The 144,179-nt window shown below is 43.0% G+C and overlaps 1 protein-coding gene across 1 annotated transcript; it reads left to right on the top strand.

Moving 5' to 3' along the window:
* The first annotated feature begins 56,449 nt into the window (after positions 1-56,449).
* Positions 56,450-130,501, top strand: gria3b (glutamate receptor, ionotropic, AMPA 3b). The gene is made up of 16 exons (XM_079268820.1): positions 56,450-56,533; positions 56,996-57,154; positions 77,742-77,981; positions 94,559-94,746; positions 104,880-104,933; positions 105,738-105,899; positions 106,720-106,887; positions 107,270-107,374; positions 109,361-109,465; positions 111,277-111,483; positions 113,590-113,963; positions 114,223-114,421; positions 121,960-122,207; positions 122,981-123,095; positions 127,444-127,691; positions 129,211-130,501. Exons 1-15 carry the CDS (start codon positions 56,452-56,454, stop codon positions 127,687-127,689), a joined length of 2,652 nt encoding a protein of 883 aa, XP_079124946.1. The 5' UTR covers positions 56,450-56,451; the 3' UTR covers positions 127,690-127,691; positions 129,211-130,501.
* Positions 130,502-144,179: the final 13,678 nt, after the last annotated feature.

The raw sequence follows: 144,179 nt of genomic DNA, 5'->3' as shown, positions 1-144,179 counted from the left end.
AGGAAAAACACACACAAAATGTGTGGCACACAGAATATCAGAGCCGCTTTACGTTTCCGCACACCTTTAAAAATAAACGAACACCAAACCCGTCCAGGTCTGCGGAGCACGTGTGTGCATATTAACGTATTCGAGGCTCATCATGAGATCATTACAACGTGCTGGAAAGGCTGCATGGGCAACATGACTAAAGAAATATTGGTACAATGTTCCCACAGAGACCTGCTTTTGTCTTCTTTAGGGGCTACAGGGGATTTTTAGGGGGGAATAGCAGGTCAACACTATGCCACATAGAAGTGGTGTACATCAACTGAAAACTGGGAACCTGAAGATTAATTGGAGATGCTGCTCAGCAGTGAGTGTCAACCATTTGTGACACAGATTTGGTGCTAAATTTATTAATAATTTACCACTCGAGAAGTGATAAAAAACATTATAAAATCCATCCAAAATACCAAATTGAGGAACACCATCAGAAAAAAAACCCATGCTGTGATTTCGTGTCTAAAACTTTTGATATTTGGAGATTTCATTCGATTGGATGGACAGCCATAGATCCTCTGAATGCCCTCAGTCTCTAATCAAGTTTCAAAAAATGGTCTCACGATGCAAAATGGGTACTAAGGGGAATAATATCACCACACATTAATTAAATTGGGCTCATTGGATTCACAAGAGTCTCAGCTTTCTAGTCTTACCCAATTTATTTTCCAAGACAGTTTAGGGACCCCAGTATGCAGATATAATCAAATACACCGTTTTAGAATAGGTGGAAATAACATTTATGCTGCCTTCAAAAAACTGCATGGTTTTTGCCCTAAATGTCATGGGATTAGAATAGTTGGTATGTCTGAAAGCGGACGACTTATGGGTCCCCATAGAACCCATTTTTATTCACATAACTTGAAGTGAAAGGTCAATTGACCCCAACGAAAATCACCGAGCCGGCTCCAACTTTGGAGCATTATTCAGCCCACTTCCTGACAAGTTAGCATGGCATTGTTGGAGCCGATGGACTCATTAGGTTGTCTAGTTGTTGATGCCAGTATCTTCAGTCTAGCTTCAATACTGAGCCAACTACAGCCTCTTTCAAACAGTAATGTCGGCCCTCAGAGAATATAATATATTTAATGGTGTTAAAACCCATCATTTAAGAGCCAAACAAAAGATAGCAGCGATTGGCTACTTTCTCTCATCTGAATTCAGAGTTGATGCCAGCTGGTCACCATGCAAACATTTATTTTTAAGACTTGGAAACATTTGCATGCTCATCCCCATTACAATATCAATTTTCCATGCACTGTTCATGACAGCAAACTTGCATGTGCAGCACTTTTGGATATTTACTGTTCTGGGCTACCGAATCTCATCAAGTTTTCAAATTAAGTCAAGTCCCATGTAAATCAAGTGCTCATATTTGTTAAACTCTGACAAGTCTCAGGTATCCAGAGGTCTGCATAATATCGTATGTAGACGTAAGACAAAGGAAACGACAGTAGAATAGAATAATATAAATGTACTTTATTCATCCCCAAGGGGAAATTTGTCTGTGGTGATTAGATGAAGTGACTAAAAGATAGACTGGTTAAATGATTGCAGGTTTCTACTCATGCTCTGGTTGTAGCTGTCTGTGGAGCTTATGCAGGGATGTCTTACCATCGTAGACCTGCACGTCTTGAATTATCATGGTAATAAAGCAATTCAAATGTAAAATAGTGGAATTCAATCATAGATGTGTGAGGCAATATATACTGCAATGTCAGAAGTAATGTGTCTAGATAAAGCATGTGACATTCCTCAGGTCACAAGTCAAAATCAGACTCACTCCCCCCCGGCTCCCCCACCCTCCCCCCACTTCTAATTCTAGTAATGTGTTGAAACATAGTGAATTGATGGGGATCTTCAAGCCAAGGGGCTCCAATTGTGCCCAACGATTATTCTTCTTTACTCCTGGTCAATATGTAGTTAATCCAGCATGAAATTATATTTTGTTCAAGACGAAAAAAAGAGAGCGCTTGTCATCACTTTGGAATGTTTGTGCCATCAAAATGTAAGGCTTTATAGATAAATGCTTGCTTGCAGCAGCGTTGGGTTTACTTTATTTCATAGCTGTCACAAGGCATTATGCACCCTTCTATCACCAATGCAGATATGTACAAGCTAACGGATCAACACTATCTATGATTTGGGCCGCTACACCATCCAAAACTCCCATTTATTTAACTGATTGACTCAAAGCAACTTGGCTGCATCTTTTGGAAACTGTATAATCATTATTAGTGTAATTGGTTCAAGTAGGAGTAGTTCAAGCACCATGTATCGTTTAGTTTTATGTTGCAATTAATGCCATAGTATAATGTTGCGTAACTGTACCCATCAAAATATTACAGAAATAACTCAAATCACGAGGTTATGTTATTGTTTTATTCTACTGAAAACTAGAAGCTGAAAACATAATCCACTGAGTGTTTCTCTGTATCCACGCTCATACGAACCCATGCAGTCAACACACTCCAGGTAATTACATTGGCCATTATGCATTCTACCCAGTACGTTACGCAACACTGGTAATGTTATAACTCATAAACTCTGCAAGAACATCTTTTATTTGTATTCAAGAATATCTGACATCAGTTGAAGAAATCAATGGAGCTAAGTCATTCTTTTCTGGGACTCTGTTTGTTTTCAACATTTCTGCAGTGTGTACAAGTCATCTGATGAGCTTGAGCAAACAGCCTACAGAAGCATCGTGTTGTCCTGTATCATCCGTCTGTCCACCACCACAAACACACGAAACAAACTGGCCAGAGACCGGAGAACAACCCTCTAACCCCTTGCCTTTTAATAAGTAACAACCAAACTCCATCCAGTCTTCTAGCAATCTAGCTGGTGACACGGCACAATAGTGAGGTGGCAAGTGATAAATGGCTGGACTTTGCAGAACCCTATGTTCTTGTCATCTAGCCAGCACATCACGTGAAGCTTGTACCAGGAGTGCTGGAGTATTTTTTGGTATTTTTCAGGGTTGAAATGGATGTTAATAAACAGCCTCACCTGAGCTCAATCCTGTTTAACATTGTAGTGATTAGGCATGCTTAGCTGGTTAAGCCTAATCCTCGGCGGTGTAATCCTTACTGTATTTCAACATATCAAACATTTTCATTTTCCGCACAGTGGAAGGTGTTTTGTTGAAGCAACTGGATGTGCACCGGAAATTCCATTTGCCGGTGTTGGCACATTAGTCAGTCGATTTTTGTCCTCTTTACAATGAATAGCAGCAAGAGTTACGAAGCCTGGAAGCTGAAATGATTCAATAAAATCTCATGTATGGACTGAAGTCACATTACTTTTTCAGTGTTCCTTCCATTATGGTAAAGGAACAATGTAAAAACAATGGTAGCCACATCAATAAGTAATTACATTGAATCTTCGCCTACACTACAGGTCCCGAAAGAACAATCAACAAGATGAAACATTTCAGTAAATGGCTGTGAACGATATCTTATTAAGAGGTTGAGCAATACACTTAGAATGTGCTGGAACTTGTCCCTTTAATCAAGTGTAAGAAACCTGCACGAACTGTTGGCTCTCTTGAGAGAAACAAGGATGTGAGTCAGGAGGCTCAAACCCGTAGCTTCTCTGCTTCTGACACTGATCAAACCACTACTTAGTAAACCACAATAACTCAGCTGTAGAGTTGTAGTCAGTCCACACAATGTCAGTCTCACCCCCAAACAGCCAATACAAATGGCTGGTCCGGCTGCTTTTCAACTTTCCATACAGCAGTTGTGAAACGCCATTGTGGCGAACCAGCAATCACAGTTTAATGGGTCGGCCTACCCTCCTGGCTTCAACTCAGAACTTCAGAAAACGGCGTTTGTTTTACTGCCAATCACACATTAATGGAACAGATGGCTCGCTCTGAAATAAATCAGCCATTCAATAGTTCAGAAACGGAATTAACTGAAGCTGGGGGAATATATATATATATGAAGTCAACATGCAGAACAAAGTAGAAAACTATTGTCCAGTATTTCATGAGACTGTGCTGCTTTGAGACAAACGTGCATGTATTGGTAGGTTAAGCAAGTGCAAATAACATCTGGGGATTTTAGCATCATTTATTGTTTTGCAATACAAAAGAATTTAATCCTGCATTTTTCCCAAAATCACATCTACTTTCATCTGAACATCTTTGTCTCTCCTCCTTCCCACTTCAACCATTTTCGCCGCTTAGCTTAGGAAGCTGTTTTGGCAGAACTTACCGTTTCCTTCACTGTATTAAAATCACTGCCAATTCAGATTTTTTTTTTGTGTGTGGATGCTTCTTTGTTCCATTCTGGTTTACTTATGCCAAGACCAAGACCCACATGACATTGCAGCACTTGCCCTTTGATATGCCGTGTCTCTGTGCCAATTGTGCTAGCTTCTTACGGCTTCATTTCCTAATCTGTTCAGAGAATAGCTGCTATTTTTAGTGGCCCTATATGCAGTGCAAGCAATGCAGAGAAGATCTTTCTCTGCAGCTGCACATCTGTTTATAAAAGCTACGTGGTTGTCCCTTCATGTAGAAACTGAAAGTCAATCCAATAAATCAAATGGCAGTGAACGAGTCTTGGGAATGTAGTTAAAAAGCGCGTGCCAACATACATGTCAGAAAATATTACCAATCTTTTTTGTCAATGCAGATTAGTTCTAGTCACGTCCCGCGCTATCTCGGGAGGCCATCTTTCATTGTCTTTGATTCCGCAATCTGAGCTTTGAAGATAGACATCAGTACCAGACCAACAGGCAAGGATTTTACACCACGTTCTTGAACTCCTATCAGAGGAACAGTGTGTCATAATAAATCTGAAATTCATTTAAAATAAATGACATCCCTCAGTAGTACCTGAAATTAAGTCATGCTAAGTGAGGGTGGATATTCACACAGTGGAGCCAACCTTGGTTTAAATTTATCCTGGATTTATAGGGATGATTATTCAGTCAGAACTGACTTTTGTGTCCAGAGACCATGGGGCTGCTTTAGAGTAAGGGGAAGTAAAGTAGCTTACAGAGACACAGTGATAGATCTGAGAGCAATGAGGTAAACTCTGAGGGACTGTGATACTCAGTTAATGTTAAAAGGGGGGGGGGGGGCTGAAACGTTGTTACCATGGGCAACTACAGCACATAGAGAGACAGCAGCTCTCCACTGAAAGGGCCAAAGCAATATAGGGCATCTCCAACATCTGAACCCAAGGCCATCAGCACACATACCAACATGAAGCGTTTACTGCAACAGGGTCTGCATACAACAGATTAGCCATAGCACCAAGCATCTGCATATTGTTCACTGGAAAGTAAACCATGTATCGTCTGTTTGGTGTGTTAATGTCTGATCATACTTTTTCATGAATATCTGAAAAATGACTGGGGAAATCCTTTGAATACAACCTCCCAGTGGTAGCAGTTCAATTTATTATGCTAACGCTGGCATGCTAAAATGCCAAATGTTACACATCAGCTGTTAACATTCATGTAAATTTGAGATGATGACAATGGAAGGTATTAAAAATCCAAGCTATCAAACATATTCACACTAATATAAAACATGACTGGTGATTTTCATTGGGGGTGTTGCGATGAATGAATGAAGTTGAAAAAATCATTCTTCTTTGATGTGAGCATGGCAGAAAGCAGGCAATCAAAGTCGACAATGAAGTGGATGTGCAACACTTAAACCATTATAACTTAAAATTTTCAATCACAGCTATTCAGAGCTGTGGAACTCCAAAGTGACCGTTTCAATTTGTTCAAAAAACATGCTTTAATTACGTCACGGGCCAGTGTTTTAGGATTGACTCAGACGATGCAATTCAGAAGACACCTGGTAGTGATGGCCAGAGATGCTCACAAGTCACTCTTTAGCAAATCAGAGTCAAGTCTCAAGTCTGTGATGATGGTGTTCCAACATCGGCTCTGCTAAGCTAGATCTAAGGAATTCAAAGCATGTACTGTATCATCATCATCATCATCATCACTCCTTTATCTATTAGCATACAGTATTTAGTGTTGGCATGACATAGCAACATTAACGGCATAACATCTTCGATTTTCATTAAAAGATAACTATTACAAGGCCAAGTTAAATGCATCAATCTGGTGCACTTTGCGAGCAAAATGATGAAGAGGGTGAAGACACAGCCAACGGTCCCAACCACAAAGCATGGTGAATGAGACGGGGTGCTGTAAAGCCCTCAGCCGCGAGCCACTTTCACTCCAGGCCTTTCCAAGCTGACCTCAAGCTTATATTTGTTTCTTACCAAAATGTAAGGTATACCCTAACCCACAATTGTGCAGTTTCATTAAACATTACACAGCTACAGATACAAACCTATTGTGTCCATTACGCAGCCACGTTAGCTTTGGGCCAATACAAAGAGATTGTGACGCATCACCTCAATCTGTCATAAATCAGTCACCTCACTCAGGACACAACGAACCCTCCCTGCTGCTGCTCAGCTTGGCTTATCAGCCGTCTAGCTAGCTGGTAAGCATGGAGAAATATTTGGGTCAGTCACCATCGGCAAGCGAGCCAAAGCTCCCAAACTTAGCTAAATTGAGAAAATAGTTCAGATTTTGTTCTATTAAGAAGAGTGACAGGAGACCCAAAATGTGTCATGGGTCTTCAGGTGTTAGCGAACGAAGCCATGAAGTCAGCCAAGCGACACCGAAGGCTGCCCGGCTCCTCCGGTCCACGTCGAGGTGTCCTTGTGCAAGACCCTTAAGCAAGCTGTTTCTACTGGGATGAACTGGGAACAAGAGAGCAGTTCAGAACCAGTCCACCAGATCGGGACATTGTAACCCTTCAGAGGACCCGAGTGCCGAGGCAGCTGTTGATGATACACAACTGCTCAGCAACTGGGCCACCCAAAATCTGTGTCACGGATTTATAATGAAATCCTGGGTTGAGGAAGTGGCCGTTGTGATGAAGAAGCCAAGTCTTTCAAGTAGAACCCTTCATTCACCAAATTTAAATAAACCCGTTGTCAAAAGAGAAACTTTCATCGGCAGTCTTCATGTTTTTAATTATCATATTGCAACTCTTTCACCACCTACCCATTTCCAGTCACGCACGCACACACACACACACACACACACACACACACACACACACACACACAATTCCCCCCCCCCCCCTTCCACACTCTCAGAAGAGGCAAACTGTGGTATAAATAATTTCGAATATGTACGACAGGGGCCTGTTTTCAATTTTGATTCAATCTGATTTCTAAGCCTGATCTGATTCAAAATCGGGAATTAGGAAAAGGTGCTGATGAATATATTTCACTGATAAATATATTGTACTTTTATGCCTGCAATTCCCTAAATTTATATAACTGACCACTTTTGCTTGGTTTATTTTTGCAAAAGGAGCCTGATACCACTGGGCGGCACACAAGGGCTTGCAGCTGAACATCCCCCCCCCCCCCACACACACACACACACACACACCGCCAGTCCTCCACCCCGCTATGGCTTAATACTCATTCTCACAGGAACACTGCGGCTCTTAGTGCCCAACCAGCCAGGCCAGAGGGGGGAGGGGGGAGGGGGAGGGGGGGGGGGGGGGGTGCACTGCAGCACAGAAGGCTCACTTCGACAATAGCGACTCAGATTTCCGCCTATTATCTTTGAGGAAGGACGACACATTTGGTTCAGGCTTTTTCTTTGCCATTGGATAGTGTATGAAACTATGTGGCATTGAACGTATTCAATACGACTTTGACAGCTGAATGAAGTCACAATATACATTGTCTGCTTGTCCATTTGTGCACATCAATGCTCATATCTGGATTTAAGCATGTCTCTCTCTCTCTCTCTCTCTCTATCAAAACAACGTCATATTGGCTCTCCTTGGAGAGATAAAGTTGCCGATGCAGTTTTGCTGCTGAAAGAGGTCTTCCAGCCTGGAGGTCAATCTGGGATTGTCGCGGCTGTATGAATCACCATTAAGCCCCTGACATTGACATAATAGTGAGGTTGCATTCTCGGACACAGTTCAACAGAGTAATGGAGATCTCATTGCTGATGTCTGCGAAGCCAGTCTGGAGGAGGCCAGATTGCTGCGGCGCTCCGTCTGCTGTCCTCATCAGTCCTGCTATCAGGCGGGGCTGCCGGAGCTGACCCCCATCCGATATCACCCAGACCCACATCTCTGTACCGCTGACCCTTTACCATCACCTCAATAATGGGGAGAGGAGAGGAGCTTACCTCTCCTTAGAAGTGAAAACAGAAAAATATACATGATATATTTTTAGTTTTCGACACAAATGACATATTATTTCCTGAAGGACAGAATTACGAACAGTGCAGATAAAAGTGGTCAATTCCAGCAAATAAATTGCAAAGTCATTTTCCTTTTTATTTACCATCACCACTACTCCTATGGTAAGACTTAGCAGCAAGAGAAATGTGAGTTTGATCACACCATGACACCCCACTTGAAACGATCACTGGAAATGTCTTTCCAGGCGGTAGAGCTCAAACTCAGAATTAACTGAGGTGGTTCAGTGGGGTAATGCTGTGGGAGGTGCAGCGGTTTTCATTTCCAGAATCAATTCAGTGAGCACTGTGGAGAGATCATGAACTCGTGGACAATTATCCCGCTGATGACAAGAAGAGTCCAACCATGGCTTGGTAATGATTCTCTGTGAGAAGCCTTACAATTAAAGCTATAGTCACTCTCACGCAATTGCAGCCCGGCACCTCGTTTTACTGCCATTTACCGTGGAGGTTAAACTGGACATCCAGCCTCTTGTTATTGTTTTTGCATCATGTCTGTGAATGGAACGTGGATAATTTCTTAATGGGGCAATCAAACGCATTAACGGGCTTGAATCAAACTCCAGAAACACAACTCACCGTGCGACACATAAACATCCTCTCCTAAAAACAACTGAAGTGCAACGACAGAAAAAACATGCTCATGTGATCAATGTCACCGCCATGACAACAAAATACAATCATATTTGTTTCTAATTAGGTAGAAAGTGGCTGTGTTTCCATTCACATATTTTAAGGCACATTTGTCAGTGCAAATGTGCCTTAAAATAGGAAGGATTAGAAAAGCTGTTTGGGAATGGAGAAATTTGAAAAAAAAACTTTTCTAGCAAAAAGTTTTAAAAAGGTTTTTAAGCGTCTGAGGTGTTTTTTTGCCGCCATCCAAAAATAGTTCAAACAATGACACAATGTAATTAAAAGAACACCCACCATTGACAATAAAATATTGCTTAAAACTGACAATAAAACTACATTTTTCAATTCCCATTTGTCGCAATTGCCAAAACCTCTTGACCAAGAGTTAAATCCTAAAGACACCGTCAATAAGAATGAATCATAAACAAAAGAGTCACTTCAGACCATTTCGTAGAACAGTGGACATCTGCTATGAAGTTTGTGGGATCTGATAACCAATGCCCCCAGCTTTAATTAGCTCACAACACTGGGCATGAACAATACACCAATTATCTTTCTTCAGCCATCCACAGGGAGGAAACGCTACCCGCTGAAGGTTCTCTATAGGGGCTGCTTGGGCAGCTGCACATCTAATTACACCTATGGGGAGAATCTCTTGGATAGCAGAACGGTCCAATTTATGCTCATCGAGGGCAATTAACAGCCCCTGTATGCCAATGGCAATGACTAATTATTTAGTGTCATTAAAAATATACAGTGTACATATGTCCTGCTTAGAAATGTACTCTGTGGTGAGTGACTGATGCATACGAGGCTTAACCTCCTCTCCACCCTGTACCCGGTGTGTAGTGTTTAATTGCATGAATATTTCAACAGTTACTGCAAGTCCTTTCACATGTTGTATCTGGAAGATCGCAAGTTTTCAAGATGCCCACTTGAATTACTCATTTTAACACACAATGTTGTGCATCCTCTGTTTTCCTGCAGAGTTTTGATGTTAGAAAGCACATGAGAGGAATCAATGGGCTTTTTCCCTGAATGAATATCTCATGTGATCCAAATGATATCAATGAAGTTGATCTTTGTTCTTTATTTCTCTTTGTAAAATATCAAACGGATCCCACACAAAGACACGCACTCAGGCATATGCTTGAATGAGTGGGCTGCACATACTCCCTCTCAAAAGGTCAGCAAAAGATCCGTCTATCGGACTTGTTTTCAAATTGCCCATTTGGCCAAAACAACAACATGGAAAATAAAAAACGCGGTATTTCACATTTCCATGCGTCACACGCAAAGTTGAGAGTTGAAATGTGAGCTGCAGATTAGCCTATTCACGTATTCAAACATCTTTCCATTCAAAGTAACCAGAGATTACATTTTCAAAAGGTCAGTTGGAATAACACAGCCCACGGCAAACTTGAGGCACACCGTTTCAGGAGGGTCCGTGTTCAATAATGTATGAATGCATGCTGTTTCATTAGAATCCATCCCAACACAGCCATGTCTTTGATTAATATCCCATTACTGAGGTAACCCTTTTATGCAAATAAAATGTCAGTGTATTGACCGTTTTCTGGCCAGAATTCAAAATGAAATGATTTAGAGACCTTTTTTTTTTTGTCCAGCTTTGAGACCGACTGCAGTCAGCCTGCTCTTCGTAAAGCGGGATGGCACTCCGGAGCTGTTTCAGCATTACTGATGATTATTCTGTGCTTTCTCGTGCACTCGCACTCAAGATTGGGACAGTCTACTAATTCATGATAAAGCTCATACATAGTATATGTCTGCTTTTCTTTGATATAATATGACAGTGAGTGCAAATCAGCGAGTGATAATCTTAGTGGATTTTTTTATGCTGGGTTATTAAATTATCACTTTTCTGATATTGAATTTCTTACTTGAGTGTTGCTATGTGATATGCCCCCTTTGCCATCTCTTGAGGAATGTTTTTTTTTCTCAGATGGATGAGGCAAATTAAAATTTTTGCCTTTCAGCTGCCATGCATGGGTGAATTGGAAGAAAAGCCTTTGGGAACTCAGAATATAAATGAGAATGCGTCGACACATGGCGAGTCAGAAATAATACATTTTGGGGTTTCCCAGTAGCATAGTCCCCACTGCAGCGGCCAGGGTTCATATTTGACCCATGGCCCTTTGGTGCATGTCATCCCCTCTCTCTTTCATCCCCCTTTCCTGACGATCATCATCAAATAATGTGAAAAGTAAAAAAAGAAACATCAGCTAAAAATAAATAAAGATACGTTTTAATATTTTTCCCATCTAAATTCCTGGTGCCCTCCTAAATGTTAGATCACTGACAGGCCACTTCATATTTCCAGATTTTAAGCAAATGCAGGTTTAAAGGCCTCACCTAGCAGCCGTTCAAAGGTCCTCCCTTTTGATGGAGAGGGTCATGATCTCTCCTGCTTCGCTCTGCCACTTGCCAGCGAGCCTCTTTCAGGAGCATACTGTGGCCTGTTGTTTTTTTACACCCCCGTCTTAAACGCATGGCAGCTGACACTGAAGCCACTGGCCTTACTTGTTTGTTTTGAAAGCAGTTGCCAGAGTTAAGTGAACTCGAACCACTGAATAAACAGAAGTAGATGCAGATGCTGTAATTATTAGAGGCAAGTATAAACATAAAGCATACAGTTGTCACTATAAACTCTTTTTTTTGTTATAAAATAACGCGTCTGCGATAGAATAGTATTGCAGGTTTAACACTGAGCCATATGTGAATCAACCTCAAGTTCACCCAAGTAACTTTCTCGATTGGGTCAACAAGCACGTGAAAATGCAAGCAATACAATACACCTGATTGCTCCATGGTCAATTAAGGCTTAGGGGGAAAGCAGATGAAAATCAATGATGTTCTTCCGGAGGATTTAATGGAGAATTAGGACATGATAGGAAATGTCCAACATCTCCCACCATTAAAAACTTGAAGGCTCATGCAGGACTCTGTGTGTAAATAAAAGAGGGCAATAATAAGCTCCCCAGTGCTGATAATTGCAGTCAATTTAGCTATGAGTAGATGTGAGAGTGAATGGAGCCGGCGTTATCTACACGGGGCCAGCCTGTGATAGCAACGCAGAGTCCCAGGGTCCTGGGAGACTAATAACACAGTAGGATTACTGAGCGCTCACTCTGCTTGCACCAAGGACATTTGCCAATAACAACTTTATCTGCCTCCTCCATGCGCCTTGGGTTCTGGCATTTGTAACTGCTGGAAATTAAGAATCGCTTTGTTTCATCTCCAAGCTGGGGATTGTTGACTGTGGCTGTAATCAAGACAAATATATATATATATATCTATAAATATATATATTCTTTCAAAAAACCTTTTTGATAAAACCTTGAGCAATTTCCTCATGTCACTGTCATTTTGCCATGTCCTTATCAGTTGAGTAATCAGGGAGAGTTGTCTGCTAAAGACAGCCAATTGAGGTTTGGAAGTATTTTGTGTGTGTTGTCGCGGCGGTCCTCATCCTTCACAGGGATGTCATTATTACACAACCTGCTAACCTATTAATGCGGGCTGACAAAGGCCGACAAATTCTGATTTGCATAGATTTGGCAATTTAACCGCCATCATTTTATGCTTGTGTCTGTCTCGTTACCATCTTCAAAATCTCTCATTATAATCTGTTGTATGTGGTTATGATGTGATGTAAATACTTTTTACTGCAGCAATAATCAACAGAGCATCCAATTTGAGCTTGAACAATGAGTTGATTTAGTTGTTTACTGATAAGTTGAAATAACAGAACATCGTTCAGCTACTATTGAGAATTGTTCAATCGTCAATTTCGAAACATAAATCACAAATATGTTGTACTTCTAGCTGCATGACAGTAAATCTTTCATACGCATAACATGTACTTTGGGGTTTCGGTTATTGGAATTTGTTGCGGTTTCTTTATAGACAATACAATGAATTAATTGCCTACGGTAATTATTTAAGAAAATAAACAGCAGGCAAATCAATAATAAAATAAACCGTTAGTTGCAGCCCTGGCATCCATGAAATTTAGCACACTGAAGATATATTCCATCCTGTTGTCTCAACCTCCCAAATCATGGATGTAGAAATGCAGTCTACTCGAATAGCTATACATGTCAGCGCACAGAGAACAATGGCAATAACACGATCACATTTCCTGTGAAATGCATCAACAATTCTCTGCTCTCGTTGCAAAGTGTGTCTTCGTTCCACTTCCTGCTTGTTGCATACCGGTGCCAAATAACTCGTGCTATCCTCGCTACCTCTCATACCTGAGGTTAAAATGCAGATGTTCCCCCTTTAATTTGTGCCATTGTGTCGCACTGCTTGCGAAGAAAAATGTTGGCCCTCTTCCCTGAAATGAGCCAGATGCTCCTGACTTTGATGCACCGTCGGGAACACCGATGCATTAACACGGTGTTCTTCAGGGCTGTGTTTAATATGTAGAGGAGCCCGTTTCTCTCTGAGCAGACACACTTGGTCTTTGGTGTGTCTCACTCTCTCACCAGCTTGAAGAGATTAATTCAAACACTGACCCCCATCCAGTAGCTAGCATGCACACACGCCTGTGGTGATCAAGTGACGCACGGACAAAGGTGTTTGGAAATGCTGTCAGTTGGGTTTAAAACTTGTGTTGAACATACTCATCTCTCACATGTCAATTGTTGGTATAGAGTTCAAACGGTGTACTCAGCTTAGCTCCTCTCAGGCTTTACAATTTAAGTGCTGCCTACGGCTTATCCTCTCGAGCCGAAAGCTATCAAAAGGGATCACAGTCTTAGATATCCATCATTTTGCAAGCAGATGAGATCGCACTTCAATATTTCCAAAAGAATCTCTCTTGCACACGTATTGCTATTGTACCACCATTTGTTCGTGTGCCTCAGGTTGTCTCCCCCTCATCTGATCTGGAGTTTAACTTGTCAAACATGTATCAGAGAATACATGATTTAATTAGACTACATCCATTACAGTTTTCCCAAAAGACAATTTGCTCAAAAAAAAAAGAAAGAAAAGTCACACCTGCCATAAATGATAGTATACGGCTACACTAGATGTGAGCTTAGTGTGTGTGGTTAGGCGTCCTTGTCCGGCTGAATAAGTTCCTTTCAATTATAGTGACATAAACTGTCTAAAATGATAAGAACCTGAGCATAGGCCACTGAATACAGTGCTGGAGGTTCACACTGAGCCATGCTGTGCCTCACACTGAACAGGCACGGCAGCGAAAACTGGAGCTTTTTTTGTCACGCTTGATACGAAACTGGCGGGCACACATTTCATCGTAAGGGCATTTATTACACGGCAGACCACTTCCAGCACTAAATAAATAGCAGTGCATCAAAGGGCAGAATGTAACAATTGAGAGTGGGCATTGTTATGCCATGTATAATATGAACGTTTGTACCTGATTCAAACAAAACCTGCCACCTCACGACATGTCTGGTCTACTTAACAGCCCAGAAGCCATTACTCACTGCAACCTCCTCACCTGTTCGAACACGAGCAATTAAAAACAGAAAGCATGTGGGTTCAAAGTGGCAGAAGAAACGTCGTCAGCGATGGAAAACGGCGGCTGAATGTTTGACAGAGAGGAGCTGCATTGTACAGATGTGTTACATAACAAACATAAAAGAGACGTTGCATGATGGCATGAGATGAAGAAACGCGGAGATTTCAGTCGCGACTGGTTTGCCCGGTCTTAGAGTTGACGGGGGCCGGAGTGCTGCGGCTCGGTGGCTATTTCAGTGCTTGTTCGCATCGGGGATGGGTCTTAGCAACATGGGCATTATTTCATGCATCACTGAGCTGCCTTGAAACTAATGCAGCCAGTCCTTGATATTTTTGAGCTTCCGCAAAGCCGATTTTTAGATACTTTGTCGTTCAATCCGTGTAACCTCGATGTACCTTATCCATGCAAATGAAAAGAAGTTTACAAACTTACAATGGAGATTCTTGCTGTTCATTTAGGATCAATATGCGGTACGTGGTAAAAGCACAGCACTGAAGACTGAATTCTCCACTTGCTGCACAATGTGGAAACAAAGACAATGTGAATAAGCATTTCGCAAGTCTTTAAACTGAATGCCATTACAACTCTGTAAAACAATGGACCTCTAGGAACAATGGCTTCGGCACAGTACACATAGAACTATGTGGAGACCTGTAATTTGTGCTTGTAATTGTATGCTGTCTTGTCCGGTCCCCATAACTCAACAGGAGCCGAACTAAAACGTGATGCTGATCTTGTGCTTTGCCAAAAACACTTGGATGTTTTTATAGCACAGACTAATTACAAGTTTTGCAATTTGTACAGTTATTTGTTCTGTGAACTGTGGTCATTGCGGAATTGTTGCAATGTTCTTTATCTTGACAATACTTATTAGCTCCATTCTGATCAGTGTGTTCTGCTTGTGTGCGCCCATCATTGCAACCTTTTGATATGGGGGGAAGAAAATACACTCGGAAACCCAGTGTGAGATCACAAAACAATTACATTGTGAGGGTTTAATAGCTCCAGTTTCCAATACCTATGAGCAGCCATAGGGTGGACCATGGTACAGACCCAAACCAAGTGGTTCTCAACCAACCAGTGACCAATTTCGGATGAATTATTGAGAACAAATAACAACCTGACCCTGCTACTTCCTGGCTTCAGACTGTGTCTGACACAGTTCTCTCTGGTCTAACCAAAGTCGCATGACACACCTCGACCATCTCTAGATCAGCTTACAGCTGTGGGTCAGCTTTCTCCGCTGTGAACATTATTAATACCAAGAACGGTTCCAGGCTCTTGTTGCTACATTTTTCAAGATTACATTTGACACTTCACGATAACTACACGGCCTGGGGACCTTGCTTGTCATACCCTCTCCCCTTTCTCATTTCTACACTGTCCTCTGTCAAACAAAGCGCAAAATGCAAAGAAATAAATAATAATAAGTGAACAATTAGTCCATCCTTTCCTGATAAACCTCTCCACCTTTGCAGCATGGAATAGCCTTTCTTTAGAAGGCCCTTAGTAACATGGCTGCTCTGTGAGAAAATATACATCACTCGTGTTTTCAAGAGCTAAAACTGTAAGAAATAAAAATGCTCAGGCTGTAAAGATGAGCCTTTTTTAGATGAAGTATACATGTCGAGCCGTGTTCTTGGAGCTGGACCAAGGCTAGCTTTGCTCCAGGTAATCATTGCTTGCATGTAAGTGGGTTACAAAACAGACATAAACACACACAAACATGCATTCAAACAAACAGTTATTCGCCACAAAGAGAAGGAAACCCAGGCAGCCCCTTGTGCTCTGTTGTGATGCAACTATTGCCCTGACTGTGGAAGATAGTGTTTCCTTTAAATGTTAATCACTGGGCCAACACAATTAGCCGCTGGTTCAGAGTAACACCCCGTGTCAAATGTAGTGCCGGACTTTCCAGCGGAGAGTGATTGCACTTGAAAGTCTGGAAGATTACCACACATAAGCATAGCCTTATGTCCCGGTTGGCAAATTTGATATTTGCTATGCAATTGCCTTGAAGGTTTCGATGATTTAGCAGAGAAAGTTGTGATTGTTGGACTGAACATCTACAGAGGGGTTTGTGTGAAACTCCCCTCACATACTGTAGGCTTATTTGAATTCATCGTGGCCGCTCACAGCCACGCTGTATGCCTTACCAATGCTCAGGGAAAGAGAGGCTTGGTGAAGTTTTAAATCTTGATGTCCGTATACTTGTTTTGTCATTTAGTGGAGCGGAGACATCACCAGATAATGACATTAAAATAAAATAAGGCCGTCCCAATGCATGTCCTCGTCACTTTCTTCGCCGCAGACATTTGTTCAGACCCTTGAGCTTTCAAATCTCTCGAGGCCTCGTACGTTAGATTGATTGTTGAGACTCAGGCCTGCTCTTTTTCATGATAAAGGGAATTAGACTGTCAAACGGCAACATCCATTTGCAGCATGTCCCTGTATTGATTTTTTGGGAATTTTGTTCTGAGACACTGCGACATACTGTGCCTCTGACTGAGTAAACACAACTGTCGGAGTCCTCTGGGGTACATTTACCAACTTCAGACATGGTTATCGCTGCACAATACTAACATTTCTGTCAAGGGAAATCAAGGAGAGAAAGAAACACATGATTAATTGAAATTATTCAATCATTTCATTTTGGTCGAGCACAAAAAAAAAGGACGTTAAACTAATGGAGGATTGAGGCATGCAACCGTGATGTGGGCCATGAGTTGCATTCACAGTCAGTTGACTGTAAGTAATGCAGAACCTCGTGACCTGGGTCCAAATAGCTGTCTGGCATAAATATTGATAAAAGAGGCGCTTCCTCAGGCTGACAGAGTTAAAAGGCAGGACAGGCCAGACAAAGAGAAGTGGACAGCTATGTGGATGAATATACAAGTGCCTCACCAACACACACACACACACAAACACACACACACACACACACACAAACACACACACACACACACACACACACACACACAAACACACACACACACACACACACACACACACACACACACACACACACACACACAACACTATACCGTGAGTCCAACAAGATAAAAAGCACTTCAATTAGTGCGGGAAATATTGATTGCTATGCTTTTCTTGGTGTGCTCATTGAAAAACAGGACACGCAGAGCACCAAGTAAATATAGTGTGGGGGAAGATGGGTTGCGGTGTCTCGTATGTTATCCAAATATCTTCATAACAATTTGTCATTGACACACAGCATGCCCCTTGTTGGTTTTCACCAGAGTCTTTATGCAATTCAAACAGTGGCGGCTGGTGGAAAATGTTCTCAGTAGGGCCATCCTACCAATTTCAGCAAACATCCCAGTATGATTTAATGCAAAAAAATGTAAGTATCAAACACTCATTATTACTTGGCAGTTAAATATTTAACATGTATTCCAACACGAAAACAATCAGTAAATAACACTTATATAATATAATATAACATGTTTATTTATTGAGATGCCCCTATGGACCTTGTTATAGGAGGTAAAGATCAGGAGAAGTAAACATGAAGTGTAATTATGAATACTTAAATTAAGCTATGATGAGTTTTCACTGTTAATTTAACATCTCTATTACATGTTGATGCCTCCATGACCAAGTTAAGCAGATGAGACTGAGGACAGCTATGTAGAAGAAAAGATGTTCACTTTGTCTAATATGTAGCTTGACAGAGTTCTCATGTGTGTCCTGGTGTTCTCATGTTTCCTTACCTCCTCATCCCTCACTCCCTACCCTGGTGTTCTCATGTTTCCTTACCTCCTCATCCCTCACTCCCGTAACTGTCCGTGCTGGATCCGTCCCCGTTGTTTTAAAAAGCTAAATAAATGATTAGCATGACGTCATCCAGCTAGCCAAACCTGTCTGGTGTTCAGCTAGTACAGAAGCTTCGCATGTACTGCTTCCCTTTCCCGCGAGTCTGCTGTCTGATTGTGAGGTCAGGCTGATCTGATATCAGCTCTTTGGCTGCAGAATCTCCGCCAAAGTTCTCCTCTCAAACGGGTCTTGGAGGAGTAGTGCTCTCGCTGGCGCGGGCACCTGTAGAGACTTCTCCTGACGAGAACGCGCAGCGAGGGGGGCCTGATCGTTCTGGCCCCAAGCTGAATCTATTTGAGGGCGCTGATTGGCTAAATTGTATGTCACTCATTTATATCTTGAATCAGTAATTGGCTAAACTGCTTCATAGACTCGTCTCTTTTGTGCCAAAACGATCAGGCCCCCCAAGCTGCGCGTTCTCAGAGTGTCGTGCACACAGACAGAGAGCACGAGCAGAGAGCACACAGGCGGAGAGCACGAGCAGGAAAGGCATATATTTTGTGCAGATATCATACTTTACACACATTACTGGGTACATTCCATAGTTCAAAAACACAAATATTGACAATTTGTATAATTTATGATTATTATAAATTTTTTTCTTTTTTGTTTTTCTTTTTTTGTGTGGCTCATGGTGGGGCCATGCCCCATGGCCCTCTATTGACCAGCCGCCACTGAATTCAAATAATTCACCAGTTAGTGCTTATTAATGGGAAACTGTTTGATCTTTTCATGTCGATCTTCCGTCGATCGTCACAAGACACTTGTGAAAAAAAGCATTCCGTGACGACATTTTGCGCTGTATGCTTCTTTCCGGGACTATTTTAGCAACACAATTATTCATGAGACAGCAGCGTTTACATGTGTCAGCATAAATGATTGACATTTATACGCGCCGAGCCATAAATATTGTTGCCAGAGAGGGTCTGTGCCTTTATCCTCTGACAGCCTTTCCATCGCTGTCACCGGCCACTCTTGAGTTTTCACAGTACAGTCGTAAATGGGTACGGGGACGAGGAAGTGCTTCTCTCTCCCTATTCATCTGTGAGGCAGGTCGATCAGTGTTCTGTGTGTGTGACTCACGTTTATTACCAGATTACTGTGCCTCCCACAAGTGTCTTGAACTTCTCTTGTAAATACTTCAAATATATATAAAGGCATTTTGCTTAACCAATATATAAGCCATATTTTAGGCCATCATAGATAGATCACATCATCATATGATGGGCGATAAGTAAAACAACATTGCATTGCACAGGACAGAAGAGGTCTCCTGCTTCACTAACAACTCTGTGTGCACTGCATACTTCAACTTTCCACATCACACTCATGTGAGTAAGCTTTCCTTCTTGAACACACTGGCCTCCACAACTGGTATGACGCCACAAAGCGCGAACACACACGTCGTAAACACTTTCCTCCATCAGAGGATGCATTTTAAAACATCCTTCTACCGTCAAACTCTGCACATGCATCACTCTGCAGCGTGAAGGTCAAGCATCCAAGCCAAGCAGCAATATGCAAAACACATTTCGGAGTGACGGGAGACTTGAGAACTGTCAGGGACAAAGTGATGAGACGGGCGAAAAACTTTTAGAAAAGTTTCAAGAACATCTTCGACGTATCTTTGGGATGTCAATTATGAAATTTGACTTTGCTCTTCACTTTTGATTGCAGACAAGCGAAGGGATTCTAATAAATACAGTTGCATCGAAAGAAGAAAAAAGAAATCGCTGCTGCTTTCTTTCCTTATCTTTTCTTGTTCCCTCTAACCCTTTCTTCCTTACTCTAATCATGATAAAAATAATTTACTAGTCTCCTCCTTTCGTGTTCACTCTGTACTTTCGCTTCCTTCTCCCTTCTGCAGCCTTGTTGAGTCAAGTCAAAGCCTGGGGATCTCAGGAAATCCAAACAGATCACAGAGTAAGAAGGACCTCAGAGAACCCAACTTTATATCCTCTCCAAGGTGATAAATGTCAGCCTTGGTTTTAGCCGGGACAATGATGTACATTACAAAGGGGCATTCCATCAGACATATTCATCCACCCAGATTCATTTGCAATGGGGGGGGGATCACACTGGAGATATTTATCACAACCCCTACTGTTACTGCAGAATACACCTGACACGATGCCTACCTCCAAAAAAGATGTTAACAATCTCTGTCATTTTCCCTCGACTGCAATTACGGGCTCTACTGGTGAGGATGGATGCCGGATCAGTGGCTGCAGTGACAGGCTATGCTGAGGAGCTGCATGTTGTAATAGTTCACCATTGCTCAGTGTCCGTATGAATGAGAGAACATGCCATCAGCACCACAGGCTGCTCCGTGTTGGTGTCTTCAATAATGGGCCAATCAATGGCGGCACAGGACTCAGGACTCGAGCACAAAAACAAGGAACTGTAAGCATTAATGATGTGTTGGGCTGTATGTTTTTTGCCATCTCACGGACCCTTGAGTACAGAGAATAGTGCACACAAGTGTGACGTTCTTGAAGACGCATATCTGCACCCGGCAACAAGAACAGCTTCTTCTTGTGGTATTACTCTGAGAAATTCTGCATTGCAGCATTAATATTTTTGAACAACAGCACCGGCTTCTATTGAGAGTCCCAGACAGAAGCAGGAATCTGAAAAGATGTGTCCATGTCTGCTCCTTTCCCATTAGGAAGAGAAATAGTTTTTTTGGAGGATAGGCATTTAAAAACTCTCCACATCCAAGAACAGATTCCAATTATAGATCAGGGCTGTGCCCGTCTCAGTCTTCTTTCCTTCAGATCATACTCTGGAGTGCATGCATTTTCTCCCTCAGCAAAACAAACACAAAACGCATTCACATTCTGAACTGCTGGCGGTGAGGACAGCAGCAGCCAGAGAGAGGGACTATTTGAAACCATGTCAGAATGTTCTAGTTGGAAGAGAGTTTTACCCAGAGCACCCCGGCATCGGAGGGAGAGGCCCCACTGCAAAGATGCGGCTTCAAAGTGAATAACTGTGTGAAACTACCATCTGTTTGCTCCGACGAATGAGTTCGGCGCTTTCAAAAAAATAAATAAAAGGCTTATTTTAAGAGCAGGAAGTTGTAGGCTTTGATGTCGATAACATGCTTATAATGCTTTAACAGAAAATGCAGGGTAACACACTTTGTTATCATTATTGTTATTGTCTGGCTTATTGCTGGACCTATATATTTCCAGTACAAAATCCACAGGCCACCTTTGTTACACAGCATTGCTATTTCATTTGAAATATAGTGTATGCTGTCGAGATCTCTCTGGTGCAATGAACACATTGGTTTCGTTCTCACTGGAACATCCCTGTCTTCTTCTTCTTCTTTTTAATTGAACAATTAGTTTGTAAACATAGCAGCGCTGTGTCACCTCCCGCTGGTCGGACTGGACACCAAATATCATATCACAGGACTTTCACCCATAAGACAAGAACACCGACTCTAAATTCATCCATGTGTGAAGTAGAGCTGCAACCAACGATTATGTCCGATACAGATTCATTTAATTCACTGATTAATGTAACAAAAGTGTGAGAGAATAGTTACAGATAACCATCACAAAGTCCCAAATCTTGAGGGGACATGTTGATTTTACTTGATTTATTTTTCTGAGAAAAGAACTACAAATTCGACAATGCACGAATCAGAGAAAGGCAGGAAATCCTCACATTGAATAGGCAGGAAAAACAAGGCAGCTTTGCGAATTAAATGACTGACAGAGTATCACATTTGTCATACTAAGGGGGACAGAACGCACGTGTGTGCACTTTACTACATGATTGACAGAACAACACACAGCCATTTGCAGCCTGTAAAGACGAACTCACCATTAAAATAAGAGGAATGGTAGCGAGTGTCCATGTTGAACCGTTTCAGGATATAGTCTCCATCTGCTTGTTTCTCTCAAAGGTCAGCTGCTCTTGCTGGGCCTTATCCTTTGAGAGGTATGGCATCAGAATGTCCTGATGTCCACCCATTAATATGCAGCGTCGTCCTCGACGATATAAAGGTTATTCCAGCCAGTCTTAATCCCAATGTCATGCCCTCACAAACACGTGGCTTTTACCTTCAAGTAAACGGGACAGTTGTCAATAAGCCGGGTTCGGTGTCTGTCTCTCTGCGCTGAACTTCTTCACTTGTTGCACTCGCCTCGCCAACTGACACATGTTTGTTCAGGAGCTGCAGCATATCAACTCCCCTCTTTTGTAGATTTACGGGCACGAGAACAACATTTACTTTTTTTTTTACATTAGCTAGCATAGTCATTATAGGCGCGTGGTGAATCCACTTCCTGGTATTAATTAACACCTGAGAGAACAAAACCCCCCACAGTCTGAGGTTCCACTTTAGCGCCCCCATTCTGCAATATTTTAGCTTTTTTTTTAAATATTTTTTGTTTTATCTGTTATGTTTCTGAAATGTTTCTTTATGAATTCACATGTTTTAATTTATATGTTCCCTTTCTTTTGTAGGCTTTGAGTGCAGAAATGTGATTCGAGCACACAAAGAAAAAAACATTCAATGGGTGCAACAAAATCCAGCGCTGTGCACTGTTAAACAGCTAAATATTGCCTAAGATGTTTGAAAAGTCTTTCATTGGATTACAAATCAGACAATTCCTTTGAGGGAAAAGCAACAAGGATACCTAAGTAAAGCTGCATTCATTTAAGACTTCAGCTTTTTTTTTCAAGAAGTGTCAGACAAACAACATTACTAAATACAGCACTTTATTTCATGGTAAGAGAAGCTGATGTGAATGAAGTGCACAGCTTGTCTCTCTGAATAAATAGGCATTCAATTGTGGATCTCCTCAGTGATGCCAGCAGCTCATTACTGCAACACCTTGGCTATGACTAATCATTCCTTTCTAGTGGCAACAGCCTAAAGGCTTCAAGCATGCATTGGCAATTCATAATAATAATAATAAATAATAAGAACAATATATTTAATTTGTATAGCGCTTTAAAGGGTACTCAAAGGCACTTTACATGGTAACAACATAAACAATAAAAGCAATAACAATATAAACAAGGAAGAGTGATGACATTATAACAGTTAAAAAAACGAAAACATGCAAAACGAGCAGTACAGGTTAAAAGCTGATTTAAATAGGTGCGTTTTAAGTGCAGTTTCGAAAGTGGCGGAGAATGTCTGATGTGCTGGGGGAGAGAGTTGCAGAGGGAGGGGGCGGCATAGAAGGCCCTGTCCACCCAGGTCCTGTGCTTGAACAGAGTAGGGGGGGTAAGGAGGTTGGCGTCGGTGGATCTGAGGTGGCGGGTGGGAGTGTGAAGGTATGAAGGATCTTGGTTATGAAGGGCTTTGTGGAGGGCTTTGTGGAGGAGAACTGGATACTGGGGTGATTTGATTTCTGGTGCCAGAGTGAGAGCAGACGGGCAGCTGAGTTTTGGATGTATTGTAGTTTGTTGAAGATTTAGCTGGATGTGCCGTCCAGGATGCTGTTGCAGTAGTCCAGTAAAGAGGTGATGAAGGCGTGGATGAGTGTTTCAGCGGCTGAGGAGAGGGAGGGGCGGAGACGGGCGATGTTCATGGCAACAGTATGGACAATGGCAAGATAAGACCACATGGTAACAAATATGTTTGTCTGTATCTGGCAAAGCATGAACAAACCAAGCTTTCTGCAAAATCATACAAATAAAGTGTCTCACTTTACTTTTGTTCTTGAATTGCAGAGTGTTTCAACCTCTTTACACTGTGAAGGGAAAACAATCACATCTTCATTATTTCACAGAGGCAGCACCATGCTGTGTGGTGCACAAACAACCTCAAATGTGCTGTGAAGTGCTCATAACTGCTAAATGTATAAATGTATAAATAGTGCAGAAATAGGCCCCAGCAGGGGGTGACTTGCAATAACTGTGGCCACCTTGGAAAGCTAAATAAGTGTCAGTCAGCCAGTAGAGGAGGAGCGCGAAGAGGTTGAAGTTATTTGAAAGCCAATGTTTGATAAAAAAATAATAATACAGATAACAAAACGAATAGATGGCGCGTAAAAATATTTAGATGATACTATAGAGCCTATTTAGTTAAGGGCTCTACATTGCATTATTTTACTCTGGCGGCCACGTGGAGGCGCTGTTGCACATTCTCGTGCGGTAAGCAGAGTTCCTGATGGCGGGCTAATCAAAGTGCATATATGTATGAACTCTCAGTGGTGGAAACAGGCCATGGAATCAACATTTTACCCAAAGAAGCAAACAAAGTACCAGGCAACTGAACTTACAACGATAATGATGAAGAGGAAGGTGAAAGGACACTCGGGCTAGCCTTGGAAACAGCTACTGGCAGGAGCCCAACCCGGGATGTATCAAAAAGAGATGAGCCAAGTCTGAATGGCGCCATGTATGGTGTTGAATGCTTCTGCACAGGAAGGCAAAGAACAAGCACCCAGTTTAAGGTAAGACATTCCACTCTGTTATCGTGTGCGCTAATGTTTACTGTTGGTTAAATGAGGAGTGCAACGGTGCCTGGCATTAATGATTTGTAAGCAGTTGGCAGCAGTCTGTGTATTGGCCAAAGTGTGACTTAAAGGTGTCAGTTATTAATCCAGCATTTCACTGATTAAATCCGTGTCTAATGCACACCGGTGCTTTTTAGAGATGAAGCTTTGCCGACAAACAATGCAGCCATTCTCTCTTATGTAGAGCTGTGTGTGAAAGACGACATTTTTACTTCGCTGCAATATTGAATAATTCCTATTTGTTGCTATATTGCGGTTGGATGTAGTGTTTGAAGTGCATGCTAGGTATCTTAGGTGTGTGGGCAGACATCACCACATACCTGCATTGATGAGCAGAGCCGTATATACTGAAGTGGTATTTGACTGTGCTCAGTGCGCCCATGATCTTTTCAGATCTCACTAATTTGGCCTCGGGGCAAATTATGTGTAAGTCAGACCTTTTCCAGCTTTTTGTATTTCTGGCATAACAGTCTTTTCGGCATCAATTATACCTTTATTAAAAGCACCTTAAAGGTCAAGGCTGACAACTATTGGAATAACACGGTGTTTAGAACTTGTCTGTCTGTGACTAAATGACTCGCACCGTATACAGATGGAGGAGCAGAGCCTATAGAAAGCCAACAAGACGTCATCAGTAGAGACATGGTGCGTCTTTCAGTTAAGTCTCGCGTACTGAAAGCAGTGAAATTGATCGTATAATAAAATGAACAATCGCGTGCTTTGGAGGAGTTGTGCTGTTATTGTTTGAGGCAGGCGTCTCATGCTACATCTCACTCCTGCTATTGTACTTACCGTAGAAGACATTGACGTGCGCCAGTTGAAATACATTGTTTGCTGCTCCAGCCCCTCATCTCTAATTATAAAATGCCAAACTTCATTCTGTCTGGTTCTCTTATAGGTTTGACAGCTAGTCTGTTCATGCTTCATAGCGCTGCCCCCCACCTCTCTCTCTCTCGAGCTATTTCCCCCCTTAGCCTAACCTAATATTGACTGGAATAGGAAATTCAAAGCTGCTATAAACATTCAAATCTCTGTCAAGCCTACTTCCAATTTCACACATACAGGCCTGGGAGTTATTATGGGAAAAACAAACCGCAATCTTGCTGTGCATTAAAGAGAAAAAGACAATACTGTTTGGCTTTCTGTGCAAGGTCTTCCAATCTTGCACACCAAAGAGGCAATATTTTACGGGGCGAGCTAAATCAAAAGAATCTCGTTGATTTGTGTTTTTTCTCAAAAGCTCACCATTTTACGGGTTAATACACATGCCTCTGCAGGGAGTTTGTTGAAAATGATGGTAATAATTGGCATTTAGGCAGCCAATGTTTACCTCTAAGGCTTATCTCAGCTGGGGTCAACACTTCACTACAACTTGAGTGATTTTGTACGAGCAGGCCTTGGAAGGGTCACAAAACCATGTCAACGTGTCTCTCAGTTTAATTCTATGAAGCAATGGTTCAAGCTCCAAATTAAAATGCAAATTACTTCCGTAATAAAAAGCGAGCGAGAGCACAGGCAGAGATAAGGTACATCCTTTCCTTTTATTGCCTGCGCTTATGAGGTACAAACCTCTCTTTAATGTAAAACTTAATTTAATTCTGAAGAACAAAGTGTCTCGAAACACATTGTCTCACAACAGTTTCTGTCCAGCTTTTGTCATGTTTGAAACAAAAAAGGAGTGATGGCTTCAAAGCGTGTTTTGTGTCTTCTCTCATTTTTTTTCCTCTGGAGATATAGTTTTTTAACTACTTGGACAGTTTCTATGCAATTGTTTTGTTAGAATTAGGTTCAACTGCATCTTTAATTCAGATGACAATCATGCATGATGCATTTTGTCATTTAGATTTATGTTAAAAATACAGAACTAAATCCGTCTCATTCAAGGTTTTTGAACAGCACATGGTTGCGCAATGAAATGCAGTCTGTATTCCCATTTGTAACATAAGAAAAACACAAAAAAGGCAAAACTATATTGTACGTGGAGGGTGGAGGATGAATTTAGTAGACTCTTGGCCTGAGGAAACATACTTCTCTGTTGGTATGGCAGCTGATACTTATGTATCACTTACCAGACGACAGCAGGGTGAACAGGAAGTGGCTTGAGTGGTTATCTAAATATGTAATGTGACCTTAAACAGCCCAGAGTGACCTGATTATCCTGAGTTCAGGCAACTCTCTTCTAAATAACGACAATACAACTGCTTCCTAGTGCAGACGCAATGGTGCTAATGTGAAAATGGATTCGTCAAACCCTTACATCTGCGGCTCAGTAATGTAGGCTGTCTATTTGGTGACATGTCTTGTTTAGTTGTCATATTGTGAGCAGTCTTCCGTCACCGCGTTCCGCCTCCTCGGTTCCCCTGCAGCGCTCTCTCAGTGAGAGCACTGAGCCTTCTGGACACATGTTACCAAGTATACGAGGTGAATGTCAGCATCAAGGAGATAACAGCTTGACGTTATCGCCGAGCGGCGCTCCAGAGCAGCACAGCTGCAGGAGCAGAAGTCTTATCAGTCGCAGAGTCGAGGTGAGAGAGAGCAGCAGAAGGATGAGGCTTGAAAAACCTATGAGCCCTTCAAGGCCCACCTCCCCCCCCCCCCCCCCCCCCCAGCGACACCCTTTGACTCCCCCACGCGCAGATAGTATGACTAATATTCTGCAGGCGACACCTTTGCATTGCTATAAGGAAAAAACAGTGTCATAAGCTGAGCTCTTTAGTCAGCCAAGGACGATTAGCACGGTGCCCTACGACACAGAAGGTGACGCGGACACTTTTGGAGACAGCGAGATCCTTCTTGTGGCACTGCCACCTCTGTGTCACTCAGCGTCAGTCTGTGGCACTCAGCGTCACTCTGTGGCACTCAGCGTCCCACAGCGGCAGTCTGTGGCACTTCAGCGGAAAGAGTCAGCTGTGGCAGGCGAGCATAGTTCTTATCATATAGCCCTTATCTAAAAACTCCTCACAAAACATCTGATATAATCACTCTGATATTGGAATGCAAAGACAAAGACACTTCGTGGTGAGTCTTTGTCTTCTTCTTCATCCATGTTTTCATTTTGAGGGTCGTCTAGCGCTTTGAGCTGGTTTTCTTTGTCCATATTTGTCACTTCTGGCAAAGTGACTGTTCCCTTGAAAACCTTGGTCTGGCACCACTTGGCTGCCAACAGTATATCTCCTCATCTTGGCCTTTTAACTTCTTCTGTTTCAACAGTCAATTCAGGAATTAAGTGTGACAATTAAATCAATAAAGTAGGTAAATTAGGCTTAGTATTTGAAAAGAATGAACCAAATGTCTCTCTATATTTCTCTGCATTAAATACATTCGTATCTGGCACCCTGCGTCACTCTGTGTCACTCTGCATCACCCTGCGTCACTCTGCGGCACTCTCTGGCACTCTCTGGCAGCTTGTGGCACCTACTGACATACATATACATATAAGCAGAGGACGAGTGAAGATATTTTCAAACATGTATTTTTGGATTGGACATTTTATGGGTTTTAATTTTAATTTTTTATATATATATACTTTTAAATGATAATAAAACGGATGATTTATTTTCATTATTTTAGCCGATTGTTGTAAATGACTATAAAAGTAATAATTTGTAAAGAGTGTATTATGTTCCATTTTGTTGCAAAACCAGCAAAATCATACTAAAATAAAATGAATGACAAACAAAAAAGTACAACGTACTTACTCTAAGGATGCATACAGAGAACAGGGGGCTCCGGTGACTCAACTAAAATCATAAAACTGATTTATGGAAGCTGATCTGTTGTAACAACAACAGGTGTTCTCAGGAAATGTCTCAGGAAATGTGGCTCCGCCCCCTCAGCTCCGCAGCTTCTTGACGGGTGCCGAACTATGCTCGCCTGCCACAGCTGAATCTTTCCGCTGAAGTGCCACAGACTGCCGCTGAGTGACGCTGAGTGCCACAGACTGACGCTGAGTGACACAGAGGTGCCAGTGCCACAAGAAGGATCTCGGCCCTGCACTACTTTTGACGGCTCAGCGCATACAAATCAGGGCTTTTACTGTACTTAGGTAGACGAACTGTGAGCCGCAAATTATCACCTCAGATCTGTGAGCGTAAAATAATTAAAGTCAATTAAAACAGAAGAAAACATGCCGCGCATAAAGAGAGAAGAGCCCCATGTGAGATGCAGAGAAGAGATTTACGGACTGTGTCGGTGGCTTTGATAGCATCGCCCGGTTATCTTACAGACACAAGACAGCATTGCATATTATTCACAGTCGCAGTTAAGTTGTTAAAGAAAACAATCCAGTATAGGTGCGCTGATACGAGCGGTGCATTTACAATGAATATATTTAGTTTTATGAATGAACATGTGGTAAATGCCCACAGGCTATTCTGCATCTTTCTAATGGATACATTACTTTAGCTGAGCGCTAAACAATGCATAATACATGGGTAACTCTTGTACTTTGAAGTGTTCCGGCCTATATCGAGGCAACATGCACTTGCAGCTGTTGCGCGTCATGAGCTATGTGAAATGACACGGAATTGTTTCTGCATTGCTTGGTGCTGCATTGCCTCGCTCCTTCCCAGCTACTGCTATGTGTACTCGGCACCAGTGTATCAGACAAAGGCATTTTCTGGGAGGCAAAGATGCAAAGATGTAAAGGCCACACTTTTAGTGTGATGAGAATTTGTCTTCCATCGGGTATTTCGGCTCAAGCTGAGACGAGGTGCGGGCGACAGACGTCTAGTGACCTCACCTCTTTCTGACTCCACACCCCCAGGTTTTTGTCTTCATTTTCAAACTCAACGATGCTGACTCACGAGACATCACTAAATGTAATTTAGCAGATTTGACGCAGCTTCTTCTGTTGCTGCAAAAAGGCGTTGCGCAACTTTTTTCAAATGCAGTTGTATTCTATCTGTAAGCTGGATATCTGTAAACATGCTTTGATGTGTAACATTGATGCCTTTAGTGGCCTTACAATAATATTGCCCAAATTGGCCAGATGCCACACAAATATACGTACTGTAATATATTCAAATATTTTGTCCTTTTAGCTTCATTAAAATAAGTGACTTATAATCATAAACTTAGTTTTCTTCTCACATTAAAGAATAATAGAATTCTTTAAAATCTGGATTTGGGAGGGAAGTGATTTCTATTAATTTCTCATAAATTCTAAGTCTTTCCATTCAGTTGATGTTATGAATTACGACGTATGAAACGATTAGATTGATCCAAATAACCTCAGGGTTTTTTTTCTGAATGAGATCAAGCTCTCTGCTGCGGCGTTAGCTTCACCACCACACAGCCCTCCTGTTCATTCTCCAGCATTCATTATGAAAGGCTCGGGGAAGTGCTCGCTCATGGGGTTTCTGGTGTTACATAAGTGACTGTGCAGACATTGAGGGCGAGCCAAAAATTAATCGGCACAATTAATTACAAGAGCCATATGGTCAGCAGTGTCTCAGTGCCATTTCCAGTTAGGCTGCTTGGGAGGTGCTAAGAGGCCTGCTGACATTTGCACAAAGTCCCTAAATCCAGCAGGATCTCTCTCTCTCTCTCTCACACACACACACACACACACACACACACACCCAAATAGTGTTGTACAGATCAGGATAGATCAGATATACTGTATCTTCCAACTGCAGTGTTACTATATTCCATTGTTTCTCATTTTCAGCAAATGCCCTCCAACACTCATTCACCATTCAGACTTAAATGTCCATGATGTGGAATTGAGGATTTAAAACCGTGCCGAGCACCCAGAAAGAGACGAGTCATCAGGGACCAGACTTCAAAAGAGGATACATGATTGTTCCTCTCCTCCATCTAGCCACAGCGTTTGAGTACATATGGGGAAAAAAAAGGAAATTTAAGTCAATAACACCAAGATTCAAGAGCTTCCATGATTTAAAATGACAGGTTATAATGCTGTTATGAATGACAAAGCAGAGGATGGCACCAACACACTCCTCAGAAATGAGATGGATATTGTCCCACCTGCCAAGGGCTGTGTGAGTCACGGCAGACACTGGTTACAGTGTACTTCAGGCACACACAGGCTGTATTAATCATGCATACATTGCCGTGGGGGGGGGGGGGGGGGGGGGGGGGAGTGTATGGAGTTTTAAGCTGAACTCGGTATCTTCCCGCTGATAAACACTTTGCTTGGCCAGAGGTGCAACATGTAGGAAATTCAGAATAAACATAAGTTGTTCAAGTATCAAGCACGCATTTGCAAATGCTCACCGAATGTGCTGTAGTGTTGCATGATGGATAATCAGTAAGGGTATTATGTCCGCAATGATGCTTCTCCAGAATTACACACATTTACACATTACACTATGGACTTTTTTTTTTTAGTTAAATGTGATATTGATGTTGTAGATTCTACGATCTAAGCCATTTTATGGCTGAAATCCACAATGCTAATTCTAATAAACAGAGGTGCTATCGTTGTTTTCATTGCCGCGGCTGCTATTGTCTTTTCTATTTACCGTAACTTCTCCGGGTCAATGAGTGATGAGATCCTCGTGTTCAGCGTTGACAGTGTTGGCTCTCATTTATCAGTTAGTCAGCGTGGAGCACTCAACGTTGAAATGAATCAGGCCTGTGGGGTCTGCTGACGTGAACTTTACATTCTCACTGCTCAAATAGTTTTAGTATTCGTGCCCATACTCCGTTGACTGTCGTTACCTCAGGATGGATGTTTCCCATTGTTTACAGTGACAGAGGCAGAGAGAATGCGCCGGGGGAATTTGAATCACTGTGATATGAAATATGAAATGTAGCAACAAGTTCTGACACACTGTCTTTTCTGTGATTATGCATTGCCATTGTGTCTTTTACGGTAAGCATGTTTTCATGAACTGTAACACTGTAGCTTTAAGAAAATGATTCATTCAGGTGCTTTGTTAAGGCACACAATACGTGTGTGTGTGTGTGTATGTGTGCAAAAGATGAGTGAACGCTAGGCTCCTGTTTAATTTACCGATTGTAGATTTTAGACTGACATGTTAGACCGCATTCCCATAAACAATTGACAGAATAACTGTGAAGAAAACAGCGTTTAATTGCTCCAGTGGAGCTCCAGAAACTTGGAGAATCTATGACAAGGAGTGCTGAAGACACTTTATGTGCTTATTATAGGAACAGTTGCTGAGATCAAATGCTCGAGGGAAGTTTCGCTGTTTTTTCCTGATGTTTTTTATACACCTAACCCCTTGGTAGACGATCGAGGGAGGTCATCACGCTGTGGGCGCACTGGGCGGCTTCCAGGTGTGAGTGCCGAGTAACTGCTGCTGAGTGCGCTGGAAACCCCCCCCCCCCCCCCCCCGATCTCCATCCAGCATGTTTTACATGATGCCGCATTATGTTCAGTGAGCAGCCAGTGCCAACATTTGCACTGATGGCTATAACATCAAGACAGCGTGTACAAACTCAGGTAGTGTGGGATGCCTCGTCTCTGATTTTCCGAAGAAAACAAGTATTTAGATAAGTTGTTTGTTGGTAGTCGTGCTGCCTGCGTTGAACAAGAATTGAATGGTTTGACCATCTGTGTCGTCTCTAGCCTGATGCCATTAGTAAGAAAGAGGAGTATGAGGTTAAGTCATAATCTGTGTTTTCATATTCAAAATCAATTCCTTGGAAATTCATCAGTATCTGTTTTATTCACACTAGGCTTTTCTGAATAGTGTGTTGCTTTTGTTCAGGACATTATTGCACACACACACATGCATGTTTATCTACAGTGCGGTCAAATAAACCTCCAGCGATGCTAAATGTACCTGTGATCATTTTCAGCAAACAGCAATGCAATCCTCGCACCACAGCTCACGAGGTAAATTAGAAACTGAACCCATGTTCGAACCAGATCACTTCTCCCTTGAACTAGTGGCTGATTATCAAATCAATTCATTAAATTAAGTTTATCCATCGTCAAAGATGAAATAAAAGAAGGAATGTGTTCACTCTGATTGCAGCACTGGTGTGCTGATCTGTAGTAACTACCGCCCCTCGTGTCTTCCTCTAGCTTGCTGTGGAAATCGTGCAACCAGATGAGGACTTGTCAGACCAGATCCAAATGTGCTTGAATTTCCGTGCAGTGATTGACAACAGCTCCTAATGCCCCCGGGATACTCTGTCTCCCCACCGTTCCAGAGAGATAGGATTGAATGACGGCTTTTCTCCCTCTTCAACAGCATTTTACTTATTAATCACATTGAGAGTATGAACCGTGAAATGAAAGCCATCCCGCTAAACTACTCCGGCCTTGACTAAATAAATGGTCCTCCAAGGGAAATAACTTTTCACGGGATTGGTTTGGTGGCAATATTCCGAGACCATGCAAAATACCCCAAATATGCTGTAAATCAAACGCTGACATAAACCTCGAAGAGAATCAAACAAGCGGCTTCTTTTGCACTGACAAACTTTAGATTACTGGAGATATTAATAAGTAACCACAAATAATCGAAATAAGCTTTGACTATCAGTCACGCTGAGGACATTAAAAACGAATACTTTTTTAAAACTTGTTTGAAACATATATTAAATAAATACATTTACTGGTGGTAACCTAAAGGTGGAAGGTTACAGACTGTGGTTGTGGGCATCTTCTAGGTGCGAATGTGATCAGGGCGTTCCTGAAATAGAACAGGCTACCTCTCAGTGAAACTTCACTGACGCACTAAACAAAGGTAACAGTGTATGCACAAAGTGGAATTTATATAATGATGTGTGGGTTTCAAAGCAGCTCGCCCAACTCTCTCTGAAAACCACATTTACGACAACATGAATGCGGTAAGGCCGAATACTGAGCAGTGTTTGGCATCAGCGTCGCCATACTGTGTGAAAATGAAGTCAGTTGCATCTTTTGATTCATTTAAATGAGCTCAATGAACTGTGAAAAAATGTTAATTCTCTTCACGGGCGCCTTTTGTGTTCCACATCCCTAAGGAGATGGCAGGAATACATTGCAGAAGTTGGACCAACTCGGAACTCGGTTCAAATTCGAAAGTGATGTCACTCTCCGGGCGCGGTGAAGACTTCCCTGATTCTAGGTGAGCTTCACTGGTCTGACATGGCTCCCTGGGTCCAACATAAAGGTAGACGCTGTCCGTTGAGCACTTTGTGAGTTTTGGACACCAACAACAACATAGAAATACATGCTCTATGCATTTAACAAAGACCGCACTTGTGTCAACTATTTACTGCCTGATTGAGTGTTGCTCCTTCATTTATTTGTCGCCTGTCTCAATCGCCAGGTGATGTGGTGGTTCACGTTTACACTGTGATCTGTAGGCTTTAGCTTCTATCTTTATCTTTTCAACCTGCTTTCTCTGCTGAATCAGATTGACATCCTGAATATAAACTTCAGGGGGGGGGGGCTTAGCAAAGGATCAATTGGGGTGCTATTTCTGAAGCTAAGAAAAGCCTTGGCCATCACAATATGTTGTGCAAGCAAGTTTATCTCACTGTACGTTAAACTTCATAATCACTGCTAGTTTCATGTTATTCACGTCTAACAAAGTAATGTTATCGACCCATAGTAAAGGGCTTTATTCACGCTGTCCTCCCACTCCATACTTGTATGCAACATGGCACATCGTTTTTAACAGAAGATCAAAGACTCATTCCCTAACACGAGATACAAAGTGCCATATTCGCCCCCTGGTATCCGTGGACATTGTTATGCGCAAATTCTTTAAGCTGTGATTGTAAACTATGCAAGTTCATGATGAACTCTGACATCTATAATTATCATTATAGAATCCATCAAATAAAACGTGACTCTTGTAGGACCTTTCATCATTTAGTTCAAGGAAAGCATGTCAGCCATACTTGATATGTCTTCCACTTTATCTGATGGCTCCGTTTGTAAGAGGCTTTAAAGCTATGTAAAACTCACTTGAGTGATAATGACACTGCTTCTCACTCACGGGTCTTTTCTCATCACAGTCTTCTGTTGAAACTGTTGTTTTAAAACAGATAAATCAAGAATATCAAGGTCTGTAACCTACAAAGATTCTTTTTTTTACAAAGACAGTGAAGTCGTTAAAGCTGCGAGGAATCAACATAAAAGCTTGAGGGTGAATCCAAGCATTTGTTTTTCCGATAAATATGGGTAGAGCATCTTGTTAGTTACCGTGATTGATGATCATCATTTTCAGTTCATATAAAAGGCCATCATGAATATGAAAATGAGTTTGATTACAGTTACCAGGTACACCTGAGACGGTTATGCTGCTATGTGCTTTGGTCACTTGAAAAACCCTTTAAGAGTCTCGCTAATCATTCATCAGACAAAAAGAAGGGATACTCAGAAAAAGGGAGCTATTTGGTGTTATGAAGCATTTTTCTATTGCCCCACCATCAGGTGACTGGATTAATATGACCAGTGCTCTTCTCCTACTCGGCATTGCGCGTCACACTTGCACTTTCAGTACCCAAGCTGGAGCCCTGTGCAACAGCATCCCCCACACCAGATCCCAAACCTGAGAGTGGGTCAGGATACGTTCGGGCTGGGAACCAAAACTCTCGTTGTGACAATCGAACAAAAGGTCAGGAAGTTTGCCAATTTATGTGAAAGGCCACAGACAGTTTTCAAGTATGGTTATATGCTGTGCTCTCAAAGCGTACAAGAGTAGATCAACAGACGAAGGGATCAACATTGAGCTTCTTTCAGTCTAAATTTGAATACGTTTTAGAGGCATGTTTGACATGCTCTCACAGACTACTGTAGACTTTCAAGTTCATAACTGAATAGACACTCTGCGTCCCATCTCCATGGTGCAACATATTAAACTCTCATTTACTGACAAAAGACATTCAGCCATGCTGTTAGTCACACTCCTGCTACAACAAGTAGTGGCACAATGAGAGATGGCCTCTCTCTGTCTTAATCACCGTTCAGCATATCGACTCTCTACTTTAAGCAGTGGCGGCTGGTCAATAGAGGGCCATGGGGCATGGCCCCACCATGAGCCACACAAAAAAAAAAAAAAAAAAAAATTATAATAATTATAAATTATACAAATTGTCAACATTTGTGTTTTTGAACTATGGAATGTACCCAGTAATGTGTGTAAAGTATGATATCTGCACAAAATATATGCTTTTCCTGCTCGTCCTCTCAGCCTGTGTGCTCGTCTGCTCGTGCTCTCTGTCTGTGTGCACGACACTCTGAGAACGCGCAGCTTGGGGGGCCTGATCGTTTTGGCCCAAAAGAGGCGGGTCTATGAAGCAGTTTAGCCAATTGCTGATTCAAGATATAAATGAGTGACATACAATTTAGCCAATCAGCGTCCTCAAATAGATTCAGCTGTGGGCCAGAACGATCAGGCCCCCCTCGCTGCGAGTTCTCGTCAGGAGAAATCTCTACAGGCGCCCGCGCCAGCGCGAGCACTACTCCTCCACCCCCCGTTTGAGAGGAGAACTTTGGCGGAGATTCTGCAGCCAAAGAGCTGATATCAGATCAGCCTGACCTCACAATCAGACAGCAGACTCGCGGGAAAGGGAAGCAGTACATGCGGAGCTTCTGTACTAGCTGTACACCAGACAGGTTTGGCTAGCTGGATGACATCATGCTAATCATTTATTTAGCTTTTTAAAACAACGGGGACGGATCCAGCACGGACAGTTACGGGAGTGAGGGATGAGGAGGTAAGGAAACATGAGAACATCAGGGTAGGGAGTGAGGGATGAGGAGGTAAGGAAACATGAGAACACCAGGACACACATGAGAACTCTGTCAAGCTACATATTATGCAAAGTGAACATCTTTTCTTCTACATAGCTGTCCTCAGTCTCATCTGCTTAACTTGGTCATGGAGGCATCAACATGTAATAGAGATGTTAAATTAACAGTGAAAACTCATCATAGCTTAATTTAACATCAGTATTCATAATTACACTTCATGTTTACTTCTCCTGATCTTTACCTCCTATAACAAGGTCCATAGGGGCATCTCAATAAATAAACATGTTATATTATATTATATAAGTGTTATTTACTGATTGTTTTCGTGTTGGAATACATGTTTAATATTTAACTGCCAAGTAATAATGCGTGTTTAATACTTTTTACATTTTTTTTGCATCACTCACTACCCGATCTGTATGCTCGAACGCTACTGCACATGTGCGAACTAGTACTACCCACATGGTTAAACAATAGTCTGCAGCTCTACTCAGTAAAAATGAGTCTTGGGAGAAGGTAAGTTATGGTGATGTGTTCAATGCTATATTGTAAAATGTAGTTTTTTTTCGCAAGAAACTTTTAAAAATATATACTGGAGAGGGAATTAAAACCTATTTAACTTCTTAACACTGTCTCTAAGCAGCTTATAAAACATAATTAAAACTACTAATGCAGACTTTTTTTAATCAAAGTAAATATTTCGGTAAAAATACAATCATGTGTTTCCTAAACATTTTAATTCTGTGTTTTGTGCAAATAACCATTATAGAGGTCAATAACAAAGTAAAAGGTTTAAACTACAATAACCAGCAGGAAGGTGCAGTTATGATGCTGAGCTCTGCAATTTTTTTATTTTTTTATTTTGCACATTTCACATCCAGGAAATGTAAATGTGCTCCACACATTTTGGTTCCTATGTTGATCGAGTTTCTATTTTCCATATCAAACAGGAATTAGGAGAGAATCCTTTTAACAGAGCAGTCTGAATTCCTACAGTACGGTAAGTGGTTTAAAAGCTGTGGACAGGGATAAAAAAGTGAGTGGCTGCTTAATGGCTGGATTTTGACACAGAAACACACTAATCTGCTGTTACTTCTGCTGTAAACACAAGTGTTCAAGACAGCTTTGTCAAAGGAAGCACCAACATTTTTATAGTGCCGCTTCCATCACTGACAAATAAAATGCCTTCTGGTATTATCCATTTTTTCCGTGTTTAAATATTTCAATGGTGAGAGGTTGATTGTATATTCTAGCAGATTCAAAGCTCCATTAGGTTGCTAACTCTGAAAGGGCCGTGCCTTATTCTCAAAAACACATATGCCACAAACCTTTTTACCAGATGCCAGACACGTACTGTGGATGGCGTGCCTGTCAAAAAGCTCTGCTTACAGAGGCGAGCTCCTGCTGTATTGTTCCATATGCAAACACAGAGTGAATGTGCAATGTAAGAACAAGAAGACAAAAAACACGATGTAGAGGAGGTCTGATTCTTAAATCTTTAGAAATACATGCGCCATTATTATACAATGAATCGATTTTTCACAAGATCATACGAATGCGGGTTTCTGGTTTGTGCTATGTGTATAGTTCTCTGTTTATTGATTTAGCCGTACAATTACTTAAGCATAATGAATGCTATAAATCATACTGTGCTTTTCCCAGCTGTTTTTCCAACCGGAGTTTCACTCGCTCAAGGGGACATCGTTTTGATATGCATTCATGTGGTGGAGAAGGTCCTCATTATTTCAGCAGAGTGGACTCCGTGGATTATTATTACCCACGCATTAATGTGTGAGCAGCATTTACATCACACTGGCTTAAGGTACAGCTCCTTTTAATCACTTACACTGACACAAGAAGGGCCTTAGAAACATAACTCAACCCAGCTGTGGATCTCAAATTATGTTTAATAAAATGCTTCAAGAGTTTTATTGAGAAAAAAAGAGGTCATTGTCGAGAAACAAGAATACCTAGTGGCACATGTCACAACTACTACGTCTCCCAGGAAAAGTCTTGTAAAAAGGAAATTGGTTTCATTATTAATTATCGATGTCCCTATTGTTCAGTAATTGCTGAAGTAGTAACCCCTAATAGCTGTCGCCACACTACAAACAGGTGTAGCTTAGCAAATCAAATCTTAACTGAAAACATCGCCTATAGTAAAAACCCATCACCATCTAGGCATATAGGCCGAATGCGACATCCGTTGAATCAGCGAATATAATACAATATTCACAACACACCCATAAGCTCCCATATGTCCAGCTTGTAAGCAGCATGTGCTGAGCTGTGGGAAGACTAACTGTCTCTCTACTTTAATCAAGACTGCTGCTGCAGTGTTACTATTCTCCCGAGGTCCATAAACCCCCGGAAACTTTTCGCTCCCCATCTTTAAGTCTGCTATGTATACAAATGCTGAGGGGCGTTTTTAACACAGACGAGCAGCATGCAAATATATTATAGAGAAATAGTTTGGTTGTATGGACTCTGAGATAACAATTGCAGCATAAATGTGCACATTTTAAAAGGAGAAAAACTAAATGAAACAAACAAAAAAATAAAAAATTGCCACAAAATGCTGCTTCTTCTGTTGTTTGCTTGGCCCACTCATATACACCACAGAGGAGACTCTGATCGTTCAATCTTATCTCTCCACATGCAGGCTCAAGGCGGCAAGGTCTCTAATTCTGCAGAATAGCGCAACAGCGGTATTTTAAGACCGCCTCGATTCAACTGGGTGAAATGGTTTCTTTACGACAACACCAGCAACTTTGAAAGAAACCTTTGCGAGAAACATTTGTTTCAGCAAGATAAACAGACACAATAGTCAAGTTCAACAATAACCGGCACCGTTTCCTCCCTGTGCCAAATCACTACTGCTGCCTAATCAGGATGGAAGAAAAAAAAAATCTGTATGAATGAGAAATAAAATCCAGACATAGAAGGACAAAGCTGCCAGAAAGCGAAGACAATTTTGAGACACATTTCCCAGCTAATGATAATGTAAAAGTTAACCCTCGGTCCTTCAAACATCACAAATCATTGAGAAAGCAAAAGCTCTGCTGTTCACAAACTGCCCCGTTCCTCCCTAAGCCACATTATGTTTATGCAACACAGCATGTTACAATAGGAGAGTAACAGGAATAGTGATGAGGCTGTCTTTATTGCAAACATGTTAAATGTGATTTTAACAATTCCTTGACTCAAAGCCCAGTGTGATCTGCATGCTTGGAATGGCTCCCTGCTATTGCCTTGTCTTTACTCATTCACCTTGTTCACAGCAGCTTTGGGTGACAAACCCAAACAGAGCACAGCACACTGAGGAGTGTTACGGGAAGAGGGTTCTGTGCCCAGGGAATGAATGCTGTCTCGCTCGTGTCGATGAACTGTGAATATAAACCGTCCTTCCTCCCTACGTGCTTCAGCCTTCCATTCATCCAGAGGAAGTACTCTTCAATCGCCCCAAGTTCTCCCACACAACTTGCCTTCTCCGTCCTCTACACTGTAAGAGCCCGCATCCAGTGTAAGACTCTGGTGCAAGCCTACAGGGCAGTGAAAGGAACAGCTCCTTCCTATCTCCAGGCCACGGTCAAGCCCGACACCCCCGCCCGACCTCTTTGCTCTGCTACCTCGGGGCGACTGGTTGCCCCGTCGCTCAGAGGTCCCTACGGCCGATGGACCCGGTCGCGGCTGTTTTCTGTCGTGGCCCCTCAGCGGTGGAATGAACTCCCCACTGACGTCAGGACGGCATCTTTTATCAGGCTGTCATCTTTGTCATTTGAAAAGCTACCCAATAACAGACTACAAATAAAGCTTATTTATATTGCACTGAAATGAAGATAAATTAACTCATTTGCAACAAAAACAAAAATATAAAGTGGCAATAATCCTGCATATTGCACAATGGAGCAAGTTATTATCACCGCAGGAGAGATTTCTTCACTACTACCACCACCAGTATTTATTTTAACACAAACTATGATCAACGGTCCCTAAATCTAACAAGACCTTAACCTTATGTTTATTTGTCATTGGCAAAATTACATGTTTTGATATTTGACTTGGAGGAACTCCTTTACCCAAGTTTTCACCATGTTGCATATTAATATTGTATTAATCAACACTTTTAGCCCTGCATGCTTCTTCTGTACTTCATTATCCTTGTTGTAATGAGACAAATTGCCGTATATCATTTTTTGAGAAGTCATGCTAATAATGTGACACTTTTTCCTGCCATGCAAAAACAATCTTATTTAATCGTATTAATCGTATTTTAAATTTTTGGGATCCAACTTTGTGCATTTTATATCGTATTTAGATTGGATTCCATTTATTTCTTAGCTTTGGGCGATAACATTTGTCTCTTTTTAAATAAGCACAGAGCTCCATAGTGGTTATTTAAAACATGACTCAGGAATTCATTAAAAAAAGACTCCAATTTGTCTTTTTCCTCTCTCAATCAGAAAATAACTTTGCACCTCTAATGATCTAAACTTCTAAAGGCCTTACATTTGGTCATTTAGAATCACATACCATTTCAGTGCACAGCTTTGGGTGGCTTGTATCATGCAGTTTGTGTTCAGTTAATTCTTTGGAATAACAAAGGTGTTGCACTGGGGGCCCGTGTAGAAATAAATCATTTAATAGTACACCGGTGTTTTGACTCCACCTTGAGAGCTCAGTGAAAATCCCATTGCCAATTATTGTAGCTGCCTGACAGGTCACCACATGAGAGTAAAGCTTTTATTATAATGCAGGTTCATTTTTTGGACTCTGCAGCAACAACTAGAGGCAGAGGCGACTATTTATACAAATTACACTACGTATTATCTTTGAGGAAGCAGGAACCTCGTAAACGACAGCAACGTTTCAGCAACAAATAGAAAGGTATTTGTGAAACTGTGTTGGTTGGATTTGTTGCTGGAGAGCTGATGCAGCCTCTCAACCACTGATGGCTCTGAAGTAGCCTTTTGTTCAAAGGGGCAAATAAAACACACAGTACTGTCCACCAAGTACATGTTTGAGGTACTTCACTTGACTATTTCTACTTTCTGTACTTTAAACTTCTCATATTTTACCTTTGAGATGAAAACCTCGTACTTTTTTACTTCTCTACATTTATAGCTTGGAACATACGATCAGCTTACAGATTGTTTATTCTATAAAACATTAGAAAACAGTAAAAAAAAATGATAACCATCACAATACCGTAGAGCTCAAGTTGACTTCATCAAATGTCTTGACCAACGATGCAAAACTAAAAAACATTCAATTCAATATAGAGAAAATGCCTACACATCAAATAAGGCAAAACGGTGACACAGTTTATTATGATTTTAATCATACAGTAATACAAAGGCCTCACTATGATGTCGGCCTTTATGCCTCTCAGACTTGTCTTTGCCAAGTTTCATATCGTTCCGTACTGTAAATACTGTTCACGTGTTGTGGTTCATCTTTAGACAGTCTGTGACTGACAGGCCCTGTACAGCTACTCTGCTCCACCTGTTTCAGATTTAATCGAGGTGGACAGATGTTCCATAAAAAAACTGTATTTATAGCAAAGAGAAAAATAAAACGCTTAGTCAGGACAGAAATATCTACATATTTACCAGTCCTTGCCCACAAAGAGGGTTCACAGACTTTTTATATATGTGTATGGCCTTGATTGACAGTGACAGTGTTTCATTTCTGCCCTGACAGGTATAGGACAACCCAGTGATTCAGATATCCCCCAAATTACATCTGTGAAATAAATACTTAACAAATCAAAATTCTTCATGCATTTAAATTCGTCACATCCTCAATTTTCCATATTACTGCACACTTTTTCCATCAAGGAATACATGCAGTCAAATTAATCTGAACTTTGTTGAAGAAAATCATCATATAACCGATTGAACACATTTGGTTTCACAAAAACATTCCTAGAAAGTGATAAAGGCGTGCCAGACAAGTTGTAATATATCACTCCAATTTGATTCCAAACATTTCCCGTACATGAATTGTGTGTTCTGCCAAAAAGTTACCTTGACCCAGACGGCGACATGAGAGCGTGACATCATGAGGAGACCAGGTGTGCTTTGTTTGCGGTCCAACCGACCGGTTTGATTGGTGGAAAGTGACATAAAGGGGATGAAGTTAGACTATAAGAGGGAGAACGAAACAACTAATACTTTGGATTTTGTTGAATGTTGCCTTGTGCTCATTGAAACACTTCCCGCTGGGTTGCAACTCCAATTCGACGTCTCTTCTCGTCGTTTTGCCACAAGAGACTTCCTTTTTTATTTCGAAAGTACTTTCAAAAATCAGACTTCAACATTCTAATATAAAGCCTGCATCTCTTCAATACCAGTATCTGTGTGAGACGCCTCATTCATAAACAGACAGGGCACTTCCTGAATGCCTATGTCATTGTACGCTGTATAAATTAGCCTGGCGGCTAGTGGACGTTACTTACTTAGTTACTTTTACTTACTTATAGCTCTTACTCTTACTTGGTTTAAGTCACTGAATGTCCCGGCAGAACAACACCACAGCTGATATTCGGCCTGCATGCACATTTAAACACAACGAGAGAAACAACCGCGACAGGAAATGACAGCAAAAAGCAACAAAGACTTCCACAGAGCTGAAATATATACTCCTGTGGATGATCGCGATACATCTTAGAAACTAAAGATCTTTTGGTTACTGGCTCATTTATGAATGAAAGACCTCACAGAATAATCAACATGAGTTCTTGTGGAAGTGTGTGACCCAGTTATTACCTCAATAACCTTCATATGATATATGATTATTACATTATGACATTGCTGTCACCTGTGTTTTGCTGTGTCGTGATTTATCAAAGTGCATCGATGCAGATTTGACCCTTCCTACGGCGGACGTTTTGGCTTGTCATAGAAGCACAGGTGTTACTAATAACTTTAACGATGGCTCTGTTCCATTCAAGTGTCCCAGTAAGCCAGTGAGACATCATGCGCAACACACAAGACCCTGGAACGGAAGCAGCTGAAATGAATTCAGCCATTGTTCCTTTTATGATTTCCACTTCTCCTCCTGTGACATGCCAAGTGTCTTCCATAAAAAGGATCTATGTTAGGATGCAGGGCAGTCATTAGTGTTGTGTTTTGTTGCTTTGTAACTTTAGAAGTCGAGGTAAAAAAAATGACAGATCAAGTGTAGCTTTACTTTGAAATTTGCCATGCCATCACAATGCATGTTACATCCCAGGTAGCCAGCGGACTCGGCCGTATTGCGGCTGAGTGTCGGCTGACTTGGCTGTGTTCCGGCTCGATGCGGCCAAATGTGAGCCAGCTTTGGCCCATTTCATTTTTGCCAAATCTGGGCCCAATCTGGCATTATAGACGCGGGCCTATTCTGGCTGAGACATGGCAGCCGGGTTAATCAGGATCAGAATCAGAATCAGCTTCATTGGCCATGTGTGCTTATGCATACATGGAATTTGTCTCCGGTTTCCACTCCGCTCTCAATGTACAAACACAATGTACAAACACAAATTTACAATAAACAAGAAAAATATATGTATAAAGAATCAAAAAGGGCAGCGAAAAAAGTAGAACGGATGTAGGTATAAACATTTAGCTATAATACAAGTATAAATATATATCCTAGAGAAAAAAGTGTGTATATATATATAGCTCGTATGGCCGATCCAAACACACAGCTGAAGTCCACGAACAGAACCCTTGCATATGTCCCTGGGGAGTCGAGGTGTTGCAGCATGTAATGCAGTCCCATGTTGACTGCATCATCCACCGACCTGTTTGCACGGTGGGCAAACTGCAGGGGGTCCAGCAGGGGTCCTGTGATGTTCTTCAGATGGGTCAACACCAGTCTTTCAAAGGATTTCATGACCACAGACGTCAGGGCGACGGGCCTGTAGTCATTTAATCCTGTGATGGAGGATTTCTTGGGGACCGGGATGATCGTGGAGCGTTTGAAGCAGGAGGGGACTTCACACAGCTCCAGTGATCGGTTGAAGATCTTTGTGAAGATGGGGGCCAGCTGGTCAGCACAGACTTTCAGGCAGGAGGGTGACACACCGTCTGGGCCTGGTGCCTTCCTGATCTTCTGTCTGTGAAAGAGCTGACTCACATCCACTTCGCAGATCCTCAGTGCCGGTGGGGGCACGGTTGGGAGAGATGAGGAGGCAGGGGGTGTAGATGGTTGTTTGATGGGGCAGGTGGGGGGGGGGGGGGGGGTAGGCTTATCGAACCTGCAGGAGAAGGCATTCAGGTCGTCAGCCAGTTGGTGGTTGGCCTCAGTGGGGGGGGGGGGATGGTCTCCTGTAGTTGGTGAGTACTTCCAGGCCTCTCCAAACTGATGAGGGGTCGTTGGCCGAAAACCTGTTCTTCAGCTTTTCAGTGTCGCTCCTCTTAGGGTACAAAAGGATCTGGACCATGTTCCCGCAATTTCTCTTTTTTCCTCCACCGACATCCGCATTTGTGGTAAGTGCAAGCATTATCAAATTGTTCTAATATGGTGGGAGATATTTAACACATTTAGATTTCAAATACTCGTTTTTGAAAGAAGCTCAATTCGTCCACCTGCCCCGTGTATATTCAACAGGGAACGTTAACCGCGCTTGTAGCAAACTATCTAACCGTGTCATGAGAATACTATGCATAGTATTCAATGAATGCTTGTTTTAATTACACTAAGGTTATGTCATTTCGAGTTGAAACCAGCTAGTACAGTGATTTCCACATAAACTACAGGGTTAACTTTTTATTTAGCGGCTCGATTCATCCGGGGATCGGCAACGTGGCTCTGCAGCCCCTCTGTTGCGGCTCTCGAGTCGACATCCAAACGAATACGTTATTGTTTTAAACGTTTTCTAAATAAGTGGTCCCCAACCGGGCCGCGGACCGCTACCGGGCTGTGGATCATTTGGTACCGGGCCGCACAGAAAGAATAAATATTATATTATTTCTGTTTTATTGATTATCAGAGTCTGAAAGAAGTTTTATTTTGAAAATTGACCGGATTCTCTCGCAATTTCATCCGCCCGACACATGCCTCGCTCACGTGATAGGTTACCTCTTCCAAGAAAAAGAAAGCCTAATTTAACAGACAATATCACGATATTTGATGCATAAGGAGTGAGAACGATTTGCAATATTATTGATAGATTTACCATTTGTGTTTTGTAAGTTGTGAGATCTCACAACTCTCTTTCTTGTCTCTGTTTCTACCAGGCTGCAACCTCCGGGTTTGAAGATTGGCATTTGAAGCCAATGCCGGAGTGACAACTTCTCTACCACGGTGTGGTGTTGTTTGGCAGTTGTTTGTGTTTTCATTGTAATTAAATGTTACCCTTTTAATACTGTATATGTTATAAATGCTTAAAACAGTGTGAACAAAAAAGTAAATAAACGGATTTGAATTTCATCAAGTTTCTCTTTGTAAATTGTACATGAACATGACTTTTGAGATTTACATCTTCTCAAACTGTTTTGTTTGCCGAGAGCTTTCAGTGTCCATGCTACAGGCTGTTATATTGTCCATGTCGAGGCGTTTTTTAGCTCCAGGGTAGTCCCTGAAGCAGTTCCTTTCCAGCTGAAGACAGAGCCCAACCTTGCACTCCTCACACATCCAGTCATTCGGTCTCCTCCTGTCCATCTACGACGATTCTGGGGCGTCATTCATGCCGAGTCTCAGACGAGTCGGCAACCGGACGCGTTTCTTCCGGCTGGATCTGGGCCAGGTCATTTTGGCTACCTGGGATATGTCTGTCTGAAAGGCACCATTTTAAAAAGAGAGGCGCTGTCACATCTCAGTAGAGTCCGTATTCCTTTATGACAGCAGTGATCTGCCGGAGTGCTTCACAGCAGAGTGGGAATACACAGAAAGCCCATCACCTGATGAGGCGGAAAACGTATTGTGTTAAGGAAGATAAATGTTAAAACGCTGAGGAGGAAAAACTACACACTTGGAGAAAAATCCTCGTTTATTTCTCCAGAAAAAGTCCCTGACACACGTCAACAGGAATGTCTTCACTGAGCCCGCCGGCTTCCCGCTGTCACTCGACCACATGGGAGGACTGAGCTGAGCGAGGATTGTCTGCTTTCAGTTTCGATATGTTTTCCACAGGCAGGTGCCTGCGGCTCTGAAGTGGCAACAGCAGCCTCGATGGAGTTCGGGGCCACCGGATGGGCCGATTACATAACATCTTAACACTGTACAGTGAGGCAGATGAAGTCTCTCAGCGACGGTGTCTGTTTACCCCTCGACGCAGAGACAGCGCGATGACTAAACAAGCCAGACAAACAAAAACAACAAGAAAAGTTCAAAAGAAGGAGAACGCCTGCAGTACACACGGTAGAATGATGGTAAACACGTGTGGTTCTTGTCAGTTAGACAGACGACAGACCATCTCATATTTACTATAGATAGCTGCAGGTCGGGGCCACCGCTAAAAGCATCCGAGTCTTTATTTCCATTCCCTGAGTGCTCCGGCAGAATAGTGTTCTTTTGTTCGTAGCATCGCGTCCACCAGCACTTTCCCCTGGAAACACACACAAAACACACACAAGCAGCCACACACAACCTCTACTCCGAAAAGTCAACCACCAGCAGTCTACAAGGTGACAAATGAACACTGTCACTCGGTTAAACACCAACTTGCACTTTTATTACAGGTATGTACCGTTTGTCACTGTTTGGGGTTTGTGTGTGTGTGTGTGTGTGTGTGTGTGTGTGTGTGGTCTGTGTGCGTGTGTGAAATGTTCAAAATATCACCCTGAGCTTTTTTATTTCCTAACCCTTCCTCCAAAGTCTCACACACACCAGACAAGCGAGATAGAAATACAAACTTTGCCTCTAGCTCCATGAGGAATGGGTTTATTTTTGAACGACAGAAGGAACTTGTATCACTGGTATCTAAATGTGAACGCCACAATAATAGAGCACATTTGGCTAGATAGAGAAGTGGTTGAATAAACCTGTAACCCTGTGTGTCCTTCACACCGCCCTGGTTTCGCCGGTCTATCTAAGGGCCATTAGGGGAGTCGCTGAGAGAGCGAGTGTCACTCTGCATTAGTCCACCGGTCTCGTCCGTCTATTCCATTCCGTCCGATAGGACACAGTCTTATATCACACCCACGCTGTGTCAAATCTGAAATCGCACAGGCCGCGCCGAGCGTTACCGCCGCCGCACTGATCCTAATCACGCTAATGCATCCCTTTATGCAAAGGCGAAGGACGTAACGCCTCGGTGAAAACATCAACATGATGTCTGTACGTGAGGATCCTGGTGAATCGCTGAATCTGCAGCTGGTCAGTGTTGCTCGTGTCCAGACGGCAACATGAGCCCGAGCTGGACACGGGCAGCGGTTGCACGGGCACAAGAGGTTATGGCTCTCCTCCTGATTGACCAAGAGAGAATACAACGTGAGAATATTTGCTGTAATAATTCTGCACGCGTGTCAGTTGGAGCGGGGAATTCACGAGCAGTAAGAGGTTGTTTGTGTCTGTGTCGAGGACACAAAGGGCACATTGTTACATTTTCATTTTTGTCAAGAACCAATGTCTAATATGAGAGCAATCAGCTGAACACACCTCTTGTCACTTCACTGCATTGTGGGGGCGTTTTTTCAGTGATGTAATTATTATGTAAGATCCTACCGCTGCGATTAGATCCTCTGGAGCTGGAGGAGTGATGTGCAGTATCCTGAAGCCGGGGCGGGGACTTTGTGCTGCTGGTGTTTACGAAGACTATCCGGGTATCTGCATTCGGAGTTCGAGAATCTTATCTTCCAGGATTCTGAATTGATTCACAACTCCCAAAAAATATATATATTTTTGCAAAAGAACAGATGTTGCATTCGAATATGGAAATAAATATTCTGTTGTTAAAAAAAAACGCAATAGTGTGGCTGTGTGCCTCGTGCGCATTGGATGCACCACAAGAGCGTGTTTAATGACAAGAGACAAAGAGGAGAATCCATCATCCAAACCTTTTACTTTTACTACCACATGCACACCACTTCATGTGTTGAAATGTAAGCTGAACTGGCCTGCTTTGCCCACTTACGGTTATTACGTTATAAATGCACACTTGGTTTTTTCGGCGAGGGCTTCAGTAAGTTTGAGAGCCTAAACTTAAGTCCTTGTCAATTCTTGAGTTGTATAAAATCCAGTTGCATCGAATTGGATTTCATGTGGCTCATACAACGGTACAATACAATACTCCCTCTACTACTGTACCTCCAACGTGACGTGCTGCCTCTGATTCCTCTGAAGAGCTTCTAAACAATGATCTAATATTTGTGTCTCCACAGTATTTCAGCTGAGATGTTGTTTTTTTTTATTTGAGAAGAAATGATTTGATTAGCTTGACCTTTTCAGGGAGCTTAACCTTTTTAAAATGTCAGGTGAGAAGGTTTTAAAATAAGTGTGCCAAATTCCTAGTTCACGATGACCTATAGCAAAGCGGCAAAAAAAGAAGGTCTGACAATGATGAATCTTACAGCTCAAAGCAATTTGTTACAGTTCAGATATGTTTCTGGGAAACTCCCTTACAAAGCAGAACTCCCACTGAGTTGGACCGAGCTCTGTGTGGGCACTTGTGCAGACGTCTTAAGAACGTAGGGAATGTATCATATTAGTTTTAGGTGTTTTATTTCCACATAACATTAAACGAAAATGTGGGTTTACTGGATGGGCAACAGAGGATGAAGTATAACTATTCCCCTCTGTGACAGGGCCATTTGTCGCCCGTGAGGCCGATCAATCCAACTCCATCTTCTCTGCGTTTCCTCTGCCTTTGTTGTCACCGCTCTAGCTGTCCTTAGTAATAATCAGCTTTCATGTCAGACAAATGAGCTGCTTTATTGCCAGGGTCCCCACAGCTCCGCCGCTGGTCAAAATGAACGGAGAGGAATTAGGGTTATTTCACAAGGACCTGCGGAATAAACGCGGATGAGCAATAAAGTCTTCTGTCAGAGTGGGTTGGATCACACGGATGACACATTTGGTGCACTTTACCTCTGGAAGAAAAAGAGGAAATATGTAAAAAATGAATGATTCTAAGAGGAATGTGGTGTTCAGGAGTGACGTGGAAAATGTGATAAACTTCAGCATGTCAAAGAAATGTCCCACACACACAGGATTTTAAATATAGAACTGAAAAAAACCCACTTGTTTCAGCACAAGCATGCATCGCAGTAGACCATTACAGCTCTGTGGTGATCGGCTGAAGTGCACGCAGCATCCTTAATCTTTATAATAAACACTAGAAGTGACACAAGTGCTGATAGAATAACCCCCCAGCTGTCAGGTGTGTACTGTCTGTTGTAGACATACAGTAGAGTAGAGCATCTGCGTCTCCTCTGCTGGCATCAGTAAATAATGCACTCCTGTGCATCTGCAGCACGGACTCAATATATAATTCACACAACGTAGGCAGTGAGGCAGCCCTCATGTCATTCACACTGCACTGCCTAAACCCGCCGCAATATGTTGCTTCTGACTTTTATTTGCTCCTTAAAACGCTTTGTGGCCAGATTGTTTTTTTGTTTCGTCAATAGGACCGTTATCATCAGCTCTACCATGGCTGATCTATCGTGACATAAAATATTAATGCAAAGAATACTGTAAAACGTTGATACAGAGACTATTGCACAATGTGGATGTTTTATGGCTGTCTGCTGTTTTGATTGTCACTGTCTATTTTATTTTATATCTCCTACTCACTGCTGATGGGGCACCTTTGCTACAATATTTGTCTGCAGGTGTTTTTGTAGGCAGACGGGGGCCTTGCAGATGTCCTTATATAATTATAGCAGTAGTTGTCTCCAATGCCACCCGCTGCTGCCGCTGACAGCATGAGAATATGCAAATGTAGGTTGAAAAAGGGGAGAAAATTTCCATTCAGCTTCGTATTCCAAGGTGATGTTTCCAGGGTGATTTGTATTTGAAAAATGCTTCATTCTCATTCACGTGCAGACAAGCCGCCTGGTCTTGACCTTATCGAGCACTCGTCGCTATCATACATGAGGAATATGCTGCAGTGGAGACTTGTTGGGTTCTGCTCAGCGGCTTCATTTCAACTTCCCCTGCTAATCTGTTGTGGTGAGAGCATTGCATTAGCTAGATTACAGTTTTATCTGTCAAATGAATGTGCAGAAATAGCTGACATAACATTCTGTTGCAAATCCAATTTCGTATTGATTGACAGCGCGAGATTCACCAAAGCCCACGTTATGGCTTCCTGCACTATTAGAGCGTATTTGCTGTGTTATTTTGCATCGGAAAGAGGGCCCATTTGCTCGGAGTAATTAGTTAAGCTCTTCTGACTTTGGAAATTTAATTGCAGGTACGGTAGAAAACCGGCTAACAATGGGATAACTGAAGCATTACGGTCTGTGAGGGACGAACAAACAGCTCCTCCCTCCTGACAAACGGCACTGGAACACACATCAAGACAAACACACACAAAACGCACACCAGCACTGGCACAGATACCCTTAAAAAACAAAAAGGAGAAGCATACATCGTCTCCTGTCCTCTCGATTCTGTGATCCATTAATAAAATGCAATATTCGTACTCCCAGCTGCATGTTTCATTATAACTGCAGCGATGCGGAGTGCATTATTAAGAAGTATGGCACAGACGACAGAATGTTTATCATTTATCATCTGCTGTTGGCTTCGTGTGTCGCTCCGCTGAAATGCTTGACCTTGAATGCTGCTTTCATGCATCCCTGTATGTTTGAAATCAAAGCATAAGGGACTATCATTAGGCTCATATCACACACTGAATGCCTGAAACCTCTATGTCTGCTGTATGAAGATAAATATTTCCTTTGCCTTTTTCTAATATGCTTATGGTTATCCTAATTTGAGGCTCTTTATGAACATCTAGTGCTGCTCGTCATGTTTGCTGTTCGGCAGCCTACACAAACACCTTATGTAAGAGTGTTGTTAAATCACCTTAAACTGCATTGTTTACTCACAGAGAATATCTATCATTCATTATTTTATGTAAGAATGATTTATTAGCCGGTTTCTCTTCACACCCATATTAGCTGGAACATCAATCACGGGACCAGTGCTGTTAACGTTGCACAGTGGACACTGTTAATTATTTAAAAGGTTTACTGGCTAATGGTATTTTTCCTCACCTTTCCCATTATCAGTAGCAACCAGTTTGTTTTCTTCTCAATTAGGCACGCTGGCAGTGAGCAACACCCATCTCCTGTTACTGGGATATGGCAACAGGGGACATGGGGGAAGGGAAAATAGCAGGCTGCTGTTGTTGTTATCACTGCTGCTGCTGCTGAGGGATTGTTTTCAGCATTTTCTTGGCTGCATTTCATTTCTTTCTTCTTGCCTCTATAGCTTGCCTCCGCTATTAAACCTCTGGCACTCCCTTTTGGAGGTTGAGCCAGTGGGCAGGTGGGATTTGACATATGCGGTTCAGTTTCTATCCCGTTAGCTTTTAGCTATATATATTTATAGAAGCTAAAACTAGCATTTTTAGAATCACTAGCATTTTAGAAGCCACCACAAGTTACAGTAGTTTTAGCATCAAACTGCTAGCTTTAGCTGAAACTAGCATTTTTATAAAGCTAAAACTAGCATTTTTTTCTTTTGCATTTTTACAACTGAAAATATTTTTACAACTATTTTTTCTTTTTCTTTTGCATTGTGCTTCTTACATGACTTCAGTGTCTAATCAACTATCCCATTTTGGTCTAAATGTGTTCTCTAAACGGCGGCAACTTTTTCAAAATTTTCCATTGCCATTTTAAAACTTTCTTGTGAAAGGTGCTACATGCAAAACTGGGAGCATCTTTATTGTCTCCACACGGCTCTCAACATGCCGTCTAATAGTGTTTACCTGAGAGGGGAAACTGGAGGGTGGGCGCTATCAGCTGTAAGTGGCGTGCGAGGCGGCCGTGAGCTAGCCAGTGGGGCACACGAGGCCGGCCCGGCTACCTCAACAAAGAACAGAAAAGCTTGGATAACAGCTCACACAATTTGGCCTGCGGACGAGAGGGCACTTCAACATCTCTAAAAAAAACTCTCTTGCTAGGTTTTGGGTGATTGGTTAAGCCGCCGCTTGCCAATGGTTGCTCACCCCTGCACTGCCAAACTCAAAGTCACTGATGGCATGAATAACCTAACATGCATATTTCGTGTAGTTCGAACCTCATTGCGGTGAAGATGTGTGCCTGCCACGCCGCGCTCACCACTGCATGGATCAGCAATGCCAGAGGCGGAGAGTGAAATGTGTCAGCCTGTGCAGCTGATAACGCCGCCTCTGTCACACTCGGGCCGAAGAGTGTTTGCTGGGGAGCCAAAGCGCGTGTTGTGTTTGTGTTTGTGACTTTCAAAAAGTGAAACTGGTGCTTCTTCCTCATCCCTTGAACTATGCACGTCATTCATCGTGTGCCACATGAAGCGTTTTCATTTTCCTTCCATTTTTCCTTACGGGGAGCTCGCAGCGATTCCTCCCAGACGTCTTTCCCATCACAGTGCTCTGCCACTTGACATACTCCGAGTTGTATCCGCTTTACTCCGAGATTTTATTTCATTTTTTTCACTATTGTTACCCAAATGTGATTTCCACACTACAATGTTTTATTCCGCTCGATTTGTTGTTTCTTTACATCTGTGTGACACTCTGTGCACCACAATGGCAAGTGCTTCATGTGTCCTTAGGCCACTGCTTTGACGGAGTCTCTTTCATGGGAAGAGGCACTGACAGAATAAAGAAGAGCTCCTTGAGAGCAGAGTCTCTTATCAGCCTCCAACATCTGGCCAAGACTGATAGGCTCTTGGAATAGCTCTCCAAATATCATTGAGTTTGAGCTGCATAATGCTTGTTTAACTGCATCCTTCCCACAATAATTCAGCCCCTCTCAATATGTGTCTTTCACCAGAGGAACCCATTTCTATGATTCCTGAATTTATTTTCTCAGCGGGGTAGGAACAATGTGAGACGGTGAGACGGTGCACTAAATGGTAGGTAAAAGAACATTCGAAACTTGAGTCAAATCGTATCTGTGAAACGTAACGTGACGAGTCCTGATCATACAGAAAAATATTGAAATTTCCAAGGTGTTAATGGTTTAAATGTTTAACATGAAAAGCAATTCCCTTTGCCCACTTTTATTTGCAGAAAAATGAGCCTTGTTAAATCCAAGTCGTCACTCTAGATTTCAAACGTGCTGCAACACATTAGGTGAAAGCTCTGAGGTAATCTGCAGCTGATTTGAGAATGTATCCCGACACCTGGTTCTGTTCCTGAGCCTCTGAGCAGATGTGTGATACTGAGACAGTTTGGTTCTTGTCTCACAACATGGACCGATCAACTATGCTCATTTTTTTTTTCTCTTGGTGAAAGATGTTCTTATCTCTGCACAACACGTTATGTTTTCTTGTGATCATAAAATAATATTTTTTTGTATTACAAGGTTTTCTTTTTGGCATTTTTCCCCACTTGTAAAGGCCAAATCCCCACGCAGCGCAGAACCTGCTGTGGTGACTAGCACCCACTTCTCTCCTAGGGAGGGCGCAGACAGCCATGTGCTTCCTCCGATACGTATTGGACCCACTCTGTGTTTCTTTTTCACCTTACAGCGCGGAGCTCCACCAGGGGGGCGCAGCACACGCAGAGGTTCAAAGAAGCTCCCGCCGATCTTAATCCAGCTGCACACAGCCGTCCCGACCAACCAGTAGGAGTCACCAACGGGGCTGCGAGGAACGCTGCCAGTTGGGTTTTATGGAGCTGGAAAGACTGGAGCCGCGGATTAAAGCTGAATGCAGTAGTGGTGGACGAGCTCCATGGTTGCCCACCAATGTTGCATTTAGGCAATAACAGGCTTGTTGGTTCCCTTGGACTCACAACACGGTGTTGTTTAATTGATACTTGAGTACAGAAATGTACTCAAAATCTGGATACTTTGACGTCCTTAGGCCACGAAGGATTCTTATTTGTCATTTATTTACCTTTATATCTTTTCATCTATCTTTCACTCTTTCTCACTTTGCCCGTGAGAGTAACACTCCTGTGTGAGTTTTCAAATCCAGAAAGAGCGTATCATCAAATTATTTGTTTTCATATCGATCATATCTGGGAATTTCTACACAAAATTTAATTCCTGCAGAGGTTGAGCTTCGAGGATAACGCAGCATGGCCCAAAATGTCCTAATTGCAAATACGGCAGCACGATCATCACCATTTCATTTAAATTATATCGGGGCCTTATCTCCAATGCTCGGACTCCCCTTGTAGCGAATGTTTTTAGTCTTTACGGGTTTTGTTTGAAATGCTGCATGATTAACTCGATTCACACTGAGCACCAGCATGCACTGTAAATTACCAATTAAATGGCTCCTTTGGTCTGCTGTAAATTAATTGTCGACAACGTTTTAGCAAACCAACATCACAGGTGGCCTCTTAATATTTCAACTGAAACAACCTGCAGCGTTGCAGACCCATGGTGACAGTCACAGTTTGTCATTGGTCATTATGACTTCAGTCATAAGGTCAGGCGGCCGGCGTCCGACCACTCTGACACGGAGGCTGCGGAGACCAGAGAATCAAGGGGATGTCACCACCCCACCACCACCACCAAGATCATACCATTACTTGATTGCCATGAATGATTAACACCGCATTCAAACACATGATGCCAGTTAAACTTGTGCTAATCATATATAAATGGGAAAAAAAATGATCCAACTCATCATCTCTCAGATCTTAAACACCAAGTCTGTTCCATTAACCACAACACACGTGGATATTCCTCCCTGTGTCTGTCACTGACGCCTGATCAGCTGCAACGTTGTGGCAGAGCCCTCACCACCGGCTATCCTGTCTTTCATTTCTCCTTGGGTTGAGCTCACTGTACACATATTTAGAAAAAGTTTTTGACACGGTCTGTCATATGTTAAAGGGCAACTCAGTGCACTGCAGTATCAATAGCTAAAGCCTGAGCCATTTTCCAATGCAATTAAAAACTCCATTTTCAAAGCGCTTTGCCGAGGGTGATGAATGGCCCGGTAATCCCTTAATTGTTCCCTCTTGGGCAGAATCGCGGGAATGATCGATGTTTCATTGGAGACGGGTTAAAACTAGAGGTAAATAAAATCAGACTGAGAGATATCGCTCTGTTTGTTGTGGTCAAACCTCCACAGAAGGCTAAACGTGTTTCCGGTGAGGAAAAAGAGAAGAAGAAGCGAAATACAGTGAGCCAGAATGTTTTCAGGACCACAGACAGTTCTGTTGGCTCCGTGTCCTCCACATCCATTCCAGCCTCACGTGCGTGTCTGCGCGTGTTTGTGATGAACTTTTCCTCTTCTCGTCGTTTATTGCTTTGCCCCTTTCTGACGTTAAAATAGCATTTAAGGGGGAAAAGGCGCGACATGGACACAAGGTGTCTCTCTGTGGGGGAAATAACCGCGGCTCTCTCCCTCCTCGCGCCTCTGGAGATCCGCAGCAGCTGCACGCGCGGCTCATTCGGGATCACCGTCCACCTGAGATCGCAGCGTTGCCATTGATTCCACCAGCAGAAGGCTAATATTGACAAGTGCTGCGCTTATTCCAAAACCGTCGTAAACTGGCGGGCTGAAGCTTTTTTTATATTTTTTATTTAACGGCAGATCAACTTTGACCAACATTGGCCCGCCGCGACGGGTCCAATCGGAGTTCAGATCACCCCCCCCCCCCCCTACACCAGCACACCCCTCCCCTCTCTCTCGCCCCCCCCCCTCTCTCTATCGTTCTCTCTCCCTCTCTTAGTTGCAAAAAAAAAATGCTCTGCAGCTGGGCTGCACCTCAATGAACCTAATTGGTGCACTGTGAGCGACCAACATCTTTCCACTGGATTTCCATCGCGCCCGGCTCCCATCCAGAACATATGAATTTGCTCAGACAGACCCTTTTGAGGAGTTGAACAGATCGGTTCGGTGAAAAAAAAATGGCACAACGAGTGGTTTTGTTGTTGCTACTGTGGTTCTCTGACAGATCGTGTGCAGGATTTCCCAATCAGATAAACATCGGTAAGTGTCTTTTGTGCGTTTAAATGAAAAGACTGCAGACTGTGGGGTTTTGTGTGGACAAATGTTGCAGTTTGATTCCGGAGAGACGTGCACGGAGCGCGGAGCTCTGCGCAATGATAGAGACTAACTTGATTTCACGTATGCTGCGATGTTAAAACCGCTGATTCTGTAAAACTACAGATGAAAGCCTCCCGTAGTGTTGTCTGTGTCATTGTAATCGTTGGCTGAAAGATAAAATGATATTAAGGAGGAGGAAGACGGGATTTGAAGAGTTGCAGACAGGCGCACTGGTCAAAAAAAAAGAAAATGCACGATATATAGTTATTCTTTCTAATACCAGTCAGCCTCCTTCTCCGTTGCAGTGGGACGGATGGAGTTATTCGCTGAATTAAATGAGGTGTAACACTGACACGAGTCTTAAAAAGATGCCATTGTGTGATCTTGTTTCCATCTCTTTTTAAGGGGGACTGTTCATGCGGTCCACGGTGCAGGAGCACAGCGCGTTCAGGTTCGCTGTCCAACTCTACAACACCAACCAAAACACCACGGAGAAGCCGTTCCACCTCAACTACAATGTGGACAACCTCGAGTCGTCCAACAGCTTTGCAGTCACCCATGCGTGTAAGTGTGTGCTTCTATTTCCGTCATGTCCAGCCCCCCCCCCCCCCCCCCCCCCCACACACACACACACACTTATGTCCACAGCAGAGCGAGCAGAATCATTTATGTCGAACTCATCCATATGGAGCTTATAGAGGCATCTCAATCCAGGGGAGGCAGTTCAGTTCGCCTCACTTCACTCTCTCAAATAACGTCCCAGTGGGAATTTACAAATACAGATTTGTCTGATGGACACAGTCTTCTTCATAGTCACAAAATGCAGACATCCTTTTTTCTTTTTAGAAATGTATATTTACTTTTACACAACATTTTACGGACAGAATGTGGTTGGGAACCACGTTCACAGCGTTTGTGGCTGTCTGGAGTTGTACAGAGCTGATATATTACAAACACATGAATTCCACATTGTAAAATAAGTTCCTTCGGCATATAGACATGCCGGCCTTGAGAATGCAGCCGATTACACAACACCCGTGTCAAGGACTCAGCGCTGGAGGAGGTCTCATGTGTTATGGAGCAAAGTTGGATGTTTATTTTATAACTGTTTTATAAGTATCCTTATTTTTCATCACATAAGTGATCCACTATTCCAAAGGAAAGGATTTAAACTGGTAAAGTATCCATTATATATGACACATGATTCCCCCCCCCCCCCCCATCTCCATGGGTGCTATGTGCTTATGGTCCAGCCCATGATGCAACTGTGCAGTGGCGGATTCCAACAAATCACCTCTTTTTTTTCCCCCCAACACCCCCATTGGCTTTCAGTTTCTTGAAATCGTCAGCAACAAATTGGACATGAAGGGGAATAGATAGAGAATGCCATTTAGTGATGTCATTTCAAATGACGGGTTCGGTTTGGCCGAATGGCCGACTCTGAAGACACGCGGCTCTGTCTAAACTCTGTGTGGCACAGTCATAATGGCCCCTCTGACTTCCCCCTGTGTTACAGAGCATCTCCCCCAGCATTGCAGAGTCAGCTCATTAGCACCCAGTCCTCATAGCACCTCACCGTGCTGTCATTGGGTGAAAGGGGGGGGGGGGGGGGAAATCCAGAGCTCCCCAACCAATGCCAGCAAATGAGTTGGGCTCAGACCTGCAGAGGAGGCGGGTCTGAGCAGCGAGGGAGATAAAGCAGAGCGTCATATCACAGGCAGCAGAGCTGCAAGGGCCCTAACGAAGGCACCCATAAGAAACAATAAGCAAATGAGAGTGAATAAATAATAGATTGTGCCGTGCAATTTCATGCATGTTGAAGAGGAAGGGAAGCATAGTAGGAAAAGGGTTGATATCAGAATCTAATTGAAGTCCGGGGCAGACAGAGCTTTAGTGAGAGGAAGGGGCTCCTGTGGGAGCCGTGGCCCCGTTTCTTGTTTCTCGCTGCCACGTCTTAGCGGCTCCATCAAGAGCTCCGTCTCAGGACTGCCTTGAACTTCCGATGCGAGATAACTGTGAGCTTTTGATGGCGCAAAGTAACCAATGCTGAAAGGAAATGTAGCGCTTACTGTTGCAAAAATAGAAGAGCGATTGTCAAATGTCATCGTCATATTTGGTGAGAGCATCGTCTTTGCTTTGATGTGCATATAAATAATCTGCGCTGCTTGAAATTTCTCAGTTTTGAATCTTCAGTCTGCTGCATTGTACAAGAAGACAATTTATTGTTAACAAACGAAAAGCCCTCTACTTATTGTAATTGCAAAGTCATCAACAAACTCGAGCAAAGGCAGCTCTTAAAACAGTCTGATGTACGGGTTTCTTTCACATCTGATTTGTGTAATGTTTGATCAGAGACTTTTTTTTCAAGGTAGTGCCCTGAGACTCTTGTCATGCTGAGCGCTCAAACCGCAGACAGCTCCTGCTGAGCTCACAACAGTCCATAAGCACCTCAGATTGTCTCCACCGATGTAGTGAACAAAATAGAGATGACAGTTATTAGATATCACTTATCTGCTGATCTTCCAGGTCTTTCGAGGCTCCGCCTCTGGCGAGTTCTGTATTTTACATTTGTCAGCGCTGTTGTTTGTTCTGCAAGCTGTCACAATTGTTTAGTGGACATTAAAATGTCCTTTGTCATCAATAGCCCCCTGTGGTTGACTCAGAACTTTGTCAGCAGGAGCACACGTCTATTTTATGATCGTGCAATCTGAACTAAGCTCTATTTTTTTATTTTCTTTTATGACAAAAATGGCATTTATGGAGGTTCGGGGAATAAATCAATTTCGAGGCGAGCTTCATCGCTTTGATCAATGTGAGTTGTGGCTGCCTCGGGCCTTGCGGAGTGGTTGAAATGACAGCTTTTGTTTGGTCTTGTCCGGACTCCCCTCCTCCTCCTAGGTGTGATGAAGGCACAGCCTCGCGTCAGAACCGCTTCTTTCAAGTCAGTTTTAAAAACCTTATGCCATTAATTGAATTCGTGGCCGGCAGCAAAACAATGTGTGGCTTCAGTAATCCTTAAGGCTCAGCTTTGTACCGCAGAGGCTTGGTGTGTGTGTGCTTTCGGTGGCAACGCTATGTTGTTGCTTTGAAGTGACATCAGAAATTGTGAAATGTGTAATTACTAGCACCGGGTCCATAATAGCTACGGAAACTAGGAGTCAGGTACGCTCACCGAGAAGCCGGAGTTCAAAGCAAAGGCTACCGGTTTAAAGAAAGCAGAGTCGACAGCATTACGGTAATGTTCCTGATGGTCACGGCTAGCCAACTTAATGACACCGCCATCCTTTTCCCTCCTGTTTACCCTTCTTCTTCTTCTTCCCTTTACCTGAGGCGAAGAAAACATCAAGCCCCCCCCTCCCTCCCTCCGCCTCTCCTCTTATTCGTTGGATTATTCCCCTTGATTCCTGTAAAAGGCAAATTTTGCAATGCTTGGCTTTTGAATCTCATCTCCCCATTCCTCATTCCTCATTCTGTCATTAAGCTAATGGTCTGTGTCCCTTCTGCCAGCCTTTTTACATGTGCCTACCCCTCTTCTATCCAATCCTCCAGGTCCTTAAGTCCTGGCAGTAGCAGATGCTTCTTTGGCAGCACAGTTCAGCCACCGTCTCCCACCGCTTTCAGCTACTGTCGGCGAGACCGCTTTGCTCAGAGAGTGTGGAGGAAATAAGATGAAACAAGAGTCACTGTGATTTGCGTTTCGTAATTTCTTCAGGCGAGAGAGAGGAGGGACAAGAGAGAGAGAGAGAGGAGAGTGACTGTGAGGTGTGATTCATCTTATTGTAATTAGAGACAAGGTGCAGTTAAAGGAATGGTATTACATTTTAGGAGATGGGCATATTCGCTTCCTTACCAAGAGGTAGACTTCGGAGATTGATACCACTCTCATGTCTGCATGGTAAATATGAAGCTGGAGCCAGCCTCCTGTTAGCCTAGCTTAGCACAAAGGCTGGGAACAGGGAGAAGCAGCTCGCCTGGTCGCTAGAAAGGTGACAGAATCTGCCAGCACAGCCACGGCTCACTGATTAACATGTTAGATCTCATTGCTTACATCCATACAAAAGCCACAAGTCTTTTTAAAGACACCGTTCTACAAGTGGTACAACTTATTTCTTAGCTGCCAGGCAACCAGTTGGGACACCAGGAAGTTACTGGTCCCAGTCAAGAAATAGTCCGGTGCATAACCCCAGTAAAGCAGCAAATTGTTGTTTTTTGGATTAAATGAACAAAGTACATCATGTTAATTCATGACCTTTAGAGGTGCTGGTAGGTGTATTAGAGCCAGGCCAGCCCCTGTTTCCAGTCTTTATGCTAATCCAGGCTAACCTGCTGCTGGCTGTAGCTTCATATTTACCGTACAGTCAATAGAGAGATGTCTCAATCTTCTCTTCTGTCTCTTGGCAGGAACGCTGCGTGTTTTTGCCCAAAATGTCAAACTATTCCTTATACACGGCTTCAAGTTAATAGCAGTGGACTTACGGACTTATCGTTGGGAGACGTTCATGCTGCCTTAAGCAGTGTGCAGAAAAATGAATTATCGCACATAATGTGTGAGCCTCTCATTCTAAGCGGATGTTTAATTCCACGGGATGCAGGACGATCGATGGTGATAATCTGTGAGCAATATCAGGACAGTATCAGGATCAGAAAGTGTGTGGAGCCCGTTAGATTTCATTTCAATTGAATAAGGGTTATCATCAACTCACAGCAGTGCACAAGCCTATTTTAGTTGTTTTTGTCTAGACACAACTCATTCTTAGAAGCATCTTTTCTCACTGACCTTCACGCCTACCCGGAGAGTGCTAGCTCCGCACATGTGGGCCAGAAACACCAACGCTCGCTTTACACCGGCGGCCCCGCGCTACGACTGAGCACATGTGGCAAATGGCATATGTTGCGAAGCACAAACGAAAGGGCCCTTTACCAAATCTTCGCGTGGATCGTTCTGCGTGTATCTTTTGGGTGCAGTTGTCGGTGGTGGTGTCGGTGGTGGCGTGTGCAAATGGATGGCAAACAAAGCGACAGGCAGGCATATTTTTGCAGCGCACGGCCTGACAGATGCAGGCCATAGTCGACAGAAGCTCCTGAGGTGATTGTAGTAGCGCTACACTTCTTGTCCTTGCAGGCTATAACTCAGCTTGAAAGGTGTGACCGGGGAAACATGGCAGGAGGAGCTGGGTAAGAGTTGGTGAAACGCAGTAGTGGGAGGATAGACACGAAGACCGCAGTAAGAGAAAGCAAGAAGCATTTGAATAAAGGAGGTTTTAGATGTTGCTTTTATAGAGAGTATGTGTGTGCACAAGCGTATGACTGTGTGTCTGTGTGTGTGTGTGTGTGTGTGTGTGTGTGTGTGTGTGTGTGTGTGTGTGTGTGTGTGTGTGTGAGCAAGAGAGAGAGAGTTGTCCGGGCTATGGGGGTTGTGCTGGGACACGCCATCACAGTCCAGCTGTGTTGGAGGCACAGATGGAGGTCTGTTTATGGACGTACAGGCGTGTGTGCATATGCATGTGTGTGTGTGTGTGTGCACATATGCACAGAGCCACGCACACAGACACTGTAGGCGGATGCAGTCACACATGCGTGGACAGACACATAGCTGTCTCCCTCTTCACATTTCTTACTGAGTAAATTTCCCTGTTTCGTACTGAAGCTCCCTTGACACACTCCATCATTCATCCACAGTAAAGGTCATAGTAAAGAATATTGCCGGCTCACCCCCCGCGTCTCTCTTTTTTTTTTTAGGAGATACCGTTTTTGAAAGGCTAGGATTTGTGTGAAATGCGAAGAGTAGACGAGCATATTTGATAAGCACCATGACTGTGCAAAAGCCTCTGAGAGAAACACGTGGTGTAATGCAATGGTGCGATCCGTAGGCCAGCAGGCCAGGCGGTCTCCGAGGGAGCGGCATCCGGGGCCCTCGGTCAGATGATGGCACAGTAACGGCCCCGGATGAGGTTACGTGCTCTGGGAACAGCAGTGCCTCTGAGAGGGGAGCGGGACGTCAGCGGAAGGGGGTGACTGACACTGTGGCTCCGATTTTAAAGAAAAAGAAAAGAAAAAAGGATGAGGCAGAGAGGGGGTGGAGTTTCTGTCAGATGCAGTCACGTTATCATCTGACTCAAGCTTAAAAATGTCTGGCAGAGTTATTATCATTATTATCATTCTTTTTTTTAGGAACATTACGACCAAATATTTAAAATTGAATTTTTCTTGTGCTACAGTAATTGCTTCTGCATTCTGCAGTCTTGCTGAAATTTAGCACTGATGAAATACCAATAACTTATCCTACATGTTCTTCAGGTCTTGCTGGCGTAACTACAAACACTGGCACTGTGTGTGGTGGTCATATGAGGTTAAAGCTTCTTTTCTTTTTTTCATACAGCAAACACATAAAAGGCTGGAAGAACTCAAAAGGCCAAACCTCCGAAAATGGAACATTATTTTGACCTAATTTTCTGGCCATGAGCTGCCCTCCTCTGTATTTTTATTTATTTATTCATTCTAAAGTCAGGCACACAGCTGAAGCCGTAATGAGATTCAGACTAGAAAACGTAGAACACACTCCAAGGCAGATTCAACACAATGATTTTTTCATCAGAATATCAAAAAGATCCTCTTAAACCCAACCTGAGGAGAAGTGTTGCTGTCGGAGTGCTATTTGTCTTGGAATCAATGACGCTGGCAGATGTTGTTTGATAAAACAACAGCTTTCCTCCCTCGCTGCTGTGGTGGCTTCAAATCTCCATATATCTTTAACAAACACTGGGCTACAGCAGCTATGGAATGTAAAAAGGAATCAGGTGGAGGGACAGACTTTCTGAGTTTGGAAGATGAGTAAATCACATCACAGATTACAGTTATCGGTCGTTTGAGTTCCGGGTGGATGTTGGGTTCTTTTGGATATCTTATGGTTTTCTTCTATCTATCTGCTTACTTCCCGAAGGCAAATGTGATATATTGCGAGCGAGAAGAGGAATTAAGGTGAAATGATTATGAATGGACTGTCATGGCACCCTAAAAAACATCTTAACCCTGCAGCATGCGGTTATTTCAAACAAGCAGCCAACATCGAATTTCCGTTCATGCTGCTGTATTCACATGGTAACTGATGTGTTTGACATATAATACATGAACACTACAGTAATTCTGGGACCGCCAGAAATGCTTTACATGTTTCAGGGATGTTACGTGATTACTCGTAAAGCTTTAACACTTCATTAAATAGATTTGCTTGACAATAACGTTTCCAGAACTACAGGCAAGGCAAGTTTATTTCAACATTTCAACAACAAGGTAATTCAAAGTGCTTCACATGAAACCATGAAAAGCATCAAAACATAAGGCAAAAGAAAAGGAGATTTAAAAACAATTAAGAACATTCATTGCATTAAAACATTAAAAAAACAGTGTAAGTAATAAAATAAAATAAATTGAATGTGGTCCAATTAAAGGCAGCAGCAAACAGAAAAACGATAAAACCAATTGCCACATCTGAGCAATAACCACCTGAATGTTACCCAACCAAGAATGTATGAGAATAATAATGTGTGCACCACTGACCCATGTGTGAGCTTTCAGGCAGACCCACGAAGGCGTTGACTGCAGACACGATGCAACATGACAGCCCATCTTTGCTCTGCACATCTGTTCACCGCTGTTCAGATGATAGGGTGGTTTTCGGAACTATAAGTCAACAATGACGGGCCAAGTCTGTGTTCCCTTATTGAAGATGCTATCAGCGCTGCGTCGTGATGAACAGGAGGAGCTGGCTGACCGTACGAGAAGCAAACGATAAACAGGCCACCAGGGACCGCACACGGTCCTAGTGGTGCGTTAGACACATTCGCTGCTCTGCTCCGTGTGAGGGGGGAGAATAAAAAACCGTTTACCAGAAGAAGGAAAAAACCTGCACATGTGGTGCATTTTACGGACAGGGGGGCGGGGGGGGGGGGGGGCAAGCTGCCATTGTGAACTATTCATCTCAGGTGCATCAGGGATATGTCTGCCAGCAGCTCAGTTCCATGTGATGGCTGCTTTCCATTTTTGTTTTCTCAATGAGCAAAAACCTCTCAAGGAGAGTGGAGCGCGTCGTTTGTGGCAGAGATCATTTTTTTTATTTGGAAATGTCATTTTACCTTATGGGCCAGTTGTGAACAGGCAGGGATGGAGGAAAGAAGATGAAAAGGAAACTCCTGTAAAGATCTCTGACATTGCAGTCAGCATTTCTTTGACTTTTACACCCCCTCCCCCTCCCTCTGTCTTTCTCATCTCTATATCCCTCCTTTTTCTATGTCTTTAATCTCTCCCACAAAGCCCATTACAGCGATGTTCCCGCAGCCATTGCAGTCACACTCAGCTAGCTATTGGCCATTCACCAGACTCGCCTACAATATTCGTAATCACTGAATCAGTAATCCCCTACTTGAGCCGGAATAGCGCATCCGCATCGCGCCTCATCGGAAGTTGCTGCATTGGCCAGGCTTCACTGGGTCCAAAAGAAACTCTGAAGTTCGTGTTCAATCGGAGATGCTGACTGCATTGTTCTATCCAAGGTCAGACAGCTGATGACGGAAAATACTTTTGAGCCTTTTTATTATTTCGGAGGAGCTCAGAGAAAAGCATTAATTGGCACCTATGTGCTGTCTAATCTTGTCGGCCCACTCGGACGGCGTTATCAACTGTTTATTGTTCGGTTCCCATCTCTGTGTGTGTGTGTGTGTGTGTGTGTGTGCGTGTGCGAGTGTGTATGGCATAGGATGATTTTGCTCTAAAGACGGTCAAAAAAAAAAGTCAGGACATCGGGTTGGTGTTGTGATGAATACCAAACATCAACAGGGAGTGTCACGATGTACTCGCCCAACGAGTAAATATTGGATCACAGTGCGACGGGGCTTCCAGCTCCCAGCTCTCCGTCTGCCGACTGAGCAGACCGATCCGCACGTTTCTGGCCCGTTTCGAAAGAGCCAGTCGCTAGCAGAGCCCTGCCAGAGCTGCATGTCTGTGCAGAAACAAGGGCTTCCATCATAACTGATTGCTTGTGACAGTTCACAGTCGCCGGGCCACTGGAGCATCATAACCTTGTGAGGCTTGTGTACGGGCACTCTAGCGTACAAGCTGAAGGAGAGGAGGAAGAAAAAGGAAGATATTAGCATAGTCCTCGCAGTGGTCCAGAGATGCAAATAAGGCATAATGCAGACCAACACATCTGGAAACAAGGCAAGGGGGGGGGGGGTTGTAGACAATTACTAAGACTGTGATTGCAGTCGCAGATTGAAGAGCTCAGCAATGTCAGAGCAGGATCTGTTGATGTGTTGGAATGAACTGCGGATGACACCGAGGCAGAAATGTCTCCTGGCGGGCCCGAGGAGCGAACCCAAGCCACTCAAATGATTTGATCTGTGTTGTCACCGTAACAAGCGCCAATGCATTTCTGATTGCTCGCTGATTCACATCGAGCGCACAAGTTTAATCGAATCTGCATGAATGCCGTAAAGAGTAGAATGACAGTCAAACCGGCCGCGAGGAACAGGCGTGGAATTATTCGGTTGTCGTCGGGTACGAAGCTCCGAGGTGCTTTGACTCATCCGCCTGCTCGGCCATCAAGGAGGCGGAAGCCGTTTGCTTTTTCACCAACTTAGATCAACAAGACTTTTTAGTAGGTGTGTGCGAGAAAACGGTTTGATTGTGACGCAGCGGGGTTGTCTTTACTTTACACGCGTCGTACGGCGGGTCCTTCTGTCTTCAGTGCTCACTATCCCCATGAGTGAGAATTAAGTGAACATGATGTGCTCGCTCGACCGTGACCCTCCTCTGTTTCCCCCTCCAATGGTTAATTCGGAGAGTGCTGTTGTGTGGCTCTTGCCATTTCACACATGGATACATAAAACCTGTGGGCGGTTGCTCCTAGGCCACTGCCCGTGTTTGCGTGTCCATGCATGACCGTGTGATGAAATATTGAAGTGTTCCATCATTGACCATTGGGTAGCCGTCGGCGTGATTCCTGTCCCTGAATTTTATTTTTCCTCCCATCTTTATCTCCGTGGCGTGGATTTATGTTCCCCTGGCGTGGCGTGCTGATCAGGAAAGGCACAAAAAAAAAACCATCTGGACCCATGACAGAGCTAATCCATCGCAGCTGCAGAATGAAAAGGCCGTTTGGAGTGAATCCATTCCAAAGGGCCTCAATGGAAAGCTTCTCTCAGATGCCGGTGCCCTTTGCAGCCCTGACAGTGCTAGAATATGATGAAAAGGGACTTGGGAGAGTTCACTGGCTTAGCTATGTTTACAAGAGGAGGGAATGGTGGAGGAGAGAGAGCGAGAGAGCCACAGTGCTGGAGATGGAGAGATGAAGTGACCAACCACTGTGTTTGTGTATGCCCGTGTGTGATGTAAAGTGGATTGTAAGAAAAACACAGCACAGCACGTCTCTCCCTCCTCTCTCCGACTACCTGCCTTCTATAGTCTGGGATTTTAACTACGCATCTGTAGATGAGCTGCACACATTCAACAGCAGACAGAAGTCTGTGAAGTGGACAGTGGCCGGAAGCAAGATGTCCACTTTAAAATGAACTCACTAGAAAGGAGCGTACAATATGTGTGAAATAGCACCTTGCTCTGTCTGGGCAGCTAGATTGAATAACATACCTTTCATAAGTATGCCAAGGGCACTGGGAAGGCTCGTCTATTTTTTTTGCAATGTTTTTTCCCCCTCGCACATTGTAGTGCTGCTGCTGCTGCTTTACCAAGTCCCATCCCTGAGCTGTAAGGGGATAGACTTTAGGCCTTTTATGCATAAAGAAGCTTAAGTTTGGAAATTGCTCTCAAGTGGCCAAAGTTTGTGAAACGTCAGTGAACATTTCACCCCCAATTTCAGGGGTTTGTCTCCGAGTTAAGCTTTTTAGCCCTCGGACCTAGCCCTAGGACCCTAGGACCTAGGTGTAATGAAGAGGAGTTTCCTATTGCAGAAGTGTGTAGCAGCCATGTTATGGGATTGGCACAAGATGCAGGTTTAATTAAAAGAATAAAATGTGTATAACACCATCTTTAAGTGTCAGTGAACCCTCTCACTTTCCACCAGAGGTATCGAGCCTCCTCCTGCCTCCACCCAAATAAGATGGACATGAATAGGATGTTCTGAATAACCCAGAAAACATGCTCTTAGTCAATTTATTACAACTTTAGTTTTGGACTTCTCCCTTTTGTTTTTTTCCTCCAAAATAAGTTGTAGCTACTCCTGCAAAGCCATCGGCTTGTTTACAACTCTATGATCGTCTGACACAAAAGCAGCCATAACCCATTGAACCAAAGGCCCAGAGCTGCGAAAAAATAAAAGCTGAGTTGTGATAACCCATGGTTTCCTCTTAAATATTTTTATAGGGACTATTTCTTTGGCTGTTTCACTGAAGACAGTTTAACCTGTGGATTCTCCTGTGTGATCAACACATTGTAAATATAATTTTAGTGCGACCGTTAAATGAAAAATAATGTTTTTTATGGCAACTTTATCGCTCGAGCTTCGAAGTTAATTTACTTTGAAGCATTTTGGTTTTGATCAGCCTGCTACGCAGAACCCGTCCATTTCAGTGTGTCTTCATCATGCTGCCATGAGACTGATACCGTTAAACCTGAGACTTGTTCTAACTCTAACACATATCATACGAGACATCACACAGGCACCGAGTTGGACTGTGTTTTTTCTTATTGGAGTTAGTGCCTAGCACATATCCAGACAATGAAAGGTCCACGGAGAATCCATCTTTTCATCTAATATGAGAAAACGTCTCGCTCTCCTCTCTCTCTCCAAGCGACGATATGAAATGCCTCTAAATCCCCTCGCTGAGAATCTTTATTGGTTTTGTGGGAAAATTTGCTTTAGAAAAGTAAGGCGAGTGAGGCATATTCAAGGGTGATCCGGGCACATATATATGATTGCAGCTCGCTCACTGTCATCCCGCCCTGTTTTTACATCTCACGCTCTTTCTCCCCACCACCACCGCCAGCATTATCATTCAGGGACGAAGCGTCATCACAGCAAGGGCACTAAGGGTGCTGGACTCTACGTACTTAACAACACCTGGATTGAGGCTGAGAAGGAGAGGGAATTCTTGAAGTGTCGTCTTCAAGGTTAAACAACCGGTCCCCGTGTCCCGTCCTCGTTGACTTATTCTGATATTCTCCACAGAAAAAGACAAAGTTGGTAGAGACTGATCCGGGAGAGGTAATAATCAAGCTTCACAATGCAAAAGGCCTCCGTGACTCGGCTCGGTTTGTTTCATCGACATCGGATATGAAATGTGACATGTAATTTGATTAGCGACAACTGGTTTACATGCGCTGGAAGTGGAGCTCCTGAGAGTGGCAGATTGTCATCCTCTCTTGGTGGCCCTGTGCAGCACACACTTTGGCCTTGCATGTGCACATCAGCTATACGCGGGGAAACACGGATCAGAAGTCCCCCTAAAAGACTGAAACAACCAGTCGGGAAGCATTACGCTCACTCAGATCGCACCCGAACCGGAATATAGACATTCCAAGACTCCTCGTCTTGCAGATTAGGAAAAGAGAGAATGACAAACAGAAACTAGTTTGGCAAGCAAGACTGCAGAACAGATAGAATTGATGTAGGGCAGGAGAAACAATCCGGCGCTTTGACAGTGACGGGAAAATATATGCGCCTGCCAGACGTCCACGAAGTTTACTCTTGTTTTTTTGTTTTGTTTTACTTTCTCAATCATCCAAAATACGGAGCCAGAGAGGGTTTCAGCTGCCAGTTATTTCTCCTGATGTGTACAATTGGATTCAAAACAAGTCAGTCAGGTCTATACCTGAAATATATCTCCACACATCTTCAGCCAGGCGAGCCGAGCTCCGCCGTAGTCGAGTCCAATCAGTCAGGGGCGTCGTCTTAAACTATCCCTTTGATCTCTTTGATATGGCTGAGTGTCCTCCGTGTGTCCTCTTTTCTTGCAGGCATCTGTCACGGAGTCCTAAAAGTGAACTGTTTCCTGTGATTCAGCAGAGCTAATCTCCCCCTGTTTGTTGTGAAGACAGAGCCCCTGACCACTTCTGACGGCAACAGTTCGAATGTTTGCCGTGTCGGTTCCGGCACGTTGAACCCTTCCTCTAACTAGACTCGCTCCTGGCACAGAGATGCTGATTAGACACGTCGGCACGCCTTCGGCGGTGCAATCCACACCCCTCTGCGGTCCCCGTGTTCATCCTCGCTTTCATGCTCCATCCTCTTCCCTTCCTTGCCCTCCATATTCATCTGCGAAGAAGAGTGCGCTTTAGGCCCGCAGTGCTGATCGGGAGGATTAATGATGTGTGAGGGACTTTGTCACCAGCTTTCTTGGAAATCCAATTACAGAATATCATAAGCCTTCCATGTTTCATACTCTGCTGAATCCTCCTTAAAAAAAAATGCACACAGGCACACTCAAAGGGTCAGTGTTCAGCAGCGGTGTGCTGCGGTGACAGCTTCCTGAAGGTGAGAGGAGTGATCATCTTGGAAAGGATAAGACAAGTCCTCTAGCGCGCCTCTCGCCTCTGCATTGCAGCAAATGGTGGACTGCAAGAGCCTGTCGGAGAAGGGCTTGTTATGTGTTCAACGAGATGGGCCGGGGAATGCCAGAGAACGGCTCTGGAGGTGAAGCGAGGGCCGAGGGTTTAGGTCTAGGTTTAGGCAAAGTGAGATTTCTGCATGTACGTGGAGTCTCACCCAACTGAGTTTGAACATATTGAACATTTGATATGCATTGAAGGGGAGCTATGCGGCGGCATGTGTGGTCTGTTTGACCCGCAGAGTGCTCTCAGCGCCGCGCGTTGCTCTGTGGTCAAACAAAAGCAGGAGGGTCAGACCTTGAAGGTGAAAATATCTGTCAGAACGAGTTGAGAGTCATCGACTCCCTTGAGGATTGCTCAGCAGCCACTTTCAAAAGTACAGGACTACATCATCAAGATGGCAGGTGGGGGAGGAGAAGGGGCTGCTGGTCGTAGGGCTGGAGAGGAAAAACATGAGAGGGAAGAGAAAAAGCTGATGAACTCCAGTGATGGAGAAGTGCATGCTTGTAGGCCACACCTGAGTGACTCCGGATCACTTTCTCTTCTCCAGTCGAACCTTCAAAGTGTCGCGTATTATTATTATTTATACAGAATGTAATAAAAATACTTTCTATAAGGCTCATGTCTGTGATGCACTCTAAACATCCGTGAAATGCGTTAAAATCTGCTCATAGCACTGTATAATTATAGTTGCATATGCTCATAAATAACCGTAATGCTTTATAACAAAAATCACAACACATGATGAAGCATTTTATCATGGCTTATGAGGACAATACTTGAGTGCTGGTCACTCACTGACATTTTTTTGTTGTTGCAAGGATCATAGTGTATTACGATTCCCACACTTGAAATACATAATAATGATTTTACAACACATTACATTACTGTTATAATTTTAAATGAAATATTCTAGTATTAAAGTGTTGAAGATAATAGTACATATCTCTGTCAATCCTTCGTTTTAAGGAGTCATTTCTCGACAGTCTTTCACCTGCAATAGAGTCCTGGTTGGATTTATGAGTATTTCTAAATATTTTTAGAAAACTATGTTTTATTGGTATATTGTGTCATTTAAAAAGCAGCCAATTCAAGTTTGCATCAGTAATCCTCCCTCGGCTTACTTTGGAAAAGATTTGACGGACAGAGTCATATAACACATAATTCATATCTCAGTCTTTCTTGCTCACAGAGCAGACGTTCGCTCACATCTCATCAGGACTGACTGGGGTTGCATATGAGCCTTCCAGGTGCAGCATGGGATACTTTTCCCCCCTATGGATGCCTTTTAGGCCCAATTCGTGAAGCTTCAAAGAGAATGTGAGAATTTTACGCTTTCACACAGATTTCCATAATGTCCTTCTCAGTTGGATTCACCACTCTGCAACGAGCTCAGAGAGGATAAAAAAAAAAGGAAATTTTAATTTTATACTTTCATACAATTTCCATTAATTCCCTCTCACAGGATATTCGACTAGGTACCTAGTAACCATACAGCTCTGTGAACATTCTTTTCTTTTGGAATATACTGTGATCAGTTTCACACAAACCAAAGTAAATACTCTAACTTGAGTTCAATTAAAACCAATCACCGTGCTAATAAATGCTTAACTCATGCGGACTTCCACTTGTTTTGACATTAAAACATTTCCATATATCTTTTTGAAAGAATAAACTTGTTATTTCTCACGTTGCATGCGGATCAAAATCGTAACCGTGAGAAAGAAACTTGACAAAAATCTCTCACATACGATTGCCGTGTTGGAATAAGTTCTTCTTATGTTTCTTCGAATAGTTGCCCTGCTCTCCAGTGGAGAAACACAACATTTATATGTTCCTGTTTGTGTCGAGTCTGCCAGCATTACAGGCAGCCCCCTCTTTCGTAGGGACACACTAATTCGAGCCATTAAAGTTACTGGCCAGTAACCCTTTTTTGTGACTTTTACTAATGTATCTAGCAGAGAAGGCATTGCCACACTGCAGTTGTATGCCTACACCAGATAGATACAATAAAACGTACACATCCATTCTCTGTTGGTAAATCTATGCATGCTCTGTTCCAGCTTTACACGACCACAGCATAATATATTCATGTATGGGTTTATTCAGTTACAAAATGTAAAGATTAATATAATAGAGCTGGACAATATGAGAGGGGGACAATTGACTGCAGGAGTAAAGGAAGCTAGAAAGCTGTCTTTAGTATGTGGAGATGCTTCTCTCTTCGTGGGTGAGCTCCCCGACAGTTAGTGCTATGACACAGCTGTTACAGTAATACAGGGCCCTCCGTGGCTTAGTGGAAGCTGAAGGTGAAGAAGAAGTTGACCATGAACTGCATCTTCCATTTACGTTTAAGTCCAGCTGGGGACCTTTGTAGCTCTCTCCCTTACTTCCTGGCATACTACCACGATCTGATTCAGGCTTGAAATGCTCCAAAAATGATATATTGATGGGAATACTTTCAAATATCAATATAATGTATCAAAATATGACAAATTTAGGCAAAAAATCACCTACGAAATTGTCAAATAGGAGTATTACAATGAACTCTGTTGCACTGTTCTGCATCACATCTAAAAATCATGTCATACTGCACGTGCATTGTGTAATGATTGTGTAATGAATGGAAACAGATTGTTTTTGTTTAACAATAACATGATTCCAACATCGATTAACGATAATATCTCAATAAACAGTGGCCCTGCACTAATGTCAGCCACTGGATACATTTACTGTTCGTAGTAAAAGTGCGCTTGTGTTCGCTCTCTTTCCACAATGTGTGAGTTGCTGTCATTCAGCCCAGTAGATTTAAAGAGGATGTTGATGGAGCAGGACTAGTAATAGCTTCCTTTTAACGTCTCACGGCAACATTGCAGTTGAGTCCCTCTCGAATCTAGGTCTGCCATTTGAGTTAACAGTTTGAAGCACTTCACATCTCTATATGAGAAGAGCTGATGCAATCCCCCAGCGCACTTATGAGCTATCTCCCAGTGACAGCATCCCGTCTTCAGAGCAAGACAGGCTGGTCCTGATGTAGGCTGGGGATGCTGGGAAAGGGGCGGAGGGGGGGAGGGGGGAGGAAGCGAGTGAAGTTACGAGGACCAGGAGGAGAAGGAGGCCGAGACTCGGGGAAAATGGAGGACACGTGGCTGAGAGGACAAACAACGGAGCCAGAAAGAGAATGCGGGTTTTTGCAGAAAAGGACGAGGCAAACAGCTAAACAGACACAATCATCGTTGGCATTTACTGTTCCCAGCCCCCCCTTCCCAAGGCTGTGCAAAGCATGGGCCGCGAAAAAGCATTCCAAATACTTTGAGTGAAAATGTTTTTTCTTTTTTCTTTTTTTTAATATGAATTAGCTCAGCATGCCTGCAGGACACCACATATCCCTCTGAACTAGCATTCCAGGCCAGCCATCTCGAGCGATGCTTCAGAAATGTAACATCCCCGTAGCACTGCCGAGTGTCCTGATTATAGAAGGGAATGAGGGCGGCACACTGTGTGTGTTTGACCAGTGAACTGGAGATGGGCTGCATGGCCCCCTGAAGGAGGAAGGAGGAAGGAGGAGGAGGAGGCACGGTTAGCTGCAGAGGAAGAAAAAAAAAGAGAGAACGGAAAATGAGTCGGAGAAGGAAAAGGAGAAGGAGCAGATGAGAGGGAATTTTCCTTGTGTTGTTTACCACTCAGTCCCCGAGCAAGCTCCTCTAATGGCTCAGTGTAGATGCACATGGTTGTCTGAGGACTTGTGAGTAAATTAGCATTATTGAAATTCAAGGTGACACTCGCAGAATCGTCGAATTACATTAACTGATGTGTTATTTGGTCTGAGTTGGAGACCGGTCCGGTCGTCTTATTTCCACCTACAGGACATTTATTTCACTCTAATTAAATTACTGAGAGAGATGAGGACGATGCATTCCTCCACAGCAGCTCTCTCTCTCTCTGCTGGCTGTACTGTGCAATTTTATTTTTGTCTTCTTTCTTTTTTTTCAACCCAAGTCCATCACCAATCTCTGCTCCGCTGGTGGAGCGGGACGGTATTATGTGGGAAACAATGTGAGAGGGGAAAGAGAGAGGCACTCGGGTGGAGAAAGATACTGCCACGCTTGAAGAGGATGTGTGCTTTGGGGGATGACCAGATGGCTGAGGCAAAAGGAGAGGTCAAATAGAGAGACAGTGAGGCGTTGAAGGAAGAGGGGGGATCAGTACTGCATGGAGACATCTCTGAGTGTAGGATTACATACATATACAGCTCTTTCCATACAGTCTGTGGAATCTTTCTAAAAACAAGTTGAAGTTCCGAGTTTGGCTCTTAAGAATTGCAAATAATAGGGAGCTCAATATGCAAAGGTTTAGAAAGATGCAACCAGTCCTTTGTGTTAAAACTATGTGCATTTTTGTTTTTGTTTTCTAGAACTTATTCAGCTGGAATCTTGGTGCAATACGCTCCCTTTCACTGCAAAGAAACGTTAAATTCCTCTCGGTCAATATGTTCCTACTGATTGCCTTTTTCCCCCTCTTTCTATTTCCTATAAACTTCCCAGTGTATGTAGTCTGCTCATTTGTTCCGCTCTCTTGTTATTCACCCTTGACTGAAAGAGTTTACTAAAATTTAAAAGAGTGAGAAATATACATGCGCCACAAATTAACGAGGTAGCAAATTGGACCGGCTTGTTACATAAAAGTAGACCAATTAGAAAGTTACAATGTGATGCAGAAGTATGTGATTTAAAAGACGGAGTCGCAAAAAAATAAATAAACGCGAGCGCATTCCTCACTAGGTGATCCCGGCTGTTGGTGATAAGAGCCAACACACCTTTTGTTTTTCTCCACCAGCACCGAGTGAAACAGGCAAATTGTTTTCCACTGTTTTCCCTCAGCAGTTTGTGAAAGTGATGGTCGTAAAAACGCGATGGTCATTTCTACTGATGTGGGGAGACATTTGCTGAATCAATCACGATGGACAGCGCTGCTTGTTCCACCTGAAGGTTTCTGGAGCTCAGATTTACTATCACCTGCATGCTACAGTATATAAACGCCTTTCCGCGGCAACCCCGCAAAAGGGTGCAGCATCGAGACACTTGACGTCTAACGGGGGCAAGAGGGAGGTTGCGGGGACGTATCTTACCGAAGCTCGGGCTCTCAGCTCTCAGCTCAACCTAATAAGCAGAGGACAGCTGAGCAGAAAGAAAGAGGCTGCCAGATCTAGTCCCCTAGGATAGGTTCTGTGTCAGAACTGGCCCAAATTAAGAGGGAGTGCAGAGAAAAATGGGCCTGAACGAGCACTGCAGCTCCTACAGCCTCCCATTCAGTGCGGGAGATTGCACCACTCACCCTGCAGCACTTGCCCACAATACCGCTGTCCATCTGTTGATTCACTTATCAAGAAGCAGTGTTGTGTGTGTGTGTGTGTGTGTGTGTATGTCTGCATCCTGGCGTGCGTGTGGGCATGCTTGTGTGAGTGTGTATGTGTGTGTGTGTGTGTGTTGCCGAGAATGGTTGCTTATACCTTGGGAGAGGTGTCTGTACCAGGACAGATATGGAGGGAATAGAATTAAAAAGGATGAGGCAAATCCCACCAGTGACTAGATGTCTCGTTCTCACAGCAATTGTGCTTAAGAGCCGTATACATGAGCACCGCCATGTTGTCCTCTTGAGTGCCTGAAAGGTTCGCACATACTGTCGCACTGTTAGACAAAAAAAAAGAGCAGTTATTGTGTGCGTACATGTATGGTTTCAATCTCGCCCAACGTGTCCAGTTCAGCATCATGGATAACCTTGATGAGTGCTGAAACTCGTCATTTAGAGCCGTGTTTAAACAAGAGCCTGTAAGCTATGTCTAAAGCATCGCATCCTGTAACAATTGAACGAATACCCGTCAGCCAATCGGAAACAAATATTCAGCAATTGAATAAGGTAATGCCTGCCTTCCCTCCTGTCATCCAACCGTGGTGCTGGAATATTCAAAGTGTTTACGGATGTTAACAATGCCTGATTAGCCAGTGGGAGCACTTCAATCAGAATAAGTGAGCAGCCATTCATGATAGGGTGGGAAAGCGGTTTTTTTTTTTGCCTCTCAATAAATGTCATCAGACGCACACAATAAAAGAAAGATGGAGAGAAAAAACATTGTTGTATTGCTGAGATGTTCATTCCCTGAAGTGGGTGTTATAGATTTGTTCAAGTGAAAACAATCAAATGATGGTGCAACTGTTTATTTTCTTCTTCCTTTGGTCGCCTCAGAAACTCATTTTCACTGAACAGTCTCTCGGTTGTTGACAGGGTGTGTGTTTTTTTCTTTCTCTTCAAAAGTGTGTGTGTGTGGGGGGGGGGGAGCGGTCAATCTTGTCTTAAAATGTGATCCCTATTTGTTTACCCCGTAACTATGCAAAGCTACCGCTCAGGTGTGTGTAGCTGTTAGTGACATCGCGGCAAGTGGAGCTGCATTCGCTTTGCACTCGAGGCAGAAAGAGCTGTCTTTTGCAGCTCCTTTCGTAGGAGGCAACAGAAGCGGTGACGGGCAGCTCGCAGCTGCTGCTTAGAATGCTGCAGTGAGTCGTTCGACGGGGAGCTTCTGGTGGGAGCTGGAGACCTTCCGGTGAACGCCGTGACTTTTTTTCCTGTCCATTGGCTGCCGCTTTGCCACCAAAACAAACACGCACACACTGTACCGCTTGCATTTTACAGCTGCGGGATGTTTGCTGACATCCTGTCACTATATGCGGTCCTCTATTACCAGATCTGCTCACCTTGTGATGCAATGCATGCTGTCTCTTTGTGCAATGTGTATAAACGTGCATTTCTCAGATTCAGATGGGTTATCCGTATGCAGATGATGACCGTGAATACCAGGTGTAAATAGGATTTTATATTGTGATCACTGGGGTTGGGTTCCATTTAGAGCTGCAACGTCATTATTGATGACTCCAATGATTATTTTCTCAATTTAACAGGCACTCCAGTTGTTTGGTAATAATACAAAGTCATACAAAATGGTCAAAGCAGCAGAGGCAGATAGATCCTGACTAATTTACTCAAACTCTGGATCCTACATTTCCCATAATTCAACTCGTGTCTTTCATTAGACCCTGGCAAATACCCACATCTTTCAAACTCCTCACCCCCAAATTGGAACACAGGATTCCTGTTATAGTTGTGTGGTGTGTCCATAGTCTATAACCAAGCCCAGATAACCCTGATGTCATCATTCAGGTTATTTTACAGGCTGAGTAGTCGACCATTCATTTCAATCAGGAACTCTCTCATCAAAGAGTAATAGAAGATCAATTAGTGAGAAAATGAATTGGCAACTATTTATTTTTTACCACCTTGGGCTGTATAATTAAAACGGCCATACTGTTGTTATGATAGACAGAATCTGTATTATTATTCATATTTTTACAGGACTTTGTCAAATGTCTTTGGGGGGGTCGTTTAGAGTGGCATATACCCTTAATTGGTTATTAGTGGTGGGTCAAACAACCCAATTGATCTGTTACTGCCTGAGGTGATGAGGCACACGTTTGTGAATGTGCATATTCTGCCGAATGGCGTCCTAATACTTGTGTCCTCTTGTCCTCCTCTGGCCCCGCAGTCTGCTCCCAGTTCTCCCGCGGCGTGTACGCCATCTTCGGATTCTACGACAAGAAGTCCATGAACACCTTGACGTCGTTCTGCGGCGCCCTGCACACCTCCTTTGTCACGCCCAGCTACCCCACCGACAACGAGGTGCAGTTTGTCATCCAGATGCGCCCCGCCCTCCGCGGTGCCGTCCTCAGCCTGCTCTCGCACTACAAGTGGGAGAAGTTCGTCTACCTCTACGACACCGACCGGGGTAAGTGACACACATGGGCCCTGAAGCCAGGACTTCCAGCTTGAATTACAGTGTGGAACCACAGGAAATGTGGCAGGAGCTCAGAATAGCAGCTGCACTCCGGGGTTAGCGGAGGATAGATTTCCCCTGTAATAATTCATGAACGCCCTGTAAATGCTTGAACTGTGAACACTGCACTATTTTATACAGTAGTTTGGTTTTATGCTAATGTTAAATATACTGCATCCGCTAGCAGCTCTTAATAACAGCTCTGTAATAACACATTCCACTTTAAGTAATGACGCATTTTAAGAGCTATAACCTTTGGATTGGGATTTTTTGGGAGGTTTCCTTTCAGCAGTTGGCTGGTTGGTGTCAGTTAATCTCCTGGTTAATCATGTTGTTGGTATTGGCTTGTGTTTCATCTGAAATGAGGTATGTCAGCTGCTGCTAAAGTGTTTTCTACAGAAAGCAAAGTCGCTGGCTGCCTGTGGGTGCCGCTTATTGTGTTGCGTCAATGAGGGTTTTTTTCTGCAGTTCCCAGATTGCATTGCCTCGTTGACAATAGACACTGGTTTAATGCGGCGGCATGTCGCGTGTCTGACAACCTGTAAACACGAGTGTTCATTTCTGGGTGTTCTAATGTCGAACAGGAAAATGAGCTCATTATCTCTCAATAGAATAATGATCCCCTCCTCCGACAGAAACTTCAGTTTGCTCAAGCAGCACCTGGGCGGGAGGGATGGATATATAGTTAGGATTTGACAGACGAAGCTAAAACATGTCTTCCTCTCTGCGAGGGTGCCGAAAAAGGGTGGCTGCGTATTCCTCCTGCAGTGCACCTAGCAGTTGGGATGCCCGTGTTCATTTGCTCATTACAGAAAGGTCCAGCTATGCTCCGAGCTATCTGCTCTCTCTGTGGTTCGCCTCTCGCCCCCTCCTCTCTGTGTCTTTGCTTTGAGGCAGAATATGAAGTGTGCTTTAGCGGACACAGTCTTTGGGTCTCCGGGCCTGCAGGGTCCTGAGCTGAGGGCCTTAATCCTCCGCACAGCCTGCAGATAATATCTGGTTAATTAGGGTCACTCTGACTAGACCACTCATTGTATCTTTCCCTGCGGATGCTAGCAACCCACACGTCCTTCAGCGCAGCCAATGCTGCCCATCCCTCTGATACCCATCCCTCTGCTGCCCATCCCTCTGCTTCTCCTCTTCTATCTGGCAAGTGAGACCGTCTGGGGCAGAGTTGGATACATAGCGGAGGTGGGGAAAACAGAAGTGGTGTTAGACAGAGAAAGAGCGATGACAAACAGCTGTGTACTTTGAAGAGAAAATAGAAGGACAGAGGACAAAGGAGGCAGGGAAAGTGAGAAGGAAGAGGAAACAAAACACCGATACAATCCAGCAATTTAGCCAACAGCAGGCGCGTGTGATTTACAGGCTGTTACCTGTGTACAGACCATTCCCTGCGTACTGTACGTACCCGTGCTGAGGCCCATGCCAACCTACCTCCTCGCTGCCAGTGGTGTAAGACGATCCCTTATTAGTAGGAGGACATCGGCCCCAGGAGGGGATTAAAGTCGTTTATTGATGCACTCCATCCAGCACTTTGGGGGGCTTTGACACTTGGCTCATCAAGCAGACAGATGTGTCAGGGAGCCTCTACCTTCGCTTATCAGGTAGTGCAGCTCCCCAGGCAATATGGACACTGACTGCTGGCTGAACCAGGAGGAGTGACAAGGGAAGACAGTCTTCAAGGGTGTGTGTTTTTTGACCCCTCTGGCTCTGAGGCAAAAGTAAAATTGTCAGACAACGACTTTCGTCTTTATCGTTTTCTGGATTATTTAAGTTGTTTATTCATTTTGATGGTTCCCAACCTTTTTTTTTGTCTGACAAGTACCCCTTCATTGACCACATCCATCATGTTCCAAAGTATTGTCTATTAAAGCATGTGTTAGGTAACACCACAAAATAGTGAATGTGGTTTGAACCATTTATCCATCACCTTTAGCCAATTATTTCAGCTATTTATCCATTACTTAAAGCTCATCATTTCAACTGTTTATCGATTACTTTTATTTACTACTTTCAGTTATTTATCAATTACTTTTAGGCTAACTGTTTCAAATAGTTATCCATTACTTTTAACCAATATTTTCAACCTGTTATTGATTACTTTTAACGAACAACATCAACTGCTAATAAGTTCAATTTGACAAGTCATTTCAACTGTTCATCCATTACTTTGAGCGAACTATGTTGATGCTTGCTAGCTACACGTAATTACTGACTCTTGTTGGTTGGTGCAGTTAGCTAACAGCTGGTAGGTGTTTATTGTGACAACAATTTTTTATTTAAATCACCATCAAAATAATTCACAATTCTTTTTGGATTTTTGTTTCCCTCAAAACAATAACATGAATGTGTATTTTTGATCAACTCGTAATTTCTTTTGTTTCTAAAAGTAGATGAGCTACTCCACAATCGTTCCACGCACCCTCTTACAGCTACAGAGGTATACCCTGGGGTACAAGTACCTGGTTGGGTGTCACTGATTACGCTCTCGGTAATGCTGCTTTGGGTTACTAAATTGGGAGTTAATGAAAGGTCATTGTCTTGCTTTCCATTGTGTTATTGCGTTGTCTGAAAAAGAGGCCCGACATGTTGACAAACGCCACTTAGTGAACTCTGACCTTAAACGTGCCCTAAATAATCTTTACACAAGTACATAAAAAGCAAAGGCATGTCACAATACGACCTCATACGCTGCTGGTTCTGACAGATTTCTAATTGTGCTGGAAGTAAACTCTGCTCATGTTGTGCCACACAAAGTAACTGTTGCGATGTACGAAGTATTATTATCTTGAGTGCTTTTTTGTCTTTTTAATTTGTGTCTGATTAAACCATTGATCATCCATAATAGTGGAAGCAACTTTTCAATTATTCTCCAAACTCTGCTATTCAGGAGACAAAGCGCAGCGCATTCACTAGCTGAGTTCCACCAAGAGACTTCAGAGAGACCAACAGAAAAGATTAATTACAGCCACACTATTCATTTGGCTCTTATATTGGGGCTGGCAAAAAATGCTTTTAGTCCTTAGTGTAGTGCTTTCAGTCAGAGAGGGGTGGTCCATATGCTTCAGGCTCAGATGTATTGGAGGGAAATGAAGGTAAATTTGTACCCTAAATGCTATTAGGAGACAGCTGCATGAAAGCAGATGTTATGATGAAGGAACTGCACTGGAAGCAAATGGAGCTTCCGCAGGCACTGATATTAATGATTGGCTCCTCTTTTATAGGCTGTAATCTATTGACAGGGAACTGTGTGTGTGTGTGTTTTAACACACTTATGGGTAGACAGAGATGAAAGGTCCAAACAGATATTACCGCTGGTTCTTCTGAATCACTCTCAAACATCACATGTGACTCACCGGGAAAGAACTGACAGTCCCCGCAGCGCTCCTTCAACCGAATACTGTGTTTCCCCCCAATTCTTCGTTCTCCAAGAGTGAATATTGCTTATTCTGCCCTTCCAGCTTTCATCAGCAGACACATTTCCCCTTAAAAATCCCGAGCTGTATAGGGTGAAGGTAGATGGACCTTGCCCTTTCTGTTCTGCCGGTCAGGTATGGCCAGATAATTGCCAGGTCTGTGCAGCAGAGACAGATGATTACATGCTTTATTGTCTCTCCCAGGCACAATCAACCCTGATTCAGCAATCTCACCTCTACTTGATTTATGAGTCACTCTCTCTCTCTCTCTCTCTCTCTCTCTTTGTCGCTCTACGCAGTGTCTTTATATGCTTTTAGCTTTCTCTTATTTCCCTTCTTCTTGAGAGTCTTGTGAGAGTCGCCTAGCTGTGACTGTGAAAGTACAAGAGTCAAGGCCTGTCCTTTCTTAAGTGCTGCAAAGTGGTGAAGAAAAGACAAATTGTGAACCAAACCACAAGTGCACAGTGTAAAGTCCAAAATGACAAAAGTGGCAGATTTAGCACCCGACATTCATCCTCATTTTTTAAAAACGGTTCGGACAAAGGTAGACAAAAGTGAGCTTCTCAATTCTACCCGTCGTTCGTACAACTGTCTCTGACACGTTTAACGTTCGCCTCACAAGTTGGTTGAAATGGCGTGTCCAGCTGGCAGCCTTATTCTTCAAGCCGACTTGTTTTTTAATGAGAATCCTGTTAGCTACATGCATGATATTGGGCTTGAAGACTGAGGCTATCGTTAAAATGTCCCAGTGTGAAGCTAGTTAGTAGCAAAAGTATAGGATAGGCTAAACCGGGGTAAGACATCCCTCAAGGTAAGAAGCCAAAGCGTGTCAATGGAAGCTGACTGCCGACCCTGAGTCCAACTGTCGCTAGAGGGGTACCAAGAGCATCATAGTTTGAAGCATAGGACCACTGACCATCTGCCATATTTGACGATATGGGAGCGAGAACGTGTTGTCCATGACTTACTGGTTGGCTCTTTTGGTTTGGGAAAGGCTATCAAAGGACACCACCATCTTAACACTTTAAATGTGTATTAAATGAGTAGTGTTCTAATTGTAAAGCTTGACAAGCCCACTGTGCCTAGTCACAGTCGCTAAGCAATGATTGGACCACCACTGCATGGGGGAGGGGTTAAGAAGAAAAGGGTCAATTGTATGCCTGTCCTTCCCTCATGGCTGCTGTTTCATTCTGCTTCATCAGTGTCCATGTCGCTCCCCGTGCCTCTCTGTGTTCTTTTTTGTTTGTCAGTCTTGAGAAAATCCTGTTCACCTTGAACTGAGCAGCTAGACAAAGAAATCAAATAAAACAATGCGAATGAAGATGCAAGTATGACTGATGGAGTCCTCTGACGGTGGGAAAGCACTTATATTTCCCATTGACATTTAGTGAATATTAATCTGCAGTGGTATTTTGTGGTAAGACCTGGGGCTGCCACCTCTTTATATCCACGATGATGTTGTGAGACATATCTCACAATATCCATCGCCACACCGAGGCGCTGATGACATGTGAATAACAATGGCGGGCCTCATGTCGCCGCTTTCCATCAGTCCCTCCGCAATCGACATTCTGAATGCGATATAGTTAGGAGGAAAGCGATCCAACACGTATCCGCTGCACTCAAAGCACAGGGCTATTTACTTTTGTCATTTAACTGCTGACAGTTGAAATAGCTTCCGATGCCATAGCCTCATTATAGCACCAGGAAGTCAAATGTTCTTTGAACAAACACCTGCCAGGTGGAAGCTTTATTCCAGCATTCAGTCCAAAATATCTGCAGGGCACTTCTTTCATTCACTCTGTCAATATTCCCAATGACCCCCAACTGTTGAGGAGTCAATTCAGCAAACGCATCTGGAACAATAAGGCGCATGAACAGTATTGATAATGAGAGGTTGCTGCAGTATTTGTAACCAAAAAAGGGAGCAGCGTATTATAAAACATGCAAATATGTGCAAATTCTGACCTATTCTATATGGTCTCCAAAGTGTGTGCAGGCATTTAATACAGTATTTACCCGAGTCACATTTATTGTTAAAGGTCTTAAAAATGTCAATATTGAATTAAAATGTTGCTTCTTATAGCAAAGCACCAGCAAGCCCTGACAGTGCAGGAAGAAGTTGAACTGCACCAAATCTGTCCTCAAGAGAAATATCGTCACTTAAAAAAGAAAGAAGAGTTTTAACCTAAACCTAAATCAAACAAGCCAATTTGGGTTTCTTCCCCCACATTTTAAATAGATGTGCACGTTGTTGTTGAAAGCACCCGAGAGTCCATTTTATTTATTGTTTCGGTTGATTTCTTTTTTTTAAACTTTTTTTCACAATCCAATTCCAATGTCTTAAAATTCTTAAATAATGTAACTAATTGTTTTTTGAAAGGGTGTACTTGCATTATTATGCTTTTCATATTATCATATCAGTGGGATGAAATGGCATTACAATTACAATACATATACATAATACAGAGTATCGTTTATCGCAATTATTTCTGGGACAATATGTTGTCCAACAAAACTGAAAAAAAGGTTACATAGCAAATTATAGGCAGGCAGGCAGATTTCCTGTCACACCTCAACCTTTTACACTGAATGGCTTTTGTTTTTTCCCTTAAATTATCAAGTGACGATACATTTCTTAGAGGTGACTCATTTGTAATAATTTACAGTTCGCAATATCAAAGAAAAAGCCACTCAGTGACTGTAAAATAAAAAAAGGATCATTTTTAAGCCCGGTTCTGTATTGAGGGTCAGAAAGACTTCGACTCTCTCAGCATGTGACAAAAGTGACTGAGTAGAATCAGTGTGACGCTGCCAGCCGACATGCACACACTGCTTGTGTGATGTGGCTTGTGTATAGCATTCAGCTCAATACAGACCATCTTCAATTTTTCTTCTTATTCATCAGGCGTTAGAAATAACACATCTTGATATTCAGTCTTTCGTTTTCATTTCATGACTATTTGAAGGGCCAAATTGTCCTCCTTACCGTGTAATTCCCATTCCAATCTATTGGTTAAACCCTGTTGATACCGGGCCCGATGAAATGCATCTTGTCTCCAGACAGAGTTGTAATTTCCATGCTAAATAGCAGTAGAGTTTAATAAATCAGAATTAAGAAAGATGTGGATCGTGGACTGTTGGTGTAAATTTCCTAAATTATATGGAAAGTGGATGAGAATTCTGAACATGTGATTGCATCTGTAATGGCTGCTAATGTCAGTGGATGGGTGATTAATATTACATGATTATTTGCAAACATGCTGAAAGGCCAAATAAATCAGATGAATGATATTCTAGTTGCATCAATCAGGACCACTTGGCAATGAATGGGACCCCTCGTAACTCACCGCAGACCCTGTTGATCAGCTGTTGAACAGGCAGACATGAGAACTCCAGCCTGGCACAATTGGCAGAGTGATGCGCCAACAGGGCCAAGAGGCTTGTTGATGGGAGGCTTGGATGACCGCACAGAGTTAGCCTCATTTCTTCTAGTTCCTGCCAAGCTACTGTAGATAGAAAGATAGGACAGATATGAGGGGGCGGGGGGGGGGGGCAATCAGGCAAATACAACCAAAGCAAACCTTGCTCCCTATTATTCTGCAATCCCTCTAATTGGCTATCCAGAGACAGTTGCCTTTGTTCCCTAAAATAGTCAAATAATGAATGTCTCCCGCTGCTCTCCTGGATGCCTTTCATGGCAAACCAAATCAAGTCTGTCCTTTAATTTGACTGTAGTCGTTTGGCATTGCTCGTTGTAAACAACATAACAAATCAAACAATGCGCTACACTACCGAAAAGGAATGTCCAAACTCCAGTGATTAAACACTGGAGTGTTCCTTTTCTTTTACATAACCAGCTAAGAAGATGCGGTGACTTATTTTCATGTGCAGTGTCATTAGTTTGCGAAGCAAATGTTGTTTTTCTCTATGTGACTGCAAACCATCTTTTCCTTTACATTTGTTATACAAGTCATTTTCCTGCCACTCTGACACATTTCACACAAATAATGTCGAGTCGAGTGCGATGTTGTCACCCACAATTGTTGATTATAGCCTCTGCTCGCAATGTGAGATATTAAGTGTGAATGCACAGCTCCCTACTGCAACCACGTCTCTATCGTAGACCACAGCTTGTTTCCTCGGCTCTGTGGTCTCATCACAGCTGTAATGGCGCATCAGCTGCACCCAGCTGAGACTTTACGCACACACAATATGCCTCTTGTGCTTTAGTGGCCCTCTCCTTCACGCCGGCTTCATAACAGCTAAATTATGCATGCATCGGGAGAATAAATCAGCTTGGACATGCTGACAAGAAAGGGCACATCAGAGAAGCCGTATAATGCACAGGAAGAAATAATATTAAAGAAACATGGACGAAGCGATGCATCACTGACATTTATTTGCTCTTGTTTTATTTTTGCACGCACAAACAGGTATCACTGTCAAAGTGACATCCGAATATACAGATAGTCCGACCTGCAGTGGCAACCTCTGTAATTCAGTAACCCCTTGAAAAACCTGCAAGTCAAAAGAAGAGATTGGAGAGCCGTGGCCTGTCACTACGCACACAATGCACCTCTGCGGTCTCTGTGTCCCTTTTTAACTGAACCTGGAATAAAGCCATTTTACCACCTACCCACTGCTAGCTTCAGCAGCCATGAAATTACTGCTCGGAGCTTCTTTTTTTCATTACAACAAAAGGGTCCTGGCCGTTGCTTCATGCTGCCACAGTAGAGGTTGATTTCTTTGATGTTACGCTATCTTACAGGGCCAATTTGTTTGTAGAAACGACAAATATAATCTCTATATATATTCTCAAGTGTAAACACAAGAGTAAAATAGTGTGTGGACTCTTTTCATTAAAAGTAAGTCTCTTTTCTTTTTGTCATTTGTCCTTCATTTTCAGCTGATCAGCCACAGCTGAAGGCATTGATCAAATGCTGCACCAAACGCTGCACACACACATACTATGTGTGTGTTGGCGCACATGCTCATCAGTGTTTATGTGCTGACACGTCTCAGTACGCCTTGTGAGTGAGAGAGAGAGAGAGAGAGAGAGAGAGAGAGAGCGAGAGAGAGCAGGGAACAAAGACGGGGGGAGATGGAGAAGCTCCGTGGGTGGATTTTCGCTCTCTTCCCTCCTACATGTATGCACTTCTAAAGACACAGACATCCTGCTGCTTCCGTTTGATTTGACATGTGCTGTCTTTTTGATTAGGACAACACTTGGCAGTGAAACGGTTTATGGTTGTAGGCCTGTACTGTAAACAACACATCAAAGCCTTGGCTGCACACTTTTGGGGCCACTTTGGCATTCGCGTCACGGCGATTGTAACGTTTCCGCCGTGGAGGCAAAGCCTCCTTCTCCCGCAGGCGGAGAGAAATGGAGGAGCTCATACTGTAGCGCTGGCTATAATGTTCCTCTCCTCCACTAAATTACATGAGTTGAATGGACCTGTTTTTTGCGTCTTCCTCTTTTAATTGTCGGTAGTTAAACACTTTCCTCAAAGGCACCTCAATTACCACGTCTTTACAGCTGCTCCGAGATTCTCATCTCGGTCTTCATCAAGCGTCGGACGTTGATTGCCTGTTTGTTGCTTCTGTATATCATTTGCTGGACAAGTCAAAAGCACTGGTCATATAATCCCAGCAAACCACAGCCTATTTTATTTAAGTTTTGGGCCTTTGCCAGATGACTAATGAGAGGAAACATGAAGCCGTCTTCCTCTCCCAGCCTAAGATTTTGATCTCCACTGTGCAAACACTGGAGGGATGCTCAGAGCCCAGAGGCAAACACTCACCAGGCCCTAAATACTGTAAGTATTTATTTTGGCTCCCTCAAAAGACAATAGAGAGGAAGCAGCTGTGGGAATATTTATAAATTAGAACGTACGTAGCGACGTAGTTAATGAAGAGTGAGAGTTTGACAGCTGAAGAATTTTAGGTAGACATTTCTAGCGAACGAAGCTGGCAACTGTTATTTTATGACCTATACCTAGTTGTCATGTTCCAAGTTCCAAGACCACTGAGTTTGCATGGCTCAGTACCACTACTTAAATCATATACTAGGGCTGTGTATTGGCAAGAATATGGCAATATGATACCTATCATGATACAGGGGTTACGATTCAATATATTGCAAAAGAACACACCACCAAATGCATCAAATCTGACTCGAAAAAGTTGACCTTTTTTATGCAATCAGAACATCTGCATTTTCATTCATCACAGTGCCTGTAACATTCATCGTCATAACATTACTTTTGTGCACTCTGGGCCACACGTTTTTGCATGTAAAGTATTATTTAAAAATCGATACAGGATCATAAAACACAATATTGCGATACTCAAGTCTGTCGATATTTGTGCGATATTGTTTGTACTTGAATTGATGAATTGACCCTTTACAGATATATTTTATACAGCAACATGCGGCAGCAGGTAAATTGCTGCGGTGTCTGTAAAGTTCACTCTCCCCCTTTCTCTGCAGGTGTCCAGTCCTGAACTCGGTATCAAGCCAAACCCCGCTATTATGAGCCAAAGCCATTATCTTTGTGGTTTCAATTCAGTTGTTTCTGATGCCCTCTGAGACCCTGGACAATGGTCAGCAGGCCGTTTCGCCCAGCCACAGACCCTCATTTACCAGCAGATTGGCAAGTTAGAGGGGGGAGCAGCCACATTTACTCTTGGCTAAACAACCACCGCCTCTTTTTCATGTGTGAGCTTTAGACTTTGATCCTTCAGAAATGAGTTCAGGTTTTGGGGGGTTTTTGCACTCTATGCTGTCAGCGGGTAGAGTCAGCTGCTTGTGGTTCCCCCTTTTTCATGTAGTGTAGTTCAGGGGTTCTTAACCTTTTTGACCTCGGGGCCCAACTGTTCAAGTACAAAGTGTCCCGGGGCCCACTCTGACTATATGCATCAAAAGTGTCAGACAACCTGTAGGTCATACAGAAACAGAGCAGTGGGCCTTTGGAGTCAGTAAAAATTTAAGATTTTTGTCCGCATAAAATAAAAAAGTATGTTTCAGTATAAATAACTGCCGGTGGCTGTATCTGTACAGGTAAAGGACAGTATAGGGCTGTAACTACACTATCAGTGAACAACTGCCTCAAATTTGAAGAAGATTGGACAAAGTATGACCATTCTACAGAGTTTCTTCATGAAGAGATCCAGGCGGAGCTCTAAAAGGACATTTGGAGACCCAAATGGACACATGGTAACCACATGATATTCTGACACACTAAAGGTGTTTCTCCCTTTATATTTTGAGATTATATTATTTTACTTTTATTATAAGCCTTTGCAAATTGCAAAAACTATGTATATATGGTGGAAGACATGGTGTGTGAGTAGCGGACTTGCTGTGCTTAATGGCTGAGACCGAGCGCACGAACGAGAATGAGAATAGCTCAGTTACGCAAACGTTGGTTGACGGCTTATGGAAGAGTAGGATAAGGTTTGTACTATAAGTACTAGCGTTTTCTGAAGGCACTAGCTCCATGGTAACATCCGCTAGCACGTTGTCGGGTCTGTAATGTGTCTTTTTCCGTCGAAATGCTGCAAGATACGACTTGCAGCGGTTATGGCGACTTTGGACAGTGTGTGTGTGGGCTCCTTTTGTGGAGAAACCATAAGAAATGAAAGAAAATCGATGATTTCTTTGCAAGGATGAGGATTTTGGGCATGCTGGGATACCAAACACGGACATGTTTTGTGACGTATTTGCGCAAACAAGCCGTAGGAACGGAAGGGGAGGGGATCGAGGATGCCGGTGTTGAACAGGCAAAACCCTTGTTAAATAAATGAGATGATAGAATGTGATGATCACAAAGACATTTATTATCATGTGTATGTAAACCTGCATACACAACAAGAAGCCCAACAGACTTTCCCACGAGCGTTGGATGTTTCGTCGCTTGGTGTCGCTTTAGTTTTGAAGGCTTCAGTGCTTCGTTTGATAGCATTAGCTCACATTCCACACACTGAGCCCTCGGCTCTGCCTCGTTGCCTCCGTTCACAAAGCCGTACTTAAGAAAGTCAGGGTTGTACTTGCGCACACATTTAGACTTTTGGGGGGTATGGCACCACTGTCGTCTTCATTTTTTCTTTTTAATAACTTATCCATAACTTTCGCTACAGGCTAGCGGCTAGCTGAGTGTCTTCTTCTGCTTATTGCAGCTTGTTAAACAACTGACTGACGCATTACCGCCACCAGGTGGTGGGAAGCTGTATTGTAACTGAGCGTCTCATGGATAACAGTAATATCTCTGGTGTCTTCAATTGATAACCTATGCGGTCCCGTGGCCCTCGCGGCCCACAGGTGCAAAACTGAAAGTTTTTCGCGGCCCTCTAGGTGGCGCTCGCGGCCCAATCATGGGCCGCGGCCCAATGGTTAAGAATCACTGGTGTAGTTGATGGCGACTTATTTACTTCCATTTTTATAATTCGATTAGATTAGTAGATACGATTTTTGATGGATGTGGATTAGTGTAATACCATCGATGACAAAGTGCGATGATGCAGCGTCATGTAAGCAAGTGGTGTAGTTGTGGCTCGGAAGCTGACAGCCAGTTGTGGCTAATGCCGAGCTAGATGCTCAGAGGACTTTGCAATATGGTTTCTCTGATATGCCTCGTTAGCCTGGATCAGCTGTGAGATATGAGAGGGGGTGTGAGTGTGAGAGAGCGAGAGCAAGAGCGAGATGGAGGCCTATGACACTCTGCACCGTACCCTAATGAGAGGCAGGGAACCAAAGGAGCTGGGCAATGAGATTAGATGTAACTCAATTCAATTACCGCTGAGCCGCCACGGGTGACGCTTCAGAACTCATCCTGTTAAGATCCGGTTCACAGACGAAGAAGCGGACTGCAGCTCTCACTTAGCTGCTGCATGCTACACTGCCACAACATCTCATTGGCAACAGCTCTGATTTATAAGCACACGGAGCGTCGTTAGGCTCTGTCAGGATTTGCGAGCAGACGCTGCAATGTTCCGATATAGATTTAAGGGGAAATGCTGAAATAATTGAGTTTTCACTCATCGCAGCCGTTCATACACTGCTCCACCAACTACAGAGTTGTTTCAGGTGTGTATTTGAGATTAAAGAGAAACTTAATACCCTGTTCAAGCTTGATTAAAAAAAAATGACCCAGACAAACACCCAACACAGTAGCATACTCCTACCATGCGTAGGCATGACCTGCCCAACTCTGCCTCTGATTAACCTTGATTCTTACTCCAACCCTAATCAATGTCAATCCTCATATGACAACGAAAGCAACGAAGGCAACGAGTACTAGCCAATCAGGGGCAGAGTACGGCGGGTCATTTTATCGCCATAGCAGTGTTTGTAATTTTGCCACCCCCACTGCCTTGTCGTTATGGTTAACCATAGGTCACGAGGCTCCAAAGGAGACAGAAACACACATACACGTTACACTCATAGTCTGTACGTATGTTAGTATGAAAGAAACTCTCAATGTATCCAAATGACCTCTGTGCTCGTCCGCCTACAGTACATGCATCCCCAGCATATTCCAGCCTTTTTCTTTTTCGGTGCCGCTCTTCTGTCTGGCAGACTCAAGTCACACTTGTACAGAAAAAGAAACCCCACAGCAGGCTGGAGGGTAGCGGAGGCGCTGGGTCTACGGCTCCTCTGCCTCACTCCTTGCCGGTAGGAGTCTATTTCACCGGTAAGAGTGCAGGCAGGAGCTCTGGGAACTAGCTAGCTAACTAGCCAGCCTTCAGCATGAAAGCATGGTGGAATTAGCAAGGTAGCTAGCTAGCTCACTAGCTAAATGAGTAAAATGCAACAACTTAATAGTTCAGCCTCGCACTCTTGTCACAGCGCAGGAAAGCATAAATACATTTGTTCAGAGTGTTTTATGCAAATGAACACACACACATACAGTAAAACATAAATATAATGTCCCGTGTATCTTAAGCTTACACACCAAATATGCACATTGTATTCTGCTACACTGTTTCTATGTTTCTATGTTTACAGTACATACTGGCATCAGCGAGCATTACACCATGTTTATATTCTCCCTGTCTCAATGGCATGATTATCCCTGAGGAGCATGATCAGCAGAAAGTGCTGCACGCAGCTGCGACATCTGTACATCGCGGATTTATGGCCAGTGATAAGGAAATCTTCTTGTTGTCTTCCATAATTTATGTAGTTGACTGTTTTATATTTTTGGACGAAACACAGCTGTGGGGCTCCTGAAGGAAAAGAGGTGAAAAGGATTCATGGCTTTTCTTCATGTTAGAAATAAATATAATGAGCAAAAGCATTTATGAGGGGTCTCCGATGCTGTAGGATGAATGGTGATGATGCATCCATTGATTAGCTGAAGCTGGAATGGACTCTGGCCGACAAAGGTGACTGGCAGTTGTACATTTATGCAGACCTGATTTATTTTTTTACTTGTTGGTGGAGATGAAAAATGAGCTGTCAGTCTCGTTGCTGCTGTCACATTAAGTTGCACTCAAAGGATTTTGTTCAAATTCGATGTTGAAGTCTAAACCACGAAACGTAAACTTTTCTGCTGACTGTCGAGCAAAAGTAATCCATTTCTGGACAGACTATTTACCACTACCAGATTCCATCTCTTAATTTCCATACAAATGTAAAACTAGGCAGGCATGGAATCTTCTGTGAATGTTAAATGAATCCAATTGTTTCAACACAGTTCAGGGTTTGCTGGAGGCAGGAGAAGATGAGCTCCGCACAAATCAGTAATTTCAAAATAAAAGTCCTCTGTGATTGTAATCTGATTGACAGGACACTGTTTCCGTCTTGCACATACGAGTTAGCAGAATTCATGTTTTCCTGGCACCTCAGACCTCAGAAATGAAAATTGGAAATGCACCGATTTTATGGGGACATAACTCTACAGATACTTAAATATATGAAACCCAAATCCTTAGAGCATTCCCATGTAGGCATTCATATTTTATTTTGATGTGTTATTGCATCTTTCAAGCTGCACAGTGATTGGACTGATACTTTCAGCCCTGAAACAAATAGCCACCCTATCATTTTAACCCACATGCATGGCATGTCGTACACCCAACGTGATTACAGTGTGCTAAATGGTTCATTGGCATTTTTACCTTTACCAGCCGTATTCTTGTCAGTTTCCAAACCAAAAGAGAACGTTTTGACCCAGTTAATCTGCATGACATCTCTTAATCTGAGAGGCTTTTATTGCTGGGAAGACTGCCATGCTATCCAGCTGGCTTGTGGTTGCTGAGGTTCTGAGCATATGCCTGAGGAAAATGAATAATGCAGGTTATTCAAACCTTCATTCTGTAACTTTTGCTTTGGGTAGGGGAGATGTGAGGAGGTATACTACATGAGAGACTGCCGCTGCTGTGCTCATGTAAAAATGATGAAGCCTCAGAAAAGCTTCAGATGCTTTCTCTTCACTTTTACATTTCTTTCTTTTTACTACAAAATTGTGGCTTTTGTCCAGGTAAAAAAAAAAAATAAAAAAAGTGCATTTGACGATGTTATGCCTTCAGACTACGCTATCTTCATATTCTTCTCGTCCTGCGGTGTTTCACGTCAGATGTACAAGTGTTGATACGTTTAACCAGCTCTGTGACCCAGAAGCTACAAAGGGACTATATGTGTGCCTCTACATGCCCTCAACATGCAAACAGCATCATCTGAACCCCGTGTTGTGCTACAAGGTACATTCACGAACTGTAGGCTGAAACCCTTGGAGATGTGACCTGATAACCTGGTTGCCAGATAACCTGGAGGTCTGAGAGGCCGATGTCTCCAGGCGGTACGCCATTGCTCCGCTGGACTGATGACACACAGTGCGTCATCCTCTGCGGCTTGCTGTGCCGCATGCGAAAAGATCATCCGATGGAGCTGTGGCCGTGCGCTGCAGAGGCGGCCGCACACCGGGGTTGCAGACTCACACGGCGCAGCACTCGCAGAGCATTTAAGAGTTACAAGAAAACGGGCAGACCATTCAGAATGGAATGGAAAAAGATTTCAAAAGCAGAGAAATGAAGAGAGTCACAAAGTGGATTTATTATATAGCCGTTGTTGTGTCTTTGGTCTCTCCGCTGGCTTTATTGACTTTCTGCAGCCGGTTCATAGAGATAAGGTTGTTCGGAGAAATGGCACACGGTGAAAAAAATATATGAGAAAAGTTTACTTTGCACACTGCTGTTCAGTTTGTCAGGCAATTTGCATAATACTCATTCACATATGGCATTAGTAGTCATCGACATAAGATCTGTATGTCTGAATGCCTGCCTGAAATTTGCTGTACCTGCAAATTTTTCGGCGCTTCTCTGCATCGTCTAACCACATGACGCACGATAGAAAATGAAAAGAGAGATGGAACCGAAGCTTATTTTACATAAAGTTTGCGTTTGCATTGTCCATGGCTTAATGAAATACCAGCAGTGTGCTTGATTTTCATTAACAACCTTTATGTTCATTGTCACTTCTTTAATGTTGGTGAAGAGTTAAGACATTTCTTTTTTTTTACTTCTTTGTGCAATCTATCCCTCCAGAAATAGAACTTCATTATTCATTTTGTGTTTTATGATTTGACCGTAGTATTTCTGGGCGCTCTATTAAATGAAAATATCTTTCTACCACTGGCCTGGATGAATCTTTCATTGTCTTTATCTTTAAATGAGTTGGCACAATCCTCCAAGGAGACATGGGCCGGCATGTGTTTCACCACATTGTCAAAGTTAACATGTGGCTGAGCTAAGTGCCATGATTTAATTGATGCCAAGCGCAATAACATCACCCGCTGATCTTTTAATATTATGGAGATTCAATTCCTGTCCCTTTACTTCATAATGATATTGCCTTCTCAGTATGCAAAGGTAAATTCACGATAGCTTCCACACTTGCACACGAAGTCCAGACTCTAGACAATATTTTCGAGGGCCTGCAGAGTTTGGAATGCTATTTTAGATTGTAATGAGATGGCCGTTAACCTTTGGATTCAAGCAAGAGCCTCTCTAGAATAAATTAGCAGCCTCCCAGTTCATGCACAACAGTAACCGTGTGCCTCTTTTGTGTCTAATCCTCTGGGTCTCTCTCTCTCTCTCTCTCTCTAGGTTTCTCTATACTGCAGGCCATAATGGAGGCTGCAGTAGCTAACACCTGGCAGGTGACCGCCCGCTCTGTTAGCGGCACAACCGATGCAGCAGAGTTCAAGCGCATCATTGAGGAGATGGACAGGAGGCAGGAGAAGCGCTTTGTGATTGACTGCGAGGTGGACAGGATCAACACCATATTGGAACAGGTGAGCCTCAAACTCACTGCACATGTGGTAACAGCTGTCGATTACATAACCAAACAACTACACTGACCATCTAGCCCATTTGTTGCTTCCTGCTTTAGTCACTTGATTACCAAGCAAATTGAAAATTACAAATATCAAAGAGCCACTCCACCAATTGTACATGTTCATTTTAATAGTTATGGTGATCTTGAGTTAGACTGGGAGACGACAAATGTATAACAAAAACTGTATGTGTATGAAATAGTGCTGTTCAAAAATATAGATATAGTGTCAAATTACCTCCACCTCCGCTCCTGTGAAGCTATGTCGCTGCCTATTGCCTTCTGAGCTGAGGCCAGTGACCTCCCGGCCTGTCACATGATCCGGCTAATATGACGACATGGCGTCTCGCCAAGCAAGCGGCCGTATACTGTGGAGCCGCGCCGCTATGTGATCCTGAATCATTCCTGCCGACACATCATGGATGTAGCAGTGTCGTGCCCAGGATTTACGAAGAGGTGAAGAAACGTGTCTAAACGTTGCTCCCGCCAGACTAGCCCTGACGTGCGATGTTAGACGACTAGACCACCGAGTCGTATGTTACGATTACACCACATCTCTGAGGAGTGGGAACTAGTTTCACGTGTTTTGCAGACACGGGGCAATGTACGAGAGCCGTTCAGGCGGTAACGTGGCGTAGTTACTGAAAACTGAACCTGAGGAATGGGACCTAAGAGTGGGCAGTAACGCCGAGTTATCAATATGTGATGTACGTATTAGACTATCCAGGTGGTACACAGCAAGTTATATTTTCAGCTCTATTTTTACATTTTCAGTAAAAAGAAAAACGAGTATTGTAATATATTGCAATATGTATGTTAAGTATTGTCACGGTATATATATATATATATCGTATCGTGACACGTGTATCGCAATAGGTATGGTACCACGCGGTGCTTTCCAATACACAGCCCTAGTATGAAAGAGTATGAAAGACAGAGTTGCTTACCATGCCAGGAGGACCTGTTTTCAGAAAACGAAGAAGCGCTAAAACCCAACTGTGCGCTACCTGTCCAGAACCAATCAGCATGCTCACAAGTGTTTAGCAACTAAAGAGCCACATTATTTCCTCAGACATTTGTGGAAACAAAACAGAGCTACAAAATAGATATTGGACTCCGGTCGACTGAAACGTGGCTCCAAATAAATGCTAATGTTGCTGTGCTTTTCCTACTGTGACGTGTCAAAAGTTCTTCCAACAAAAGAGGCCGATTCAGTATTTTAGATCTAAGATCTAAGACTCACTAAGTCTTACTCAGATCATTTTAGTTCTGCTGCTTGTTTTGCATGTGAGTTTTTACAAATAGCTGATGTGTTCTTTCCTTGAGTTTGTGAAACCTCATAAAGGCTGTGTTCAATTGAATGTCAGGCACAGCAGTAGGTGTGAGGAGCTGCATTTGGTGCTGTTTGGTTGCCAAATTGGAGGCCGACTTGTTTGAAAACCAGTGCGTGTCGTTGAAGCTGCCCGAGAGCCTGAGGTTGAGAGGTCCGAACGTGAGCAGCCAATTTGAGAGACCACTGGATGAGGCATCCTTTTTAATCCTCCTCTAACCCCTCCTTTCCTCCATCACGTCCATTGCCTGAGGAGGAAATGAAAGGTCCACCAGTCCTTGTAGTCGGGGAAACACAATTACTATGAATAGATGAGTGGCTATTATGCCATGCATCTCCTCTGTGCGGCCGCCCCGCTCCACCCTACACTCCTCCACTGCTTGCTGCTGCCTGCTTACAAGGCAATCAGCTCCCGCTTTGGATTCTGCTCGTTAACATTCATTTAGTTATTGGCTTCTCTCTGCCTCACAATATCCCCTCAACCGGTGTTCGTTTCCCTTTTTTTTTCAGGAATCAAATTAGATCCCAGAGTCACAGTTTAAAGCAGAATGGCTTTAAGTATTCATTTTCTGTAATTCAATTCTTGTGCTACACATTTTCTTCCTTTACCATTCAGGCACTATACTGGAATCTATTTCCTCTTTGTGTCAAGACTATGCATCAGCTTTTAAGAAAAGCATTACAAATCACAAGAAGGGGAAAATAAAGCTTTTATAACAGCTAACCTTCAAAGCAGCAGTGTGCTCAATTGTGCCCCTTGTTTCAGTGACAACCTCAGCGTGGGATTTTCTTTTGTTCCTGGAGCTAATTGAAATAATCTGGCTATCAATATGGATGAGTCCCAAGCATTCAGGGAAGCTGCTGGACTTCGCTTTGCAGCCACCCCCTATTGGGCCATACCATTACACTTTGAAACAGGGATGGACTGTCCCCCATGAGGGCAATCACACCAAAAAATGGCACCCACTGTCAGCTATGTGGAAACCCGCTGCTTCTACCTGCTATTGCACTTCCATTAGCCAATGATTGACGGATAGAGTTTCATCTCTGGACAGGAGGGAGAGTTTGAACACAACCTGTGTGCCGAGGCCAGCGTATGCGTGTGTCGCTTCAATCCGTCAAGGTCACTGCTGTTGAGGGAGGACCATGAGGCAGGACAGATTCAGCCACCTGATTGCTGGGGGAAATGGGAAACAGCTCAGTGGCTTAGTTTTATGATTTCTGTCTGAGTAATCCCAGCACACAATGAGCGTCTTCATACCAGGCAGTGCAGTTCATGGTGTATAGAAGAGGCAAGTGTCGAACTTCCACAATTCGGTTCAAATTGTTCCACCCGAGGAAAACCCTCTGTGCTGCTGTTCATTAGCACCACTTTTGATCCTGTGGCTGATAATGCCGTGGTCCTGACTGTTTTTCAGCATTTCAAATGTTCCTCAATTATTAAAGGGACATCCACTTGTACTGCATTTTCTCAATGACTGTACTCAAGTATAATTTGCTTTTTAGTTTGCAGTTATTAACTACTTCTTTTTCTAAAACATACAGATGTATAAAGCAGTTCAATTTAGCTCCTCAACTACAAGCTATGATGTTAAAATGCTGCTCACACTTTAAGTATAATTTGCCTTTGCCTGTATTAAACAGTATATTATTATATACAGTACATGTACAGTACACTGTAGTATGTAAGTTTATGTAAGTATTTACTCTACCAATCGATGTATTCCAACCAGGGGTTCAGTTATTTTCAGGATTGATCTGTCGATTGTTTATAGCATAAAGTTTGGGAACCCCCAGGTGGCATCTTCAAATGTCTTGATTTGAAGTATACAAAACACAGAAAAAGCAGCAAATCCCTTCCTTCGAAGGCCCTTAAAGGGTATTTTCTATAGACCAACGAATAATTACTTTAACTTTGATTGATGCTTAGCTATTTAGTCACGAATTTAATGTGAAAAATAAATACGTTTCCTGGGGCTTTAAAGGTGCTAAATTTTAAAGGTGCTAAAGTTGCGCACCGTGTGGGGGAAATCCCTCAATCACAGATATGATCATAGATATGCTCTGAATTTTGAATTTGGCCCCTTTAAGAAGCTATAGTACCAGCAAATAGTTTACCTTTTTATTTCCTTGACACAGGTTCTTCATTGTCATAATTGTTGCACTTTCATCCTATGTTGACTGATCAATTAGACGAATGGTTTCAGCTCTCGTTGCAACCCGTGCTTAGGTGTTGGACAGCAATTTCTCTAAATTGTCATTGACTCATCATACTTTCAGCACACAAACACACTGGATGTACCTCATCTTCAGTCGTAAGCACACTCAGCTGAATGCCACTTTTACTCGCTTCATTTATCAGTTGCCATGATGTAGAAATGCGATAAGGAAAGTATTTGCATACTGCTGCATCAGGCGCAGTTTTGTGAGTCTCCCAACAAATTTGTTTTGGGACGCTGAGGAGAATGTTACACCCGGGCTATTATCATTTTATGCAATAACAACCGCTCAGGATTTATCGCTCATAGGACTTTTCCATCAATATACTGCACTGCAGATAAATGAACCCAATGACTTCCATTCCTTCCCTTTCGACAAAGACGTTAGAGAGCCTCTGCCAGCTCTGCTCGCTGAATCATATCCAACAAGCGTGTTTCATTGAACCGTCCAGGTTTGTGATATTATATGCTGAGAAAAAATGTTTGTGGCATTAAAAAGGGGCAAAATAAACAAGAAGTATGATTGAATATGAGATAATCATCTCTGTATTACTCCCGCTCTTCGTAATGATGATTTTTCAGAGCGAGTATGTGTGTGTGTGCCGGTCTCTTGAGAGCCTATGCGTGTGTTTGACTGTACATGTGCTCATGCCTAATCTGATCCATCTATGAGATTGCACATATAACATCATATAGCATCATATCTGCCTTAAGGCTCCATCCTGGCCCTCTTTCCTCCAGGGATTTCTGTGCTGGAGTCTGCTCAGAGGCAACAACCTGCTCATCACTAGTGTAAAGAGAGGCAGGCAGAAAAAAAAAGAAATAAGAGACGGCGTCTGGGACAGGCCCAGGGCACGCAAGCTGTTCAAAGACAGACAGGCAGTGAGCCCTCTGCCAGCCGCAAAGCTGCATTTTCATGCAGGAAAAAAATAATAATACAATAAGAAGTGAAAAGGATTCACAGAATGAGAAAAAAAAAGAGCGGTACATTTGGGGATTTGTTCCAACATTCTGCCGCCTGTAGAAGCATGAAGGGTGGCCACATTGCCTCCCCATGGAGAATTAGAGATCCTCCATATCCCTCTCTCTGCTCTTGAATGAAGGACTGCAAGGAATATCCACAGTTTGGATGTTTGTATAGAAAAATTATTTGTGTTGTATCTAATTCGAGAAAGGGAAAGAAATCTGACCATGGGAGATCAGGAGTCGTGGGAGAGGGAATGAATGCGCGATAGATTGCCAGCAGCTGATAGAAAAATGTCAGCAATAAAAGGAAGACGCTCAATTATAGTGATTATCGTGTTATCATTAAACAGAATGTGACCTGCTGAGAACGGGAAGCTGAGACCGGTGTGCTTTGACTCTTGACGATTTGCGTGTGTAGTTATAACTGTGCTAAGAACACAGTCTTGTACCTTTTTCTTCCATTATCAATCAAGCTGAATTACCCCGATCATTTTCAGTGAAAGAGGACGTCTTGCTGTTTCGGAGCCAAGCTTTGCCACACAAACACAATGGCGGACCAGCTGCAGTGTCAGCGATTCCATCCTCCCAAGCTATCACATCTCACATTGTTAGCTATCTCAGAGCAATGACATAATCATCTGAATGTGAGTCAGGTGTTTCCGAAATGTTCTACATTTGGTCAAAGGCCAACGCTTTATGCCCCTGCCCTCTTCAGCCCCGTGTAACGCCACTGCCAAGAAAAGCATCTCAGCCTCAGCTGCCACTGGCTGTTAATTAGAGAGCGCTCCACCAAGAGCACTTCTATACCAAGAGCCTTGAAGCAGAACTGGAGACTGAAGTAGACGAAGGTCCTTTTGTGTCAAAGCATATAGCTCTAATTCACCCTTCTGCCCGTCGTGAATTACATGTGAGGTGGACCACTTTGATAACTTTGCAGCCGCAAATTATGTGCTGCTTGTTATTAACACTCTGATTAATAATGCAAATGTAATCTACAGTGATATTTCAAGTTTTGAGCCAGGAACAGAAAATGTTCTGTCACTACAACCTCGACCCTGCATCCAGTTATTCCCCAGAAAATCAAGGACGGGATCAATGCTGTGAGCAGGATTTTTACATTCTTTTAATTAAGCTGCGTCAAGATGTATTCAGTGAGTTACACTTCACCAAAGTTGGTTCGTAAGAGAGAAACCAGCCATGCGATTAAGTGACACGATCATTTTTTCGATCAGTTGTTTTTGCCGTGAATACTTTCGCACATTACGTGAATATTACACGGTGAAAAAGCTACTTTTTTCCGGAGAAATCTTCTTTTTTTGTGAGCTTGCGCACATTAAATAAAAGTACCAACCAATCGAACGGGTTGCATTGTGCCCAAAATATATATTCATCAAACAAATACACGGAGGCTCAGTGGTCCAAACCAAGATGACAACCTTTCCAACTCCTTTCGACCTTAACAAAGATCCACATTTTCTGATCGTATTTTTCACAATAAAAGCCCAAGACATATAATACTTGCAGACGACTATTTTGCATTTTCCTGTCGCTTAGTGGTCAATGTGCCGGTGTGTAAATGCGTTGGATGATATCTGCTATCTTCAGATGTAATCGTCAGACGTGACTTTGCCAGCAGTTTGTTATTATTACCATAAGTGACAGTCAACACAATAATTCCACTTTTGAATGTAATTATTAAAATAATGAAAAGGTAATTTACTAAATGTGTGCCACAATAAAGGTCTGGCTTTCTAGTCACAAATACATTCTTTGAAGTGGACTTCAAGCAAAATACTGATAAAATATTTGTTGTGGTGGAACAAAGATTCATATCTGATCACCCTATTTTTGATTCATATGATTTCTATAATTTCCTATGTAAATGCCATGTGGTCAGTGCTTATAAATAACAATTGTTAAATGTCTATGTCAGAGTATGTTTATTGTCCCCCATGGATGAGCAGTGACCCCCGACAAAACTGGACTGTTGATCCCTTCCAGACAATTGTGGCTTCAACACTGATTATCTTTTTGATTATAACCTGCCAAATAATGCTGAAATGACCATTTGACTTATGGGATGCTCAACTTACTCAAAGAAAAATGCTTTGCTCAGCTTCTCCAATGTGAGGACCGTGTTCTTCTGTTTCATATCATTGTAGATTGTAAACGTTGGAGGTATAGAAGGTTTTTAACACATCACCTCAGGCTGCAACATATTCTGAAGGTGGTCGATTTTTATTGATATTTTATTCAGATTAATTAGTTCATCGAAATATTCCGTACCGCTTCGGCAGGGAGTCTGGTCTTTAAGTTTTCATAGCTCTGGAAGAGGCTAAAAGTACTTTCCTCATTATTTGCTCCTTTTCTCTCCTATGCCTCAGTGAATGGTACGATATCTACAAACTCAGGGTAACCTATCACTTTCAGTCTGCTTCTTTCTGTGCTGTGGCAAACTCTGCAGTGGAAAGGTCATACTTGGAGGACAAATGGTCTGGCATTTTTTATTGAGACTGTGTAGCTGTAGTTTTACATTTAGGGTTCTATCTCTCTCTGGCGGTGCCGAGGCAGGCCGAGTCTGGATGAGGGTGAAGTCAAGGCCATCCTGGTTGTCTGTCCCCATCAGGCTTTAAAGAAAACTCCAGTCTGCGAAATGCTGGCTCTCTTTCAGCAGCAGAACAAAAAGGTGGTGGAGCCAGTTAGCGGATCGATGTGAAAGAGGGCACACTGTATGAAAAAGAGGAATGGCATTATTGAAGCACACTAAACACATTTCTTCTTGTCAGTGTCACTGGGAAACAGGATAATTGGTTAGTAGGCTTGTGTTTGTATGTATGTGATCTAAAGGCGATTAACAGCAATAGAAATCGATTCAAGGCGAATGGGAGTCAACAAATGGAGGAAAATCCAAGGTGTGCAGCAGTTTTTGAAAGATAATGCAAAATCACCCGAGTCTGTGCTTTTGGTGGATATCTGTTTTAGGCTCAAGCCATAATAGCAAAGTTAGTGTTTAACGTTTTGGGAATTACTTTAATTCATCCTCTCTTCGGAAGTGAGATGGGAAGGGGAATATCGCCCTCATGTGATTAGCGTAGCTTAGCATAACGGCAAAAAGGCAGGGGGCAACAGCTAGCTAAAAGTGTTATAAAGACAATGTCTTCCAACACCTATAAAGCTCATTCATTAACGAATTGTACGTTATTTGTTTAATCCTTTCACAAACAGTGTTGGGAGATGTTTTTTTATCCTCATTTTGCTAGCTGTTTCCCCTGAAGTCTTAATGCTAAACTTAGCTAATCAAGTCCGGGCATGACTATCATTTTTGTTGCTCATGTCTTATCAATCACATCTGTTCGTCCCACCACATTGTACTTTTTCTTAAATGACACCAGATGTTAATTAGTGAGCTTTAGCTGTTGGTAGTTGTATTTTTTAACGATGAACAGAACCAGCTGTTCCCCTGTGTTTCCAGCCTTTATATTAGGCTAAGCTTATCAGGTCTGGACTCCAACTCCGTAGACGTGAGCTTAGCATCAGTGTTCTCATCGCACTCTTGAAAGGAAAGCGTGTATTCCCCAAAACTATGCCTTCAAAGGCCTGTAACAGCATGGACTGCTGCGCCTTTGTTTCCGTAAGTAAGCTAATATTCTTATGTCTTATCTGAGGAAATATTGTTTCAGATCATAGTGTGTTATTGCTCAAATAATATTGGACTTTCAAGAAAATCGCATCTTATCAGCACCATTAAAAGATAGTTATCACCGTCTGCAGCAGCGAAGGGATTTAGGGGCATCAGCGGTGCATCACAACAAGTAAGAGTGAGATCTGTCCGTCTCGACTGGAGTCGGGTCTTGCCGTCTGCCTAATCAAAGAGGCTGAGGGGAGAGGTTGGTGTGATCTGGCTGGAGGTTCTGTGTCATCAGTGTCTCGCTGTGCTTCATCCCAAGGTTGCGGCTTGTAGCTGTTGCCAGGCCGGATGAGCTGCGGGGCAGCAGGTGGAGGGGGGGGGGGGGGTGAGGCCTTTCTCTGCCTCGCTCCAGGTCAGGTGTGAGGAGGCTTGCGGCCCGAGTCAAGGTTAGCAGCACACGGTGACGTGGAAGTGTTGCGGAGATTATCTTTTTCGTGGAGCTGTCTGTCATTTTCTCATTAGACTCAGATTGATGGATTCTAAAAAGCCAACTCCTGCTTTTTCTGCATTACAATCAACTAATTCCCCCTTTGTTTCTATTTCTTTCTTTATTTGTTCTCCTCTGTCTGACATCCTGCAGTGTTGGAGGTTTATTAAAGCCCTAATGATGGTGAGGCTGTCATAGAATACTGACCCACCCAAGCAGCTTGATAGCGTGAGTGAAAGGCTTTGTGTGTTTGTGCTCCCTCGTGAGCCGTTCTTTGTGAAAAGCACAACCAATTTCCCCTTCTTTTTTTTTGTGAGCAACCTTCAGATTCCCACTCAAGAGGGAGAGAAGTGGTTTATTTTATTCGGCAGGGTGCTCAGTCCAAGCAAGGATGATTGTTTGGCGCTATTGTATCCAGTACTCGTGCACCTAGGTCTGTTTAAGTTCAGCCTAGCTACATTAATAGCTGTAATTGTAGTTGAAACGGGTGAAACTAAAAACATCCTTCATAGACTTTTATTACTTCTTTTTTTTTGCACCATTGGATGTGAAGATACACGTTTGTATTTCATTGCTCAGCGAGAATGTCGTAAACGATCCACAGTAACAAATACCCAACGTCCCCGGCCTAACACGCACACACACACAAACAGATGATAAACTGACAGTTTGTTTTCGTGACAGAGCCAGAACATGTGCAAACAGGCTGATTCTGCTGTAAACTTGTGTCGCTGTGTTTGTAGAACGCAGATGAAAAAGGAGACACGGTTGTCAGGTTTCTGCATGGCAGCCACTCAGAAGTCCATCTACAGCAGACTGCAAAAACTCATAAATAACAGACCTTATGAGGCCCGGTTGAAAACCCTGTCCGGCATGTAATGAGAAAAAAACAGACAGGACAATTCAGAGTCTCACTGTTTGATTCATCTGTAGGCCCGCAAAACAAAAGGAAGGAGCAAATGTAGAATAAAAGGCAGCATATGGTTGGTTATACGGCGATGGAATGGCTTAGAACACCACTTACTATTTTCAGACAGGCTGCGTGGGTTGAAACATGCTGTTATGCTCCAAAGGTGTGATATTTTCAAAGCAGAGCGAGATCCACTTCTTACTGTAAATTTCCTTGAAATGTTTTTTTTTTTTTCTTCGATTTCTTACCTTCTGTCCAACAGTACCTGGCTCTTATCTCTGCATGACTTCAAAGTGAGCAGAACATTTAAGGGTGTTCCACATTGTTTCTCTCTCATTATAAGCTATTTACTTAATTATCACTTCCTCTCGCCGCACCCTCTCCCTCTTATTGTTCCGCTATCGACTCTGCTTTGTTTCAACTTCAGCGGGATCCAGCGTGCTGGCAGGGCGCTGCTGCATTCACGGAGACTGTTGTGGCCGCTTGTACAAGCCGTGGCTCTTAGCTCTCGTCTCACGGGTGGTTTACTGTTTACTGTTTTCTCTCCCATAGGTTGTGACCCTGGGGAAGAACAGCCGTGGTTACCACTACATTCTGGCCAATCTCGTGAGTAATAGCCGAGCCGCTCCCCTGGGAGGGTGTGGAACCAGCTTTTTCTTTTGCTGCATGTGATGGGACGTAGTCTCAGCCATGAGCACAAATGTGCATGTGCAATAAATGGATTATAAGCTTTTGTATGAAATCAGGGAAAAACACACACTCTTTTTGGGTGTGTTCTGTTTGTTCCTCGTGTCTAATCAATCACAATCTGGCAGTCTGACCACATTGCATATTGACCGAAATGAATATTCATATTTAAGTGTAGTTGAATGTCCTGAGCAATAAATAAACAGCATTTAACCTTTTTAATCATCTTTGGAGGGCAGCCATGTTTTCCTCCCACTCTAAATGTTCATTTAGCCTTGATATTATACAGCAGTTGAACACGTGCCCTTGCACACCATGACACAATGCTGCTCTTGAAAAAAACTGCAATTTGACCATAAAAAAAGATAACGTGTCACAGCTCTAGGGCGAAGAAGGACGTTTACAGGCTGCTTGATCTGAATAAAAGTAGGCCACCTGGTTGAAGTAAAAATATTTTGATTTCTACCTGAGCTGACACGAACTCTACTGGCAGGTTTCTGTAAAGAAATGCAGGTTAGCCTGCACCACAGCTTGCAAAGATGTCAGTGCAAAGGCAACACGTTGCTCTCTCAGAAACTACAGCAAGTTGATGATAAACCGCACCTGGCACGCTGCCAGAATGTCTGCTCATATGTTGTGGTGCTTCTCCCCAGGTTGAACTTTAAAGAAAAAACATGTGACGCAGGTCATCTCCTCCCCTGTTTCCCTTTTGTCTCATCTCAGGGATTTACTAATGTGAGCTTGGACAAAGTCTTCGCCGGTGGAGCCAACATTTCAGGTTTTCAGATCGTCAACCCTGAGAACCCGATTGTGCAGCAGTTTATGCAGCGCTGGGAGCGGCTGGATGAAAGAGAATTCCCAGAAGCCCGAAACACTCCTCTGAAGGTACTTCGCTTGCAAGGCCTTTCATTGCGCATGCAGAACGCAACGATCATCCCTTCTGAAGTGCTCTCTATCGGTTCTCCTCCTCCTCTCATCCTCTGTTTGCCTTTGTCATTCTGTCTCCCTCCCACCCCTGGCCTCCTCTTCTCTGCTTTGCATCCCTCCCAGCAATCAATATATTGATAGGCGGTGCAAGGCAAGGTTATATCGCAGCCTCAATTTGCATCTAATTAAACAATGATCAACGAAGAAATGGATTTTGAATGGCATCTAATTAGATTTTGTCACGGTGCAGTGGTCAACAAACAAATGGCTCAAACTGTCAGTGGGGAAAAGGTCAGGCGAAGTAAGAGGAGAAGTGCGTGGGAGATAAAATCACGTATTAATGCTCTGTTTACTTCCCGACTCTGCACTAAAAGTTTTGAAAGAGGTCCTGACCGTCTGACAAGTCTTGGCTTTTCGAATCACATATCTGTCTAATCAAGCTATTTTTGTCATGAGCAGGGCATCAGAGCTTGCACCCACCCACCCCACACACACTGACCTGACTGGGGGGGGGTCGGCTGAAAGCAACTCATGGACTGCCCCACTTTTCACCGGGATTCATTTTGAAAATATCAAATAAAACTTCTAACCAAAGTGGTTTGAAACTATTCTGTTTTACTCTTAGAAAACATATCCTGACAGTCTAAAAGTGTATATATATATATATATATATATAAAAAGGCTTTACTGCAAAAACGCGAATCCTTTCTTGTCTTCTTCCTCTCACCATGTGTTCCTGTCTCACAGTATGCGCTGCGTTCTCTTTGATTTTGTACAGTACACTTCAGCGCTGACCCACGATGCCGTCCTGGTGATAGCAGAGGCCTTCAGGTACCTGCGGCGCCAACGCGTGGACGTCTCTCGCCGGGGCAGCGCTGGAGACTGCCTGGCCAATCCCGCTGTACCTTGGAGCCAAGGCATCGACATCGAGAGGGCTCTCAAAACGGTAGGGGCTGGGAAGAGAGAGAGAGTGGCAAGCTGATAACTAAAGAAGAGCCTAGAAGAAGTGAAGCAGAGATGGGGAGTGAGACTGTGATAAAGATGGAACGTGACAGAGAGAAGGGAATAGAGCGCAGAGCTGTTCTCCTCCCTCTGCCCCCAGATATCTCTGCACAGCTCACTCAAATCCAGGCGCTCATTACCATAAAACTACATCTTTTATTAAAGCGTATCCAGTTCATCATTTGATTAACAGACTGCTCGCACTCTAGCAGCTCCATGGACACGAGCACCTTAATGCCAGCTATATATGCAAAGTGATGGCTATTACACATTCCCCTGTGTCTGTCCGTCCGTCTGTCTGTCTGTCTGTCTGTCCCTCGTGGCAGGTCCAAGTGCATGGTATGACTGGGAAAATCCAGTTTGACAACTACGGCCGCAGGACCAACTACACCATCGATGTTTATGAGATGAAAACAGGTGGGCCGCGGAAGGTGAGTCGGAGCGGTGACCTCCGTCAGCTCTCATCCATCAACAAGTCAGATCCAGACCTGATCTAAAAGCCTTTAGCGAGCACACAGCTAACAGCTGGCGCACATCAAGGTTGCCCTCATTACTTGTCAAAAGTGAGGAATTTGGCCAATTCTAAATGGTTTATTGATCACCTGCGCTGAAGAACTAAAGTCAGCGAATGTCGGCAAAATGTGTCAAAAAGTTGCCCGGAACTATTTTGAGAGAACTGACAAAGCAAGATTGTGTGAAAGAAGACACAAAGCAATACTCAAACAAGCCTCCACCTCCGTTCATTAAAGTGCTGAGGGCTTTCCCAGTCATGTGGGACCAGCAGGCCTGACAGGCCAGTGCAGAGTTATGCTAATTGCCTTTCTCTACCTCTGTTATGTAGCAGCACTGATGAGCTATCCCAAGCATCACACGCCACACAAATCACACACAGCCTGCGATCTGATACCCAAAACTGCCCTCGCAAAAGAATGATAGAAGACTATTTCGGTGCTGTGTGATAGAGCAGATATATGATTTTTGGTCTCTCTCGTGACAATAATTATCATTCAGATAACCGATTACTATAATAGGGAACCAATAATTCCTCTGGCTCCTCTTCAGTATAGTAATTCCCAGCGGTTCGTTCACATTATAACCGGTACCGTATGATGACCTCACCGAGTTCCAAGCGACGGCTGTGAGTTTCTCATGAGCTGGATAAGTGTGGGCTCAGTCTGATCATGCCGGCTGCTTCCGAGGCCTCCCAAAGCCCACGCTTTGAGTTAGCATCACACAGCCCTCACAGCCGTCTCTCCGCACAGCCAAACGGAGAGGGTGGAAGGAGTGTGGGAGAAAGGAGGTCAGGGGGAGAGAGTGAGGGATGATGAGGCAAGTGGGGCAGCAGTTTGTCAGGACCTGCAGCCCCAGTCACCCCACTGACAGTTAGAGGATGAAGCTTCCTAACTGTGACTGTCATGAGTGATGTATGGGCTGATATCTGTCCATGCTGCTCTGCTCAGGGTGGGATCAGGACTCTGCCTCTGGAGCAGCACTCCATGGCACAGCCCCCCCCCCCCCCCCTCCTCAAATATCACTGTCTGACAAGAGAGCGAGGGAATAAACATTTACAGCTTTCTCCAGTCGTGCAAGTGCACTAACTACATCCATAACTGTGACCACAATTATGGAGCTGACGTTTTGAGAGGTTTGCTGCTTTCTAGCGCCTCCACTTGGTGTTTAAAAACTCTGCACTGTTGTACACCTGTCTGGCCTGAACATTTAAAGATCTAAGGCACAGAAAAAAATAAAAGGAAAAAAAATAAAATGCGGACCAGATGTGACGAGGAAAATCCCAGCCAGCAACAGTTAGAATATTGGCAGCAACATATGCAACACGTTTCATCGTGAGCCAGAGCAGCCATTATTTCAGATGGGCAAACAAACAGTTGACATTGGTTTGACTTAAGCATCTGTACAGCAGAGTACAGAGAAAGCTGCAACGGCAGACTGTGCAGAAGAAACTGTGGAGCCACTGGAATATTATGCTAAATTATTAAACGTGTATGCAGTTCACAGGCCTGAATATCAATTATTTACCATAAAACCTGGGAAGCTGAAGGTTGGGTGGGGATTGAAGTTGTCTGCTGTATGCTCACGCAGCTCAGCTCCTGCAAATTTGGCTATTCGAACGGATGTAGATCACAAATATCAATAGTATATTATCATAATATCTTTGATCATGACACTAACTGCATGTTGAATGTAGAAATCAAATTTTTTTTTTTTTAGCATTCTGTTCATTCTCTGCTTTTTTTTGGTCAAACTTTATGGCAGCAGGCCTCTGTGAAACGCAGCGTTGTTTTAATGAGCGCGGCACCGTGACAGTTCCCAGCAATGCTTAGACGTGTCCCTGCTACATACATGACATGTCCTCAGCGTGCTGGAATGCATCACTAACCACGGCTTTCTCTTTGCAGATTGGGTACTGGAACGAGTACATGCGATTTGTAAATATTATGGACCCGCAGGTCTCCAACGACTCCTCAGTGGAAAACCGAACGATTGTGGTCACTACTATTATGGTACACTTTCCATGCAGTTTTAAATGTTTCACGTATTCTGCCACTCAAGGTCATGGTGTTGATTCCAATGAGTGATACATTCTGTCCTGGGTGGGTAGAACCACATCTTTTTTGTGTTGCTTTCCATCCACTCACTACATGTTGAAACAGTCGGTCCGACGCGGGGGAGTGTTTCAACTGTATCCGTGTGGGTGTCAAAGCATTTTGATTTTCCATACTTCAGTGGCCTGTCGTAGCAGTGACATCACAATAATGGTATAAATGATAATGGTTGACTCCATCAATTACAAAAAAAAGCATACAAACGCATACGTAAGTAGACCTGTCTGTCCTCATCAAGTAAATGTTCAATGACACTTGGGATAGACTGGCCGAAGAATGACTAGAGGATGAAACTGCAATGGTTTCCCAAGCTGGGCAAAGCAAAATAAACAGCATTGGAGGAGGGATAAGCAGGTGTGGGATTTTTTTCCCCTCGGTATCGCCTCTCCAATCTATATTTTGTGTTGCTCCTACATGTGTTCTGTGTTGAAGTATAACTTCTAGGCAGTGATTTTGGAGGGATCATTTTTCTGGGAATTGTCCCAGTGCAAAGAGTGATAAACAAACAACATAACTTAGATGTATTTATTTTCAACAAAATGTTTCGGGCTCATTGGGTAGCTGGATAGCCATTGAAAAAGTAGTTACCGTATATTATAATTACGCTGACGTCGTACCTCATTCGCTGCAAACAAACAATTTAAAGTGATAAAGAAAGAGTGTTTGGAAAGCGACGCTGATCTCTTTTATTTATGCACACTTAGATCATCTGTATTCCACGGCGTAAGCCGACGTCGCTCCGTAGCAAAAGGAAACATTTAAGATCTGTAGATGACAAATACAGTGAGGAGTTAACATGTGTTAACTCGAGGGGAACACTCAATAGATCCGAGGTGAGGGGATACGCTCAGCACAGAACAAACAAACCATTGCTCTCCTACTTGCACTCTAATTGTGTGTGGCTGTAATGACAATGCCTGCTCTCCTGAGCGGTCCTATTGTTTGGTAATGACGATGTGCTCAGTCAGAGAAAAGACGAGCTGCACCAGCCTTTTGGAAAGGAGAGGCAAACTAGCACGATCCTGCTCTCCTGATGGAATTATTTTATTTATGGAGTATTATTTTTTTGTTGCATTTTTCTGGAAAGCAAATAACGGCTCTTTTTTTCCTTCTTTTGTTTTGGAATGAAGCGGCCTTTAACTGCGCATTGGTGCAATGTGCTTGAATATGTTGAGAGACTATGGGCACACTCGGATCCCCCTCCTGTCACTGGCATTTACTGATGAAACCCATCCCCATTCACATCCCCACCCACCTCTGAGCTGACCCACACCTTGCCTACCAATGACTCCCAGCCCTAATAAAACTCATTCTGGCCTTTTGTCTTCTCCTACAATAAATGAAAGAAGAACAAAAAAAAAAGGTCCTTCCCTTAACCCTCCTTTAATATGCCACAGAGTTGCACCCTTGGGCTGAAAATGGGTTGGGTGCATTGGGCTTGGTGTCTGCTGGCTGCCACGGCTTGATGAAAGCAGTGTGACCACATGATCATGCTGCTGTTATCAGAGCATAGTTGTGCATTCGCGGGGCATCATCTGTATATGCATGACTGCATGGATGTGGTTATAGCAGCTTATGATATTTTGAATCTCTGTGTGAGTGTGTGTGTGCGTGCGGGCACATATGAGTGCATGTATGCATATTTCTGTTGAACTGAATGTGTGCCAGGGCATGGGAGTGAATAAACCAGTGTGTGTTTGAATCAACAGGAAGCTCCTTATGTGATGTACAAGAAAAATTATATGCATCTGGATGGGAATGACAGATATGAAGGCTACTGCGTCGATTTAGCATCTGAGATTGCCAAACATGTTGGAATTAAGTACAAACTGTCGATAGTAATGGATGGGAAGTACGGAGCCCGAGACCCCGAGACCCAGACGTGGAACGGGATGGTGGGCGAACTGGTCTATGGGGTGAGTACTGGGAGCCTTAATTTCGATTACATGACAGTTTGCAAGGAACTTCAACATGAGAGGAGATCTCATTTTTCTGTCTTAAGGTTATCACCAACCCGTTGTGAACTCATCAGCTCTTGCCCAGTTTAAAGTCTAAGGCGGTCTCAGGACGCTCTGCTGTGAGTGAATTTGTCACATGCAGCCTCAAGCATTGGGGGAGTTGGTGATCATCTTGAGACGGAGAAAATGAAATCATTTCTCAGGGCTGTTCACTGCCATTAATCCTTTTTGCTTAGCCGAGAAAGCTCTCTCTCCCTTACAGTCGCAAACAGAGGTAGGTACATGAAAACAATGAGTCCATGTGGCAAACACACTGTAATCACTTTGATGAATGAAAGATTGTATGCCTTTGAAGTGATTGTGTAATTATGTCCAATGTTTGATGTGTATGATGAATACGCCACGTTGTAAATTCGCAGCTGAGAAAATGTGCTTCAGAATCAACAGCTAAATGGTGGTTTGCGGTTTGAGACAACAAGATCCACATGTGCCGCGCTTCATAAAGGTTGAGCCTCTCACATTAAGGAAGGGTCACGCCGTGTTTTACATCTGACAGAGCGCTCGGGCTCTCGCAACACCTCAGGCATTCCAAAATTACGCCCCTCCTTTTTCTCGCCTTTCTCCGAGGCCACGGTAGTTGGAACAGGGGCCAAATGCAAAATGCATGAGGGCGAGGCTTCCTCATCTGTTCAATTTCCCAACTATCAGCCTGCGAGATTGCTTGGTTTGATGTGCTATCGCCACCAAATTATCTTTCAAATGGGAAAAGTCCAGTCCCTGCAGATGGAGGGTGAAAATATCCCACTCACGTCGCTGTCAAGTCTTTCCAGGCCTGTAAAGCAGGTGGGCCGGGACTAATGGTTTTGTACATTTTGACCTTTTGACCAGTAAATTCATTTGATTTTAGTTGTCTTTTAAAGGTTAGGCCCGAGGCGGCTCTTTATTGCTTTGTTTCGCTCAACATTGATTGAGTGCTGCTTACGCCTGCACGAGGATTAAGTGGTTATAGCCCCTTCACAATGCAGTGTTGACAGGGTAAAGAAAACAGCCGTGTTTATTGGGTCTATTTGTGGTGCTCCTAGTTTGACTTTGTAAGAAACACGTTCCGCCTCGCGCTGCTTCAATCCAATGTTTTCTCTGTTTCGACACAGAAAGACAATACAGAACAATGCAAAGAATTGTCCTGCTTTTTATCCCGCTTTTAAAGAGAAGCCCATAGTGATTTCTAGAAAGGCAGCCCCGCCTCCGTGGATGTGTTTTGATAACGTAATGCGATTGAAGCAGCAGAGCAAAGGAGGGAGATAAAGAGGAACAGCTTGGAAAAATAAAACATAAATAAAGCTGATGCCAGAATAAGCCGTGTTTGGGAAATCCAGCCTACTGAATGGCATGTGATGAAGTTTACACAGCCAGGGCTTGCTGATATTTCTTTTTCCTTTCTTTTTGTGTAGACAGCAACCTCTTTACTGAATACTCTGCTGTTTAGATGGCACCCATTACGCTTGTTCTGAAGACATCACGACTGGTTTAATATGCAGTCGTAATTTAAGCAATACCATTAACGAAACAGCTAGTCGAAAAGTAAGACGTGATTTAAAATTGCTTGCTTTATTGCCCAAAGTTTCACCCTCAGTGTCTCCTGGGGTCCTGATTAAGGAGAGATTTGGTCAAACATGACTCTAACACCCATCTGCCTCGGCAGATTCTTTCCAAGCTGTTTCTCTGAAAGTCTAGCAGGGCCCTCGTGAACTTTTTCGTCTTCTAATTTCCCAATGTGGCAAATGGTCAGGCAAATATCTAATACACATGACAGTTTGAGTGTCAAATGTATTAGCTAACATCTCAGGTCATAACCCTGTGCAAATGCTACTCTGTTTTTTTTCCAGCCTGACATCAACTTTCACAGCCGGTGGCTTATTTCTTACAATTGTGTGTAAAATGTGCTAACAACATTGTTTTATTCTTCTCCTCCAGCTCCAGGCATTCATAACACATACATTTAAAATGGCACGTTTCTTTATGCAGGTCTTGACTAATGCTTGCTGTGCATGTCCCTGTTTCCAGAGAGCAGATATAGCTGTTGCCCCTCTCACCATTACTCTGGTTCGAGAGGAGATGATAGACTTTTCCAAGCCCTTCATGAGCTTGGGCATCTCCATTATGATAAAGAAGCCCCAAAAGTCCAAGCCTGGCGTTTTCTCCTTCCTGGACCCGCTGGCCTATGAGATCTGGATGTGTATAGTGTTTGCCTATATTGGGGTGAGCGTGGTCCTGTTCCTGGTCAGTCGGTTCAGTCCTTATGAGTGGAACCTCGAGGAACAGGACGAGACCAAAGACCCCCAGACGCCCCCCGATCCACCCAATGACTTTGGCATCTTCAATTCCCTCTGGTTCTCACTGGGCGCCTTCATGCAGCAGGGCTGTGACATCTCCCCCAGGTGGGTCAACTCCACAGTAAACACAAAGAGTGCACAACAGAGGGCAGTAGAAAGAAAACAATGGATTGTTTCACAGCCAATGAAAGTAGAGCACATTTTAAACAGCGTACTGACGTACTGACGCAGCACCGGGTTGATTTACAAGGAATTTCTGATCACCGGTGCAATTAGGTACATTAAACACAATTGTTAGCATCTTAGCACGGTTGATGGGCACCACATGTCCCCGTGTAAGTACATTCTGTTTCCCCTCTCGCAGGTCTCTGTCGGGCCGTATTGTCGGTGGTGTGTGGTGGTTCTTCACCCTCATCATCATCTCCTCCTACACAGCCAACCTGGCTGCCTTCTTGACAGTGGAGAGGATGGTCTCTCCTATAGAAAGTGCCGAAGACTTAGCCAAGCAGACAGAGATAGCATATGGCACTCTGGACTCAGGCTCCACAAAGGAGTTTTTCAGGGTGAGTAAGTACGAGAGAACTGTTTCGCACACACAGCACCTTATCAATCGGACAGTGGCTCGTTTGCTTTCGGGGTCAAAATATTCGAAGACATACACATTGTGCACTCAGGCATGGCGCATCATGAACATGACTTTGTGTAATGTCCTTTATAGATTCCTCCTCGCAGCTTTTCCATTTTGTACCTTTAGTGCAGCACTTTTGACCCGCACGAGATTGCTCCAAATGAGGCATGTTGACGGAGAAGCAGTTCTTGAACTCTTATGACATGAACGTGAAATTTATGCGGCAGATCTGCAGTGTGCAACCTTGAGGCACTGGGGCTGTCAGCAGAAAGTGTGATAACAACGTCGAAGACACAGAGGTGATAAAAACAGGAGGCTAATCAAAGCGTCCACATCAGGCTCAAACTCAGACGGGTCAGCTCATGAAATATAATTAGCTAGCTGGTCATGGCTGGTAAATTTGACCTGATGAAGAAGAGCCCTGTAGGTCAGACGGAGCAGTCTGAAAGACGGTTCAGATGGAATAAGCAATACGTCCGTCGGCATGAGGGACTGGCCTGGCAATTAAGTCATAAATTAAGTAAAAATCTGAAGCAAAAGTATATTAGGCTCTGAAAGGCGACCACATGCTCACTGTGCGTGAGTTAAACGGCGCTGCATATCTTTAAGGCGATCAACCTTCTGCTGTGAAATCCGTAGATGTCTGAACTTGTGGCGTGGCCGCAAACAGCGGTCCAGTCCTTTGCATTTTGCAGAGTACTAAGTCGAAGTAGAATTAATGGAACAGCACTCTGCCTATGATGACGAAAAGGCAATATGACGGTCTTTTATCCCAGTCTCCCTCGTTACTCATCAGCAGGAGAGAAACGATTCATATGTTTCACAGCTGCAGACTGTTGGCAGAGAGAGCTATTCATTTGTATTACCCCTGGGTTGAATTGCTCAGAACAACGAAGCGCAAAATCTAATTCATGTTGGGGTTGTTGTTTTTTCCCGGACAAAGAAGGACAAGATGGCGTTAGGTTTTTAAATGAGGTTTGTTTCTTAGGAGCTGGTTTTAAGAGGCTGTAGAGTGTGACGATAATGCTGTATGTTGTGGAACACATGGCACATGACATGCATGACAGCAGCACTCTGTTCTCCATACATCACCTCACAAAGCCTGTCATCAATTCTCCCTACATCAGAGGTGCTGCACAGGTGTATAAACAGTGTATGTCTTCGTGTCACAGACATGATGGATGGCAATTACAGATTAGGTTTCCAGCCTGACAGTGGAGCCACCCCGGGTGTGCCGGTAGAGCAATCCGAGAGGTGGTCGAGGAGTCGCGGTTTTCTTGTATTCTGTATAATGAGTGTCCTAGTTACATCCACAAGTTTTCAAATAGGAAATGACATGTGTGAACTGCTACTCCAAGGGACTTTTAATTGAAGCTGTAGAGGGCTGACAAGGAGGAAAACACACTGATTAATAGGAGTTAAAGTTCTATTTCAGATCTGTTTCTCAGGAAATACATTCAGCCTTAATTAGACCCATACGGCATCAGCCAGCTGGAAATTTTAAATCAAGTCGAATATTTCAAACACGACATATGTCATCATCTCTGAACCCCCCCCCCCCCCCCTCCATCCCCCGGGCTTCAATTTTTGATGATTTCACCTGGTTTATGTTATAAAACTGCCTGACAGGTACAACAAACACAGTCGCGTTTGAACATGTGTTTTTCTGCTCTCTTTGTAAGCGTAAAGCAAAAGAAATAAGACGCAGTAACTTGAATATGGCCTGTAGAGCTATAAAACCTTCTGACTCTTATTGTGATGTTTTATGTTTCTAAATCAGTCAAACTATCTCATTGTCGTCTGTGGTTTTGAGATCCTCTGTTCTTCTAGCTCCCGAAACATTGACAGCTTGGACATACGGCTCATTGCCCCACAGTGACAATATTCACACCGCCGTGTGTGTCTTCATTTGGTGGTGGGAACGAGGGGGAGCTGCAGAGGAATGTTGAAAGAGAGAGGTGCTAGAGTAGAGCCCAGAGAAAGCCCCTGATTCGGCTGCTCACAACCAACGAGGACAGATGGTCTGGGAATCCATTGACGTGCCCAGTGGAAGCCTGAATACCTCTAGGCCCTTGGCAGAGCGGCTCTACCCACACTTGGCTCCTCTTCCCAAGACTGCCCTGCTTGTTTGGGCACCCTCTTCTCCTGTCTCCAGCCTGTCTGTTGCTTTACCTTGAGACAATGCCGGATAGCTTCAAGCTTTGTGCTGCTCTCCCTCAACGCAGCAGCTGTCGTGCGCCGCTGCACCACTTTGATTCGTATCATAATTTGAATTCCTGTCATGGATCTTTTCATGCAGTCAGATGAATATTTGTGTTTTGGATGATGATGAGAGAATGATGAGCTGTACCAACGAGGCCATGTCTATCCCCTTGATGAGGGTTTTATCCCATCAAAAGGTTTGACTCGGTTACATTTTGAATTGTTTGAAGGAGAAGCTGGATCGTAATGGTGGGTGGGATGATAAAATGGGCTGATGTGGCTGTTTAATTACGTGTAAAGACCAGGGTGAGACCATCAAAGGCAACCATGCTGCTGTCCCATCATGCACCTCATTTAACAGCGTAACAATGAAAGAATGATAATTGCACTGAGAAATGAGACGGCAGCATTGTTTTCTGTTCCCCTCAAAGGATTAGACATCACCCAAAGCCTCAACAGCAAACACCATGCATCCCACTGATGTGCAGATGTAGTGGAAATGGGAACAACAGCTTGAGTGCAGTCACCAATGCATTTTACTAAGCATGAAAATCAATTTCACGTCTCAGCTACTGTGGCGCCGACGGTATAGCTTCTGCATGGTCCAGTTTTCTTTCTGCAGAGCAGACCTGCATTAGTCCAGGTTTGCACGAAGAGGAGCCGCCAAGGAGATTTACTCAAGCACAATTCCCAGAGCTCTTGTCACTGTGTGTTTCAATACAGTGCAGAGTGAAGGGGAGGCTGCGATAAAGATTAGAGGCTGTTTGCAGAAAAGAGAAAGCTGACAAAAGTGATGATAGACTCTTCTGAGGAAATGCGCCGTCCTCAGCGGGCCCATTCGAACCTTAGATGAGCAGCAACAGCAGGAGCGAGAAGAGCTATAGGAGTCCAGCAACAAGCATCAAAGACGAGCAATTGGTATTCAGGGAGTAGCTTCACTTCAATGACAAAGTACACCCCCCCTCCCCTCCCCCCCCCCCCCAGAGCCTCAACTTTCATTTCCACATACTTGAGATAAAGGTAGTCCTGACATGCAGGATATTGGGATATTGGGGGGGAAAGCGGTGATGTCCACAAACCAAAATGTAAAAGAAGTGAAGTAGAAGGAAATGTAGTAGTGGGTGGCCTTTAGATGCCACACTAGCAGTGGACTGTATGTGGGAGCAGCCACAATGAAAGCAGCCTGCAACGCCAAAAGAAGAATAAAATGCAGGCTGCAGTGCGAAGGGTAGTGGACAGAGGTCTGGAATTGCTGCATAACTGAGAATCAATACAGATTAAGTGGTTGTTTAGAATGGAAAGGGCAATTGCTTTGACTTTGGACTTTAATCACTCGTCTCAGACACTTTAATCACATTTTCGGGGCTTTCTGGAACGACAAAATCTCTAATCTAGGTTTACTAATGATCTTTCAAAAAATACAGGAAAGCAAATCTCGCTTGTCTTTCTATCTTCCTTTTGGCTTTCGGTGTGTAATGGAAGGCTTTAAAAGCTTTAATGTTTCTGGCCAATGAGCAGTTTCTTCTCTACACTGTGAAGGGATACCTACAGGGTAGCCTGTTTTAGAGAAAGAGAGTAATACTTGTATCTTCTAAGGCAGAGTGGCCTGTGGGTCAAATCTGGCACTGACTGCAACAAAAATAATTGGGTTGAACATAAAGGTTTTGCTTAAAAACATTTAACTGTACATTTGCAATTTAAGTACAAGGCTCAGATAAATCTCAACAAATATAACCTTGTAATATAAATTATAAGTAATATGAATAAAGTATGAATCATGCAATCCACTTCTTCTGAAATAAAGTACTTTTAAATTCAAACACAGTATTCATTTCACAGACAAATTCACCTGCAGGCTGGTGAACATTGCGGAGCATTTAGCACCTAAAGAGTCAGATGTTTCCCTCAGGAGTTGGTGGTGCCTTAAACAGATCTAAACAGAGGTGGCAAAGAACCTAACTCGAATCCAAATGTCACTCCACATCTGCCGGATGTGTAGATGGACTGGCGGCTGTTTGCTACCGAGTTCAAAATATAAGCGTAAAAGTTGATAAGTCTTGTTTTTACAGCTTGTTTCTGCTGCCCCCAAGTGGCCAACAAATCAGTTATTGTGAGTTTAACAAAAAATATAGAACAAAAATATTTCAAATATCCTTCGCCCTGTGAAACTATTCTGGCCCACCAGTGAAAAAAGCTAGAAATAGCTGGCCGATGCTTGTACCTCATTGCCAACCCCTGCTCTAAGGAAACCTTCATTTGTATGCGCATGCATTAGACTGCCAGTTTTCCTCTGGCTTCCATCTAACCTTGTCTTCCTGAAGGCAAGTCCTGTTCTCTTTATTCCACATAGGTCACCAGGCTGGAATAAAAGCCGTGACTTTGTCTTTGACTATTTTGAGACAGCAGGAAACTCACTGCGTCAGACAGATTTGCAGGAGGAACACCTACACAGATGATGTAACTGTGTCGCCTAGGTAGGAGGGCTGGCTGAGATCCACTATTTAGGTACTCCATTATGAACAGAGCAACATTATGATTGCTTTAGTATAATTTGAAGACATTTTAACGTTCTCTTCACAACATTCCGATCGTTAATATAGCAGCAAGCCTCTATGTGCTATGTAAAGATACATTGGAGTAATGTCTACAACTGCTACGCTCTGCACTGCTCTCATACGGCGGCAACAGCTGAGAACCAATTTGTCGTGGAACCGTAGCACCCAGCCTCTGGTTCAACCCCAGGTTAACACTTTTACCTCTGTCAGCACTGTGCATTGCCGATGTTTGTGCTGTTAGCTCTGTGCTGTGTGTGTGTGTTTCTGTGAGTATGCATATTTGTGCCCCGGCAGTGAATAATCAAATCTGCCTCTTTCCCTCCTGGGCTTTCTCACGGTATCTTGTTTTGTCTCTCCCTCGCTATCTGCTTTAAGCATCTCAGCGGTGACTTTAGTTGCAGTGGAATCGGCCTATAGGTTTCGGTCGCACTTCGTCCCCGCTCTGATATTGATGAATTGACTTCATAAGGCACTGAGGCAGCACACTCTGTCGTCAGTAATCAATGCCCACATCCATTCTGTTCTCTTCATTTGAGGAGGCGTCTGCGGCTTTTCCACTGCAGAGCAGATGAGCCTGGGAAATTGCCCTTTAAACTAGTGTTCTTCCCATGATATCTGACACATGCAAATTGAACACATTAACAAAGATTGTCAACAAAAACATCACATCTAACTCCGGCTGATCCCCCCCCCCCCCAATCCGTTGCATGAACACAAAATGGCCATCACCCGAAATTCAAGGCTTTTTCATCTGAGCAGAGGACATTCATCATGCAGACTTTTTAATTCGGGGTATTTTGCTGTCTCATCTCATCCTCACCCTTTGGTCTGATGCTCTATGACAGATGCCTACAAACAAATTGTATACGATTACCTAAAGCCAGTAAAGCACTTTAGTTGGGTCAAGGCTAATGCTTTTGTTTGTTAATAGAAATGCATTGGAGATGGATATGCTCCTGTTTTACCAATTGAGGACAGTAACGACAGGAGGAGATCAGGAGTATCAATATCCATGTGCAGTTATCTAACTCTTCAACTTTCAACAATAGAGCTTTACAATACATGATTTTTACAGTTTTTTCTAGCATTAACTAGTTGACTGAATGACCTGTTAATTGTTACAGCTAACAGTTATTGACATTATTGAACAACTTGTATTTTTTGCAATTATGCACATTTAGTCTATAAAGTGTCCAACATATTGAAAAATGACCATTGGAATCTTCCAGAGGTCAAAAATGAAGCTGGAAGCAGCAAATGTATGGCATGTTTAGCCACGCTAACTAGCTTAATATGCCAGTGGCGTCACTAAAAAGCGCCACCGTCGGGTACATTTTTAGATTTTGTCGAGTACTTTGGTTTATGAAGAAACATCTCCAAAACTAATGCCATTCTAAGATGATGAAAATGACACAATACACTTGCTACGCATCAGCGTGTTAAGCATTGCCTTTGTAAGCATGTTAGCGCACTGATGCTAGCATTTAGCTCTGAGCACCGCCGTGCCTCATAGAGCTGCTAGTGTGGCTGTGGACTGTTGCTGCTTATTTTTCAGTCAGTCAACAAATTAATTCATTGACTCGTCATTTCACATTTTGGTATCGCTTAACTAATGACTTTGATGGCCTTGTGAGGTGAAAAAAAAAAAAAAAAACACGAGGGAAATATTTCCGGCAGATGCTGGTATGTCAACAGCGTGTCCATATTCCACAAATAAATGCTTTGGTTGACAGTGGATCTTTTGATTCAGCCGGTTGTTGAAAACCGTCCAACCCCCTTCATCTCTCGCTCTCTCTCTGGCCTTTACTAAAAGAAAGTCTATTTTTTATGTGGGATCCAGTCTGCAGTGCACACAGTGCCACTCGGGAACTGGCTCATCGCTGCTTGGACCAGGATCTGTGCAAAGTGTGAAAGGCCTATGCCAAAATAAATGCAGCGGCATTGAATAATTTAATTGATGCTTATTATAGATAGCGTTCAACTCCCACAGATTTTACAGGCTCGCTAAGCCTGACCCCAGGCGCTGGGAAAAGGCTCATCTGTGTCACTTTGTGATTGGTTGCCTTGTGTCTGCGCAGCCCGCTTCCTTGTTCACTTCCCTTAAATCGTATGCGCGTTGCCTCTGAGTCGCAGTTGGGATGTTACATTAAGGACAGAGTTGTTGAAATGAATGACTGTAATAAGTTCTACAAGTTAAATTAAGACTATCAACCAAAGCTCAAACTCACCAAGAGATTGGTCCAAAACTTTTGCAAGTTTCCATATAAGTCATCATTATCCACACTTCACTGACACAAAGGTTTAATAACTGAAGCATACTTTTGCATAACCAAGTCCACAAATGCCAGTATTTCTACGATAACCCAATTTGCATGACATCATGTACTGCACAGGTGATGTGTGGTCCTCATTCACACTCGGTGAATCTGGGCCTCAAGCTGCAACAATATATTTGAAGAGTACATCTATGCTGATGAAGAGAAATGGATTTTGTAAATTTCTGTACTTCGTGATCTGGTAAAGTCCACCCGCGATATTTTCTGGAAGTATTTAAAGATATCACACTGCTGTTTTTCCAAGATGTCTATAAATACTTCATCATGCCAGTTTAAATGAAGTGATCATTAAGCACAAAAATCCTACAAAATTCATTAAATGCCGATGATTTTTGTTTGAGTTTGTCTAAACTACTTCTCCTTCTTCCTTCTCTGCACAGCGATCCAAAATAGCAGTGTATGAGAAGATGTGGTCATACATGAAATCCGCTGAGCCCTCAGTGTTTGTTAAGACCACGCCCGATGGCGTAGCCCGGGTACGAAAGTCAAAGGGCAAGTTCGCCTTTCTCCTCGAGTCCACCATGAACGAGTACATCGAGCAGCGGAAGCCCTGCGACACCATGAAAGTGGGCGGGAACCTCGACTCGAAAGGATACGGTGTGGCGACGCCCAAAGGCTCAGCATTAAGGTGGGTGGAATAATATAACAATATCATCCATGTTGTTATAGTATTCCACCTACCCTGATGTCCCCCTGTTGTCATTCTCTTCTCTTCCTCTCCTTGTTTTGTTTATGGACACAGAGGTAACGGTAGTATGCCTTTCAATGCACTTGGATACAAAGGTTTAATGACAATCAATGTTTACTTTTGATGTGTTATACATGTGATAAGAGCTGCTAATAGTAGAAGAATCAAATCCAGATGATAAGACTAAAGCTAAAAGTCATTTCACATTTTTGTCTCTCTTACTGTTGCTTTTCTCTCTCTCCTTCAACCTCTCCCTCTGTCCCGTGTGCTGTCCTACCTGACTGTTGTGTTGTCACTTTCAATTTAACAGTTCAATGGTTTTTCAATTTAGCCTTTAAAAGCTGCGCTGTCACTTGTGACGAATGTTAATTGCATGATGTTTGTTGTTGTTACTTTTCTTCTCAATGACAAGTGTCCCCATCCCGCACACTTCAGTTCTGAACTACGTAACCCTTCATGCCACCTTTTCCAAGATTTAACACTGTCTTCACCTGATATGAGCCTTTTCTTATCTCTCCATGTTCCTTAATTTCTTAAACAATTTGTCCTTTCCTAGACCATTCTGAGTAACAGATGATGTGCATAAGCCCCTGCTTTGACAGTGGTAGTCTCGCTACCTTTACTTATTATGATGCTTAGCACAATTATTACTTTGCATTAGATTTCTCACGGACCTGTGCATTTTCTTACAAGTTATGTTTTATCGTTTCAAGAAATGCTGTTAACCTGGCAGTTTTAAAACTGAATGAGCAAGGCCTCTTGGACAAATTGAAAAACAAATGGTGGTACGACAAGGGAGAGTGCGGCGGCGGGGGAGGTGACTCCAAGGTCAGCCTCGATGTCACCACAATCGGGTACCATAGTGCAGAGTAATCGGCAAGGCTGTTACCACAACCCCACCAAAACCACACCGACCGTCCGCCCAAACCAACCTGCTGCTGCCCCACGGCCGATTACCAAATTCACTGCTAGTCTGACCAGACGCTTTAACAGCTCAGATCAACTAAGGAGCCTTTGCGTAGCTGACAGAAACAAATTATGTTTGTGGTTATTGAGACAGTAATATTCATAGAAAGAGAATTAAAGCAGGAGTTTGTTTGGAGATTCATCAGAAAGGGAGACTGTTAGGTGAATGTGGCTGCCCTGCAGTTGTGAAAGGTTGAGCTTTATTTATTCACCCTTACACATGTGTAGGGTAGATCCCCTAGTTGCAGATATTAGGGCTTTGCCGAGGTAGCTTGGACAGTCTGAGTAAAACCAGTTGATGAAGTCACTTGTATGTGATTCAAGAAGAGGTCTTTAAGTTTGCCTATGATTCAATATTTGACATTGAAAAAGGCCAAAACCTCCGGCCTTCCCTCCTGAAGGTGAAGTTCGTTGAAATACACGGCTTCGTAGCACTTCACCGCACAGCTGCTTCACATCCATGACACTGGCCCAGAACTATGTGAGCTTTAAAACCTCAAAATGGCTGCTCAGCTGAGAGCGACAGGGAAGCAAGGGGAACAGCTGCGTCTTGAGGGGACTAAGCATTACAGGCAAACGTGAGAATTCTAATTAAACAAAAGACAAATGATTCCTGTTCAATGAGTCATCTGATAAACCACCTGTGGTTTGATTCGACGACATGCCGTTCCTACCCCAACTCATTAACAGCACAGCTGTGACCCTTTTGACCATCAGATCTCTCCCTCTTCTTCTGTGGTTAAATGATGAATGATTTTTTTTTTCTCCCTCCATTGTGGAAGCTAATGGTGTAAAGTGTGAAACCTCACTCTACCATGACCACGAAATGTTACTTAGATCGTGTGCCGTGAAGAATTGTGCTATTTCCTCTCGATCACATATAAGGCTGTGGCATTTTACTCTTTACACTGCAGGTCAATTTGGTAACAAATGAAGCTGTCAGCACAAATGTGATGATATGGATCAGGTAATTGGGGAGATTACCGACAAGCTGCAAAGGTCCCGTGGACTGCAGATTGTGTCATTACACCCTTAATGCCATTTGTCATGGATTGGCGAAACCCACAATGAACAGTTAAGCTGCAGCCAGTCATTTTTTAAATAGCACCACCACAAAACGCTGCATAGATACCAATAATGTCGAACTAAAAGCTGGTGGTCGATTTCTGAGAAGGATTTATGTTTTTTCCATGTCACCTTTTTCAATGCTTGCATTGCTAACATTGCTATGTTCTGTAGTCACTGAGCTCGAGAGGCCGCCCTGTGCTACTGATGCTCAGGAGCCATTTGAAAGCATCTGTCTCTTGTGCGGCCATCGATCTTTTATCATGCACAGGTATGTACTGTCTGTTTCCTGGCTCCTTGTGACTCCCCAGGACTCAGTGGAAAGGCCCGATTAGGTGGACTAAAGCTCCCTGGAGCAGGGCATCGCTTGGCCCCGTCCCACTCACAGCTCCGTGTTCCATCAGACATCGGGGAGATGCACATAATCATGCGCGCCCTCACACACACACAGAGTTAGCACAGCTCTTTCTTGCCTTGAGGCACAACAGTGCAGCCTAGATTGAGTTTCAGACACAGAGCATGTTACAGGGTAATTGCATTGTTAATCAATGTCTCTCCGAGCCAAGACAATGGTCTGGTCTTCACAGTCCGTTTCTCCAGATTGGCTATGAGGGATGTACAGTGGTGTAATCTTCTCTCAGTGCATTATGCATTGCATGAGTCCCCTTGGGGGCCATTGCTCCCAGGGAGTAGTCAGGCCACTCGTATATCGATGCCCTGTGTTTCTTAGCTTTTTACTTTAACACAGGGAGATTGATGCAAACTACAAATGATTCACTGTTACATTATGACTACAACAAGTATATAGCTATACAATTTATTTTATTTTTTTTGCTAAAGTAATTTAGTACTTTAAAACATTGTGATGAATTATGGTTACATGCAGTAGTTTGACGTCTTACAGATATCAAACGGCACAAAGAAAGCGGCGTCAGACATTAGATTATGCAGCTACAGGCAAATATGAGAGGAATTATTCCACTGATACTTTTGAGCTTAGTCCTGCAGCTCTGTGCCGTTTGGTTGGGACACACTCATCTGACACTCATCTGACACTCATCTGGCCTAATTGGGAGATCGAGTTTTCTGAGCGATATGTCGCGATAGAAGACGTAGGAATTGATCAAGCTTTCACTTTTGGCCGTCGTTGCTTGGATATGAAATTGGTTGTAATACCTCCGGAATGGATTGTTGTCGTGCTGGTGCTATTAGCCATCGCAGGATTAAACTGAGATCGTGGAAATGGTCCATCATTTTTCTGTTCGTTACGACAAAGCTCCTGTTGGACTGAACTTGTTAAATGCTGTTCAGAAAACCCCTGTGATCCGTTACCCCCCCCCCAACCAATGTACCCCAGTGCTTTTTTAAAATCCAAAGACTTGCAGAATTGTACTTGAAGTACCTGCTGGTCGCCCTGTTAACAGCGTCTGCCGATTACTCAAAGCGATATGGGTAGGTCCTGGCTTTAGACTAGGGGTTATAAAGGTAATAGGTAGAATGCCTGCTCTCTGTGATGTTGACATAGCCAGGAGCCCTGCTTTATCGCTTTGTAAAGTATGTAGTAGTTTAAAAGTTGAATAACATAAAATAACATAATATAATGTTATTTATGTTATTTCCCACGTGAAGAACTCCTGTAAACCTTGCAGTATTGAAACTCAGTGAACAAGGCATCTTAGACAAGCTGAAAAACAAATGGTGGTACGATAAGGGTGAATGTGGAACCAAGGACTCTGGAAGTAAGGTCAGTCGCTGCAGGTCTTTTGTACTGATTCCAAATTGCATTTTGACGTACTGTTCATATGCAAGACAAGACTTCTCTGACATCTATATTATACATTTTGCTTATTTGCTACACACTTTTTTTTTCTTCTTTTTTTAGTGTTTTTTCTGCCACAAACTGTAACACAGTTCATTATGTGGCATCAACACAAGGCACTCCTTCCCCAACTTGATTTTTTGTCTTTTATTGCAATAGAAATGATACATTTTTGATGTAATATCAAATGTAGAAACTCTCTTTTTTTGTGACAACTGTAAGGATAATAATGTGGGGAAATTGCCAAAGTGCCTTTTAGATACACTATTTCAATTGAATCACAACAGTTGTTGAAGAATGCTATTTTTGCTCATTTTCACTCTTGACATTCATGATACGTTGACCATTATGCTGCTGTTCCTATTGACCAAACTGTTCATGAAAATTTGATTGATTTGTGTTGTTGCTAGTTTGCATCGAGATGTGTCTATTAGATTCTTTGGCCTCATGTGGTGTGATGAACAAGCATGAGTTACTCAAATTCAACTCCTCTAAGCGGCGAGAGCCCCGTAGGGTGTTCTCTAAATCTTGTGGCTGCTCGGAGTTGAGGTTAGAGGCTCTGTTTGCACATGGCAAGAAGTTAGGGAATGTAATAAACTCACTATTTAACCCTCTGAGATACAGTCGAAGCCTCAGACCATAGAGATATCGTTATGATATTCCCATGCTCATAGGGTTAAACTGCAAATAGTAAAACTCTGATGAACAAATTTTTTATGAATATGTTTGGTAGGTAAGCAGCAGCAAAATGGTTTGATCTTTAGTGTTTTTTTTTTTTTTTACTTTAATGGAACTATCATTCATCTATTATGAATTTGACTGTACTGTATGACAATGTTGCCATGAGAGTTATACGTACATGTCGCCAAGAGGATAAATAAAAAAAAATTAAAAAAGATAGGGATTTTCAGAGCTGTCGACCTATGCGATACTGACCAGCTTCCTTACATGGTCAAAAGCAGAAGCCACTTTACATACACGTAGTGTAGGGCAGGGAGAGCTCTACATCCACCAGCAGATAGAGCATTACGAGTTGGCTTCTTTCTCCTGAGTGGAGAATGGTTTGACTATGGCAGTCTTTGTGACAACCATAGGGAAATCAGTCCAGTCAAAATTGTAGCCTTAGCACCTCATTACATCTTCAAATGTGTGGTTGCTTGTAGCTGTTAGTGTCCATGATCTGCCATACAAGTAAGATAGAGTATGATGATGTAATAGAGCAGTTTAAGTCAAGGCTATGTGAGGACTCAGTTTGAAGGATGCAGGCTGTGTGTTGTTCTGCTGCCCTTGCAAAAACTCTTAACTACGTTATTCCCTTTCCCCCAGGACAAGACAAGTGCTCTCAGCCTAAGCAATGTGGCTGGTGTCTTCTATATTCTGGTTGGAGGGCTGGGGCTGGCCATGATGGTGGCTCTGATAGAGTTCTGTTATAAGTCACGGCAAGAAACCAAACGGCTGAAATTGGCCAAGAATGCTCAGAATTTTAAGCCGGCTCCCCCAACCAACACCCAGAACTTTGCCACATACAGAGAAGGCTACAACGTGTACGGAACCGAGAGCGTTAAGATCTAGAGGTACGTCGCCGCTGCTCACTGTCCGCTCTGTCGCCGGGCTCCGCGGCGGATGAATCGTTTAGCTTCCCGTCGGCCCAGTGAGAGTGAGACATTCCTGCGTATGCGTTGCTGTGGGGCTGCTGCTCATGAAATTGTTTATGGTTGTCATGTTGGGCACAACAGAACACACATGCCCACTCAGATACTAAACCACGAGATATTGTTTGTGCCTTGTAACATATAGCTGCATGGGTATAGTGCCCTGAGGCTACATGAAGGTTACAACACACAATGCACGGTGCAGTTTCATAGAACTGACTTATTCTGCATTGTGTGTATTTAACATGCTAATATGTGTTTTGTTCTGTGACTGCAATTGTGTTTTTAAAGGGTCAGTTCTCCCAAATTACCCAAAGAATTCTCACTTACCTCTAATGGTATCTAGATGGACAGATATTTTGGGTTTTACTTGCACACGTTTTGATATTTCCTCTATCTCACCACAATAGAAGTGAATGGAATTCAATTTGTGGTGCTCACAGCATTAATACAAAATTGAATGTGTCGTTTTGTGCCGGGCTGGTGTACAGTCACTTATCAAAACTCGAGAATAACTGGCTATTGAATCTGAAAAGAAGGGCAGCGAGAGCGAATCCAAACAGTAAAGACCGAAAACCAAAACAGTGAGCTGAAAGACGCTAAAATGCTGCAGAGTGCTGAGGGGAACTAAAGAGTTTGGTGATATTTCTCTGTAGAGTTTGGCACTCGTGACCCCTGTCACATTACGGATAGTTACACAAAGTAACCTCTTTTTAATATAAACATGTTGATTAGCAAGTGCAGCAGTTTATTTTTTAGAAACAAACCTCTTCCTCTGCATGATGCTCAGAGCACACTGTGAACTGCTTTCATAAGCAGAAAGGTATTAGGTAGTTCCACTGAAAGCTCACTAGAGGTACGTGGGAATGAAAACAATATCTCTTTACAGCAGTTCTATGGCACTGAACCACACAAAGGAGACCCTGATGAGCGCGGCGTTAAATGAATTGTTGGTTTTGTATTTGATTGGATTGATCGCATGTGTGTTCTGTTGCTTCTAGTTAAACACAGTGTGGTACGTCTGTTTACAGAAGCACAGCTGTACAACAGAGCAACGTCATTTAAAGGCCCCGAAAACATATTGAGATTAGTTATGTGAGAGACTTCTGTAGTTGTGTTTTTTGTCTGTGCTCTTCTCAAGTGAGCTCGACTGAAAAAAAAAAAAGCCATGCAAGTCAAATTTGATAACAGCTGGTGGGTTGTTTGCTTGTGTTGCCGGTGCTGTCGATCGAATCTGATCAAACCACCAACACAGTTCTGATGAGTTCTGATGAGTTTTTCAGTGTTGAACTCAGTGAAAAACATTGGATTTTAACATTAATTTTTCAGTTAAAATCTTGAAGTTGACAGTCATATGCAGATGTAATTACATATTTTTCTTGCCAATCAATACGTACCTCAACTCTTCCCATGTTTGCTTCTGCTCTGTATGTCGACACAGGATTAGGAAGCATTTCCATTGTCCCTTACAACTGTGACCGAACATCTATAGGAAAGGACAGACGATACACGAGGATCGAGCTCCAAGCCGAATCCTCTCGGGCGGACACGGCACGATAATCTGCAATGACGACACGACTGGACTGGTCACGGGAAGAGCCGCTGCGGTTCCCTCCTCTCAGTGCCTTATGGAACTCCGAGTCCAATCAGTGCAACTCATTCACAATGATATTGCTTTTTTGCTTGAAACTCATACAAAACTGAAGAATGGTGCAGTGATTGAAATATATAGATCTATATATATATATATATATATATATATAAAATACATTTGACATGTTACAATGAATGAGAGAACTAAAGCCATCATTTGCAACCCTAAGCACACTTTGAAGTGCCAGAAAGACGACGAATCTTATATAACAAGTGTCTAATTGGTTTGTTGTAATCAATACGATCAGATTACTCTTCATCCTTCTGCTGCCAGATTTTCACTGGTTATATGTGTTCAAGACATTTTATTAGATCTATTCAGTGCACTGTAAGACACTGGTTAGTAGACTATAGCTTTTATACTGCTGTGAGTCACTTATAGTGACCTTGTACTTGTTTTAAAAGAGAGCTTGATCTTATTGGAGCGAGATGCCATTCAGCCCAAAAAACAATTACAAGTGTGTTGTTTGTACTCTAAACTCTGGTGCTGCTGCCACTGTCTTCTGAACGTTTAATGGGACTCATGAAAGATGAGAAAATGACCTGGTTTGGCTTTTACGCACTAGAGAACCAGGTCATAGTTCGCACTTCCAATACTGCCAAGAGTGGGTTTTGTATGACAGAGTGTGTAAAGCAAAGTATTCATGTTTGAGTAAAAAATAATAATAATCTTGTGATCTCCAGTTTGTAAAATATCAAAGGAGCACTGACTCGCTAAGGTTCATCTCTTTTCAAACAGTCTTTCCCTGAAGTCTAGAGTCATTCAAGTCTCCTGTACATGAAAGTAAAACCAAACAAAAAGGGTAATTCAATTGTAGATTAACTGCAATCCAATTAAAGGATAACAGTAATGGCTTTTAAACTAGTATTTTGGATTACCTAACCATTTTCTTTAACAATTGCACATTTTGCAACGAGCTGTGGTCTGCTTTTAATTTGATTTCCTTTAATGAGCATTACTGTGTTTGGTGACTTCACTTAGTAAATGAAAATGAAAAATATATGAATACAACGGAAATTAGATTTATACAAGGTTATACCAGGGAGAGCCCTGAAGCTTAGCACATTTCCATATTGCTGTAATAATTTCCTTTCTTTCAAAACGACTGTGATTCCATTGGATTTAGGAAGATAGTTATCTAATCACCTGAAACTATGGACAGATAGTTTTATATATATATATATACATATATATATATATATATATGTATATATATATATATATATATATATATATATGTATATATATATATATATATATATGTATATTAAAAAAAGAAACTGATAATGTGAAGAAAAATAAAGAAGGAGCTGAGGATGAAGTGTACATTCAGATAAATGAGGATTATTTATATTACATGATGAAGGATTGGTTTTCCCTTCTTTTTTTTCTAAGAAATTGCATGTGAATTCAGTGATGCTTGACGAGCTCTGCTACTCACAAACCGACCTAGGGTTAACGTCCAGCCCAGGTTATTCTTTTGTGAATGAGTTTCACATCTTTTCTTTTTTGTATACGCCTCACCTTCTGCAACAACAACGGAAAAAAACATAATCGCCGGGTGTAGTAGTGGGTACAAAAGAGCAAGAGATGCATGCTTAATTTGCTGAACCTCATTAGTGAGGCGCTGTACAGAGAATTTTAATACATTTTTGTAAATAAAATGTACAGAAAGAATTCAGTGTCTTTGTTGGTGTCATTTCACAACACTATCTTCGCTGAAAAGAAATGCCGATGATTTTGAAGGCTCACGTTAAACACACAGCATACTTTAACTCCAGTATGGCGGAGTGTCGGCAGCACCCCTGCAGACAAATATACAAAGTAATAGGTCCAATATTGAGCCGTTAGTCTGTGGAAGTGTGTGTGCATGTTGGATCAATAGTAAGCACCATCTGCCTCACTCTAGCTCTCCTGCCTTGCCTCCACTGATTGAGGGCTCCATTGACAGCTTTGTCTGGCACGTAATCTTTCTCTCTCTCTCTCTCTCTAAAATGTGACACGATCAATAATGTACTATTATAACCGCCAACATACTGCACATGGATGCTGTGTCCATTTTAATTCCAGCACAAGTTATAATCTTTAAAAACAGTTTTAGGGAGGATGTTTTCATCAGGATTTGCTTACAGCAGAGGGGACAGTTGATCATTTAAACCCTGCTTATTCCCACAGTGTAAATTCTCACATACAGGCCTTCAGCGAATGAGCACAATGCTCAATAGATTGCCCAGATGGTCTGTGTCATTTCACTGGTCTCTGGGTCTGCATTGTGTGGTAAAATGAATTCCTCCTTCCAGAGATTCATGCCTGCCACAGCTCAAATGACAAATCCAACAAACATGGCAAAAGACCAGTGGGGTTTTTCTTGTTTTTCTCTTTCATTTTTTTGGATGCAGACACTATGATTTCGGATTTATTCACTGCACCAGTCCTGTAGAACAGACTCGGGCTGTATAAAATGCTACTGTACGATCCAAACAACCCATTTCTGACAAAGCATGAAAGGATATTGCTTTTTTGTTCTTCCTTTGCTTCACTGGCTTTCCTTTTGTGCCTTGTTTTTGTCTTTGATATGCCTGGACTGCTTTCAAACAGGAACAAGACAACGTGGGGGAGTGGTGCGCGAGGATGGCACTGCACTGCAGCACATGATGCTCATGAGACTATTCTCTGGAATTAGTTTTAGGGTGACACGGTGGCGGTGTTTGTCCTGCAAGAATGGGAGAGAGAGAAAAAGAGGCAGCGAGCAGTTTGGATGAGGTCTTTCATTGAGATAGTGACACAATGAGAGGATCTGTGAATCTAATCACAGGAGCAGACGTAGAGCTCACTTCCTTCCACCAGAGGACAACTACCGTACTCATCCAACATGCATGTGTCGAACTGTTCAACTGGCTCGTTGTGCTCGCTGCCTCCTCGGGCCTGTGAAAGCTAATTTGATCTAACATGGGCTCTGTCACCAAGGGGAAGACAGTATACACTATATATATATATATGTGTGCGTGTGTGTGTGTGTGTGCGTGTGTGTGTGTGTGTGTGTGTGTGTGTGTGTGTGTGTGCGTGTGCGTGTGCGTGTGTGCGTGTATGAAAGAGAGAAGGGAAAGACTGTGCGTGAGAGAGAAAGAAAGAAAACTCAAAAGGCTGAAGGAGGACATGTCATGGGGAGGATACTTTGATTACCAGCTCCCTCTCTTTGCAGCGTACTGCAGTCTGTCACCCTCTCTTTCTCTCTCTCTCTCTCTCTCTCTCTCTCTCTCTCTCTCTCTCTCAGGACACAATGAATAAATCAGATTCCAAGTCACTTGTTCCATTTTCCTCTTTTCTCCACTATTGCTCTTTAGCTATCTTCAAGTGTGCCTGGAGAGCCCTGCACTTGACATTCAAGTTCAGTTGACATTGATCAGCCTCCCAAACATGTACCCTGTTGTGTAAAATGATAGTTCAAAGAAATCTAAGGCGAGGGATCTCCGTCTGTCAGTGTGTGTGCGGGCTTGTCCTTTGCACAGCTGGAGAACCGTTCATTCCATCTACTTCACCTTTCTGGGGTGCAATGCCGGGGACCCGAGGACGTGGAGTTTCGAAGTTAGTGCAATTTGCCCAGATGCTGGCGCTGTCACAGCAAAGTTTCATTTTGGCCTGTAAACCTTTGAACCGTATAAGTCTCGGAAACAAAAGTCTGGTCCAGACGAATCCGCCCCATAAGCCACGTCCATTTGCTCGTCCAAGTGTGGAGGTTGCTGCAATTTCAATATTTATAAACTTGAATTGAACAAGTGTCAAAGCCCATTTTAATGAACTGCATAGATAACAGAGATGTGGAGAGATGACACATGGAATTTGTATGTGGAGCCTTTAGGGCATGACCGAAACAATGAGATATGAAAGAATATATTTGCACAGAAACACCATTAGCATTCTGCATTGAATCAGCGATAACGGTATACATGAATACATACTCTTTAACATCATAACTGTGAAATAAAAGATGTGCATTTGCCATGTTTTGTCGGCATGTCTCATATTTATGCGAAACCCCACTTCTTCAGACTGTGACTAATGCAGGTGTGACTCAGAAGCCGTGGATATAGCGAGAGGAGATCCTGTTACTGTTTGACGAAACCTGAACGGGCAAGACTCATGATTCGACTTTGAACACAGCTTGATTGCTGGCGATAGATGTGCCAGATCCAGAATCTGCAGAGACAGCTGTCCTTGTGGGAGTTTGGTGCACCACAGATTCAGGGTAGAGTTAATCGAGAAGGAAGGCTGCAATACACAAAACAGATTGTTCTGACACCAGACAAACAAGAGAGGTCGGACGAGAATTGCAAGGGTCGCTCAAGCTTACAGGCAGACCACACCAGTGGCACCTTGTACAACGAATCCTGCTTTCTGCTGAAACCTTCCAATGAAACTGTAAAGCTGCACTTGATCTTTACTCGTGATTACACACTGTTGGTTTGCATGTGGACTTCTTCATGGCCGTCTCTGTCAGACGCAGCCATTGAGTCATTGACTGAACCGAAAATGTTAACGAGGAAAAAGTACTAAAGGTATTCAAAGAAAAAGTGACTGTGATAATTCGATTATTATTACTCATGCATTCATGTAAAAACAGCATTTTACTGTCATAGTTGGTTGACATGCATAGGACTACAGCCAATACGGATGAATCAGCTGATTTGATTGGATTGGATTTTCTCATTCATCAAGTAGTTGTTTGGTTTAAAATAATTCTGAAAATAGTGAGAGGTGCTGTCACAAATCAGTTGAAATCATTGAAATAATTTCTCATAGTAACTCATCACATCTGAGAAGCTGGATCCATGAAATATACATGAAGAAATAACTTTAACAACCATTAAAATAGCTGCTCATCTTTTCAACTGTACTAGTATATACTGTTGAAACGTTTAATTTATAACAAAACATCATACAAGCTCCTTGTGTTTTTGTGAGCAAAAACCTTAATTTGTAAAGCAACTAAATTCAGATAAATAAAGAGCAGTACAATATTTTTCTCAGAGATTTAATAAAGTAGAAGAAGAAGTGACGTGAATAGAAAAGACTCAACTACAGTATAAGTCCCCCGAATTTGAACTTAGTACTCGAGTAAATGTTCCTTACATTCACTTCAACCAGGGTAAGGTCGTCACGTCACGAAGCAAATGTTCTCTTCAATCTTGCGACTGTAGCAGTGGATTAAAGACGCTTCACTTCTCGCTCTGTAACATGTTTTAAGAGTTGTTTTCATTTCCCCTCCACCTGCACCCAAGGTCATCATTTCCTACTTTCTCTCGTTTCCATCCAAAAAAAAAGAAGTGAAAGTTGTGCTCAGGGAGGTTTTATAGAACATGTTGAACCCATTGCTCAGAACACAACATATCTTCTGGCTGCATTTCATTATTGATTGTTGAGTCTCTGTGGAGGGAATGGTACGTCTTCCTCTGCAGCAGTGATTTCTCTAAGTATTAGTGAAGGAAGCTCTGAGGGACAAGCAGTAAATCCTGACGGTTAAACATTGCTGTCAGATTAAAGGTCAATGTTGCTGTGCTGTGAGTTGATCGTTTTACATTACATTTTCCTCTTATCCATGACACCAAAATAACAATAACAATGTTCTGACAATTGCTCCTCAGCTTTGGCTCAGGAGCTCAACGGCACTTCTTTAAATTGCAAGGTTGCTGTTTCGATCCTCGGCTCCCCCTATCCACACCTCTGAGTGCCCTTGAGTGAGACACTGAACCACACATTTGCTCCTTGGGTGATTCCCCGCTGCCCACTGCTCCTAAAAGAATGGTTCAAGTGCAAAGGTCAAATTTCATGTTTGTGACGATTTAAAACAATGTAAACCTGTACCTATACGTGACCCCTGAAACAGCCGGATGGACTGTCTGCTTTGTGGTGGGATCGTGCCAATCACCTGGATTGGTACCAGCTCGAACATGTAATATACTTAGAGAATGCACTCTGACTCAACAGACTCTGACAGATCAGATCAACCTCCCCTGTGGTCATAAGATGCTGAATAAGACCTTCGGCAGCAATCAAAATATGAATGAACTGAAAACACACTTGGAAGAGTTCAAGTTGTAAGGTGAAATTACAGAGAACTCTCAGACCGGATAACGCTGTGATAGCGGCCACACCCTAAAACACACACTGCTTTATTGTCTATTTGTTCTCTAAATGGGAGCATATTTTACTAAATGGACATCATGCTGCTTTGAAGAAAACTTTGAACTAGAGATTGAGACCATAAACTCATGTTTACAATGTGTACTGAGGTGATAAATCATGTGAGAAGTAGGGTCATTGTCTCATAGACTTCTATACAATCAGACTTCTTTTTCGCAATAAGAGGAGTCGCCCCCTGCTGGCCAGTAGGGAGAATGTATGTTTAAGGCACTGCCACATTGGCTTCAATCCGGAAGTTGCTGGCTGGTTACACTGAGCTAACCTATACAGATGCTGGCTGTAGCCTTATATTTAATGTAAGGATACAAGAGTGGTATCAATGTTGTCATCAAACTCTCTGCCCGAATTTCCCAAAACTATTTTTTGTAACAGTTAACAGTTACGACATACTTCGGCTGATTCTTCTTTAAATTGCCTCCAATGGTTCCCAGATCTTAACCAAACAGAACGCCTTTGGGATGAGATGAAAACAAAAGATGTTCACAACGTGGATCTGCAGATTCTGCACAATGGTCTCAAGTCAGCGTGGACCAACATCCCTGTGGAGCATCTCCAGCATCTTGCTGAGTCAGCGCTTTGACGATTTCAGCATGCTCTGAAACTAAAACGAAGTACTAGCAAATGCTCTAAGTGAGCCATTGAGTGCATTGAACTGATTTATGGCAGCTTTGATCGCTCATGTATGTAGTTATGTACTTTCACTAAACATGTGGAGGACAGAGGACCGAAGCGAATGAAGCAGCGTTGGATCAAAAAAGAAATTAACAAAAAGTATGGCAGGCGTTGAAATCCTGCAGAGCTTCATTAATACGCCCCATTAGAAGTGACAAGTAGCTCAGTGTGACTTCACATCTGGACATCGCACTTCTTCATTATAAAGCTCAGGGCAGCAGGCTTTTATACAGAATACTTAATAGATTTGCCATACAGCTGACTGCAGAAATATCCCCTTTGAAACATAATTCATGGTGACCCAAATATATCGCACAGTCCAGAATAAATTCATAATTTGAAGTGATTGTCATTCATCAGCTGCCACCGCGCCGTGAGCTGTTTTGTTTTTCACAAGAAGGAAATTGCTTTGGTAACTGTCTGTTTGTTTGGGCTGTGCTGGCCACTGGTCTTCAGCAGTCTAATGTGGCATTCAAACACCGGAACAGATTTTTTTTGCCGTTGTAATTGCTCTCCACAATAACAAAAGGGAATATGAGTCAGCTGCTTTTTTTTACTAAACTGTGGGGAATGATGTGTTCTCTCATTCTAAATAAACAGATCAGCCCATAGAAAGGTCACTACATCATTAGTTGACTCATCCGTGAGTCATATGAAATAATGTCTGAGACTGATCTGGGGCATGTTTCCCAGACGCTAAGATAATTGCATCACATGACATACAATCATAGATGATCGCAGCCTTGAAGGAGTAGTTTGACATTTCGCAAGATGAGCTTATTCGCTTTCTTGCCGAGAGTTAAACCCCTTTTTACATCGATTTTTAGGGCGAATGATTCACAACATTTAAATAAATTCACTCCAAGATTGATTGTTCTCCTGTTTTTGACAATAAGGCAGGTTCAGGCAATTCAGGGATGTTACACATGGCAATTTAACCATATTATTGACTTGTGACAGAAGCTTACGTTCATGCATAACGTTTTATTTTAGGCTAGATGGACGATGAAGAGGTGCACAGGTGCTGGCACTGGTGCATATGTAGCCTATACTTATAAACGAAAATCTTAAAATCTTGTTAAAATAACAGGCAGACCTGTCTTTTTAATAGGAATTGCGGTGGATGTAAGCACACTACACACACGTACTACAATTAGTTTTCAGCGCGTTACTCTCTGCAGCACAAATACATGAATGGACAACATTAAACAAGCATGGCATTCCAGTGGTGTGTGAGGAGGGAGGAGGTCAGAGTCCTGATGGCGAAGGGAAAAAAAGCTGCTTGTGAAGCGTTTAGTCTTAGTGGACCTGTGCGCCTCCTCGAGGGAAGGACCTGGAAGAGGTGATGAAGAGGAGGTGAGGGAGGAGGTGAGGGGTTGAAGATGATCTTCTTTACTGACTTTACAGTTCTGTGAGTATGTAAGAATTCAACTGTGGTTTGCCTATGATTTTGTATGCCTTGTTAAAAATCTGCTGTGGTTTATTCAGTGTTTGACTTTATCGAGAGGTTGTTACTTGATCTAGTTGTTTTTCAAGCTTGCTAAGAAAGTACAACTGTTGTCAATTTTTTGCTTAATGTTAATGTCGCTCACTCTTCGCATCACAGTCCTTGCAATAAAGCAAATAAGCGTAGTATCTCAAAAGATGTTAGGTGCTCAACAGATAACTGGTTTGATTTGATTCTGGCAAATTATGGGGGAAATGCTGCAGAACCGCATTTCCGCACTTTCCCCAACTTTTCACCTTGAACTATGATAGGAACAACAGTCTTGTTGTTGCTTTCTTCTATGTTTAAATTCGATAGCATTAAATGCATTTATGTTTTTGTATAATTGACAGTGTATTCCTGAAAACAATTTGTTATTAGGATCATTTTTGAATATGGTTCTTGAAGGAGAAAGTAATCTACTGATTATGTGTGATTAGTTAGTTAGAACTCAACTTCACACACTTACAGTGAGTTGATATAGACCCTTCTTCTCAGCATTAGAGTCGGCCAGTCCGTTAGAAGTTCCTTGAAGGCAAAATGTTCTGTCAGTACCTTGACAGTGCATGAAGTCCCTTCTTTGTTTTAAAATACCAGACTCCAACTACAGCTCCTGCAACAAGGTGCAGGCCTAGACATTACTTGAATATCAAGGATGAGCAGAGTCAGAGAAGTAATTTCTCCGACTGTGTGACTGCGAATGTGAGAGTTAGAGGAAAGGACGTAATAATATCCTGGTTGTTTGTTGTTTCTATTCAATAATTGACAGATAATGTAGCAGTGCTTTTCGAATTTGACAAGCCCTTGAACAAACAAATAGGATGTACTGTCTGAAGGTGAGGATGTAATAAACAAAACCTGAATCAGGCAAACACAGAAAGGATGTACCCAACTCATTACTGTCAGGAAGTGTGTGTACAGTAGATGAGCGACATCGTCCGTGCCTTTGAACAGAAAGTGATGTTCTGTCACAGCCGCTCCTTTGGAACCGAATTAGAGCTCTAAAGGCAGAGCGGCTCTTTCTTGTCGGCCAGGTATGTGTACGTGTACCTCAGCGCACCTTTGAGCAATCATCAAAAGTTGAATCAAAGCTTCCATTTAAGTTGCTTCTCTCCGCTCCCTTTTAATGACACTCACTAAGTTACAGTAGATTAGATGCAAAGTGCAAATGCCATCTGTGCTTTTGTGTTCCGCGTACAAAACAGTCACTAATGAATCTCATTGCAAGCACATGCATGAAAAAAAGGATCTATTACAAAGAATGTCTCCATATGTGTTTTCAAAGTCGGCTTTGCCTCCATTATACAAATACACCGGCTTACACACTGGCCGTCTTTTAATGAGATATTTTAGCCTCTGCAGGAATGTTGCTTCTTGTTAAAAGGCCTTTTGTTTTCAATAGGAAATTAATGAGGTGCTGCTTTATTCTCACATTTTTAGCAAGTGAAGGCCGTTAAGGGGCTTTTACGTCTCACCCTAATAGAAGCTTTACACTTCTGTATCTCAAAAGCGTCAGAGGTCAGGGTAACAGTGTTCGCCAGGAAATGTGCATGACTTGAAGGGGATGTGATGGAAACACTGTAGAGTAGAGTCATCAGCATATTTTCAAATTCACCGTCATTTCCCTCATTGACCGTAACAGCAAAAAAACACTTCATCTGCTCTGCTGCTTGACGGGCCGCTATTCAACAGGGACCGGCTGAACAGAAGCAGCGAGCCTGCAGGAAGGCCTCGTCCAATCACGGTGCACGGACAGGCGTAGCAGCCCGAGAAAGAGAGAGAGCCAGAGCAGCGGGGGAGACACCGTTGTTCAGAAATTGCATTGCAGGAATATGTGATATAACAATAGTAATGGGTCTGGCTGGTGTGCTTCTCTCTAAATGTCAGAGAGGCATTCTTGGTTACCTCATGCAAAGTTAACAGTGTGAAGAGTTTGGAAGAAATGAGGCTGCAGAAGGTAAAATGCATCGCATCAGCTAACCTTACATATGATAGAGTTGCAATCCTTTCTCTTTTTCCTGAACACAAAGCCTTTTCTGCACTAATGAAGAGAGAGGAAAATATCTTCAAAGAAACAATCCTTTCGGGAAGAATGTTTCACAGGGCCAAATGTATGGGCTTTTTCAATTGCCTGCGCATAACACCCATGTCTTATAGGGAAGGCTATATGTGAGCCATCTCCCACAGCAATAGCTCAATTTAATAGAACAGTAACGGGATACTAGCCTAGAACACTGTTCAATTTGATTAAGCAGTTCATGGGGACTGCGGACTTTGATAACGGATTGATTTATTTTGCAGGGGGCTTGAAATAATAATCCTCTGCTAAACCTTCATGGCCTCCAGGCTCAAACTTTTAATAAGGTTATGAGAGAGATGAGAATAGTGCATCACTCCAGGCCTGGTGCAGCTCTGCTCAGCCGTCCAGCACAATAGGCTCTTCTCGTTGCTGTTGGTGCCTCTGAATGATGGGTTGTTTGTTTTTGTTTGTTGGCGTATAAGCCATCCAGGAATTTGCCCTTGGGTTTTATCTTAAAAGTCATATACGCACTTAAATTGCCTGCGCCATGAATCATAGTGGCGTAGAGTGTTTACAAATGTGGTACTTCTTTGTAAAGACGACACGGCCCCTCTACTAGTTGTGGAGTTTATTAAAAACCAGAAGAGAACATAGGGGTTATAGGCTTCACTGGCTGCAACCAAATGCAAAATTAAGAAAGGCTGGGATGAGGGCACATAAGGGAGGTTGTGATATAAACAGGCTGAAACTGCCTTGAACTGCCACTGGGGGCTCATAAAAACTGAATGGAGACTCTGCTTTGTGTGAATTATTTAAATCGGTAGAGCACAGAACATACGGATGCTGCATACTCAATGAGCACATGTGGACATAAACATAATTTCTGACATGACAGTCAACCTGTAACTATAGAAAAGGTCGGTAGAGTCCCAGTGAAGACTTTGTGATTTAAAAGCGAAAAAGATATTTGGATATGTAGGTTAAATCTGGGTATTATATTTTAGAAGATTAAAACAGAATTTAAATAGCTAACATGCTGTTAGGATATGCTTCACATCAACAGTCAGCTTAAGGAATGTTTCGACATTTGGGCGAGATTTAGATGAGCAGATTGTTCCCACAGACATGAAGTCGGGATGATGAATATGAAGCTACGGCCAGTAGCCGCCTAGCCTAGCATACCATAAAAACTGAATGAATTATTCATGTAAATGTTGTTGGAACGACAATGTAAAACCAAATGAGCTAAGCAGTGGTTGCCTAAGACAGGGTTGTACAAATTCCGTCATAATCAATTTTTTAACGTGTCATTTGTATTTAATTACTTGTATTATAATAAGACATAAGCTTACTTAAAGGCAGAGTCTGTGATTCTAATCCAAAACACTTTTTGCCAATTTCAGCGGAGGACTGAAACAGTTTTTTTGAATGATTAATATGCAGGACAAGCTTATAGAATACACCGGGAGGAAATTCCGCAGCATGTGCTCCATCTGTACCAGGGGCATAGCTGCATCGGCACTGCTGAATGCATTGTGTACTGTTGATGCGCTCCAAGGCCTCCGATCCTTAAAGAGGAGATACAGCCTTCAGACTTTTCCGTCTTTGTTAAAAAATAAAAACTTGGTTCAGTGACCTCTGGGGCTGAGAGATGCTACTGCTCAGTAGAGCTGAGACGGACTGCAGAGGGTGCTGATTCTCTGTGGGTTTGTCATTGCAAGTGACCCCTTTCTTGTTACACAGAGTCAGTTAATCCATTGTTCATTTAAATATGTTGATTACAGCCACGACAGGGAAATGAACTCACATATGATTTGAGGCTGTCAAATGAAATATCATGTAACTCAATTCAAAAGGCATCAGTGTGCTGATCGGACCAGTGCTGAGCTATGAGATACTGTTTTCCCATACTACCTCCCACACGTCATATCATTAGGTCGGGGAATGAGATAGGTGTCTGGCCTTATATCATCAGGCCAAGATGTTATTATTTCACCAGCCGGCGCCCGTCTCCCACGACCACGAAAGCTCATTACGATTGATAACTGATAGCATCGCTTAATCATGACTGGACAAAGGCCATGGCCATCCAAACAAGTCCCCCGATTGAATTAATGGTATTCATTAAGCCCCAATGAGAGCCTTTACAGATGCCGCAACCTTATCATGCCACTTCATCTTCTTGGCGATTGACTGAGGTAAAATACAAGCTCAGGGAGGGAAAGGAGATGGGAGAAAGGAAGAAAGAGAGAGAGCGAGAGATTGAGATTAGGGGAAGATGAGAGAATGAGCCCTCGGAGAAAAGAGAGAGGAGAGTGAAGTATAAGAGGTGTTCACTTCACTGTTCACCCCATTGGTGGCGCTGGGTGTTAGGTCGATGCCGACTGCACTCTTCTCTTGTGATGGCGCTTTGTCCAGTGTCCAATGTCCAGTTTCTTATGCATTTGGACCTTACAGGTGTGAACTGCATTTCCCATGTGCAATTGCTTGTTATGACCCATCCCCACAAAAAAATGAATTATTCAATTGACCCTTCGCCCCTCGCCCCTCAAACACAGACATAGCATAGCATAGCATCGGCCAGCTCTGACCAGGGTCCGTCAACTACTCCATAAATTCTCATGCCATTGTTTCAGGGGTTTTTTTTACCCCGAGAGGTTAGGAGGAGATATACGTATCCCTATCGTATTCCTTACGTTGTTACGTTTCTATGCAAAAACCTGTGGAGTTAACATCAGCAGCGTATGTTAGCACTTATGCTACGCTAGCTACTGAAGGTAAACTGAATGTATACACGTGCTGCTTTTGTTTTTTGTAATGATTGTAACAGTTTAAAAATACCCAACAGGCTTTACAGGAACAGTGGTGTTCCTAAATGTCACTGTCTTTAATCTGTGATATGCATCGCATTAAAACACGAGGCAGGAGGGCGAGTGATTATGTATACAATCAGCTTCATTATTAGTCTAGTGGCTCTAAAAACCACTCGAACAATCCACAAACGCCCACAAAAACATGCCATCATCACCGACCACTGCGTGTCTCAGAAGCGAGTTTAAATTGGAGACATCTGTACTTTGCATTGTTGCACATTACACCCATGCTGCTCCTATACTGGAAATACAGGGTTCATTCAAATGAGTAGCACTATGCGCCACACATTTGAGGAACCTCTCGCTGCTGTGTGGCACCCTCTGTTAAAAAAGTGTCCCCGCTCTGCTGACTTTGTTTGAACAGTAATTCTTTGAAGTCAATAAATTCCTGTTTTTATTATGCTCTTGATGTACAGAATTTCACACATGAGAACAGAGAGGGAGCATGTGTCTGACAAACAAGCACACAAGTCTGTTGAGTTGCAGAGTGTGGGTGTGTGTGTGTGTGTGTGTGTGTGTGTGTGTGTGTGTGTGTGTGTGTGTGTGTGTGTGTGTGTGTGTGTGTGTGTGTGTGTGTGTGTGTGTGTGTGTGTGTGTGTGTATACTTACAATTTGGGCTGACACTTAAATTCTAGATTTAAAGTTGGTGGACAAATTGCCCAACTGCTGTACACTATAGTCATTCATCATTGTCAGCAGTCAAGTCCGTGCTCAAATGGCACTCCCCCCTGGTGAAACATATTGTTGACTAATGCATGCATGGTAAACACACCATTTCTTTCATTTAGTCACAGCTCAGTTTGTAACTAGAAAAAGCATTTCCTGCTGAAAGGGATCTTTAGAGGTCTTTCCCCCCCCCCCCACACACACACACGCCATTTTAAAATGTGTGTCAAACATTATGATTATGTCTCCTCTCCCCCTCCCTCCCCCACCCAGCCACACCCTTTCACAATAAAAGCCTCATGGATTAACTGTATTTAAACATTAAGCTCAAAATTTGGCTTTTTTGTTGAAATAATGACTGCTCTTACTAATACTGCGACAACTACTACTGCTGCTAATATTTCTAGTATTACTACTACTACTGCTGCTACTACTTCTACTACAACTTTTGCTGTTGCTACTATTACTAGTGCTATTACTGCTACCATCAATATTATTACTACCACTACTGCTATTACTACCACTACTACTATTACTTATACTACAACTGCTACTACTGCTATTCATGCTACTACCAGTACTAATACTACTACAGCTATTAGTACGACTGCTACTAGTACTACTACTACTACTGCTACTTCAAATACTGCCATTACTTCATTACTTTTACCACTACTACTACTACTGTTATATTAAATACTATGACCACTACTGCAGCTATTACTACTACTACTGATACTAGGCTACTACTTCTTCTAAATACTAATACTTCTACAACTAATGATACTTCTACTACAACTACGACTTCTACTACTACTATTGCAAATATCACTACTGC

This window comes from Melanostigma gelatinosum (genome assembly GCF_949748355.1).
Source record: "Melanostigma gelatinosum genome assembly, chromosome: 5".
NCBI lineage: Eukaryota > Metazoa > Chordata > Actinopteri > Perciformes > Zoarcidae > Melanostigma > Melanostigma gelatinosum.
The sequence above is the reverse complement of the archived record's forward strand: the minus strand, read 5'-3'. Positions and strand labels throughout refer to the sequence as shown.

Bases quoted from the DNA above. Each gene is read 5' to 3' on its own strand.
- gria3b (XM_079268820.1), top strand. From the start codon at position 56,452: ATGGCACAACGAGTGGTTTTGTTGTTGCTACTGTGGTTCTCTGACAGA. The intron at 107,375-109,360 runs GTGAGTCGGAGC...TTCTCTTTGCAG, and splicing joins AAACAGGTGGGCCGCGGAAG to ATTGGGTACTGGAACGAGTA. The intron at 109,466-111,276 runs GTACACTTTCCA...TTGAATCAACAG, and splicing joins TTGTGGTCACTACTATTATG to GAAGCTCCTTATGTGATGTA.